Below are 122,930 nucleotides of genomic sequence, written 5' to 3'. Positions count from 1 at the left end.
GAAGAATGCATATTTATGCAAAAAGGGACACATAAGCATAGAATGTTAGGTGGGAGGGTGGATGGTAATTGGTACAAACAAGTAAACAAATCATCAGTTCACAAGGCCCTTATCAGTTCAATGAGTGGTCTTTATGGCTGCTTTTGATCAGTGATGAGACTCTGTTCCTGTAAAAGGCCATAAATCCGTGTGACAGATTCAACCCCTCCTGGAATGTGTTGAACAAGGTCATCAACTTGTATTCATAAATTCTCTCTTTCTTGGATTTGAAGTTTCCCCTTAAAACCAAAGTTTTCATGTCATTGATGATATTATGATATTGATTCCAAAAGTGTTTTGGCACAGGGAGGTCCATTCTTTGCTCTGTAATTGTGTGGCGGTGTGAATTCCTCCGCATTCTAAGTTTCTGATAAGTTTCGCCCACACGGTAACATAGTTCAAAAATATTTTCTGGTAAATTTTGGTCGATATGTTTTGTCTTTAATTATGAAAAAATAGGAAATTTGGTAAAAATGTGATAAAATGCAGTTTTCAAACTTTGAAATTGCATACTTCTCATACTACCTAAATTACTTCATAAATATAATTTACCATATCTATGCTTTATCTTGGCACCAAACTTTAATCACCCTTTAATTTTTTTCAGATATTACAAGTCAAACAGTAAATTTCCACATTTTTAATATTTCCAAAACCTAACTAGTTCAGTTCTGAAGGGATCTTGAAAGGCCTTTGTAATAGAAACCCCCATAAATCACCCCTTTTCAAAACTGAACTACTGAAAGAATTTGAAACAGCATTTAGAAAGGTTCTTAACTCAGCATTTCACAGCAATTAAAACAAAATGGAGGTCAAATTTACACTTTTCAATTTCAAATTTGTCACTAATATATTCATTTAGCCTGATCAAACTGATGTATAGACACACAGTAGGGTAAAGAACAAAAGGAGCACAAATATAAATTAATTAAATTACTATGAATATATGTAAAAATAACTAATTAATAACGACACCAAGCAGTCCTATATTGTACCTAAACCCTATCTAAACACAGTGACTGACTGAATGAGATGTTAAGTGACACATTAACAAACCGTTTCTCCTCCTATCTTTCTCTGACAGAAGACCAAAGGAGAGACAGTGTTATATATGGATATAACACCAGGAAAGTTTCTTACTATAAAACTTTCCCTCATCTGGCCATGTTTAGTTCTTATGGCCATCACATGATCAGGACCTGAACCAATCAGTCTCCGTGATCACCAGCAGCATGTAAGCGGCCGAACACCAAGTGGTTAAGCACCGGCCGCTAACACGCATTCCTATGGGAGCGAAGTATTCGAAAATACTATTTGCTCAACACTAAACACATACTGTCCACAATGTGTCTGCAATACATGTGTGTCATATGCATTAATAAGACTTCCAGCACTCAAATACCTCATACCCTTACAGGAACCATGCAATACTATTAAATATCAATGAGTGTGTCCAGCAGTCCCAACATAATGTCCTCTCTCTATCACAAATAAAATTGTTCAAAAATATAGCTTCAAGTCAAAACTTGATTTTTCCAACTGTGTGATTATTCCACCATTCCCAGGCAGCAAGGGTTCCTGGTAGTTTAAATTGTAAAACCTTCCCATTGATTTAAGTCCAACATTGTTAATACTACTCTTTAAATAAATACGCCAGACAAATTATTTAATACGATTGTCTTAAAAATTTTTATTTATAAAAAAAACATAATCCTTGGCATCAGATTGTTATGAAAAGGTTTTAAAGGAAGCAAGATGGGTTGGAGTCAAGGGAGTCCATTACTCAGCTAACTCCCTACATTCCCCACAGAAAGGCCACTGGTGATTCCAAGATAAGGGGAGAGAACAAAAATAGTGTCATAAGGGAAATTAATTGCAGCAAACATGTAACCAAATCACCCAGAAAAATAAACACAAAACAAAATAAAAATTGGAATTATATAGTGCTATAATTGCACCACAATGATCTGTCCTGAAAGTTGGTTAGTGTTGCAGGACCAGTGTTAGGTGTGTTTCTGTATTTACAGCCTGTTAATATTGCGATATTCCAGTGTTATCGCGTCTCCTGTGCTTCCTGTCCCAGTAACCATAAAAGTCACAGAAATTTTAAGTCCACAAATTATCTTCAGAATGCAGCAGAGAGACGAGGGAAGGGGATTTGAGAATTGTAAAGACAGGCAGTGAGGGATAATAGATAAAGCATTCTTGGTCCAGCAGCTCCAGAAGAGATCACTTTAACCATGAGTGTCACCCTATAAAAAAATTAAAAGAAAAAAAAAAAAGTTAGACAAAATATTGGGGTAAGAAACAAACAAAGGAATCCCGCAATCAAAATTTGCACATTCAGTTGGAAATTTATTCAGTAATCCAGATTCGCAGGTATAATTTCATTCACCATTCAACCTTTTTAAAACTGAGAGAGAAAATACGTATGTATATATCTCAGTGGAGTATGTCTACAACTTACCATAGAGGCAAAATTCCTAGTCACAATAAATCGCTCAAGGGGCAAAATGACATCTTGGTCACAAAAATATCGGCAAATTTACATAATTGTTACAACAACTATAGGTCAACAATGACAATGTCCACTAGGTCACCCAAACAACGGAGAGCCTGACCACTGTTTCAGGCGTTCAACACTGACACAAGGTGGACCCCTTTGACTATAATGGGGGGTTCACCATTTCAAAACTGAATCTGGCAGAGAGAAAAGTCCTCTGTGCAGGACTTTTCCCTCCCCTGATTTTTGGTGGTTTTTGTGACAGTCTCCAACGGAGACTCAGACACAAATGGGAACCCAGCCTAGGCAGTAGCAAGTATAATAATGCATCCAAAGGGAAAACAGCCCAAATAAACCAACATTCTGATCAGACTGCCTAGAGTTACACAAGACTGTAGCAGTAGCCGCTGGCGGTAGAATATCGTATAAATGGGCAAAGCTCATGTGGAGTTAAACAGACCCCAACAGCTCCTATGCCATCAATTCCTAACATCAGCTGAGAAAATAGAGTCAAGCATTCCACTGAAGAGGAGAAGCTAAAGATAGCCCCAGGCCAGTAATGTGACTGGATACAGCCTGCTGAAGATCTATACAGGCGGTGTTACAGGCTAACAGACCTTAGTAATCCAAATATGAGAAAGTGACAAGCTTAAAAGACAACCAATAAGAACTTTTCCAATACATCAAAGCTGTAAAAGTAACTGCAGCAATAAACACAGAATGATTCGGTTTCGTCTCACATGAACCTGCACAATGTGGATTCTCAATCGTTTTAAGTCTATTTGAAAAGCCTGAGCTGAATTCAGGTTTGTGATAATAAAGCTGGAATTGTTTAATCAGTTGAAGCTGTACCACACGAAGTCTTCTTCCCCCTGCCCTTCCTAACATTGGGTTGTATGTGCAGACAAACATTGGCCAGATGAACCTTACATTTTCCCTGGATTGTGTCTGTCTGGAGGTAAACTTCAGCAAGGCTACTGTTCCCATAACCTTGAGTCAAGAGCAGAGATAGTTTTGTGTTTTTATCATTTTTCCTGAATACTTTGGTTCACTCTCCAAAAGGAGGACACTGAATATTCATCCAAAGCTCCAACTTTCGGTGGGACCAGTGTTTATTTAGCAGATGCCAATCCTTTGTCCCTCAAAATATATAAGCAGCTACCAGAGGTATCTGCCAGTGGCTTACCGCCCTCTCATTAGCATCAAATGCACGCTCAGCTGAAACATTTTTAATGATTGAAATAAAAAATAATTTTAACAATAGCTTTTTATATACTTTAAGTGTTAAGACGGAAAAGCTGGAAACCTGTTTGAGAAACGTGCAGATGAAGTAGACAAATGACGAACAACCATACAACGCATACATTACATACACATGTGACAGATGTGGAATTAGACTGGTCGGTCCTCAGCATCCCCAAGATCCAATGAGCCCCCAGCACTGAGAGACCTCTCCTGTGACAGAGACCGTTAGTGATGAGATGACTAGGCAAAGCAGTGAGGATTTATGGCAAAGAATATGCCTAATATTCCTTAATATTAAAAACAAAATATACTAAAAGCTAACTAAACTCAAAACTGCTGATAAAAATCTCATTTTCAATATAAATATTGAAAATAACAATCGCTCAGTGTCTGTGTTCTTCAATACATGTCTAAAGAGTATAAACTTTTTTAAGTTCTTGTTCCAAGAGTATAAGTGAATTATAGGGCGTTTTTCGCAAAAGACATTTATGGCATACGTACAGAATATGCCATAAATTTTTGATAGATGCAAGTCCCCATCTCTCAGAGATGTGGGTCTCAGAGGTGGGACTGCATCTATCAGACAATTATGGCATACCCTGGTTATGCCATAAATGTCTTTGCAGAGGAAACCCCTTAAACTTTTTTTTTTTGTTGTTTTTTTAAAAACAAACCACTACCTACAATGCTGCTATAATGGCATTATATATGCTATGATTACAGCAGTGCCAAGTCATACAGAAGGGCACGGTAAGTAAAACTACAATCCTGAAACAGTATGGCAAATGCTAAACAATTCTTAACTTACTTTAAGAGGTTCCAGTTCAGAAAGATCCCCTGAACGGTTTAGGTGACGATTGCCATGATCCCCATTATGTGAATACGGGTCTAAAAGATTTAAGAAAAAAAAACAAACCATAACACTAGATTCTGGTGTGAACGAACATAATATTGCACAGAAAACAGCCATTCTTGTAATATAAATCTGCACTGGACCCAAACTTCAGTTATAAAAGGTATTAAAAAAAATAAATAAAATGCTGCAGGTATTATTTCATTGCGGAATTTGAAAATAAGCTGTTGAAGATACTTGAGTATTTAAAAGGGAGTGTCAGCAACAAAATTACCATTAAACCAGCCCCATGAGCACAGTCCTATATATATATATATATATATATATATATATATATATATATATATATATATATATATATATATATATAATGCAAATCATGCAGTTAGGTCTCTGGCAGGATAATCTGATATTCCTGGTTGAGCATTGCAATACCGTATTACCGTACCGACTATAAGGCGCAGTCCGGTGCGCATTATATGTTATTGAAAGCGGCGGCAGGCAGACTTGGCCAGTGGCTGCTTAACCCCCCGCGTGCCAGCCGCTTCTATTGGAAGCGCTCGGCAGGCGAGGAGGGGCTCTATCAGCAAAATCATGCTGATCGAGCCCAACCGTAAAAGTTATATTAAACCCCCCCCTGTTTTAAAATAAAACCCTGAAACAGAATGTGAAACTTACAGAGCGGTGCAGGGTGGGCGGGCATTCAGGCCTCCTCTTCCTCCGATGTTCCGTCCTCCTCCTCCGGCGCTCGCTAACTGATAATGGCCTGGGCGCATGCGCAGTAGCCGTAGTAGAAGCATTATGATATTGCGCATGCGCCCAGGCCATTATCAGTTCGCGAGCGCCGGAGGAAGTGGTCAGGACATCGTAGGAAGAGGAGGCCTGAATGCCCGCCCGCCCGCCCTGCACCGCTCGGTAAGTTTCACATTCTGTTTCAGGGTTTTATTTTAAAACGGGGGGGGGGGGGGGGGGGGGTGTGTAGTTTAATATAACTTTTAAGGGTGCATTCACACTACGGAACGCCAGCGTGTATCACAGCCGTACACGCCGGCGTTACAGCAGGGCTGCCGGACACTTCCCATTCATTTCTATGGGAGCCGGCATGCGAGCGCTCCCCATAGAAATGAATGGACTGCTTTTTTCCATTCATTTCTATGGGGAGCGCTTGCATGCCGGCTCCCATAGAAATGAATGGGAAGTGTCTGTCCATTCATTTCTATGGGGAGCGCTCGCATGCCGGCTCCCATAAAAATGAATGAGAAGTGTCCGGCAGCCCTGCTGTAACGCCGGCGTGTACGGCTGTGATACACGCCGGCGTTCCGTAGTGTGAATGCACCCTTACGGTGCCTTTTATGTATGTATGTATGGAAGCGGCACGCAGACTTTGCCGCCGCTTCCATCCATATATAAGCCGCACTTACGATTTCTGAGGAAATCGTAGGTTTTTATGTGCGCCTTATAGTCCGGAAAATACGGTACTTCCTTGGCCTGCCTGATTGGTAGATCTATCGACTTCAAAGGCACGTCGCTGCCTGGGTACTGGTAATCTGTGTGACGGACCAAACACCCCTCCCCCACAGATCTAATATTGATAGCCTATCCTAAGGACAGATCTTCAATATTAGAAACTGGATAACCCACTGTTTTGTCTATCATTTTTGTGGCATTTGCAAAATCAGCTTAAATCGAAGCCTCAGACACACGTGAACATAGACTAAATGTTGAAATAGAAAGAAAATTGACAGTAAACAAACTAAACAAAAATGGGGGGAAAAAAAAAGTAAAACACTCAACTAGTTAATTATGAAAATATATATGTTATAGTACCTGATCTGATGTCATTCAATGGAATTTCAACATTCTCAGTCTTTTTATCTAAAAAAAAAATTTAAAAAAATAAAATCCCTCAAAAAAGATAGTGTGTGTGTGAAAATATATATTTTTTAACTAAGTACATGTTTGCATAGCCTTTAGAAAGGCTATCCAGGCATACCTTTTATACATTAAATCCTCTCAGCCGTTTTTGAATTAACCCACTTTCTTTGATATGCTAATCCACCACGGTGCAGCCAGACTCATTAGTCCTGGCCTTATTCAAGGAATACTACAGTTACTACATCAGAAGCAGACCAACCCCCTCGAAAGGAAGGCAGAAAAAAACAGTGCTCGCCCAAGTGGATATAATAAACTTTATTTGCGCAACGCGTTTCGAGCCAGTCTTGCTCTTTCGCAAGTGCATATAAATCACCTTAAAAATTATACAGGCACAAAATTCAATAAAAATGAAAAAAAAATGCTTCACCTATATATGAGTCTAACCACTCCATATTTTAGAATAACTTACCTATAGTTTAACACCTACTTTTTTTTTCATTTTTATTGAATTTTGTGTCTGTATAATTTTTAAGGTGATTTGTATGCACTTGAGAAAGAGCAAGACTGGCTCGAAACACATTGTGCGAATAAAGTTTATTATATCTACTTGGGCGAGCGCTGTTTTTTTAGGCAGGGGGGAGAGGGTTTAGCTTAAGGGTAAAATATTAATTTATCCCGGACAACCCCTTTAAATTTTTATTTATAAAATCGTCACCATCGCTGGGGCAGCCATATTGGAGGCATGCAACTTCCTCCTGTATATTCAATATAGCAGGGTGTGTACACTTCATAACAGCAGAGATGAATGGGATTTAACTGACACAAATCTCACATTATAGTCCACAAAAAAGTGATGGAGTCCTGCTCCTTTCCAAGGCATGAGGAGACACTCCTCCAAAGCCTCATTATGTGCATTCATGACATTACTATCCTGCCTCAGCTGAATGCCAGCAGTAAATTTACAGCTTTTGTGTTGTCTACACTCTAACGATGAGCTAATTTTGATCCTCCTGTACCTGAACATAGAGAAAATCTGATAAGGGAGCTAACAGAGGACAGCAAGTATAAACTTACTGTGGCCAGGGTTAAAAAAAATAAATAAAATAAAATAAAAAAAAGCGCTATATTGAGAAAAATGCTTTTCTGGTTGTATTCATAATATAGATCTGGCCACTAGAAGGCTAACACTAGGGATATCAAAAAAACGTATATATACGCTATAGCCTCTTCAAAGACACTGTGCTAGCCCTTTTGTATTGCAGCAGTAGGAGACACACATAGAACAAAACAAAAACAAAAAAAGCACAGAACTAAACCACAGGAAAAGGATTTTATGGAGAGTACAAAAATCCCATTCGCTTGTATTTCATCTTTGGACATAGGAACATGGGATGTCCTAAAGCAGTCCCAGAGGCTGTTAATTACACAGCAATGGGAGCAACCTAGCGCACATCCGAAGCAGAACCTACAACCCAAGGTGGAATTGGCAGAGGCCTAGTAGCACCTGGAGTTGGTGTGGGTAGAGGCCCAAGTGGCAGCCTTGCAGACCTGGGCAGCAGAAGCCTGATGCTAAAACACCAGGGAGGAGCCTACAGGTCTTGAGGAAGAGACATCACATGGAGAGGTGGTGGCTGATCCCAAATGTATGATCGTAATTAGTCATAGACTCCTTGGTTTCTCCTCCCCTGATCTCACAGGTAGTACTTGTACTATGGAGGTTGGCTGATTATAGTAAAGCCAAACCCCATAGCTCAGGAATTAACCTGAGAGATCAGAGGTGGAGGGGAAGCAAATCAGGAGTTAGGGACTGGTTCCGATCACATGACTCATAGGCTTGAAACCCCAGGTCCATCATCAAAGAGTCCATCAGATCAATTAAGGTAATTTCAACTCCTTATTCAATCCCATAAACTTTACAAATGATATCCCAATGAAGCAAGAATATATGCAAACTGCACATCGATTATTTACATTGATGAACATGTGTTGAGCCTTACCATTCCTCTGGTTTCGTTCGATGAGAGGAAGAGTGCTGTCATCAAATCCTGGAGCTCGCTTTGAGCCTGCAAGAGACACCTAAAAATGGAAGGGGGAAAAAAATTAAAAATTGTTACGTTATATTAAAGTTATGAATGTAAAGAAATCTGCAGTTAAAATAGAGAAATTAACATTTTATTGCATTTTTCTAGAATCCTATGTAATGTCTCAAAAATTTGTTTTATTTTTTTTAAATTGTATTCTGGTAGCAAGCGTAGTGGAGTAAATAAACAAGTCTGGTGTCCTTTACAAGAAAAAGAGGGTATTGATGAGTAGCATGACGCTAGGTTCACACTCATCTGCTAAAACTGCGGTTACCCATTGACCTCAATCTATAATAGGGGTCTGCCAGATGTCCACCAGTTTTAAACTGAAACCAGGTTAAACTGGCATCTTCAGGTGTCACAAGGTCACCCCCTCAGCGAAACCTCGCATGTGGTAGTGGGGTCACCGGAATATCCGGCCACCGATGCACAAGCAGAGGATGCGGACAGGCGAGGCGCTCTATTACAGAGGGGGGTACGACTAGTGTGGTGTACACGCTGAAGATCCCCCTGCACCTGAAAGAAAAGAAAAGATAAAAACGATGCAAAACAGAAAGACCCGAGTCAGGTTGTGACTGCCTCCTACAACACTAGGTTTAAACTGGCTTAGAACACTGTCTGTGAAGGGATAGACTGAGGCGGAGCTGACAGCTTTCATTCTCCTAGTGTTCAGCCTCCTAGTGGCCTGGTTTATACCCATGGTGCTGTGTCCCCCAGTGCAACAAGCAAGAAATATTAATTTCTGTGTAATACTATACCTATTGTGGTTTTCAGGCAGAAACTCTTTTAGGGTTGCTTGGTCTCTATAGGTTGATCACTGCACAGTTCAACTTAAAGAGGACCTTTCACCATTTTGCCCATAGGCAGTTCTATATACTGCCGGAAAGCTGACAGTGCGCTGAGTTCAGCGCACTGTCGGCTTTCCCGATCTGGGCCCAGTGTGAAGAGCTTACAGTCCGGTACCGTAGCTCTTCTATGGTCAGAAGGGCGTTTCTGACAGTCAGAGACTTCCTTCTTCACAGCACAGCCAATCGCGCTGTGCTGTGAGAGCCGGGAGGAACTCCCCGCTCCATCCCTGATAATGCTCGTCTATGGACGAGTACTGCGAGCAGATGGAGGGGGCGTTCCTCCCCGCTCACACAGCACAGCGCGATTGGCTGTGCTGTGAAGGACGTCTCTGACTGAGTGTCAGAAACGCCCTTCTGACCATAGAAGAGCTATGGTACCGGGACCGTAAGCTCTTCACACTGGGCCCACATCGGGAAAGCCGACAGTGCGCTGAACTCAGCGCACTGTCAGCTTTCCGGCAGTGTATAGAACTGCTTATGGGCAAAATTCACCTTCACCTACAACTTTTTGCATTCCTCAATAGATGCCACTCTACTCTGTTACATGCAGAGGGTGGTTTCTTGGTGTGACTTTCCTTGGTGCAGTCATAGTGCGCACGTACAATATGTGCTCAAGACAGATTTGCCTTGTCAATGCTCAGCATTGCTAAGGGTAAACTTCAGATGCAGGGGTTTTTTTTTGTGTTTTTTTATTTTTTTTATTTTTAAAGTTAACAATATCCCCTAATAAAGTGTACACAACAATGGTAACTTTCCAGTTCTGTAAAGAGAGTTGTCAACAGATTCTGTTATCAAAAATAGGTCAGTTGGACCCAAATTAGGATTTTGGAGGGCAGTCACAGATAAAAAGCCTCTATTGTATGTACAGTAGGCAGTTCCAGAGGACACTTTTTATACATAAATACAGGTTCATAAACTACAATGCATCTTTAGTTTGCAATATTATTAGGAGGGCAACTTGTTGCTTCTCACTTGCACATACAGTATTTGTTATACAAGAAATATAGGTTAGTTTAGTGAGATTATAACAATGATTATTACCTGAAAGTCACTTTTTTTCCAACCTTCCTTCTCAAGAGGTCTCCGGAGCTCCTTAAAACCCCATACAGTCTGAAGGCAGAGACCAGCGGCACGAATTTCTCTGTCAGAGCGTCCACTGCAAACAGTGCAAAAGGTTTATATAATTATTTTTTTTTGTTTTGAGGCACTGACACTACAGCAGGGGTAGGCAACCTTTTTTGTTCGGCGGGCAGATATAAATTAAAAAATAAATAAATAATAATAAAAAAAAATATATATCAAAGATGAGGTCCTCAGAGTGCCAGGCAATAATCGTAAGACTGACAACAGCTACACTAACGTCATATAGCACAAACATAGGGGTGTTGTGATACTGCGCTCCCAGCCACATGCGCTTACCACTATTTGCTTGGATACACATGTGCTTTTCGATTAGAAGCAATGTGAGTACATGTGTAACCCGCAATTAGTGATAATTTATGTGATTGGGAGCAGAGTGAGGTAACACCTGTAGGGGGAGAGACACAATGTTCCATGTATGCTGCATCTAGTCCCCAGCTGTCAGTAACTTCAGTTTTCTATTATGGAGCATGTCCTATCCAGCTTTAGACATGGACATGAATGTAACAGAATGCCCCACTCTGTCATGTGCATGAGGCCTAAGGGTACCTATAATCATTTTTACAAGTTTGTGACATGCCAGACGTTTGACTCAATATAAAAAAAAGGGATAAGTACTCAGTATGATGCTGTGCCCCTTTCAAGTTTGCTTGGGTTTTCTCAGACAGCAGATAGTGTACTGATTTGTAGAAAACCTATGAGCCTGAATACTTGGATATTATTTGAGAACCAAGTATAAACAAGACTAGTACCCATTTGTTTTAGCTATTGGTAGCATCTCACCACAAATCCTTCATGATGATACATGTCAGACATTTGTAAAAATGATCTGGGGAATTTTGTCATACGGAAATTTACCATTTTAAACGCTGGAGTTAAAATAGGCAGTTACAGTGTACTGTAACTACTAAATTATAAGTGTCCATTTAACCTTAAATAAAATGTATATATTAAAATATACACACACACACACACACACACACACACACACACACACACTATCAATGGCCATTTTTTTCCCCTCATGTAACTTTCTTTATTCAATGCCATGCACTTACCCTCCTTTGTTAATGAGTACAAGCCTTTCAATTCCTTGGCTCTCTCGCAGTTTCTTAGCTGCCTCCAAGTTGCCAGTGATAACCTCCTGAATGGTGCTCAGTACAGCCACAGTTGTATCCTCAGAAACTGCTGGAGACTGGGAACTGGGTAGACGTGCCACCAGACTACTCAGTGCATGTTTGCCTATACACAAAATAAATAAAATAAAAATTATAAATAAATCGTTATACATGATCTTACTAACATTAGTCCTCTTGATTTTAAACTATGCTATATTCTGATTTAGATGTTTGAAATTATAATATTCCAAAGTCCCACTGCCTCACCTATCAGCTCTCTGTTCCGGCTGTCTCCACAAAGGTTGCGCAGTGCTCCACAAACGGCACGTACAACACGCTCACTCTCATGGGTCAGATGATCAGCAAGTGACGACAGACCTTTCTCCTGACGAACAGCAGCACGAATACAGCGGCCATACTGCGAAAGCGCACACCACAAAACATCAAACATAATGCAAGCACACAGACAGAGTTTACAGATAGCCATGTAAAACCACATCAATTAAATTTAAAGAAAAAAAAAAAAACATGGCCTATAAAAGAAAACGGTATTAAGGATAGGACTTGAGTCACTTAAGTTTCATAGGCATAAATCTAAAGTGTGTCCCAAAGATACAACCACAGGGTGCCTTACTGATAGTCCCTAGCAAATCATCTAAAAATCTGCAGACTACCAACAAAGGAAATTTAAAGCAGCAAAATTATGCTAATAGAGCCCCACATATGCAAATAGCCTTTAAAAAGGCTATTCAGGCACCGTAAATGTTATATTAACCCCCGGTCCAGTTTTTAAATAAAAGCATTCAAACATATATGCAAAACTTACCGAACATACACCATGGGCGGGGATGCACGATGTGACGTCAGCTTCGGGCATGCCTGCCTCTTCTGTCTTCTTGTAGTGACGCTGTCTGGTTCCGTGTCTTCTTCCAGCTTCTTCTCTTCAAATCCCGCGCCTGCGTAGTAGCGCTTCCCTCCGAAGCGCTACTGCGCAGGCTCACCCGCGAACTGCCATTAACTAAAATGGCGAGTGAGCCTGCGCAGTAGCGCTTCGGAGGGAAGCGCTACTACGCAGGCACGGGATTGGAAGAGAAGAAGCCGGAAGACACGGAACCAGAGGACGTTACTCCAAGAAGACATAAGAGGCAGGCATGCCCAAAGCTGACGTTGCATTGTTTATCCCCGCCCATGGTGCACGGTCGGTAAGTTTTTCACATATGTTTTAATGCTTTTATTTAAAAATGGGACCGGGGGTTAATATAACATTTACAGTGCCTGAATAGCCTTTTTAAAGGCTATTCACGCATATGTGGGGCTCCATCAGCATGATTTTGCTGATAGAGCCCCTTTAACGGCAACACAAGAAATCAAGAATTGCTCTTAGTGAAATTTATTGGCTGTCTGTGTAGTCTATGGGTTTACTTCATCCTCTAAAGGGAGATTCACCTAAAATTAAACTTCCCTAGTTAAAAAATAAATAAATAATTTTTTTAAAAAAACAACTTATTGACATAGTCTTACCGCATATGAAATGGGGTTGTAAGTGCCCAGTGATAGTCCTGAACACCCCAACACCCTCTCTGGACAGTGTTGCAGAGGCAAGATTTGCTAATGTCATTCGCCTCTATGCTGAATATAAGTGCAGTATATAGCTAATAAGATAATCCTAATGTGCAGAGTAATGTGTGTGCTCCTTCCTGCGATCACACTGTACATACAACAGATCAGTGCAGAAAGGAATCTCAGAAAATACTGAAGCAAATAAGCAATGGGAGGGGTTTGTAGTGAAGAGCCCAAGACCTTGTTTTCTCCAGACCACCTACTTGGCACTTGCAATTTCATTTCCACATCTGAAAATGCTGAAAATTCTCTGCCATAAAAAAAACCTGCAGTGCCAGTGTCTGCATACCACTTTCAGTCCACTAGCCAGTGCTGTAATTAGATCTGATGGACTTTCTTTAAAGTTTTCTGACTGCAACTCAAATCATATGTAAAATTATGAAAAACTGTTAGTGAATAGTCAGATTTCTGACCTCTAAAACTTTGACTGTCACAATGGATTTTTCTTTTAACTATTCTACAGCCTGCTAAAAGACCTTCAGGTTTAGTCACCACACATGCCTATTTATTTCACAGAATAGGCACAATTTCTAACAAAAAAACAAAACAAACACACAGTAGAGTAGACACAGAAGGAAAAGATAGCAGAGACTAGATAAGATTACAAACTATGAGATGGTACAACAGATAATATAAGTGTTAAGGTTATTAGAGATGAGAAAGCAATTTTCAATGGGGCAGCCCAGGAGAAATTTGGCACCAGTGTGTTTAAAGAGTAATAACTAGAGATGAGCACGTAGTATTCGATAGAGTAGGTATTCGATCGAATACTAGGGTATTTGAAATATTCGTACTCGATCGAATACTACTAGCTATTCGCAGTAACTATTCGATTTAGAACCAGCATTGATTGGCTGAATGCTATACACTGTATAGCATTCGGCAAATCAACGCTGGTTCTGCAGCAGGCTTGTCCTTGCTAGTCGGGAGAGCTGGCACCTTGCTGTTACGAGGGAGCTGACTTTTTCTCATAGGAATGCATTGACCAGTGTTGATTGGCCAGTGTACAGCATTCGGCCAATCCACGCTGGTTCTGCCGGAGGCTCGTCTGTGAGGAGGCGGAGTCTAAGATCGGACCACAGCAGTCTCCATTGTGGTCTGATCTTAGACTCCGCCTCCTCACAGAAGAGTCTCCAGCAGAACCAGCGTTGATTGGCCGAATACTGTACACTGGCCAATCAACGCTGGTCAATGCATTCCTATGACAAAAAAAAAAAAAAAAGTCAGCTCCCTCGTAACAGCAAGCTGCCAGCTCTCCCAACTAGCAAGGACGAGACTGCCGAAGAACCAGCGTTGATTTGCTGCAGGCTCGTCAATTCTAGTCGGGAGAGCTGGCAGCTTGCGGTTACGAGGGTGCTTACTTTTTATCAGCGCAACTGCAAGCGCTGTGCTGTTAAAGCGCACGGACCCCATAGACTATAATGGGGTCCATGCGCTTTAACTACACAGTGCTCCTCCTAAACCCTCTCCTCCTGCTACTCGTGGACTTAGTGACTCTCCTTTAGTCGAATAGTGGTTTCCCCTGAAACGAGCATTTTTTTTCCCCATAGACTATAATGGGATTCGATATTCGATCGAGTAATCGAATATTGAGGCTCTACTCGAAACAAATATCGAATCTCAAATATTTCACTGTTCGCTCATCTCTAGTAATAACGTAAAAGAATAGCAACAGATTGAAGTGTTTTATTTTTGAGAATGCGGTTAGATACTGTATATGAATTGGGGAGAAGTAGTCAATGGATTTCAAGGCAAAGCATACTTTCAATTACATGGATGGACTCTACAATCATTTTAATAGGGAGCCAGTTGAGAAACTGTCTTAGAAAGGAAACAAAAAGAATGGTAGAAACAATGACAATGTATAAAGAAGTGAGTATTTTATTAAAGGAAGATTAAAGCAGAAACTTTTACAGTAGCAGAGACATTACAAGGAATTCTGAGTAAAGCTTTTAGCATATGGCCAGTTGTACATTAAATTGAGGGTTTCAATATATTTATGAGGGTCCCACTCTGCCTTTTTATCAAATTGTACGAATATCGAGTCTAAGTTTTAAAACCGTATTTGGCAAGCAAATAAAAAGAACAGTTTTGTTTTGTTTTTTTTTCTTTTAATAAAAAGAAAAGCGCAACCCCCCCCCCCCCCCCCCACCACCAAAACACAAAACAAAACTCTCACCCCTGGGCACCTCACTGTGGCAGCCAAGTTATTAAAGACAAGCAGGAAGGATCAGGAAGGAAATATTGGCAAAAGCAAGAAACTTAACAGCTCAGAATCCTCTGACATTTGACTGCAACTTCATGTTATACAAAAGCACTGTGATCTAAACTGAGTAAATGCAGGAACGATAAAAAAACTATTTGGCAATTTAAAGGATGCCACAATTAAGAATGGTTTAATTATCTAAATTACTTTTCCTTTAAGACTATACAATGGGATTGATTTGCTTTCACCTTTCATTAAAGCTCCAGCAAGTTTGTGTTCTCACATCAAAATCTATAACTGTATTTTTCTTTCGCTATAGCCATATATGAGGGCTTATTTTGTGTGTGAAGAGTTCGTATTAGAATCTCATTTTTAGAGGTAGGGGTCAAAAATCACACTTTTGAGAGAGCACTACCTTCCCTGCTGACCACCTGGATCTCCAACTACAATTTTCAGTATAGCGACAGCTCTCAAGACAGTACATTAGCCCTGCGTCTTCACGTTATCATGATGCTGGTATGAGTGGTTTCTATACCAGCACTTGGTGAGTCGGGTTCAGGCCAGCATCACAGAAATGGCACTACAGCACCACTGGTGTGAACTACCAAACGATTGCCCTCAAGAACTGAGATATAAGAAGCAGCACAGCACTAGTAGAGGGGACCAATTAAATTAGAATACCCCCTTAATTATACAAGAACAAGAAATAAAGGACTATTAAGAAATACATTTTATAACCGATGACTGTCATACCAGTAAAAATTCCAGAGCAGAGTCAAGAATTCTTCAGATTAAAAAAAAAATCAAGTTAGTTTCTGAATAAAATATACGCAATAGTTCCAAGTGTAAGGACTGCACCAAACAATTACCTATATTTCAGTGTATTTGAACCCTGCAAGTATGACAAAATGGATATAGTGAGGATAATCCTAACAGCCCGATCAGACAGCTTAGGCCTGGTTCACATCTGCATTCGATATTCCATTCAGGGAGTCCCCTTGGGAACCCGTCCCCCGAAAGCATTAAAGGGATTCTATCATTAAAATTACATTTTTTTTTGTTCCTAACATAGGTATAGCCTTAAGAAAGGCTATTCTTCTCCTACCTTTAGATGCCTTCCCCGCACCACCGTTTGATAGAAATCCCGGTATTCTTCGGTAAGCAAATTAGTTACACACTGTTGCGCCTGCCTAGAGTGTGGCTGCATGTGTTTACAGCTGCTGAAACTAAACTGATCTTTCTCTATCCCGTCCTTTTTTGTTCACTTTTTTCTATTACTATAAGGAGTATTAGTATAAGAACTTACCATGGGCTGGAATTTGATGCAGAAACTCTTATAAAGAAATCCTTTTTGAGCCTTTTTTGTCTGAAGCATGCCTCCACACAGACAAGGAAGACTGGTTTACACTAAGGAGACACTATTACACCTTAGAAGCATGCTGCAGGTCAAGCTGGACAAGCATGCTCTTACCATCCCCCACGAACTAATAAGGAGACTTAGAAAACGCAGAAAACGCGGAAAACGAGCCGGCATACTGAGACGCGAAGGAAGAAAACGCAAAAAGCATGTGATCCCGTCCATCATTATGGGGAATGTGAGATCAATTGTGAATAAGATGGATGAACTGACAGCACTGACCAGACATCAACAGGAGTTTCGTGAGTGCAGTATGATGCTGTTTACAGAGACTTGGCTTACTGAAATCACTCCGGACATACTTGCCTCCGTGGAGGGCTTCAAACTTCTTCGGGCGGACAGAACACTGGAGAGCGGTAAGCGAATAGGCGGAGGAATTGCAATATTTGTCAATGAGAGATGGTGTAATCCAGGACATATTGTGGTTAAGAAACAATTGTGTGGAAAGGATATTGAACTGCTAGCCGTGGGCATGAGACCTTTTTACCTGCCAAGGGAACTATCACATGTTATTGTACTAGCTGCCTATGTCCCCCCCTCTGCTAAAGCTGACGCTGCCTGTGAAGTCCTCCATGCTGTTGTGAGTGAGCTGCAATCATCTCACCCCCATGCCCTGCTCCTAGTGTCTGGAGACTTCAACCATGTCTCAGCATCCACTCTACCAGGCTTCACACAGTATGTAACCTGCCATACAAGAGACAACAAGACGCTGGACTTGCTCTTTGCCAATGTAAGGGATGCATATAACTCATCTGCCCTACCACCCCTAGGCAGATCAGATCACAACCTGGTACATCTGCGACCCACATACATTCCACTGGTGCGCAGAGAACCGGCGGTTACCCGTACCGTGAAGATTTGGTCAGAGGGAAGTGTCGAGTCTCTAAGGGACTGCTTTGATATAACTTTATGGGAAGTGTTTCAAGACTCATTTCCAGAGGACATTGAGGGACTCACACATTGCATAACGGACTACATTAATTTCTGTGTGGACAGCACGGTACCAACTAGGAAGGTGAGGTGTTTCTCCAATAACAAACCATGGATTAACTCTGAGATTAAAACTCTCCTCAAGCAAAAAAAGAGAATTTTTAGGTCTGGGGACAAAGATGGCCTGGGGGCGGTTCAGAAACAGCTGAGACAATTGATCAGGGAGGGGAAAGCCAACTACAGACGGAAGATGGAGCTACAGATGGGGGAGGGTAGAATCTCTGAGGTGTGGGACAGCCTTAAGGCAATTTCAGGACACAAGGAAAAGACAAGGCACCGAACAGTAGGGGACAGGAAGTGGCTTAACGAGCTTAATCTATTCTTCAATAGATTCGACTCCAAGCAAATGCTCCCCCCACCAGCATGTCAGCTAACCGCCCTCCCCTCACACACCAAGACCCAACCCCCACCGACCTGCGGTCAACTGCAATCTGACTATCTGATCCTGCAGGAGTCTCAGGTGTGTAAGGAAATGAAGAAAATTAGAGCGAACAAAGCGGGGGGACCTGATGGTATAAGCGCAAGAGTTCTTAAAATGTGCAGTGACCAGCTGTGTGGTATTATAACGCACATGTACAATATGAGCCTGAAGCTGGGGGTGGTACCTCAACTGTGGAAAACATCTTGCGTGGTACCAGTCCCAAAGAAACCCAACCCGATGGGCTACAATGACTACCGACCTGTAGCACTGACATCACACCTAATGAAGGTCCTAGAGAGACTGGTCCTGACACACCTACGCCCCCCTAGTGAGCTCCGCTCTGGACCCCCTCCAGTTTGCCTACCGGCCAGGCATTGGGGTAGATGACGCCATCATCCACCTTCTTCACAGAGCTCTCTCTCACCTGGAGAAACCCGGGAACACTGTGAGAATAATGTTCTTTGATTTCTCCAGTGCGTTCAACACCATTCAGCCAGGGCTACTGAGGGAGAAGCTGAACCTTGGTGGTGTGGACCATCACCTGTCCAACTGGATCCTAGACTACCTGACAAACCGCCCTCAGTATGTGAGAGCCCAGGACTGTGTGTCTGACACTGTGATCTGTAGTACGGGGGCACCTCAAGGTACAGTTCTTGCCCCATTCCTCTTCACACTGTACACTGCTGACTTCAGGCACAACTCATCCAGCTGTTACTTACAGAAGTACTCCGATGACTCTGCTATAGTCGGCCTTATCACTGATGGCGATGATAGGGAATACAGAGACTTAAACCGGGATTTTGTTGAATGGTGCCAGCAGAACCAGCTCAGGATTAATGCTGGGAAGACCAAGGAGATGGTGGTGGACTTTAGTAAACGGAGAGGTGCTCCGACCCCGGTGGAGATCCAAGGAACATGTATTGAGATAGTCAGGACCTATAAGTACCTGGGCGTGCTCCTCAATAATAAACTAGACTGGGCTGATCACCTGGAGGCGCTGCACAGAAAGGGCCACAGCAGACTCTACCTGCTCAGGAGGCTGAGGGCCTTCGGAGTCCAGGGGACACTTCTTAGGGCCTTCTTCAACTCTGTGGTTGCCTCAGCCATCTTCTTCGGTGTGGCCTGCTGGGGAAGCAGTATATCAACCAGGGACAGAAATAGACTTGACAGGCTGATCAGGAGGGCCAGCTCTGTCCTGGGGAGCCCCTTGGACCCAGTACAGGTGGTGGGTGACAGAAGGATACTGTCTGTGGTGACCTCCATGCGGGGGAACAAATCCCACCCCATGTATGGGACCCTGATGGGACTTGGCAGCACTGTAAGCGACCGTCTGCTTCACCCCAAGTGTGAGAAGGAGCGCTATCGCAGGTCCTTCCTTCCAACCGCGACCAGGCTGTATAATCTACATCAGACCAAACGAAGATCACTCCGCACTGAGAACTAATGATTATGAGGATGACCATGAGGTCTTCCTCTTTCTCTTCTGTTTTTCCTTAGCTGCCATGGACTCCTAGTATATCTTCTCTTCTCAGCTTATCTGTGTCTACGTCTGTAACATATTACTCTGTATTATCCTGTATCTGTATTACTATGCTGCTGTAACACGCTGAAATTTCCCCAAGGTGGGACTATTAAAGGATTATCTTATCTTATCTTATCTTAGTTCTCTAGCAGCAATGGGGGGCGGTCACCAGCGCTCAAACAGCACTGGGGGCATCCCCAATGCTGCGAGAGAAATCTCCAGCACCGCCTCCATCTTCGTTTGGAACAGCCTATCAGGCAGAGCCGACTGCATGTGCCCGCTCCCATTTTTTTGAGGCCGTTCCAGACGAAGATGGAGGTGGCGCTGGAGATTTCTCTCGCAGCATTGGGGACGCCTCCAGTGCAGTTTGAGAGAGGAGGAGAAGAATAGCTTTTCTTAAGGATATTCCTACTTGCTAGGGAAAAAAAAATAAAATGTCATTTTAATGATAGAATCCCTTTAAAAAGCAGTGAGCATAGAAACCACACGGACGTCATAGACTGTAATAGGGTGCGTGTATTTTCCGTGTGGTATTTTCTCTGCATAGTGCGTGCAGACACTGTTCGGAAAACACAGTCTATGGGGTCCGTGTGGTTTCTTTGCTCACCACTTTTTAATGCGTTCAGTATCCTGTTCGGGGGTCCCCAAGCAGATTTCCCAAACGCAGATGTGAACCAGGCCTTATTTTTCAAACATATTTTGTACCAATATCTGTTTGAAAATTGCATGTATTCTGTTTTCAAGGATTTTTAATGGAAAACCGTGATATAGTTCATGTCAGTTCTAGAAACAGCTTCCATCCAGAAACTGCAGTGAGTAGCTACACATGAATTGCTATATGGAATGTGGATAAACTACACTCGGATCCGAGTCAGTGAAAACTGAAGGTCAGATTTCTGCAGAGGAGTTCCTTCTAAATTAACACCTGAATTTTTGCTGTGATAAATAAGCTGTATGAACAAGCACTACAGGTCTGAAGGTCTACAAGGTTTCTTATGCTATGCGTGCTATTACACATGTACGTTTTTCGATTTGTGTTAACACATACATTTTTACAAAAAAAAAAAAAAAAAAAAAAAAAGCTTTAAAAGCACTCACAATCCAACTTCCAGCACACAGGTTTTGAATGGCACCAGCTGCTGCTTCCACGACTGCAGGTGTACGAGACAACTTAACAAGTGAAACATAGAGACGCACAATCTCAGGCTGGAAAAGGAGTTCATAACCTGCAGGAAAGATTAAGAATAAAAACTTTTATACTCAAATTACAGTTTTACTGGGTTTTTTTGTTTGTTTTTTTACAATTTTCTATATAAAAATAAATAAATTTTTACTAGATCCTGCAATGGTCACTCAGACCAGAGTTGAATAATAGCGTGACAATTTCCAATTCCCTAGTGGTTTTCTTTGTAGCTGTCACCTGCATTGCATTTGCATGACAGACAGGATTACAACAGAACATAACACACCTTCAACCTACCATCATTGCATCCACTCCTGATCTGACAATAGACGATATCACTGTACTACCCCTCCTTGCATAGAGCATGTGTATACAAAAAATCTATATCTAAAGGAGTTGACTTCAGACTATTGCTGTCTATGGAACTTTGGAACCAGTTGATAAACACAGAAGAGGTGCGAATTTAACATTCTGTGTCTGAAAGCCAAAACCATAAATGGTACATGTATATTAAAGCAATACTGACCAGAGTACTACTGAACAAAAGTAACTCTTCTGAGCAATTAAATCCCTAATAGTATGAACTATGCTTTCAAAATGGAATTATGAAACTTGAAAAGTTACAAGATGTCTTGCATGATGATTAGCCTATTTTGTTCCCTGTTCATTAACTTCTAACCTAACCTTGCTGTAACCATAATTTTATAGTAATGGTTCACATCTGCGCCACAGCCTCTCATGCAGTTTCCACTATTTTGAATATTGGGCTAGCCATATACAGATAACAAATTGGCTGCAAATGCCAAAAACTGTGATGGATTCGCTAACAGTGTGTCCATTTGTAAAAATAATAATTGATGATAATTAAAATAGCTTATTATTTTTGAACAGAGCTTGAATAAGAGCTCACCTACTGCTGGTGTTGTTCGCTTTGGGAACTCAATTGTTTCTGCAGTATCTTCAGAAGCTTTTTTGCCTAATAAGTATAAGCAGAAAATGATACATTTATTGAAAAGGTAATATAGATTATGAAATTCTACTGCTTTTTCACTCACAGCTCACAAAAAGGTTAAAGGCTCGAGGCCCCACGTTGCAGAAACACAGCTTTTTTAGCCACTCTTGGCTTTGGCACAAAAAACTGCAGCAAAAGCTGAAAAAAAAATATATACACATATATAAATATATCTCTTTTCTGCAACATGAGACCTCAGCTTAAAAGTGTGTTCTGAGAAAGAGATTGATGACCTCTCCTTAGGGTAGTTCAATGTCTGATTAATAAAGGTCTGACACCCAACACTTCCACTGATTAGCTGTTTGAAGAGAGTACAACATTTGTGCTTAGCAAGTAGTGAGGCCACACCACTTGTCCAGAGCCATACATGGACTGGTCTGAAAATAAGCCACATGGCAAAAGAATGTGAAGTTTCTGGCCTGGGAAGTCGAGACTTCCATGACAATTCATCAGCTGATCTGTGAAGGTCCTGGGTTTTGGATCTTCACTGATTTAGTATGGATGACTGATATTATGGTCTCAAAAATCCCTTTAACCTTTTGTGCACAGGTAAAAAAAAAAAAAAAAATAGATTTCAAAATAGACCTGCCTATAATGTCTACAATTATATCCCAACATTATTATCTACCAAAAGAAAGAGTAGATATGCAACAGCACTGTTATTTTAATATCCAACCCCCAGCAAAAAAAAAAAAAGGGGAGGGGGAGGGGGGGTGTTGGGAGCAGATGTTCAATACTTTAATGCTTAAAACATGTCAGGAAACACAAATGTGAAAATATACAGGAAGTCTCTTAAAGAAAGCCACTGTCCTCTTCACTGTACAAGTCCTGAAAAATGTCATCTTCCCTGTGAGTGAATCATTTACTTTAGGGCTAGTTCACACGTGGGCAAAGGGGCGGATTTTGCTTCAAAATATGCCTCTTTACAATGGTGGTCTATGCAGACCGCCGGGCTTCTTTTTTCCGCTAGCGGCGGGCTGCTGCTAGCGGAGAGAAGAAACGACATGCCCTGTCTTCAGGCGGAAGCCGCGGCACGCTAGCGGCAGCACCCTGCTGTGTCGGCTCATTCATTTGAGCAGACATAGGAGGGGAAAGCCGCGACCGCGATGGTCGCGGCAGGCGGGTTTTGACCAGAGAGAGACACGGCTCGCCGCGGCTCTCTCTGTGTCAAAACCTGCGCGGACGGTTCACGTGTGAACTGACCCTTACAGTTGGAAGTTCATTCACAGGGAGGATGCAGGGGGACTTTTAAGTTGCCTGTTCTAGTAAGGGGATGACCCACTGTTTAGAACCCCAGCAATGTAACACTTATCCCCCATCCCATGAATAGTGCCTGTAATGAAACAACCCCTTATTACACCTAGTCAAGATGGCAACTGGTATGGCCTTCAAGTTGAAGCCAGTTATATGCAAAGGCAGCATTCTTTTCAGATCTTCTTTCCAAAACCATGTGTTAGTGCGCTCACCAAAATAATGTATGGCCTGGTTTTGATCCAGTCAAATTTGCTCTCATTACACAAGGTACTAATAAAACCCGAATTAGAATTAGATTAGAATCTACATTGAATACCTTTACCACGGCGTACACCAAAGCAACTAGGATTCTGTGGCTCCGCATTCACAGTTTGAGGGTTTTCTTGAAATTTTTCAGCCTGCGGGATCTCACGATGGATGTGGTAGGACAAATTCCTAAGGAGACATACAACATTCTCCACAAGCTAGAGGAACACAGACACACACAAAAAGGAAAACATACATAAATAAGCTAATTAAAGAGAAAAAAATGGATTAAAAGCATAGTATAGTAGTATAGCAATCTATGATACAAGCGATCAAAAGACTGCATGTTTAAGACAACCCCCCACCCTGGAGAGAAAGGGGGCAAAAAAAAAAAAAAAAAAAAAAAAAAAAAAAAAAAAAAAAGTAAATACAGGAAGAATGTCCCTAGCAACGCTTAACTGCTAGGGAGAACTTTAGAACTGGTTTTCTGCTAGAAGACCGTGCAAAGCAGAATATTACTAGTACTCAGCAAACTCCTCCCTATACAATAGCCAAAAAAAAAAAAAGTTCTGAGTAAATACACAATTTCAGAGTGAAATATGTTCTATTCAGTGTGTCTTAAAAAAGTAATGTGTGTCAAAGCAATCTTAGGCTGGGTCACCGGACCCCCTTCCCCAACTACACTTTCAGATTATGATGATAACTGGTTCAATCTAAGCTGTGTAACAACAAGTACTTCACCTACCAGGAATAGTTCTTCAATCAAAAAAAAAATAAAAATTTTTTTACAATACGAATTTTAATATCAAAAATTTAATTAGAATACACAAAACTAATTGATTAAAAAAAATCCTAACTAAAAACAAGTGATATAAAAGGCAAGGTCACTGTGTCACAAATATGCATCGCATGAAAAAGAAAAATATATCCATCATCTGATACAGTATAAATATATACAATCACCCCTCATACAGCAAAACAGTCATTATCATCCAGGGCCGGCTTGTACAAAGAGACAAACAAATATAAATAAATAAATAGGCCACCTATGAAGGTGTGCACACCATCCTATCAAATATTGTCTCTTGTTACAATTCAAAGCCCACTTGTGCAGAGGAATAGCCAAATTTAGATAAATATACAGATAGGTACCCCATAAGGTTTTACACACCCTCATACACCATGTCTCATATAGCTAAATATCCACACAGTCCCTGCTAACGCTAGGTTCACACCTGCGTTTCAGGGTCTCTGGTTCTGGCATGCAGAAGACGGAAACCAAAGACCGGATCCAGCCGTGAGCGGTAGTGAGCGTTTTAGGCTCTCCGCCGCGAAACCGTTTTTTTTTTTTTTTTTTTATCCGGACACAGTCCGACTGTGTCCGGATTATAAAACCCGGTTTTGCGGCGGAGAGCCTAAAACGCTCACTGCCGCTCACGGCCGGACAGCTTTCTCACCCATTCAAATGAATGGGTGAGAAAGCCTCCTGCAGGTTGCCGTCTCCTGCCTCTGTTTTATGCAGGAAACGGAAACCTGAAGTACGGAGTGCCGGCGCAGATGTGAACGAGCCCTAACACAATGCTGAAAAGGGGAAACATAAATAAATATCAACTAATACAGAGAAACTGCACCAGTATCTTACATATAGTGACACCGTGACCTCCACCAGCAGCCCCAACACGTGTTTCGCCCCTGCTTTGTCAGGGGGCTGCCATGTGTAACAACAAGGTTTCTCTCCAGTTACACAGATTTCCTTCTTTACTACTGCCAGGCTTATGCCAATGAAAATGAACAGACCATGCAGGTAAAATAATTATGTACCTTACTGTCAGCTTGTCCATGGCCCACCTCTGAGCGCAATATGTGGACCACAGAATCCACAAGCCCCTCACACTCCCTCATTTTCCTGCGTGCTTCAGAACGCTCAGATGAGATATTTCTGAGGGAGAGAAAAAAAAACAAAAAAAAAACCACTTTTTTAAATACTAGAGCTTTAATTACAGATCAAGATTATATTTCTGTAATATTTTTGTGCATTGTAAAAGGAAATTATTTTTTTTTTCTCCAGACACCAAGATCAAATTAATAGAAACCAATTAACTAACTCATCAGAATGGGTGGCTTTATTAACCCCTTCCCGACATCCACCGTAATACTACGGCGGACGCCGGGTGTTTAACTATGGCGACCACTGGGAAGTCGGGCGGCCGCCATAGCTGCCAGGTGTCTACTGTTTTACACAGTAGATACCCAGCGATAATGCATCTGGTCGGTGCCCGGACCGATCGGAGGCATTAACCCCTCCGGCGCCTAGGTCAAAGCTGACCGAGGCGCCATATCCCCAGCGGCACATGGGCGCCGCCATTTTGCCGGTGATCACCGGCGCCTGGAGCATGCTCCAGGGCCAACGTCACGTTGACATGACAGCCGAGAATCTTGTAAAGGCTCCCCGGCTTGTCTGCAGTGATATTCTTTTGCAGGCTGCTCTATGCAGCCTGCAAAAGAAATGACGATTTTTTGCATTGTATTGCAATGCATTAGCAATGTAACGCATTGCAATAGTGATCAGACCCCCTGGAGGTCTAATAAATGCAAAAAAAAAAAAAAAATCAAATCACTTCTCTTTCCGTAGAACGCATATAAAAGTAGTCAAATACTGTGAAACACATACATGTTAGGTATCCCTGTTTCCGAAAACACCCGCTCTACAAATCTAAAAAGATATTTTTCCTGTAAGGTAAAGCAGCAGGAAAGAGTCAAAAGTGCCAAACCGCTGTTTTTCCACTGTTTTGCTTCTGATAAAAATTTTGAATAAAAAGTGATCAAAGCAATAGCATTTCCCCAAAATGGTAGAACTGAAAAGTACACCCGGCCCTGCAAAAAAAGACGCCCTATACATCCCCGTACACGGAAGTTTAAATAAGTTATGGGAGTCAGAAAATGGCGACTTTAAGAAAAAAAAAAATTAACACAGTTTTGGATTTTTTTTAAGGGGTTAAAATGTAAATGCAGCCATATAAATTTGGTATTCCCAGAATCGTACCGAAACACATGGGACATGTCATTTTGGCTGCACAGTGAACGCCATAAAAAAGTTGCAGAAACGCATTTTTTCTTCAAATCCACCCCATTCAGAATTTTTTTTTCCCGCAAAGATTAAAACCTCATATGGCTCTGGGAGCGGAGAAATAAAAAAAAGTTATGGGGTTTAGAAGGAGGGGAGTTAAAAACGAAAATTGAAATATGCCGACAGCGGGAAGGGGTTAAGAGTGTTTTTCAGAATACAACATGCTTAAGGCTAAGGTTCCACAGGACGATTTGCAGCGCTAAATCACTGTAGGAAAAATCACAGCGGGAATGCATCCTGGTTCTTCCCACAGCGCTCTAAACAAAGTTTGCGGAGTTTTTCTCCACAGACTTTCTGCTAAAATTATATCTATGGGAAAGCCATCAGCATTTCTGTAGATATAATTGACATTCTGCATTTTCCAAAACCGCACCAGTTTTGGAAATCGCAGCGTATCCGCGCTGTGGTTTTAACCGCAAAGTGGGTATGGGATTATGGCGCTTCTGGCCTGTGAGGCCTCGGCCTTAATTATAGCACAAATAAGTGATCAAAAAAGAATAAAATTATATATATATATATATATATATATATAAAAGCACCACAGAAGGTTGGAGGGAGGGGATATGAAAATCATAACACAGATACTGTTACTGCAGCTCTAAGACACAGTATCACAGCACCTTCAGTTTTGAAAGACTCCCCTCCGCCCCCAATTAGCTGCAGCTCCCAAAGCCAAAGATCAGCAGAATTCTCATTGTGCACAAAAATGAGAATCAGTGGTAAACTTGTAGACAGAATAATCCAGGCTTCAGCGAAGCGCTGCTACTAAAACAATATAAAAGGCTCTAATGAACTAATGCCCATTTGCACATAAAAAGTAATTTTCTTCAAAACTTAGCCAATCTGAGAAATAAATGACTAGGGCCTGGTTCACGTCTGCGTTCGGTATTCTGTTTGAGGAGTTTGCTTGGGCACCACCCAAACATTATACCTAATGCATTAAAAAATGGTGAGAAATGAAGTCACACGGACCCCATAGTGGGGTCTGTGTTTTTTCCGTACGAATCATCCGGAGAGAAAAGTACTTCAAGCAGCACTTTTCTCTCCACATGATTCGTCCGGACACCAAGCAGAAAATACACAGACCCAACTATAGTCTATGGGGTCCGTGTGGTTTCATTGCTCACCCTTTTTAATGCGTTCAGTATTCCATTCGGAGGGGGGTCCCCAAGCGGATTTCTTGAATGGAATACTGAATGCAGATGTGAACTGTAATTAAAACCACCAAGACAGAAAAAAAAAACAAAAAAAAAACAAGCCTTACAAAAAAAACTAAAATTTAAGTTACTACCTTAAGCATCCTGTTGTGTTAACCAATGCAGGCTCCCATTCTATGTGTCGAGACTTGCCCTCTTCTGCATTCACTGTTCCATCCTTCTGCCAACCAGAATAAGGAACAAGGATCTCCTGAGTCAGAGTGTAAAGCGCTTGATCCACAAGTTCCATCTTTATGGAGTCCAGAGAAGATAAATTCCAGAGAGTACCTAGTGATCATGAAGTATAAATATATTAAAAAAAAAAAAAAGTCAGTGATGTAAAAAGAGGGATCCTCTTCTGTCTGAACACTCGTCATATTTATGACATGAGGCCCATGAAGAACTGGATTAAGTTTACATCAAACATTACACAGGCTTCCATATCAGAGCAGAGGATACAAAATTATATATATATATATATATATATATATATATATATATATATATATATATATATATATATATATATATATGTGTGTGTGTGTATTTTCATAAGAATCCTAAAATCAAACAGTAGAATACATAAGACAACCCACCAGTGACACACTCTGCCATCTCTCTCCCTTCGCGTCCCTCTCCTCGTCTGCGCAGTAGTCTTGCAAGGGCTGGTACTCCATCACAGTTTTTCACTGCCATTTTGTTCTCCTTTGCAGGGCCATAAGAGAGATTCTTCAGTGCACCACAGGCTGCAAGTCTTACAGGAGCACGTGGATCTTCCAAGAGACTTATAAGGGGGGGAATTCCACGCAAACGACATACCTAGAGGGAAAAACAAAAAATGAATGTAAAATTTATAACATGGGATACTCAGGTATGTACGCCATATTATCTATTACATTTATTTTGCGAATGGGGCCCAGTCCGTGCCCACAAGTAAATGGAAAGGGGCTGTATTTGTACGACTCCCTATCCAAGCCAAAGCTTTGACTATTTTTGCAAGAGCTATTGAGGGAAAGATTCACAGAAGACCTGGTTTAACCCATTAAGAAGTAAATAACACCCTTGTTTAACCCATTTACTACCAAAGAAAGCATCAGTACAGTTGGAGTCAGTTCCTGATATGCTAATTATACGCTCCCTACTGTCAAGTGGTTGATCTCAGGCATGAAAAGGGAAGTCAAAAAAAGGACCATTTAAAAGATAATACGGTCTTCGCACTCCATGTCTTAACAATTACTGACATTCAGCATACTTTCAGGGCTTTGGTGAGGGGCATCTTCAACACCATAGTTCTAGCCATGATAAAACTGAAGATATTTAGGTCATGAGTTCAACGTTGGGTATTAAAGCTCACATTCCTGAATGCATCTTCAGCTTTTGAGGTCTGCTGTGTAATTTTATATACCATCTGATCTGATAAGTGGTTATAAAGGGTATAAAATAAAATGGGGAATACAGCTAAAAACTCCAAAAAAAACAACCCTAAATATCCATAGGGTTGTGACTAGTTATAGATCATATCTGACTATTACCGTATATACTCGAGTATAAGCCGAATTTTTCAGCACAGTTTTTGTGCTGAAAAAGCCCCCCTCCCTCGGCTTATACTAGTCAAGCAAAAAAAAAAAAAAAAAAAAAAAAATTATGGTCTATGACTAGCCACAATAGTAATGTATAGAATCTCCCATAAAATAGTGAAGAAAAAAAAAAAAAAAAAAAAAACCTTTAAACTTATAATAAAAAAAAAAATAAAGTGAATAAAAGTTCTAAAATCACTCCTTTCCCTAGAATACGTATAAAAGTAGAAAATGACTATGAAACACATACACATTAGGTATCCCTGTGTCTGAAAGTGCCCGATCTACTGAATATAGGGTATCTGCAGTGCTCCTGTTCCGTCGGCAAGGGGTTAATAGGATCACTGCAGATACCCTATATTCAGCCAGCCTGAATTCCAAGTGGGGGGAAAAAAACCTCAGTCCTCAAGCTCAGGTAAGGGGCAGACAGACAACCAAAACACCCCCTTCCCCATCCCCAGCAACTACTGCACCCAAAAACTCTGACTATTTTAATTTTTGAAATTTTCCAGTAGCTGCTGCAAAAATTGAACTCGAAATGGTCCACCACGTTCAAATAAATTCCCTTTAGTTCCAACTGTGGCCACTAAACTTTAAATAGCCTGTAGCACACCCTTCCACATCTTGTGGAAAAATATGCGCAGTGGGAGTGGACTAAAGTTAATTACAACTGCAGGCTAATTTACAAGCGAAAAAAAGGGATAATAAAACCTAACATTGGTGTGAAATATGTACAAACCTCTTTCTTGACTTCTTCATTCCGATATGACAAGTGCTGCAAATATGCCGCTGCATTCAGTCTCACAGCATCAAGGGTGTAACTTAGCATAGCAAGAACTTCAGGAAGCTCTGGCTGTCTCCAAGGGCCACTTGGGGCAACTGTCAAAGGTGCAGGTCCAAGGCTTGAAAGGCTTCCAGACTGAGGCAAAGATGATCCATAGTGATCTGACAATGGATCCTCATAACTCCTTTGGAAAGAAAAAAAAAAAAAAAAAAAAAACCCACAACATTGTAGCAGCCAGTTTTAGACTTTATGACAGCCCCATTTTTCAAATCTGACGTGTAATTTTCTGTGGTAACAACTTTGGAACGCTCTAACTTTTCCAGTTGATTTTGGACATATTTTTTCATGACACATTGTACTTCAAGTTTGTTGCAAAATCGGGTCAGTATGTTTGATGACAAACATATGATATTGATGGCAGAATAATAAGTTTGGTGAAAATTCAGAAAAATATGCAGTTTTCAAAGTTTGAAATTATCCTCTTTTCATCTAGTCCTACCACTCAAATTAGTTAATGAACACAATTTACCTTATCTCTACTTTATATTGACATCAAATTTTAAATGTTCAGTTAATTTTTTTGAATGTTATAAAGCTTACAGTCTAACAGGAATTTTCAAGAAAAATTCTGAAATTTTTATAAGGTACTGATACAGTTCCAAAAGGAGCTTTGAAAGGTCTTTGTATTAGAAACCCCCATAAATCACCCCATTTTCAAAACTGCACCACCAAAACAATTCAAGACCGCATTTGAGAGGTTTGTTAAACCTTTAAGCACTTCACCGGAATTAAAACAAAATAAAGGGTGGAGGGGGAAAAAAAGAAAAGGATTTTTGTACTCCCCGTAAAATCCTTTTCTCATATTCACTGGGGGACACAGCATCATGGGTATGGACCTGGCCAGTAGGAGACAGACACTAGAGAAAAGAAAAGCTGTTGTCTCCACCACCAGGCTATACCTTGCCACAGCACTGTGCATGAATTCAGTTTGTACCGTAGCAGTAGGAGACAGACACAAAAGAATATGAAACCAACAACCACCAGAATTAACCTGAACAAGGAACGAACACAGTTCGGGCAGGGGAAAAAATAAAAAACTGAAAAACAAGTGTGGGATCTGGGGGGGTTAAGTGAGAGGCTGAGAGACCAGATTATGGGGATAACGTCTATCCTTGGGAGACAGATTTGCATATTCTTCCCATGTTCCCTTGCAGTGGAGCAACTATGGCTGTATAAGTCTCCACACACCTGAGAAGGTGGTCTCTCCCTAAGGATAGATGTTATCCCCATAATCTGTGTAAGTGTTGTGTGTGTCGGGCACCTCTTTTGACACACAGTAAAAACTATATATTATACTTTATATTAGATCATGGCAAACTATGGTACCACACCATGATGTAGATGTACAGTGAATTGGTGCCTCCATGAGTCAGCTGTAATGTACAGCTGATACCTTGCTATTGTGCACGAGAACAGAGAACTGGGATCCTATACAGTTACTAGGGTTTTACAGGATGTGGGTGCATTCACACTGAGTAAACGCTAGCTTATTTTGTAGAGTAAAATTACACTTGTAAATTTTGCTATCCCATTGACTTCAATGACATTTTACAGGCGTATTTTTACAGGCGTATTTTTTACAGGCGTATTTTTACACTTGTAAAAAAATATCATTGAAGTCAATGGGATAGCAAAATTTACAAGTGTAATTTTACTCTACAAAATAAGCTAGCGTTTACTCAGTGTGAATGCACCCTGTGTGTTGATTAGTCAAATGACACACAGACAACAAATTACTAGCCCTCCTTTCTAACAATATGGAAACTTTTTGAAGACCCCTTATATTTTCACTTGGATTTTCAGTGCTAGCAGTAGAAATCTCTAATAGGCGTTTTTACAGACAAAAGTGCCCTCCTCAGTCACCAGAGGAAATCCTATATGATATAAGGAATTTCCTGTTCTAATTTACAAACTGCATGTAGCATTGAGTTTTAATTGCTTAGTTTAGTATGCCAGAGGGCCAGAAGGGGAAAAAAAAAAAAGCTCTCAAAAAGGAATGCTAAAAACATGATTGAATAATACAAATAAGCGCAAAAAATAAAATAAAAATCTGCCTCCACTGTTTGAGCCTGTGGATATTCTGCATAATAGAAACCTTGCAGATAATATAGGGATAAAAAGGTCTTTTTATACAAGTTGATTATCAGCTAAACAAGTGTCCATAGGAACACTCATTCCCAATCCAATCATTGGCCCATGTTACCCAATACCCTGACAAATAAAATTGGGAAAGGTTAAAGATTGAAGCATTGCTGAAGAGTCCAACTATAGACAGAGCAGAGGGAAACGTCTAGTTCACACGTAAATTATGTGTGGCTTATTTTGGTCCTGAAAAAAGACGCTTTCTAATTAGGAAGCATTTTTTTGACCTTGCCGCGATTTTTGTGGAGTGGTTTTTGTAAAGTGAATGGGCCGCAAAAGCGCAACATGTTTTTTTTTCCACGCGTTTTTTTGTTTAAAAAAAAAAAAAAAAGCTAGCCCCCTACATAGACCACCAATCTATGGAGGAGGATTTTGAGGCGAAATCCGCTGTGAAAATCCACCCTCCTTGTCCCTGTGTGAACTAGCCCTAAGACTTCTGCTACAATCAGTTGTCTTAGGGATCTCTCGTACAAGCATATACATACATAATACATTGTATTATGGATATGAATTTCAGTCAAAATACAGTTCTATTCCCAGAAACTTAGAGCATCATAAGATTCATATGTTGCTTCAAGTTTTTATTAACAGACCAGCGGTTGGACTGTGAAGTCAAATATGCCAAGGCAATGTGCTCATCTGTAAAACTCCTTACTGCCAGGTGCAAAAACATTGCGAAGGGAGGCATGGCTGAACTTCTCTTCAGTTTTAAATGTAATAGACAAAAAAATCAAAAGGGGAAAGAAATCAAATGGGAAGAAAATTGAGAGGGATTACTTGGCTATACTTTTTTGTGCACGTTCAGAGTAAGTGTGTGACCAGCTGTGTTGCCCCAAAAAAATTCTTTGAACCTTCTTATACATACGCAGCTTGGATGAGCGTGTATGTGTTTTCAGTTGTGACAAGAGATTAAGTCAGTGACAGACACCTTCAAGTGTACCTCCAGTTATAAACCAATTGTCATAAATGATTATAGGTGAAAATAAGACAATATGTAATATTTCTTATTAAAGAAAGAGGTTTTCTTCACTTTTTAAGCAGTTACTTTCTCCATAATTAGTCTATGAAGAGAAGGATAGAGATGAGAAGACACTCAAATAATTGCTGCTGTTACACTCTGCTGTCCCTTGTTTTTTTAAAACCTTGTTAAAAGTAGATAAGAAGCTGATAATTGATTTATTGCCTCATTATGTGAATTAACCAGGCAGCAGCATCCTACCCTACCCATCTCATAGTGAGGCTGAAAACAGAGACTGATCTAATGTAACTGTCAAACTGAAGATAAAGAGAACAGCTTATGTGCTGAAGAAAACAGAAACCCTCAATAAGATATATTACAAAGTTTCTTATAATTAAATAAATCAATCATTTATGAAAAGTTATAATTGGGGGTATCCTTTAAAAGGAATATAACAGAGCATTTAACTCACCTTAGTCGTCTCCGTTGATCTCCACCATTGGCAGTCCTCCTACCAGTGGTAGAATAGTCTGGCCCATCAACATAACCACCAAGACTTCTACGGTCATCTTCCAGTCCATATGCATCTTCAGAGCCATACCTGGCAGCCAGCAGATCAGACTGGCTACCTCCAAATCCAGCCCCTCTGACTTGAGGCTGAGGCCCATAACCAGGACCTCTATAAGGTTCTACAGTGCGGTAGCGATTATTAGGTCGAGAGAGACTGCTGTAGCCAGGATGCTGAGGGGGTGGAATCATTTGCACTGGCTCTGTCCCCGGTCCGCGGAAATGATAATTGCGAGGCACTGTAGTGTAGGCTCCAGCACCCCCTACAACATCACGATAGGGGCGATCTAGAGTTTGTGAATATCCAACAGGGGGTTTTATCTTGAATGAAAAAATAAAAACACGTTTTAAGTACAAATGAACATTATTACTCTTAAACCCTTTCCCAACATCAGCAATAATTGTACACAGATGTTGGGTCTTTTAAGATCGTGGCTGCCACCGGATCTCCACTGAATACAGTGGAGATCCGGTGGCAGCCACGATGCCAGCACAGTGGCAGCACGATGCCAGCACGGTGGCAGCACAGCGGAGACCCAGAGCTAATGATCGCAGGCATAGCCTTCTTATATTTATATGCAGCTCTATAATAGGATATAAAAATATCAATTCCGATTGTTTTCAACCAGTGATCTCTCTGGAAACAAATTTAGATAGCACTGTAACCTTAGATATGAAAGTAGAGAATTATGTATTGTGAGCAGTTCCTGCCTCTCACTGTATTACTGTGTATGGAGTATGTGCTGTGTAACATGTAGAGAAAATGAAGGGAGGGGAGGGTCAAACAGTTATATTTCGGACATTATAAAATGTACCGACTTGCTTAATATTCTTTACTCTCATATGACACTAAGGTCGCAGAGCTATCTAAATTATTTCCAGAGATATCACTGGTTGAAGACAGTTGGGATTATGATATTTATATGCAGCTATATAATACAGTTGTGTTAAAAAGTTTACATACCCCGGCAGATTGTTTAGCTTTTTTTATTTTAAGAGCATATGAATAACACAAACTTTTTTCCACTCATGGTTAGTGGTTGGTTGAAGCCATTTATTATCAAACTTCTGTGTTTTCTCTTTTTAAATCATAATGACAACCCAAAAGACCAAAATGACCCTGTTCAACCCTGACCCTGTTGACACAGTTGTCCACGGAAAGTTAGTTGAACTGTATAAAACAGGAAAGGAACACAAAAAGATACCCAAGGAATTGATCATGCCAGTCAGCAGTGTTCAAACTGTGATTAACAAATGGAATCTCAGGGGCTCTGTAAAAACCAAACCACGGTCAGGTAGACCAACCAAAATTTCAGCCACAACTGCCCAGAAAATTATTCAGGATGCAAAGAAACACCCCTTCCCCCCACACACATCACATCAGCTGAAATACAGGACTCTCTAAACGATCGGTGTGGCAGTTTCAAGAAGCACAATAAGGAGGCACTTGAACAAAAAATGGGCGGCATAGTCAAGTTGCCATAAGAAGGCCATTACTGTGCAAACGCCACAAAGAATCTCGCCTTCATCTCGCACAGAGACAAGATTCAAACTTCTGGAACAAGATAATTTGGAGTGAGGAGTCAAAAACACAAGGTCAAATCGACCAGTCATTGGCTACAACAGAAGAAAGTGAAGGTTCTGGAATGGCCATCTCAGTCTTCTGACCTCAATATCATTGAGCTACTCAGGGGAGATCTCAAGCGCGGAGTACATACAAGACAGCCCCGGAATTTACAGGAACAAGAAGAATGGGCAGCTTTACTGTCTGAAAAAATAAAGAGCCTCATCCACAACTACTACAAAAGACTTCAAGCGGTCACTGATGTAAATATCCTAATCCTGACTGTTTTCACCCAGTAATATCTCTGGAAATAATTTAGATAGCAATGCAGCCTTGCATCATATTAAAGTAGAGAAAATTATCTTTCATTTGATACTAAAAAGGAACCTGTCAGATATAACTGACTGTTTGAAGGGACCCTCCCCTAACTTCATTTTGTCTACATTTTACACAGCCTGTACTCCATACACAATAAAATTCAGTGTGAGATGTCCTAAAGTTTAGTTAAAATACAGAAAAGGTCCAATTGAAATATAAGCACAGTTAGATAACCAGGGCTCATGTGAATACATTGTTTCTTTCTGCTTACTGATTGGAGCCTCCCTTGCTGATATTCTGGCTGTAGTCCTGATGTGCTAATGATCTGTTTTCTGTAACAAGGCATAACCAGTGCTCTCATAGCGTCAAAATACTACCTTTCTGCTATTGACAGTGCTAGGCAGCTTGCATGTTGATCACATGCAAACAGGAAGTTCTGGAAAGCACTGGTCTTTGGTGCCATGAAAGCAATGGTGATAAACCAAATACCTCATTATCATATCATTTCACCAGCAGAAGCACTGATTAGAAAGGAGGAGAAAAAAAAACATTTAATTCGTATTTATGTGAACCCCAGACGTCTGACAGATTCTCTTTGAACTTATCACCTACCAACAAAGATAATAAAGTGTCTGCTCTGTGGGGAATCAAACCAATGAAACTCCTGTGTCACCTCCGCATGAATGAGGTCAAAACATGCAACCTGGAAACTCCTTTCAACTCTACGGCACTGACGAAGACTAGACTAGTATATCACTCAGCTATCTTTAGCAGTGTCATAGATATCAATATAGCTTTCATCCAGAGGAACCAACCAGGCACTTATACAGCGAATAACTTCTACGATTGGTTGAAACCCATAAAGATTTGTTAAAAATAAATAAAACAACCTCATCTGCTATCTTCAATTGTTACACTTACTGGGATATCTGTGTGACGGGACTCTTCAGACATACTGTATGACAAGTAAGATGGTTCATCATCTAAGACATAATTTTCATCAGCAGGAAGACCATGGCCCTCCATCCTGACTGGCGAGTACACGAAAGGCGAATGATCCTACAGTGAGGGAATTTACATTAAGCAGTTTTACACAACAGTTACATAGACATAATTGTATATTCAACTTTCTACAACTAGTAAGTCTCACCTGCGTAGCGTTTATATCTGGATATTTTTTTCTTTGTCCCTCTGTGGAGTGAATGACTCGCCCGTTCTGCGGTAGAAAAATTCAAGTTATGAGAATTAGAAACTCAAATAAAAAATCTGTTAAACCACCATCATAACCAGTGAAGGTGACCACATAACCAGCAGATAATGGTTAAATTCTAAGTCCTATCACTAACATGTTCATATCCTGCATAACATCCAAGCATGCAGGATTCAAGCATACCTTCAATTACAAAACATCCTTTCAGAAATTAAAAGGTTTCCTTCATTTTTCCAAGTTACATTTTACATACTAGTCTATGGAGGATACTGGAAAAGGCATATTATAGATGCAGCCGCTACACTCTACTCCCTTGGATAAAAAGTACCCTCAAAACATGAAAAGTCTCAGAATACTTTACCGCTGGCAAGTCACAAGACCCACTCGCCTTTTCCTTTCCAATCATTCTATAAGTCACTTCTTTGCAAGACAAACTGGAAATACAGAGGCTAGGCTGCAGAGGACTATGGAAAAGTTATTTTCTCAGATGAACTCCCCTTCAGACAGTTTGGGACATCTAAAATAAGGGCACTGCACTGAACTCAACAGGCAGAAGAAATGAGAACCGATCTCCGCTGCGGCTGTCTTTGACTGTAAAGGAGACAAAAATCCGGTTTTCGGCTTTCCTCAGCCACTGCCATGAGGCTGGAGTGAGGACCTCATCCTCATGATAGGAGTATTCCACTTCCTTGCTATTGATGATATATCCTCTGTACAGGTGAACCCTGAGGATCAGCTGTTTTAAGGGACCATAGCAATTGTAAACAGTAAAGAGCGTCAACGCTTGCACATTATACACAACCTTTCATAGTGGAGGTGCAATGTTATTAGATCCTATTGATGTGAACAAGCTGTAATGACAGCTAACTGTGGCTATCATATAGAGTATGTGCAATGTAAATAGTGGAGTGATCGAGGTGCCCACACAAGTGCCATGTTAACTTCAAACAGTTTGGTAAGTAAGGTTCCTGTGTGTTGGAACACACTGATCTCTTATTGATATATTTTGAGGCCAAGTCATCAATTGCTATGAAATGGAATACCCCTTTAAAAGGGGTTATCTACATAAAAAAAACAACAACCCAAAAGCAAACACTTATCAAATGCTGATAAGTGTACTTCAGTATACCATAGAAACAGCTGAATAAAAAGTCTAAAAACACTGGAGCAGTAAACTTTGTAAACACCAAAGTTTGAGTCATTGTTCAAACTTTTGGCAAAGGCTGCATATTACTTTATGAAGAAGTCGTAATTTGTAGATTTTCAAATCTGCAAAAGAAATCTAGGCCACAATATACAGCTATTTTATAACAGATTTGTTAGATTTTTGGTGCTTGCTCTGAAAATCAGAATCTATCATATTTGAATATGACCGATGATACAGATCAGGGTCTCAAGACACAACTTTAATAAGGTACAGATACAAAATAGAGCGTTCAAGAGTTTCAATGCACACTACAATAAGGGGGAATACAGATTGTGTTAGTTGCCTTTTTTTGGCAAATTTTCACAATACGGAAAAGAAATCTGTTAGCATTCTCCCCTAGAAGCACCCTTAAAATAGCAAGTAATGGAAAGTTACAGAAATGAATTAAAAACATTTTATTTATCCTACAAATTGCTACATGAAAATTGAAAAAGGTAATTTTTACTTCCTTTAGTGAACTGCTCATATGATGAAACCGGATTTTGAAATTAACCCTATGAATAGTAGTTATACAAATTTTAAGGCACATTTAAAAAGACTGGCGTTATTAAAGGGATTGTCCAGAATAAAATCTTATTTTAAAGTTAGGTGACAGGAGGTGGGGGGACAAAAAAAAAAAAAAAAAAAAAAAAAAAAAACACAACACACACACACCTCACTTACCTGTCCTTGGGGAGCCCCCAGCACGGTCTAGCCCTGCACCAAGTTGCTTTCTTCTAATGGAAGTCCCCATTGCACGTGACCACTGAGGCCAATCAGCAGAAAGGACATGAGACATCAAGCTAGCGAGAACTTCCCCCGCAAGAAGATATTGGCGTAACAGAACAGGACTGTGCCAACAGGAATTTCTTTTTTTTTTTTTTTTTTTTTTTTTTATTTCCCCTCATTATTTTAAGAAAATAATTTAACCTGGACAAATTAACTGCCACAAGGAAGTGGCGAAGGCATGACAATTTTTTATATTTTTTTTTTAAGTCACATTTTTTGTGTAAACAAGTGTCAAAAACTGCCATCACACAGCCATTGTGAATAAGGGCATCGATGCACTTTCAAGAAAACACACAGCTGTTTTTCAACAACATTAGGTCGGTGGACAGAGGGGGGGTTGAGAAAATAACACCAATTTTGGGTAGTTTACATAAGAATACCTTGTTGAATATTCCTAACAAAGTATATTTGCTGTTTATAATCAACCTTAGAGTTAAACACTACTGTCTATTGGGGATGAACAGGAGAGCAGCTTATTGTGAATATTTACAGGAAGGAAATGTCAGTCTTTCCCCTCTAGCAATGAACAATTTCTGCAAGAGGCAAGGTTACAAATATAACCTAAAATATGCAGTTTAGTCTTCCTTAAAAGAACATGTTCTGTTTACTGAAAGACTTCCATCCTGTTGGAATGGTCATTGGCTAAACCTCTGGTAGTGTCACTGCAGCCAAAGAAAGGAAATTGTTTAGTTACTGAGGTAATTAATAAACAACTAATTTACACTAGCATTCGGTCTTCCGTCCTTCGGGTCTGCCGATTTAATACTGAAACCAGCGGAGAGAAAAATCCTCCTTGCAGGACTTTATCAGCTGAGTTAAAGTGGAATCTGGGACGGAGAAGCTTAAACGCTAGTGTGAATCTTACATTACATCTCTCAGCAAGGGTTAACTTCTATTTTTATGAGATGCACAGACTTGCCGTGTGATTAGGTTTTTGCTTTGAAAAAAAAAGGGCGAGTATTGAAGCAAGCTTTTGGATAGGGTAAGGCCCCATATGTACACAACCAATTATTACCCTAAATAAGAAGCAGTTTTTGCAGCTGTGTGTCTGGGCTTTAGTGAAGAGCTGCAAAATATGGAGCTGGCCATACACCTAGTTATATTTGCTGCAAGGCCCATTCATTTCAATGTATGGATGAGTTAAAACCACAGAAGACACACGGAAACCAATCTGTGTGTCATCTGTGTAGTCTTAACTGACCCATACACTGCAGTAGCCTAAACGTAGACCAACTATTAAGGTGCAATATTAGTATACGATTGAGTGTGGCGGATCAGTGCTTTGCATCCAATAGTCTAGCTGTTAGTTCAATATTGGTAACAGATGACCATTTATGCAAGGTAGGTGTTTTGGCATTATCGATCACTGGCTAAAATCCAACAAAAACTTGGATCTCTACACATCAGCCAAGGATTTACCTAATTTTTATGGTGAATTAATGCAAAATACTAAAGAGGTCCTCCATTAATGATGTTCTCAAATACTGAGAAGTTCTGTAAAAATGAAAAACTTAACTCCTAATGTATATAAAACAAAAACAAAAACTAAAGCACAATCTGCAAAATTATTTATTAACAACCTGATTGAAAAAGTGGCTACACAGCAGGCATCTAATAGAAGATGATTTAAGGGCTCATTCACATCTGCACAGTTCTGCAGGTTTCTGTTTCCTGCATGAAACTGGGCAGGAGACGGAAACCTGCCGGCATCTTTTTAAACCCATTCATTTGAATGGGATTGAAAAATGTCTGGCCATGAGCGTTTTATGCTCTCCGCCATGAAACCGTTTTGTTTTGTTTTTTAAACCAGATACACAGTCGGACATGCGGTACTCTGTGTCCAGTTTTAAAAAAAAAAAAAAAAAAAAAAAAAAAAAAAAAAACGGTTTAGCCGCGGAGAGCATAAAATGCTCACGGCCGGACTCGGCATGACAGGTTTCAGTCTTCGGAAAGACGGAAGACGGAAACCTGAGAACGGAGTGCCAAACGCTGGTGTGAACCCAGCATCAAGCTACTTTTGTTGCCGCTGACTAGCTAAAGTTTTGTCTAGGTAGGTTTTGTGTAGAAGGGATCCATTTTACCCCCAAATTTATTTATAGCAAAACTAATGGGGTTAAAACAAGTCCCATGCAGTTTATTTAGTAGCATGCACCATTTGTTTATAATAAGAAAAATAAATAAAAATTTACATTGGTAACACTTCAGTTCCTTTCAAAATGTGTATTAGATGACATCTGTCACATACTGAGTGCCATTCTGCAGGTAACATCTCCACAACGTCACAGCACTTCAGGGATGGAATATTGGTGAGCATTTAAGGTTTTCCCATGATGGGTACCACATATATAAGCTGATTTACTGTGAACTTCTGGATGTTTGCTTCAACAGTCAGATATCTGGAGGGTCTCAATCACAAATAGGATTTGATTTTTGCGTTACTAGATGTGTCTGATAGAGTTATTAGTGATGAGCGAGTAGTATTCTATCAAATACCTCACCGGCATAGGAATGCCTGTAATCGGCCAAACACCAAGGGGTTAAACGCATCGAATATTCAAAGCATTTAACCCCTTATTCGAAGCATTGCCAGCGAGTTATTCGACTGAATACTACTCGCTCATCACTAGTCGTTATATATACAAATGATGTAGAATATAAAGTACTTAATGTTTTTGGCGGGATATTCTGCATTGTGTCTTTATACCGTGTTTCCCTGAAAATAGGACGTACCCCGAAAGTAAGGCATGGCAGACATTTTGCTGCCTTGCCTAATATAAGGTGCTCCCCCGAAAGTAAGATGTAGTGAATAGAAATGAATGGAAGTAGCCGGCAAGCGGGGGGTTAATCGGCGTGCCGGGTGCTTCCATTCATTTCTATGGGAGCATGTGTGGGCACCGACGGGAGGCATTAGCGCTGGATGTCTGCTGACACCAGCAGACACCAGGCGGCTATGGCGGCCGGCATAGTTAAACACCCGGCACGGGTATTTAACTATGCCGGCCACCCGGGAGTCGGGCGGCTGCCATAGCCGCCTGGTGTCTGCTGGTGTCAGCAGACATCCAGCGCTAATGCCTCCGGTCGGTGCCCACATTGACCGTGGGCATTAACCTTTCTGGCGCCGGTGATCGACGGCACCTGGAGCATGCTCCAGGGCCGACGTCACGTTGGCATGAGAGCCGGGAGCCTTGTAAAGGCTCCCCGGCCTGTCTGCAGACGATTTTTTTGCAATGCAATGCAGTTGCAAAGGTCTGATCACTAATGCAATGTCCAACGTGTGATACACGTGTATCTCATTAAAAGCAATAGGTAAAAAAGCCTCCCATTGAGTTCAATGGGTAGCGTGCGTAAGACCAAACCCATTGAACTCAATGGGATTCTGTTTTACATTGCGCACTCTGATAAGTCTTTACGTGTCAGAATGAGCGGAGTGTTTACTCCGTGTGAAAGCAGCCTAACACACGGACCGAATTTCACAGGTGAAACTCTGTAGTGTGCAGCTAACCTTAAGCGGTCCATACACAAAATCCCTGTCAGATGAAAACTTGGTTCAGTTCAGCATGCTTGTGTTATCAATAGGAAGAGGGGAGTAAGAAGTTAATAGAGTAAGAAGTAGCACTCTGGTGTTAAGAAAATCCGAAGAAAAAGACAGACGTCAGGGGAGAGTAAGGAAGTCTCCATACATGTTGGATATTTAGCCAGTAGTGCTCTAATTTTTGCGGGTATACACCCACATTTAATACGTATGGCCAGCTTTTGTCAATCTATATTATGTTTATATATATATATATATATATATATATATATATATATATATATATATATATATATATATTTTACTGAACACAGTGTTATGTAGTGAAACATGCAGAATTTAAAAAAAATAAATAAATCACCCCAGACATGCTGAAATCAAAACATTACCTGCTGGCGACGGGTGAGGGTGCCATTGGAAAGCGGGGTTGTAGCCTCCTGAGGGGTCACCCACACCCGATCCAGCTGTGCAGTGACGTGTCTCCTTTCTTCTTCCAGAGCACGAGACAAGAGCTCAAATTGTGCCTCCTGCGCTCTCACTGAGGCCAAGATACTGGCCGGGCTCTCGGACTCAGGCTCATCCATAAAGATTACAATGAGACCCTAAACTAAAGAGAACAGGTAGAAATAAAAAGAGGGGTGAAAGCAGAGAGAAGAAAATGGGAAGGAGAGAGAAAGACACCAAATTAAAACCAGTAAGAGACAGTCCCACAAACCCAAGAAAAATCCACTCCTGGCAAATACTTTGATTTACTTGTTTTGTACAGATTGAGTTACATGATGCTTTTATTCTCTGTTCAATGGCAAATTCTACTGGTTTCCTGAAAGCAGATGAGTTAGGCAGTGTTCACATGAAGGAACTTGCTGCGAATTTTGTTCCCAGAATCTGCTTCCCATTCTTCTCAAAGGGAGGCAGAGATCACAGCAGGATGCGGAAAAAAACAAGCATCCTGCTCGATCTTGCCGAGACTCCCTGCAGATTAGGCCCATTCACCGCATCAGCATCCGGTTGCAGCTAGACCAGGGTGAAAATACCGATGGCAAAAAATGAAAAGGAATTCCTCTTCATTTTCTGCCATGTGAACGTACCCTTACATTTATAACTAGGCCTTTAAGCTACGCGAGAGTCTGATTCCAAGAGAGATCAGCAGAATTTTTATTAACAAAATGAAGTGAGAAGAGCCACAAGCAGTAACTCAAAACTGGTCCCAAAACAATGAAGTAAACATATTTGCGTACAAGTATGCAATTCAGTAAAAAAAAATTAAATTATGCACTAAAAGGAGTTGTCTGGAAGGGGGGGGGGGGGGGTAAAGACATTCAAAAACAGGCAAAGAATGGGTTGAAGAGGAAAAAAACCAAAAAAAAACAAAAAAAAAAAAACAGTACTTGGCTCACATATCCATAGTCATTCACTACGACACTCACCATGTCTCCACTACTCTCTGGCCCTTACCTGACACACACGAAATGCCCATTCAGCCAATCACTGTCTGCAAAGGCCTGCAGACAGTGACTTATACCATGAGAATTTCCAGTGTGTCAAGGAGAGACCAGGAAGAAGAGATTAGCAAGAACCTGATTAGCATTTGAATGAAAATGTCAGCGAGGAGAGTACTGCTTTTTTTGTTTTTATATTTAGACCATTCTGAGCCTATGTTTTTTTTCCTTCTAAACAACTCCTTTAAAGACCTGTCACCTTTCCTGACATGTCCATTTTTAGAAAATAATCATGTCCTGTAAAACAACAATTCCAAATCTTTTTATAAGGCCTTTTTCACACTCCAATTTAACGGCCATGTGAAAGCCTATTATTTTAACAGCCTGTTACAAATTTATAGGTTTAAAGGGTTGTTTCCCCCAAAAAAATTTGTATTTATTTTTGGCCAGATAAGCCACAAACATTTAAAATCAATGAGGGGTCGACAGCCAGCCCCTGTGCTGATTAGCTGTCCATAAGTGTGTGCAGTCCTTGTACTATATATGCTTGGAGTCAGAAGCAGATGGGTCTGTATAGGGGCCAGGTGCAGCACTGCTCCCACTGGACCACACCAACAATTGAGTGGGACCAATTAGTATAAGGAAGCATCCCTTTGACAAAGGGAATGTAAAGAACATTCTTAAATTTGTAGGAATAACAGAGGAACAGCACACCACAGAACTTCTAGGAAAGATTTTCTAGATTTAATTTTTTCATAAGGAATACAAGTATTTACTAAAACAGACATGTCAGGCCAGTAGATAAGTAGACGACATTCTGCCCTATGCACATGGTATAACCTGAGTTGGAAAATCTGGTCACTACATCAACCAGATTTCCCCATGTGAAAGGGCCTAAGATTTTTAAGTTAGTGCCAACTATAGACCAGGAGTGAAAGTCAAGAAGTCCACATTAGAAAGGGCAGATGTCTACATTGGTCATCAACAATTACATTTGATAACAGGACAGAGAAACTGGATAATAAGTAGAGACTAGTGAAATCAAGCAATTTTGTAGATCATGCATAGTTTTTTTTTTCCCTTTTCCTTTTTAAATGACCACTAAACCAAAAATAAAACTTGGCTTTTAAAATGAGGGAGGAAAAAAATATAAATAAAAAAACACAGATCAGCAACAATTAGCACTTGCAAAAACAAACTTAAGCAAAGAAATATCACAAATTATATATACTTTAAAAAGGTCCATGTAGCTTAAGAGGCAGATTGGAATTTAACAGGAGTCTAAGCCACAAACTAAATATTACAGCAGCAACAGGGAATTGCGCTGAATACCATCATACTTCTAGAAAGCCCAATAGATGCACCATTTCCTAGAAAAAGCATGCCACGGAAGTGTCAGAGCTCCACCCAGAATACAACTGAGCCTCACAACATTTATTAAAAATGGATTTTAAGGAAATGGTGCCATCTAAAACGTATGATTGTGTCCTCACAACAAGCTGTGGCTTGAGATAAAAAGGAACCCGTCACCAAGAAACTCTAAGGGCTAGTTTACACGGGGATTCCACGTATGCACATCCCGTCCCGGCTTTCGGCTCCGGATTAGGCCCAAATGAATGGGCCTAGTCCGGAGGGTGCTGTCGCAAGGCAGACACTGCGGTTGAATCTGCCGCGGAATTCGCCTGAAGAAAGGGCAGCTCGCTTCTTTTTCCCGCTAGCGGGAACAAACTGCTAGTGGAAAAAAAGAACACTAGCGGTCTTCATAGACCTCTATTGTGAGGGGGCGGATTTTGAGGTGGATTCCACGCCAAAATCCGCTTCCTCTTGCCCCGTGAGAACTAGCCCTAAGAAAGCTGCCCCAGGGAAGGAAACGGTAGAAAATTTAAAGGATAGCCACTAAACCTCCGACAATTTGGTTGATCCCAATGGCCCTACTGTAATGATATTATTCATGAGAATGCTTCTGCCAATCACTGGTCTCATGTCACTGCTTAGTCCAGTGCAGCAGCTATGTGAAAGATGTATGTGACTGCTACACTTACTAGAGCTAAGGCAGTAGGACATTAAAAGGGTACTGGTTGTTTCTCTACTTTAGCGCATGCTCTTAGACAACTTTCTTAAAATTCTAGCCAACCATTTCACACCAGAGCTTCAGGAAATTTCAGACATTTCACAAAAGGCCTTCTGTACTTGGGTGACTACAGTTTAAAGATCCCAGTTCATACATTGGCAGGATTTCTTGCTGAACCAAGCGTGGCGACCCAGCCTCCTTTCATCATAATGATCTATGATGCTAGGAGTTCTATATACAGTACAGACCAGTGGATTTCTGGAGGGGTAGGGACTCCTTGGGTCAAATGATGCAATGAGTCCTGATCTCATGATCAGATTCAGTCTAGATTATAATATCTTCCCATGTACATGGGACCTAAAGATTCTGCATGCTATGTAAGGGTGTGGCTGTACAGAGCGGTGGGCTGCTGCAATAATTAAATGCACACATATAGCAAGAACAAAGCTATATGGAATAAACTATAGAACTAATACATACATTAGGAGTATTGACAATTCAAATTTGTCATTCTCAAGTTCAGCCCTATAATATGGTTAATTCATTATTTCAACACAATCCTCCCAGCCTATTACAGGTATATTAAAGGGGTATTCCCAACTCGCCTGTTCACCATCTTGCAGGCTGTATGCTCTGTTCACTTCTTGGTTTTCTCTGTAAATTGGTGGGCAGGGTTTCACTTTCTGTCTCCCAGACAAAACCAGCTCTGCTAGCTCTCTACATAGCAGTACATGTTCGCAGTCAGTAATGAGGGATGGTTGTAAATAGATTAGAACAATATCACTGGAAGATGCACAATATGAGGCTGATGTAGCAGAGCTGTATTTGATAGGGGATGAGAATCCCAAAATTACATGCCAAGAGTCAGCTTGCAATAAACTCAGTTTTAGGTCTGTTACATACAGAGGTAACAGACGCTCCCTGTCTCAGCCCTTATCAGCAAAATTCAATTAGCTGACCTGATAACTGGAAGAGGGAGATAAACAGCTCAGAAATACAAGCTTGCTCCCCAGTCCCAAGCATTCAGCTCCCCCTCCCTTCCAGAGAGCAGTGAGCTACTGTCACTTGTCCTGGGCGGAGAGATAAGATCATCCCCAGGTGGAAACGCAGCGTAAACAATGAAGTGAATAATCTCAGATAATAGCCAAACACAGCAGTTTTGCTGAAGCAATGTACTTAGGAAAAGTCTTAAATCCACATAAGCTAGCAGTATAGATAGGATCCTTGAGATGGGACATCCCATTTAAAGAGGACCTTTCACCACTTTTGGGCACAGGCAGTGTTATATACTGCCAGAAAGCCGACAGTGCGCTGATTTCAGCGCACTGTCGGCTTTCCCGATCTGTGCCCGGTGTAAAGAGCTTATGGTGCCGGTACCGTAGTGCTCTATGGTCAGAAGGGCGTTTCTGACCATTAGCCAGAGACGTCCTTCTGCCTCGCGGCGCCAATCGCGCTGTGCTGTGGAGCGGGGAGGAACGCCCCCTCCCTCTCCTGATAATGCTCGTCTATTGACGAGCTGTGTGAGCAGAGGGAGGGGGCGTTCCTCCCCGCTCCACAGCACAGCGCGATTGGCGCCGCGAGGCAGAAGGACGTCTCTGGCTAATGGTCAGAAACGCCCTTCTGACCATAGAGCACTACGGTACCGGCACCGTAAGCTCTTTACACCGGGCACAGATCGGGAAAGCCGACAGTGCGCTGAAATCAGCGCACTGTCGGCTTTCTGGCAGTATATAACACTGCATGTGCCCAAAAGTGGTGAAAGGTCCTCTTTAAGTGATTGGCTTCAAAGGAAGCTAAACTATACTACTGGTGCTGAGCCACTATACCTGGAGCTATCCCATATTTTTAACTCATCTTAAGAATTGGCCATAAACACCCAGACAACTTATATAATACCCCCAAGTCAGACTCGACTGCATCAATTTACCTCCTGCCTAAGAATCAATGACCAGTATTCAAACATATCTTATGCATTTGATTAAAAAAGGAAGAACCTCTGACAACACCTTTCCCCACTGAGCAGGAGGAATGCGGTCAAAAAAAAAAAAAAAAAAAAAAAAAAAAAAAAACACGTCATGAGTGACTCCACATTCAAACAAAACTACTGAGACATGTCCAGTGCTGCTCAACTCCACTAGAATTTTGATCGAAAGAGAGAACTGATATAGGAACGATGAGCAACAAATTCTTTATTTCTCGCTAAACTGGTCTGACTTCCTGAAAACAGCATAAGAGGGCTGCACATGTGTGCACAAGTATCCCAGCATATATAATTTCAAGACAAAATCATCAAATACAGTTGGAGAACAAAATCTAACTTGTATTTAACCTTTCATGAGTCATAGGTTTTCGACGACCAGAGAAAAAAATAAATCCGTATATACGCAAGTATAAGGGGGTGTTCACACTACCGTCGGTGTCCGACAGGTAGTGTCCGCTCCTAGTGTACACTCGAAATCTGTCACGGACATTAGGAGCGGACACTAGCTGTGGCCATGACACCTGTTATTTATTTCAATGGGCATCGGGTGCGTTCTTTTGCACTCCGTGCCCGTCCTTCCCTGTCCGCAAGTGAAGATGTCCGACTTCTCAAGCGAACAGAAAAACCCTGCATGCTCCCTATGCCAACTTTTTCCGCATAGTTTTTATGCTGAAAAAGCCCTCCTCGGCTTATACTCGAGTCAGGATCCATGGAGCACAGAAACTTGAAGAACCTGCATAAATTAAACGAAGGGGGAGGTCCTTCAGTGCTAATGCTCTGGCTTGGCTTGTCATGTAAGGTCACGTGACTGTGATGTCATCAAAGGTCCTGTAGAAACTAGAATGTAACATCTGTATTTAAGTCAGTGGTCAGGATTCATTGTGTTTCATAGAATATGTCTGTCGTATGGAGAAGGGGAAGCTACAGTAAAGTGAATGCAAAACATACAGGTATCTTCCTTTAGTTACTATTCCTTGTAATGTCAGGCATTTGGGGGTTATTAATTTAGTTGTAGTAACTCCAATTCCTCACATTAATAGCAGTTAACCCCATCATGTCTGTCATATTAACCCCTGCGTACCCCATATAAGGGTTACTAATATGTGAGACACATGGGAGTACCAATAAAGGACCTTAATTATGAAGATGCCTAATTATTGCCTCCATATGTACCACATATCAGTAACTCTTATGTGAGACACACAGAGGGATAATGTGAGGAACAGTTGTAATATTATTATTATTATTAAGCTGTAATACACATGACCAGACTTTACCTGCAATGGTAATTTTACCACAAAAAAATGGGCAAAACTTATTGACTTGAGTGTAAGCCTAGGGGGGGAAATGCAGTAGCTACTGGAACATTTCAAAAATTAAAATGGTCGGAGTTTTTGGGTGCAGTAGTTGCTAGAAAAGTAGAGGTTGTGTTTTGGTTGTCTGTCTGCCCGCCCCTTCCCTGAGCTTGAGGACTGGGTTCCCTCCCCCACTTGGAATTCAGTCTGGTTGAATATAGGGTATCTGCAGTGCTCCTATTTACCCCTTCCCAATGGAACAGGAGCACTGCAGATACCCTATATTCAGTAGACCAAGCACTTTCAGACACAGGGATATCTAATGTGTATGTGTTTCCAGTAATTTTCTACTTTTATATGTGTTCTAGGGAAATGAGTGATTTAGAATTTATTTTTTTTATTATAATTTTTTAAAAGCTTTTTTTTTTTTCACTATATTATAGGAGATTCTATACATTATTATTGCAGCTGGTCATGTGACCACCCCAGAGACACTTTCTGATAACCCGGTGCCGTTCTGTTTCACTGCTACTGAAACGCCACGATTAGAGAGGAGCAAGTAGTATTCGATCGAATACCATTATTCTATGGGGAAAAACATGAATGTTGTTCCGGTTTCCATGGAAACCAAAGTTCAACACATTGGATATTCCAAGTTCAGAAAGTAGCAGGACGAGGAGCACGAAGAGCTTTTTGAATTGAATTCAGTGGAATTTTCCTGCATGGTATTCGACCAATACGAATATTCGATTGAATACTATTTGCTCATCTCTAGTCATGATAACCCTTCCCCCTCCCCAATCCTCATAAATACTTACCAATCCTTCCTGTGTCAGCGGACGGCTCCTCCATGTCTTCCAGCATTGAGCGGAATAGGTTAGCCAAGGAGATGGGGGAGGGGCTAGGCAGCGAGAGTGGGAGGGGCTAGACTTAGTAAGAAGAAGGGTTTTGTAACGGAGTGAGAAAGGAGGGGGGCTGAGTGAGAGGAAGTAAACACAGAGGATGCAGCAGCAACCAGAGACACTCAGATATCACTCCAAACACTGCTAAAGGTATATGGCTGCACTTATTAACCCATCACTAGCACTAACAGACCTTTAAAAAAAAAAAAAAAAAACTAATCCTGTCCGCAAAATCCCTTTAAGACACATACAACCTTAAAAAAAAAAAACACGGACAGACAGAACTCATCCCTATCTAGATGCCAGTAAAGCATCAGAGTACTATATTATATGTAAAACTACTAATCTTCTAAGGGTGAAACTTTACAGGGAGGCAGTGATATGACCACAAAAGTGGCTTTTCAATTGTTAGGGTATAGGGTCAGGAAGGTTACAGCCAACTAGTGCAGATTTTCACACGTGCATTTCAGCACAGATGTTGAAACAGTTTTTGCTTTAAGTATCTCTACATGTGACAAAGAGATACACTCCTATTACGTCATTTCCTATGAAGTAATGCTGTCCCACCCTACTTTTTTTTTTTACAACACACTTGTCTCTGGTAATGTGGCATTTCCATTTTTCAAGAAACTGTGATGAGAGGTGCAAAAATGCAGTTAGGACGCATGGAAAATATAGCACAATACAGAGTAATAGACAAAGTTAATATGGTGGCATTTCCTGTTCCTGAAATTACAGAATTTCCTCTTCCTATTATCATAGATGCAAATCTGCACATAAATCACCATGTGCATATATCATGCAGATTTTGCCAATTTTTAGAAGTCTATGGTGAAAACCTGAATGAGATCCATACCAGGAAAAATACTTTAATATCTGCACCAAAGGTCAACTTCTATGCATGTGTATGAGAAATAGTTATGCCAATTCACACTATCCTATTTGTTTCCACATGCTCTTAAATGATATTTCCACTAAACATCCACCTGACCCACAAAACATTTTCATCTGCTGTGTGGTCTCCTAAAAATCGGAGGCTGTAACGTGGGAGAGATGACACTAACGAGGTATGAGAAGCCATGGTCTTGCACAAAGTACAGGAGGCTTCCTTAGGGTGAAACTCTAGAGTGGTTTATACGTCTATAAAAGACGTGGTTACTGGAGGGAGGCTATTGCTGATGCCCTCTTTATACTCCCAATACTGCTGGACCCCTTTACCCATCCACGGAGACAGATGGGAAAGAAATCAGCAACACTCTTTCTATATCTCTGAACAGCAAATTATAGAACATGTCCATAATGGTCGTAATTCACGTTATGCCTTTCAGCGACGCAAAAATAATAGATTTTTTCCCCCAAATTGAATTTTATTCTGCACAAATAGCAACGCATTAAAAAAATATAAATGAGGTACCGCCATAATCGTACCGACCCGCAGAATAAAGTTAACATGTTACCTATGCTGTACTCTGCACGGGAAAAAAAATAAAAAAAATGCTAAAAAGCAATGCCAGAATTGATGTTTCCTTTTACATCCCACCCAGAAAGAGTTAATAAAATGTAGTCAATAAGTTACAAGCACCCCAAAATGGTAGCATTGAAAAGTACATCTAATACCGCAAACACCAAGCCCTCATTTGGCCACATTGCCAGAAGATAAAAATCTAGCTTGTACAATGTGAAGACAAAAACCACAAAGGTCACCAAATCATTAGGACATAAGTGGCTGCGACTAGAAGGAAATGTATAATCTATGCGAGCGGTTTCAGGGGACACCCCATATTTAGAGCTTATGAGAGAGAATACACCAGCGCTGGTCCCCAGAATGCTCCTCTTCCCCGTCTGTTTCATAGTAGCTAGTGGGAAAATAGAATGGGATTTGGTGTACCCAATTTACTCTGCACAGCTTACATATTCACTTCTGGGTTACTAATGCTCACTACATCACTTGATAAATTCTTTGAGGGGTACGGTTTTCAAAACGGGGTCACTTTCTAGAGGTTTCCACAGTTTTGACAACTCAAGGGCTTTGTAAGTGTAACATGGTTCCTGAAACTGATCACAGCCAGATCTGCCCTCTAAAAGCTCCTTGGCACGCCCTCCCTTCTGCGTCTCGCTGTGCTTCCATATATTAGTTTACACCCACAAGTGGGGTACTATGGTAGTGTGGAGAACTTGCATAAATTGTGGGATGCGTTTTCTCCTTTATCCCCTTGTGAATGTGCAAATTCTAGGGCTAAACAAAAATAGTAAAATAAAATGTGCAAATTTCACCTCCATTTTGTCTTAATTCCTGTTAAGCACTTATAGGGTTGAAATACTTGGTATATGTTGTTTTGGCTTATTTAAGGGGAATAGTTTTGAAAATGGGGTGATTTTATTGGGGGGTTTAATACAAGGGTCTTTCAAAATCCCTTCATAACTATTAGTCCCTTTAAAAAAAATGGGTTTTGGAAATTTCTTGAAAATTTTGAATATTGTTGTTTCACTTGTAAATCTTATAATGTCCGTAAAAAATAAAAGGCCGACTAAAGTTTGATGCCGATATAAAGCAGAGATCTGGGACATGAGATTCATGATATAATTTTGGCGGTCTGACTATCTGTATGCAATGCACATCATTTCAAACTTTATAAAATGCATATTTTCAAAATTTGCTTTTTTTCCATAATTAAACACAAAACATAACCAAAATTTACCACTAACATGAAGTACATTGTGTTACAAAAAAACAATCTCAAAATGACTTTGGTAAGTTAAAGCATTCCAAAGTTATTGCCACCTAAAGTGACACATGTCAGTTTTGAACAATCGAGCTTGGTCAGGAAGTCAAAAAGTGCCATCGGCAGGAAAGGATTAAAGAGGTTTCCAGGCAAAAAACAAAACCTCAGTATCCTCCTAGAGCAGTCTGGTGCTGCTGCTCAGTTGTCTGAGGCCCTATTTACATCTGTTTTCAGGATTCCCCAATGGAAACGCATGAAAAATCGGTTACCTAAAGGAAGCCTGCGGACCCTTAGACTATAGTCCTGTTTGCATGACTTTTCTCTCTGCATGTTTTGAGCAGAAACCGATGGACCCCATTATATTATATAGGCTAAAGGATATGTCCACGAGTTTCCTTTAGGTAACCCCAATTGCACTCCCCAAACGGAAACGCAAATGTAAACTGGGCCTCAATGAAGTAAAATTCCTTGCTGGCTGTGACATCCCAGATCCCTTTCGCTAAAGCAACTTATGTGACCCATGAGGCCAATCAGCGATTTCCGGAAGAGACCCAGGACGTCACGTGTGGTGGGGAATTCTGCAAGACGACAACAGACCGGCAAGACTGGACCTCACTAAGAAAAAAAAAACAAAAAAAAAAAAACACCACACTATAGCAATGATATAATTCTTCCAGTTAACCAACAGAGGAATCAATCACTGGAATACTGTTGGTACCACACAATACAATTTTTCATATACGCCTTGCCTTTAGTATACTGAGATATAAACCCGTGTCCAAGCTTGCTGGAAGAATGTTAAGAATGTAGGACATGTTTAGATGGTCTCTTTGTTCTTTACTAAACCTCAGAAAAGTATTGTGATAAGGCATTCTTTTGGAAACATGCCAAATACTGCCATCTGATGAAGGAAAAAATAAAAAATTATATATTCCCATATACACTATAAAATATGTATATATCTACTTAGAAATTCCCTCCATGAGCACGAGATATTTGTTACTACCATAACTGTCTGGCTTATTAGGGAACATCTGATGGAAGAGTCACTGCTAAAAGTACTATGTAGTAAAACTTGGCGATTAGTACCCAAATCAATATAGAGATTAATTGGGCATTTTACCTTGATTACCATTAAGGGAGCTTATTTAAGTTATGCCCCTTTTACAGTACAAAAACAGTAAGGTTTCATTTTCATACTGGGAGACATTTTGGACCCAACAAACTCAAATTAAGGCTAAAGACCTATGCAGTGGGCCACAGTGAAGAAGTGCTGCAGGAAAAATCGTGGCGGAAACAGATCACTTTTCACAGAAAGCCCACAGTTTCCTCTGCTTAGTGATTCAATTATACCTATAAGGAAATCGCCAACATTACCATAGATATTATTGACATGTAGCAATTTTCAGAAACGCAACCGTTTTGGAAACCACAGCAATTTCGCTACACATTTTTTTTCTCCGAGGTGTGGATGGGATTTGCTATAATCCCATCCAAATTGAAGGGACTGTAAATCTCCATGGTTTTTGCCACGTGGGGCACCCCGGCCTACAGAGGTATTCCTATCTCACACATTTAGGGGATACCCACTGGATAAGGGTGCAATAATGTAGGTCTGACCACTGACTCATCTCACAGCAACAGAGAATGGGAAGTTCAAAGCTCTCTCTCTAGGTCTGTGGAAGTTCCAAAAAACAGCTTAACAGGCAAATCCTATGAACTTGGCTTAAAGGAGTTTGTCCGTTTTGCACATTTAAAGCAAATGAGAAGTCATGTGAAAAAACTTCTCTAAAGCCAGGAGTATAGCACTAGGCTATAATACAGGCTGTAACCTGTAATGGACATCAGTAATTGTCAGTAACTTTCTAAATGCATTTCCAGTTACTCACTGTAGAATAACTTTGTAAGTAAAAGACATTCACCACCTGCCTGGTGTACTTCATGTCACTGCATATCATATATGGTAATATCAATACAACCTCCCAATACAGGAACACACCCTGACCTTAGTACTGCAATGGGTATCACAAACCACCCACACACACTGCAACCCTTGCACTGAGGTAAACACACGCCCTCTTTGAGAAAGCAGACAGCCACCATTGCCCAATAATCCAGTCAAACAACTTTATAAAAAAAAAAAAAAAAAAAAAAGACCATAGCAAACGTAATCCTTAACAGCAACTGGGTGGGGAGGGAAAGCAGATATACCCAAGGCTGCCGAAATAAAAAACAGCACAACAACTTGGGGGGGAGGGAAGGGGAATGCCCACACATGTGCATTTAGTAGTGCCTTTCCGCTGCCCATTAGAAATAATCAGCAGGGAGTGCAGAGCTATGGAATCTAGGGAAAGATCATGCTATCTCTACCTCCCATTGAAAACAATGGAAAACAGATTCAAAGGCGGTATCCGCCCCTAAATCTACGACAAACGCCTTAGTGTGAACGTCGCCATACTGTTAATCATAAAATGACACCCAAAGAATTATCAATGCATTTATTTGTTATTTTAAAGGGGCTCTGTCAGCAAAATCATGCTGACAGAGCCACACATATGGGTGAATAGCCTTTAAAAAGGCTATTCAGGCACCCCCCCCCCCCCCATTTTAAAATAAAACCCTAAAAAAAAAAAAGAATATGATCTACTTACGGATTGTGCACGCTGGGCGGGCATTCAGGGTGTGTCTTCATCTTCATCCCCGCCTCTTCTTCCTCCGATGTCCTCCGGCGCTCGCGAGCGGACACGGATATAAAAAAAATGGCCTGGGCGCTACTACGGCTACTGCGCAGGCACCCAGGCTATTTTTTTTATATCAGTGTCTGCTGGCGAGCGCCGGAGGAGGACGGGACCGGAGGACGTCGGAGGAAGAAGAGGCGGGGATGAAGATGAAGACACACCCTGAATGCCCACCCAGCGGGCATAATCCGTAAGTAGATAATATTCTTTTTTAGGGTATTATTTTAAAACTGGGGGGTAGTTTAATATAACTTTACCGATGCCTGAATAGCCTTTTTAAAGGCTATTCACGCATATGTGGGGCTCTAGCAGCATGATTTTGCTGATAGAGCCCCTTTAAAGGGGTCATCTGGGATAGTTTGAAATCCCTATACTAGTCTAAACAACCTCCCCCTCCTACTTTTTAAATAACATTAAGAAAAAAAAAAAAAAAATTGTATTTATCCATATGACCGCCCCAGAGACATTTTCTGATTATCCGGTGATAATCCGTTCCCCCATTTCCAGAAACGGATCATGACTCCCCCCTCCATCCACTCCATTATAACTACCCTCCACGTTTCTTCCAGCGAGACGGCTCCTCTCTCTGTACAGAGTCAGCAAGGTGCGCGTTCTTCTCCTTTTCTCCAATCAGTGCGCAAGCACTGCTGCCGGTAATTCACCTCTACTACACACGCATATGCAGTAGAGGTGGATCATCACTAGAGAAAACCGAATCAGTACAGAAGGAGGTGGGGCCGTCTCACAGGAAGACGCGTGAAGGTTTAAGTAATATGGGCCAGGGGTTGGGCTGAGTAGGTAGGGAAAGGCAGGATAGCTAGAAAGACATGGAGGGGGGAGTGAGGAAGTTGGGGGGGGGGGGGGTTAGTGAGAGGGGTTAGGAAGTTAGATGCTTCTGCTTCCTGCCATGTAAACAAAAGCTGGAGACACCAGGGGCTACCAGAGATAACCAGAAATCACTCAAAACACGCTAAAAAGGTACATGGATGCATTTATTAACCCATTAATAAAGCACTAACAGATACTTTCAAAAAATAAATAAATAAAATACATTTTGCCCAGAAAACTCCTTTAACACTTTACAATGATTTTAAAGGGAATCTGCCTCCAGGGATGATGATAATGATGTAACCCCCTCACAGGAGTTACTAATGGTTATTTGGCCATATAAGTGCCTTACATGTTATGATAGTTTGTATATGTTGCCATGTGTATTCTGTATTCATTTGTGTAATGTTGTTAAGCTATTGTTCTCTGGTTTCACTTGTCCTAGTGAGCTGTGGTCTCCATAGCAACACACACTATAGTGGGAGGATCTGTAGCTGGAACAGGAAATAGTCATAGCAGAGACAGGAAGTAGTATTCTGTAAGAGCCAGGGAAGGAGAAGCAAGGAGAAGTGTGGCAGTGGCCATCTTGTGTCTCAGACACTGTGCTGTGAGGATTGCCACAGCAACAGCAGGACAGAGAAGCTGTGACAGCGCCCCCATCACTATCAGTAAGAGGACAGGATTATATCAGGCTAAGCAGAGCTATAACCCTGGCAGCCTGCACCGACCTCTACAAGGTAAATGAGCCCCTGCAGTAGACCAGAAGCTGGATCTGCAGCCATCTTAGACTCTCTGCTAATACATGGGAAGGAGTCAGCCAGCTACAAGCCACTGTGCCACAGCTCACTGCTACAGGACAAGTGACCAGCAGGTGCCTGTTACAATAAAGCAGTGAGCACTTCTACTGATCCTGGCCTGGACATTGCCTTCCTTGCAGCTAAGCCCTGGGCAAATGCTCTTTGTTGGAGTAGAGCACTGGCACCCACATCACCATCTCAGCCCAGGGACCAGCGGGTGTCTCAATACTCCAACTGGCGTCACATCTAACTGACTCTGCCTATTTCCCTGTGCACCTCTCCTGGGAGTTCTGGTGCCTATAAGGTCACCGTGACAGTCCAGCCTCCTGCACGGTTCTCCCGGGGTGGTCGCAATAAACTAAGGGTGCATTCACACTAAGTATACGCTGAGCTGATTCTGAACGTAAAACACGTTCAGAATCAGCGCGTACAAAGCAGATCCCATTCATTTCAATGGGAGCCGGCATACGAGCGCTCCCCATGGAAATGAATGGGCTGCTTTTTTCCCTATTGGTTTCAATGTGTGTATCACATTGAAACCAATAGGGAAAAAAGCAGCCAATTCATTTCCATGGGGAGCGCTCGTATGCCGGCTCCCATTGAAATGAATGGGATCTGCTTTGTACGCGCTGATTCTGAACGTGTTTTACGTTCAGAATCAGCTCAGCGTATACTTAGTGTGAATGCACCGTAATAGTACAAAATTTTCTCATGGCCTGTGGGCATGTGCAGTCTGCTCTGCCCGTGGCCTAGAAGTCTGAAACCTGCGCCGGAAGAAGACGAGGTGGCTGACGAAGATGAAGGCGGCACTGGAGAGTTCTCTCGCAGCATTGGGGAGGCCCCCAGTGCGGTTTGAGCACTGGGGCCTGCCTCCAGTGCTGCGAAAGAACTCATTTGCATATTGACAAAAACTGGGATTTCAGGCGAATGGCGGTGTGGAGAAGACAACGAAAGGTAGGAGAATAGCCTATCTTAAGGCTATTCCAACGTGTTACTCAGAAAAAATAAAAAGCGTTTGTATGATAGGATCCCTTTAAATGAAAGCAGTCAAAAAAACAATACTCTGATACCCAGGAGTCGCACTGATGCTGTGGCAACCAGTTTGATATGTATCGGTACATATGAAATCAAACTGCATATATAATTTTAAGGGAAAGCGAAGTAGAGGACAAATTTTGTGAATTTTAGGTAATAGTTTGCAGAATGAACAACTACTGTAAAACCATGATGCAACAGGAAACAAATGATGCAGGCACCTTCATTCTGTACTTCTAAAGCATCGAGACAGATTTTTTTTTTTTTTTTAAAGTAAACCGTTGCAATGTTTCAAAGTAAGGTTAAGTTCACAGAGAAGAGGACTTTTCTCTACACCACTTTCAGTTTAAAAACGGCAGACACCCACTGGACCCCATTATAGGCAATCGCTGTTTTACTGGTCCGCCGGAGGACAGGAACCTTTCTAAAGTATGCAAAATATAAACTATACTGTAGAATGTGAGCCTAGCCTAAGGGACCCAAACAGACAAGGGAACCCAGGCTGGGAAAACCCTATCCACACATCAGCTGAATTTCCTGGCCTGAACTAGTGCTGGCCAATTAATTAAACGTTAACTCACTTAATTGTTGTGAACTTGCCAACATGGATTCAATTATTTTTCATCCATGCCATTCTCACTGCTATTGGCTAAAGGATATGTCACTAATTGCACACTATCTAATCACAATCAATCACTGAAACCAGAATTCAGTGGCATGGTGTGGCATATAAATAGGGGGTGGGGTACATCAAAAAGGGAGTATCCTAAATTAATTGTTAATTATTCATAATCAAGGTAAAATCATCAATTAATTGTGGTTTTGATTAAAGTCCTAATTGCCCAGTGCTAGCTTGAACCCAGTAAGAAGACCAGAAACCCCAAGCATCATACTGATATGATGTTGGAAATTTCCGCCAGTTCATAGATTCACAGTCTATGTATTATAATCTTTACATAATGCAGACAGTCGTGAAGAGGCAGGGAGTTCTAAAACCATAGATCACTGTGTTGGAAGGAGTCCTGGTTGGGTATTCTAGTCAATACATAGATTGGATTTTCCAGCCCCAACTGCCCCATGTGCATGATCTGTGTAAGGGCCATCTTTCCCAGACTCAACATGGTCACGATCATAGAACTCACTGTATCAGCTATTGGGCCATTCAGGAGATCGTGTTTTATGCACACGGCCAAATATAGTCTGGGAGATATGGATAGACCCATTTTTCCTGAATGGGGCTCAGCTGTGCACATGACCATTGATGCTGTGGTAGTGTTCTACAAACTGGCAGATCTCAAGGTTATGGTCAATATGGCCTTCAGTAGGCTATCATTCTTTGCCCATTATTAGATTATGTTTTAAACCAGTACCTGGTTCCACATAAATCTGTATAAAAATGTATCACAAAGATATGATCCAATAGGAGAAATTAACCAGCAGATCTTGAAGTTTGTTCTATGGATTTATGTTGGTGCTAAACAACATAGAAACCAGAGTTGAAGAGGACCTTTCACGTCCTCGAGCACATACAGTTTTATATACCACTAGAATAGAACTAGAACGTGGCTTTCCCGCTATGTGCCCTGGGGCAAGAGATATTGGTGCCGTTACCTATCTTCACTGTCAGAAGGCCTGACAGTCTAACTGGGCTGTGAGGAAAACCCCTCCTGACCGTACGCCCCCAGTACTAGTCTATGGATGAGCTGTGAAAGGGGGGGGGGGGGGGGACGTTCCTCACATCTCAGTGTCATGGCTGAGCAGTAAGCAATGCCCCCTTATACAGTACAGAGCTACAGATGAGTACTGTCAAGAGTGGCATTCTTCCCAGTCTGGCTAGACTGTCAGGAATGCCCATATGACATTCAAGAGCTATCAGTAACGGCGCCAATATCTCTTGCCCCGGGGAAACATAACAGGAAAGTCAATAGCGCGCTGAATTCAGTGCACTGTCGGCTTTATAGCGGTATATAAAACCGCATGTGCCTGAGGACATGAAAGATCTGCTTTAAACTGAGTCTGTTAACAGAGTGTAGCACATTAAACAGCTGTCCTTGGCTGAGGGACTACCTGGTATAATCCCAACATCATTGCAAACAAAAGCCTCTGAGAAGGTCGGCATGATGTTAAAGGGAGCGCCCTCTATTGGGGTGCATGCCTGAGGCACTGGCTTCCTAATTACATCATGGAAGTCAGATTTGCATATTCTTCCCATGTTCCTTTGCACAGTGGAGCGCTCATGGCTTAATAAGACTCCACACACCTAATTGGTGGTCTCTCCCTATGGAGTGACGATATCCCCTTAACCACATTAAACCAGGAATACAGGAAGATAACTGAGCGCAACTTCTTTACCTTCAAGAAAATTTGTGCCTCAGTTTGCCATATTCAATCTGGAGCACCAAGGTTGAATCCCTTGTAAATAAAGAGGCTATTGTGCTCACACTGCTAATCATTCTGTAGCGGCTGTGCCAGGTACTACACAAAGCTCTGATCTATTCACTTGAATGGATTGAAAGTGAAGTAAGCTGCAGTACCATACACAGGCGCTACAAAATGACCAGAACTGTAACTGGTTAACAATGAAGAAGCAGCAGGCCTGGCCCAAGTGTCATGGCCCCTTCCAGCTGAGTGCTCCCATGTTCCCGAAATAACTATATCCTTGAGGCTAAAGCCCCACATTGCATAGCAGCTAAAACGCTGGATTTTAACAAATACCATGAAAAAAACGCCGCATTTTACAGTGTCTGCAAATTGAATGAGATTCTGGCTAATCCCATCCACACATTACAGAAAAAAAAAAAAAAAACACTACAGAAAAACTGAATTTATGAAAATTGTAGCAAGTCAATAATACCAGCTGAAAGGCTGCAGTTTTACCTACAGGTTTCATAAGGGAAGAAAATCTGCAGAGAAACACTGCAAAAACGCATTGAAAAATGATGCGGAAAACACGTGCTGAGGTTTTTAGCTACGTGGGGCCCTAGCTTAAAGGGATCCTATCATTAAAACTAAATTTTTTCTCACTAACACATCAGAATAGCCTTAAGAAAGGCTATTCTTCTCATACCCTTAGATGTCTTCTCCACACCGCCATTAAGTATAAATCCTGATTTTCGTCGGTATGCAAATGAGTTCTCTCGCAGCACTGGGGGCGGGTCTCAGCGCTCAAACAGCACTGGGGGCATCCCCAATGCTGCGAGAGAACTCTGCAGCGCCGTCTCCATCTTCTTCAGGAAAATCCTCTTCACGCGTCTTCTTCCAGCGCAAGCTTCAAACTTCTAGGCCTCAGGCAAAGCCGACTGCGCATGCCCGCCGGCCACAAGAAAATGGCCGCTTACACAGTATTGTAAGTGGCCATTTTCTTGTGGCCGACAGGCAAGCGCAGTGCCCTAGGTAGAGAAGTTTGAAGCCTGCGCCAGAAGAAGACACGTGAAGAGGACGTTCCTGAAGAAGATGGAGACGGCTCTGCAGAGTTCTCTCGCAGCACTGGGGACACCCCCAGTGCTGTTTGAGCGCTGGGACCCGCCCTAAGTGCTGCAAGAAAACTCATTTGCATACTGACAAAAACCAGGATTTACACCGAACAGCGGAGCGGAGAAGAATAGCCTTTCTTAAGGCTATTCCGACGTGTTAGTGAGAAAAATGTTTTTTTGACTTTTAATGATAGGATCCTTTTAAAGTGGATTTCCTCTCACAAATGGATTTTCCAAACCATGTATGTATGTGCTGCTGTACATGTAAACATGTGTGTCTCCTCATGTAAAAACATACACGAAGGAGCTAAAGTCAGCCCAAGCACATGGTTGCTTTTGGCCCCTGTGTTTTTTGATGAATGAATAGAGTGGCAGAGCAAAAGGCATCACTCCGTTACAACAAGACCCCAATCTCATGACTGGTGGGGATTCCTGAAACTAGACATATACCTGTGAATAGGTTTCTTTGTGGCCCAACCTATTTAAAGTAAAACAGCACTTGATATACTCCTGGTCATGAAAATAGTAGTAGTGTCAAAAGTTCTGCTGGAAAATATTAAGGTCACCTCAGCTAACTCCCAAGAGTATGTGGTCAAATTGCAATAACATTTCCATTACATAAATGAACCCCCATGGACTATAATGGTGGCACTATTAGTGTCCATCATGTGACCCCACCCACCCAAGGACTTTATAAAGTAGAGTCTGCCTGAAAATCCACACAAAAAAAAAAAAAAGTCTGTAAGCGTGACTTCTTATTCCAGCGAAGTCATGGAAAAAATAGTCACCTAACAGACCCATTATATTTAGTGGGTTGACTTGTAATCCATTGCAGTACATCATGAGATGGTCCTTTCGACAGACAGAACGACTCAAACATGAACGTGCCCTTACCTATATCCTTCATTCCTACGTTGGGGACAGTTGGCCCAGCGCAGAAAGTAAGGTAAAGATGCAGGTAAATATTAACTTTTTAATTGTACTGCCCTCCCTGGGCGAAACCCAGCAATTTGATGAATAATCGCGGCGTTATACAGTGCCTGCAAAGTGTGTGGAATTCATGCGAATCCCATCCCCACTTTGCGGAAAAGATCGTAGCGCCAACAGGCTGAGATTTGCAAAGCCGGCGGCTTTCCCATAGATATAACTGTAACAAAGTCCGCGGAGGAAAACTCCGCGAACTTTCTGTTGAAAGCACTGCAGAAAGAACCGCAGTGCTTTAGCGCTGCGTTTCTGACCAGTGGGGCCTTAGAGTGGTTATGCAGAGTTAGAAAAGACTTACCAGTGCATTCCCTGTACTGGATAAGCTTTAATCACTCATATTTAAAGAGGTTGTCCAGGATAAAAAAAAAATTAAAAAAAATCAATTAGGTCCAGGGAAAGTGAAATCAAAAAAAAAACCCAAACAACTCACCATTCCTTAGATACTCCGATGCCTCCCAGCGCGCACCTGCTTGCTCTGTCGTCATCATTTACTGGAAGTCCAGTGTTCCTTTACTCTAAGCGTGAATTCAGCCTTAGGGTGCATTCACACTACGGATACGGTGACTGATTCTGAACGTTAAAACACGTTCAGAACCAGCGTGTATGAAGCACATCCCATTCATTTCAATGGGAGCCGGCATACGAGCGCTCCCCATTGAAATGAATGGGCTGCTTTTTACTCTATGAGCGCTCCCATTGAAGTGAATGGGAAGCGCTCGCGTGTACGGCTCGCCGTGTGAAGGGGCCCGGCGCTCGGCTCAGTCCGAGCCGTACACGCGAGCGCTTCCCATTCACTTCAATGGGAGCGCTCGTAGGAGTAAAAAGCAGGCCATTCATTTCAACGGGGAGCGCTCGTATGCCGGCTCCCATTGAAATGAATGGGATCTGCTTTATACGCGCTGATTCTGAACGTGTTTTAACATTCAGAATCAGTCACCGTATCCGTAGTGTGAATGCACCCTTAGGGTTACAGTTCCTTGCAGGAGGATTTTGAGGCAGATTATACCTCAACATCGTCCTCAAAAGTGAGAAAAATAAAATGAGAGGGTCCAGTAAGTATATGACAATATAATGTGACACAATTACTGTATCAAACAATAGAATTGATGGCCCTGTTTGCGATGGATTACAATATATGAACCAGAATCCTGTGTGACAGACATTTTTTTGCCTGACGAAAGGAATTGTGTCGAACTTACCCTTAAAGAGGCTGTACGGGCTTATTTTTCAGTTAATCAGCCATAAATATACAATCAATAGGGGCCAATCATCTATACAGAACCGCTTCACAATACGGGACGGAAGCGGAAAGCTCCATCTGTTGTCTAGCGGCATCTTCACTGCTCACACTGAAGTTAGTGGACACAGATAGAGCTCTCTGCTTCTAGCCCCATATTATTTAGAGGACAGGAACCTGAAGTGTCAGCTCCCTATTGATCATATATTTAGGATTTAAAAAACAAAACAAAAACCACACAATCCAGAGAACCCCATTAGCAATTTTGCAGCCAGACAAACCAAGGAAGTCTTCCTCCCAGAATCTAGATTACCTACTTCCATACACTTCAATGGGAGCTATGGGCAGAGTCTGCGCAGAGATGAGGCAGAACAACTTTTCCAGCTTACAAAAAAACAAACCATCTGCCATTCACTGAAATTAAAGTTTGTTTGTTTTTCCCCTCGAGAAATTTACTACAAAAATTCCACCAAAAAAAACTTGCCCAAACCCTTTAAAGTATAACTCTCATAAGCAGCAGCCTGTCAGGGACATAATAGTGGGAGCGGTAGTTTTGCAGCAGCTGGAGAGAACTAGGTTGGGAAACATTGCTGTGGAGTATCAGTATGAATGAATGTTATCTGCATAAAAACCAAACGCGAACACTACAGCCTGTGTGAATAGAAGCCTACAAAATATAGGCAGCGTCAGCCAAATAACTCAGACTGCAGATTTACAGTGACAAACGCAACTATCTGTTCGCACCTTCACCTGTGCGGTTTTTGAACTTTCTACTTTCCGTGCAGGTCAGACCGGCCGCACCTCTATAGTAACGCATTGGGCACAGCTCTCTCACATACAAGAGTTTGCACGGCAGGAAAGTAGTGATAAACATGAGCAGCTCGTCCATAGCTGCGCCCAGGCCGAAACCGAGACACAGAGAGACCGCAATCAATGCAGAACGGCGACGTATCTCAGACAGGCCTTACATAACGGCTAGGACCGCTCCCATGCTAAATGTACCACACATTCCACCGCGTCTCTCCACCTGCATAGGCGTCACCAGACGGCACATACACATCCCCCAGTCCCGATAACAATAGAGACTTAAACAGGTCAATATACGGTAAGAAACCAGCCACAATACGTACCGTCCAGTCAGGATCTCTTGGTGTATGCAACTGACGTCAAAGCGGACAATGACGTCACTCCCGGTGGGTCTAGTACCACAAAGCGAAATCTACTGCCTGGACCGAACCCACCCTACCAGGCCCAGCCCTGACGTCACCGCCTGTACGCGCCACTGCCAATCACGGATTCCAGACGCAATGTGTGATTCCAGTAGCCAATGAGGAGGTGCCTTGTTCAATGAGCGGAAGAAGAGGAGGAGATTGCAAGGGAGGGGATGCTAAATACACGCATTTAGTTAGGAGTGTAGGTAGGGAGTGGTATAGACACCGGAGGGCATGGGGAACGTAGGTTCAGACGGAAGTGTTGTCATATAGGAGACTCACTGATCCTTCAGCTGCCATGTAGTGCCGGCTAGACGTTAGTGAGCTTCACTTCTGTGTAGTATCGCTGGCGTGAGTATGCAGGTTTGTCAGTAGGGACAGTCTCACCTCTCCCGACATTCCTAGTCCTACGCCACGCCTCTATCCGGTCTACACCTAAAGACAGAAAAGGGTCTGCCCTTATAAATCAACGCCCTATTTGGTCGTTAAAAGTTGTATGGATAAAAGTTTTAGTGAAGGTGACAATATCTCATGTGTATATAAATATATATGTATAAATATAATCACAACGTGATTTACATCTCATTTATTTCTCCTCCGGATGTGAAGACATTATATATAAAATGTATTCTCTATCCATAGAATAGATGATAAATAGCTGACTGGTGGGGGGGTCTGACCGCTGAGACTGCCACTGATCCTGAAAACAGTGGGATACCGTTCACTTCGATTGCAGCACCAGAGCACTAATGTTCAACTAGATCCAGTTCTCCTAATAATGTGAAAGGGAGCATGGATGTGTCCTATCCAAAAAGAGGCACTCCTTCATTCATCCCAGTGAGGTTGAATTCATAACGGGTAAAATACCCCCATTTCCAGGGTCAGTGGGAGTCTTTAGGGCTCGTTCACACGGGGCAAGAGGGGGTGGATTTTGACGCCGAATCCACCTCAAAATCCGCCCCCTCACAATAGAGGTCTATGTAGACCGCTAGTGTCCTTTTTTCCGTGAGCAGTTTGTTTCCGCTCACGGAAAAAAAGAAGCGAGCTGCCCCTTCTACAGGCGGATTCTGAGGCTGATTCAGCCGCAGCGTCCGCCTCGCAGCAGCACCCTCTGGGCCTACTCCGGAGCGGGAAGCCGCGACTGACAGAAGTCACGGCAGGCGCATTTTGGTCCTATTCTGACATGGCTTCCCGCGTCAAAGTCAGGACCAAAATATATGGTCACAACCCCTGTGTGAACTAGCCCTTAGAATCCAGACCACACTGATCAGCTATTTATTCTATAGATAGGAGTATAAATGCTTGCCATGCCCCTTTATATATACCTTAAGGTGTGTATTTTACAAAATGAGTTCAGTTTTTGGGAAATTCCCTTTTCTGGCACCTGTGACGCACTGCAAAAGCACCATGGCCAATCCCTCTAGATGTACACTCCAGAAGCCAAAAAGTGCAGTACTCCTTCCCTTATGAGCTCTACTTTGTGGCCAACATCAGTTTACATATTGGATAATCTGCATAAGGCTAAGGCCTCACGGGGCATGATTTGCCCGCGGCGGAAACACCGTGGGAAAAATCGCAGCATTTTACAGGCAAAGTGGATTGGAAACTAGTGAATTTCATGCCGACTTTGCAGTAAAAACCACGGTGCAGAAACAAAACTGGCGCGGTTTTGGAAATCGTGGCATGTCAGTTATACCTATGGAAACGCCAGCAGTTTCCTCATTCAAGCAATAGGTAAAAAAGCCTCCCATTGATTTCAATGGGTAGCACGCGTATGCCGGCACCCATAGAAGTCAATGGGATCTGTTTTAACGCCGCTCACTCTGAACAAATTTACGTTCAGAATGAGCGGAGCGTAAACTCTGTGTGAAGGCTCCCTTAGGCTAAGACCCCACGGGCCGTATACGCTGCACCTAAGCGCTGCGGGAAGAACCGCTGCGTGAACGCATTGCGGTTCTTTCCACAGCGCTTTTAACCCCTTCCCGCCGATGGCATTTTTTGATTTTTGTTTGTCCCCTCCTTCTAAACCCCATAACTTTTTTATTTCTCCGCTCCCAGAGCCATATGAGGTCTTAATTTTTACTGGACAAATTTTTCTTCCTGATGCCGCCATTAATTATTCTGTAGAAGGTACTGGGAAGCAGGAAAAAAAATTCAGAATGGGGTGGATTTGAAGAAAAAATGCATTTCTGCGACTTTCTTACGGGCTTTGGTTTTACGGCGTTCACTGTGCAGGCAAAATGACATGTCCCCTATATTGTGTGTTTCGGTACGGTTCCAGGGATACCAAATTTATATGGTTTTATTTACATTTTGACCCCTAAAAAAAATTCCAAAACTGTGTTAAAAAATTTTTTTTTCTAAAAGTCGCCATATTCCGATGGCCGTAACTTTTTTATACGTAAGTGTACGGGGATGCATAAGGCGTCTTTTTTTGCGGGGCCGGGTGTACTTTTTAGTTCTACCATTTTCGGGAAATGTTATTGCTTTGATCACTTTTCATTCAAATTTTTATCAGAATCAAAACAGTGAAAAAAAGGCGGTTTGGAACTTTCGACTATTTTTCCCGCTACGGCGTTTACCGAACAGGAAAAATATTTTTATAGATTTGTAGAGCGGGCGATTTCGGACGCGGGGATAGCTAACATGTATATGTTTCACAGTTTTTAACTACTTTTATATGTGTTCTAGGGAAAGGGGGGTGATTTGAACTTTTAATACTTTTTATATTTTTTTTTATAGGTTTTTTTTACTTTTTTTTTTTATTTTTATTTTTTGCATTTATTAGACCCCCTAGGGGTGTTGAACCCCTGGGGGTCTGATCACTAATGCAATGCATTACAATGCTAATGCATTGCAATGCATTGCAAAAAATCATCCTTTCTTTTGCAGGCTGCATAGACCAGCCTGCAAAAGAGAGGATTTGCAGACAAGCCTGGGAGCCTGTACAAGGCTCCCGGCTGTCATGGCAACGGGACGTCGGCCCTGGAGCATGCTCCAGGAGCCGGCGATCCCGGGCAAAATGGCGGCGCCCATGCGCCGCCGGGAAAATGGCGCCTCCAGCGCCTTTGACCGCGGCGCCGGAGGGGATAATGCCTCCGATTGGTGCGGGGACTGATCGGAGGCATTAGAGCCGGTTGTCTACTGCTTAAAGCAGTAGACACCCGGCGGCTATGGCGGCCGCCCAGCTCCCGGGCGGTCGCCATAGTTACAGACCCGGCATGCGCATGTCGGGAAGGGGTTAAGAGAAAGTTCACAGAGTTTTCATCTGCGGACTTTCTCTTAACATTATATCTACGGGAAAGCCGCCGGCGTTTCCGTAGATATAATTGACATGCTGCGATTTACAAAAGCCGCAATGGCTTTGCAAATCGCAGCGTGTCCGCGCTGTGATCTTTTCCACATGGGATTGGGATTCGCATGATTCCGAATTAGACCCAAATGAATGGGCTTAGTCGGGGAGTGTCTTCAGGCAGATTTGTGAGGCAAAATCTGCCTGAAGACACTCCTGACTAAGCCCATTCATTTGGGCCTAATCTGGATCGCAGTGCATCGGCATCCAGTCGCGTCTACCCCGTATTTTGGACGGGAACCTGAGGCATCAGAATCTGGCTTAAAAAACCACCTCCGATTGAAATCAATGGGGACTGGTCATTTCCTTTTTACCGCTCGCGGAAAAAAAGAAGCAACCTGCCCTTTCTTCAGGAGGATTCTGCGGCAGATTCAGCCATGGACATCCGCCTTGTGACACCTCCCTCCCAACTAGGCCTATTCATTTTGGCCTAATCTGGAGCGTTATGCCACGACTGGATGCTGGTGCACTGCACCGGCATCTAGTTGCAGCTAGCCATTTTTTTGACCGGAATCTGGACGCACACTCCAATGAATGGGCCTAGTCCAGAGGAGGGAGTGTCTTCGGGTCAAATTGGGAGGGGACTCGGCTTGAAGTATGAGCATCTCGGTTCTTTTTTCTGGGAGTCGGAAGAAACGGCTCCTGGAAAAAACTCCTGGGAGCCATCTTTTTGGTCACGATTTTGAGGCGGATACGGCCTCAAAATCCTGACCAAAAAACTACGTGTCAACTTACCCTTAGGCTGCGTTCACACAGAATTTTCTTGGTCAGGAAACTGACTCAAATTCCTCCTCCTAAAACGCCTCACCATAGGACTGTATGGTGAGGCATTTTTAGGAGAAAGAATTTGAGTCAGTTTCCTAACCAAAAATACTCCGTATTAACGCAGTCTTACTCCGGTGGCTAAACCTCTCAGTCAGATACCATGATCAACAGTATCTGGGTGGTCTGAGTGCAAGATTATCCCCAACATCACCCGTCAGATTGCCGGTCTGAGGGATTGCAATGAAATGGCCTCCTGGCTGCCTATCCCTATTTCACATAGGGAGCCTATGGGTGATGTACTGCACTGGGGAATCCCTGGTTCAAGTTCCCTTGTGGGAAAGGAAAAAAAAGAAAATGCGCACAATTAAAAAAAAAAAAAAAAAAATTGTTATACTTAGCAAGAGGAGAGTGTGATGAGTCTCATCAGACTCCTCTCTGCTGCTCCAGACACCTGTGCAGTTCTTCAGTGAAGCCAAAGATGCACACCCCGGCTTCACCGCACAAGTGCAGGAGATATGCGGCATGTGCACTGAAGCTGATGTGTATTCCTCTGGTTTCTGTGAAAAACTGTGCTGGCTCAGAGAGTACAGTGGCAGGGTAAGTATAAAGCTTTTTTTTTTTTTTTTTTTTAATTTTTATAACAGGGTGATTTGGGACACTAACCCTTTGGTCTATAAGGATGGGTGGTTTAGTGTCCCAAATAGCCCAGACAGATTCCCTTTAAGGGATTAAAACATAAATAAAACTAAATAAATTTGGTATGGCTGGAATAGGCCAGACCCGCAGAATACAGATGCAAAGAATACGAAGCCTATAATGCAGTTTTTCTTCAATTCCACCCTATTCTGAATTTTTTTTACAGCTTTCCAGTACATTGTATGGAATAATTAAATGATAGCATTACTAAGTTCAATTTGTCCCGCAAACATTAAGCCCTCATATGGTATTGTGAACAGAAAAAAAAATAAAGTTATGGGGTTTGTAAGGCAGGCCATCAAACAGAAAAATCGAAAAATGCCTGCAGCAAGAACGGGTTAATGTGGAAATATTGAATGACATGATATACTCAGAGGTGCAACTTGAAGCTCCTGGGCCCCAATGTAAAATATGTAATGGGGGCCCCCACTTACTATGTGCTATCTATGAAACTGGTATCTTCTTATGTTGTAGAGAGGTCTTTGGGCCCCCTGAAGGTCTAGCTTCCAGTAGTGTTTGTTACCTCTGCACCCCTTAAGGTTAGTTCACACGGGGAGTGTAATGGCAGATTTTGGCAGCGACAGTGATGCGGGGAGCCGCATCACTCTTGGGCCAAAATCCGCCTGCCACGACTGTCGCAGCTTCCGACAGTCGTGGCTTCTCCCTCCAGAGTAGGCTGAAAGAGGACCTTTCATGGTAGGACGTCGGACGCCGATGAGCTGAATACATAGGCAAAGAGGACCTTTCATGGTCCGGGGCACAGGCAGTTCTATATACTGCTGGAAAGCCGGCTTTCCCGATCTGTGCCCCAGGTAAAGAGCTATCGGTGCCGGTACCGTAGCTCTTTACAGTCAGAATGGCGTTCCTGGCGTCAGGAACGTCCTTCTCCACAGCAGCGCCTATCGCGCTGTACAGTGTGAGCGGAGAGGAACGCCCTCTGCTCACAGTGCTCACCCATAGACGAGTATTATAAGGAGGTGAGGGGGCGTTCCTCCCTGCTCACTCTGTACAGCGCAATAGGCACTGCTGTGGAGAAGGACATTCCTGACAGACTGTCAGGAACGCCCTTCTGACTGTAAAGAGCTATGGTACCAGCACCGCTAGCTCTTTACCCAGGGCACAGATCGGTAAAGCCGACAGTGCACTGAATTCAGCGCACTGTCGGCTTTCCAACAGTATATAGAACTGCCCGTGCCCCGGACCATGAAAGGTTCTCTTTAAAGCAGGAGCTGTCACAACTCAGCTCCTGCTTTAACGCTGCGCTCCGGCATTTGTAGCCGGGATGTGATGACGTCACATCGCGCCTACAACTATGTGTATGAGGGAGAGAGCGGCGGGGGAGCGATGGAAGGTGAGTGTTTGTTTGTGTTAAACATTTAGGTGGAACATAATGTAGGGGGCCCATGAAACTGGGGGCAAATGAAGGGGGGGGGTATGACACTGGGTATGACACTGGGTCAGATGAAGGGGAGGAGAACAGCATTACACTGGGGCAGATGATGGGGAGAACGGCATGACACTGGAGCAGATGAAGGGGGGAGAACGGCATGATACTGGGGCAGATAAAGGGGTGGAACGGCATGACACTGGGGAAGATGAAGGAGGGGGAGAATGGCATGACACTGGGGCAGATCAAGGGGGGGGAGAACGGCATGACACTGGAGCAGATGAAGTGGGGGGAGAACGGCATGACACTGGAGCAAATGAAGTGGGGGGTGAACGGCATGACACTGGGGCAGATGAAGGGGGGAGAATGGCATGACACTGGGGCAGATCAAGGGGGGGGTGAGAACGGTATGACACTGGGGCAGATGAAGAGGGGGAGAACAGCATGACACTGGGGCAAATGAAGGGGGGGAACGGCATGACACTGGGGCAGATGAAGGGGGGGCAGAACCGCATGACACTGGGGCAGAGACTGGGGGAACATGTGACTGTGGGCAGATGAAGGAGGGGAGAACGGCATGAAACTGGGCAGAGACGGGGGACATGCAATTGGGGAGATATGAAACTAGGGACAGAGATGGAGGGGAGACATGTTGTCCCCCCTCCATCTCTGTCCCTAGTTTCATATCTCCCCAATTTCATGTCCCCCGTCTCTGCCCAGTTTCATGTCGTTCTCCCCTCCTTCATCTGCCCACAGTTTCATGTCCCCCCGTCTCTGATGAAGGGGCAGATGAAGGGTGTATATGAAACTAGGGGAGAGATGGAGGGGGGACATATAATTTATGGGTGACTGTAGGAGGATTATACTGTGTGGGAGCACATGAAAAAAATGAATGAGAATGGGCGGAGTCAACATAAAAGCGGGCGGAGCTTAATTTGCCGCATTTTGTCCCTCTTTCTGCTCTTCAAAAGTTGGGACATATAGAACAGTGGTAATTTGTTTGCTCATAATGATGCATTTTTTTGTCCCATGAATGAGATATTCCACGTCTATGTTAACATTTTAGACTACGGTATGTACACATCTGCTCCACCTGTTTTCACAATCTCTGTGTGTAACCCCTTCTTGTGGTTAGGTGAACCAGTTACAGAAAATGTAACCAAAACGCTTGTTAAATTTAAAAAAAGGCAAAGCTGCTTTATATTTGCTAATATATATATATATATATATATATATATATATATATATATATATATATATATATATATATAAATATATATATATATATATATATATAAATATATATATATATATATATAAATATATATATATATATATATATAAACATAAAAAGCATAAACATATAGTTGGTGTAATTTTAATAGCACTGGTTTTGTGTTTATACCTCTGCTTTGCGCTGTCTCAAGACGTTTTGAACTATATTGCACCGTCATACTGTACTCAAGACAATTGACTCGCCCATTCCTGATAGATAAGCTGTTTGATCAGTGTTTATGCGAAGCGGCGCCAACCATCTTCCGACCAGGGTGTGGCGCTGTAGAACCTGTAGTACTGTCTGTCAGTACTTTCTATGAGGTGGGCGGAACTAGAGCAAAGGGTAAAGAAGCGCGCGAAGTATCGTGCTAAAGTGAAAGCCCGTGGTTGAATCGCTGTAGTAATGGCTACTCGCTCCAGGAAGAGAAAGCATACTGAGATCGTGGAGGTCTCTAAGGAGAAGAAGGCGGCGAAAGAGGTCACCTCTACTGACCAAGTGCAGCGCATAGTGATAGAGCACTGGTCAGTATGTTTGTAATATTGGAGTTGTTATTCAAAGGGAATGTCAAGTTGTTGTGTGTGTGTTTTTTTTTTATTTTTTTTTTATATTTCTTTTCACTTTTTTTTTTTTTTTAAACTATTTGCTGTAATGCTTATCAATAAAAGAGATGATGGCAGGGCTGGTATTGGGGGGTGGGGGGTAAATTGGGTAAGTGCCCAGGAAGCCCTTCTCCACAGGGGCATCCGAGATCTGTACCACCAAACCTTTGGTCTGATGATCTGGGGGAGCGTCCACAGGCCGAACAGATCTGAATTCAAGATTATCGATTATTATTTTTTTTTTTTTCCCAAATGCCTAGGTTTCATCTAGCACAGATCTCTCATGCCGGCACCTTTATGTATACTTCAATAGTGGATCCTGGTCTGGGTCACATAGTCTGAACTGCCCTATTCCTTGTATCCACTTTTGCCACTTGCTATCCATATACTGAAGCATAAATGTTTTGTAAAATGTTACCCTGGATAAGCCATGCTATGGTATATCTTTGTTTGTTTTTTTAGCACCAGCTGACGAGTGTATGGACGAGCAGCGGGTGAAGTGGAAACGGCCCTCTTAAGTGTTTTTCCTGAAGTAAAGATTGAGAAAAACCCCATAAAACCCAGAAAGGGAAGCTTTGAGGTGATGCTGCAGAATCCTGATGGACAGAGTAAGTTATGCCTTCCCTTTAAGGCTATGACCCTATGTTGCAGATTTATTTTATTTATTTTTGAGCCAAGTAGTGGCTACAGATGGAATGGTAAATGTCCCATCACAAGGATCCTATCTATACTGCTTGTTAATGTGGATGTAAGACTTTTCCTAAATACATTGCTTCAGCAAAACTGCTTTGTTTGTCCACTATCTTACTTTATTCAATTCTTTGTGGCCACAGCCCTGACTTAGCTGCTCATGAGTCAAATGATGTATCTGCCTGCTCTCAGGGGGGAGGGAGGAGGGGCTAAGTGCAGGGAGCGAGCCTGTGTTTCTAGCTATTCCTGTGTCTACACCACATGACCTAGGTTCCTGTTAGCAGATAGGGGAGAGGAGCTGCTTTCATTTCTTCTGTTCTCCCAGTTATCAGGCTAGCTAATTCAATTGTGTTCATTATGGCAGAGACAGGCAGTCTCTGTATGTAACAGAGAATGGAGTTGCTGCTGCCTGTACTTCATAGTTCAATGTGGGTGGAGCTACACACGAATTTGGGGGCGGAGCTAAACGGGAGGTTGCCTGTGAAACCCCGCCCACCAAATGATGCAAGAAACCAGGAAGAAAGAAGATTTTACAAGAGTGAAGACTGCTGAGTATGTGAGGTGGGAATACCCCTTTAAACAGTGGGCCAGTTCACTGTCCCTCTGACCATTGGAGGGCCGAAATATAGGTTAAAGGGATTCTACCATTAAAATCACTTTTTTTTTTTTTTTTTTTCTCGATAACACATAGGAATAGCCTGAAAGGGGTATTCCCATGTACATAATCGTATCTATATTTATAGATAATTAAAAGTTAAACATTTTTGCAAATAAAAGTAATTAAAAATTCTGCCGAGTTTTAAAGATTTTCTCAAACTTTTTTTTTTTACTGGTGACAGTCTCTTATCTTGATCGGTTGCCATGGATACGACCGCTAATGCAGAAACCTTCTATGGTCTGGGACTTGTCAGGAACCCAGCTATGATTTTCTTATTGTAGCTGGGTTATCAGACAGGGACACTACATGTATGAGAAGATATCCCGGCCACAATAAAGAAATCATGGCTGATTTTCTGACCTTAGAAAGTTTCTGCATTAGTGGTCGTATCCATGGCAACCGATCAAGATAACAGACTATGACCACTGAGAAAGTTAGAGAAAATGTTTAAAACTCCGCAGAATTTTTTTTTTTCAACTGTAATTTTTATTGAAGTTTTTAAAACAAAGTATACATCCAGAAACAAAAGTCATGCAAAATACAATAAAACAAAGGAAAGGCCTAACTAGAAACGGCCTTCCACAACTTGCAGAAACCAAGAAACACATGACGACAATCAAACAAAAAAGACTGATGGGACAGACAAGACTGAGGGAAGCAGGACAAAAAAGAAAGGGTGGGTAAGGACGGCGAGGGGGTATTAACAGATGTGGAAGCACAGAGGGAAGTCAATAACCATGCGTTATACAGTAAGCATCCCAGGACAACCAGATGGAGTCAAAACCCTCCACTGAGTGGTTCAGCGTGGCTGTCATGTATTCAAGGCTACGCACATCCTTAAGACGTGCAATCAATTCAGGTTTGGTAGGGGGAAGCACATCCTTCCAATGGCGGGCAATAAGAGTTTTTGCTGCAGTACACAAATACAAAAATAAACGGGAGGTCTTCTTACCCAGTTGCTTAGGGAGCAAGTTAAGTAGATAAATCAATGGATCCAGCGGGACCCCCTGGATAAAAAGATCTTCCGTAATAAGTTGCACTTCCGCCCAGAAGGGGCGAAGAAGAGGACAGTCCCAAAAAATGTGAAAAACCCAAAGAGGACTGGCAGCGCCAACACAAAGGGGAAAGGGTAGGGTTAAGTTTATGTAATAGCACAGGAGTATGATACCAAGACATGAGGATTTTATACTGGGTTTCCCGGAAGGTAATACATGTGGAAGATTTAGCAGCCCTAGACCAAATAGTCTGCCAGGAACCCAAGGGCACCCCAAAACCTCCTCCCACCTAGTCATATACTTATGAGGTAGGGAGGACGAGAACTCAGACACTGAGAGAAGCCTATATACGGCGGAGATAAGACCTCTAGTAGAGACACCTGCTCGACGTAACCTTTCAAACTCCGTGGGGCGTGAGACCCATAGAGAGCCAAATTGAGCTTTGACAAAATGTACTATCTGCCGATAATGCAACCATAAAGTAACTGGCATGTCCAATGTCAAGGTGAAATATTCAAAAGGCCGGAGCTCCAATGTCAAAGGATCTACCAAATCAGCTATACGAAACAAACCCCGCCCACCCCATGGACAGAATTTTTAATTACTTTCATTCGCAAAAATGTTTAACTTTTAATTATCTACAAATAAAAAAATGTGTACATGGGAATACCCCTTTAAGAAAGGCTATTCTTCTCCTACCTTTCTTAAGGGCTATTCCTATGTGTTACTGAGAAAAAATAGAGATGAATGCAACCATGGGGTGAAGGGGGACACTCAATTTTCAATCGGGGGGGGGGGGGGGCGTTCACACTTGTGCTCGGTGTATGCATTCCGTAGGGTTTACATGTTCAGTCCCAGCGAAACTGGACAGGGGACGGAAACCCGGCAGTCACCTTTAAAACCCATTCAATTGAATGGGTTTGTAAAGTTGACTACCAGTGTCTGCTTGTGGCCTGTCAGTGGGGAAACGTTTTTTTTTTAGCCGGACACAAAGTCAGACATGCAGGACTTTGTGTCCCGCTAAAAAAAAAAAAAAAAAAAAACCTGTTTCCCCGCAGACAGGCCACAGGCGGACACTGGTGGTCACCTTTATAAACCCATTCAAATAAATGGGTTTTAACCCCCTTAGCGACCTTTGACATAGTATTATGGGGATGTATGGCGTGAGCTTAGGAGCTCGCGTGTACACGTGTATTGCAGCGTACATCTAGTTAAGCAGAGATCTGCAGATCACTGCTTCAATCCCCCATGGGGACAGAAAAAAAAAAGTAAAAATAAAGTTTAAGTTTAAAATAAATCCCCAAAAATCCCATTTTCGCATATAAAATGTTTAATTATGTAAAATAAAGAAAAATAGAAAAGAACATTACATATTTGGTATCACCGCGTCCGTAATAACCTGAACAATAAAATTAAAACATTATTTAATCCGAACATCATAAAAACAAAAACAAAAGTAGAAAACCGCACAAAATGATTATTCACCACCTTTGCCTTACAAAATGTTCAATAAAAAGTAATCAAATGGTCAGATGAAAACCAAAATGGTACCAATAAAAAGCAGAGGTCATCCTGCAAAAAATAAGCCCTCAACCAGCTCTGTCTACCCAAAAAATAAAAATGTTATGCCCTTCAGAAGATGGCGATGCAAAAATTCATTTTTTTCCCCCTAAATAGAATTTTATTCTGCACAAATGGCAACGCATTAAAAAATATAAATGAGGTATTGCCGTAACTGTACCGACCCACAGAATAAAGGTAACATGTTACTTTTGCTGTACGCTGCATGGGAAAAAAATAGATGCTAAAAAGCAATGCCAGAATTGAGGGTTCCTTTTACATCCCACCCAGAAAGAGTTAATAAAATGTAGTTAATAAGTTACAGGCACCCCAAAATGGTGGCATTGAAAAGTACATCTAATACCACAAACACCAAGCCCTCATATGGCCACATTGCCAGAAAATAAAAATCTAGCTTGTACAATATGAAGACAAACCCCCCCCCCCCAAAAAAAAAAAAAAAAAAAAAGTTGCCAAATCATTAGGACATAAGTGGCTGTGACTAGAAGGAAATGTATACCATGTTTCCCTGAAAATAAGACAGTCTTGTATTAAATTGTCGCACTAAAAATAGGACCTGTCTTATTTTTGGGGGGTGTCTTATTACAACCGGCAGTCATGCCGACACTTCCTTAGTGGAGCGTCAGCATGACTGCCGATTGTAGGTAGGGGAGGGGGGAAGGTATCATACTTACCTTTCCCATCTTCCTAGCAGGGCTGGTGCTGCTGTTCATCCTGGCAGTGGTGGGCGGGGCTTAGTGATGCTTCGGGGGTGGGGCTTAGTGGAGCTTTCATGGGCGGGGCTTCGCGATCTCCACTTCAATGACACAGCAGCCAGTGCTCCAGGCGCCGGTGACCACCGGCAAAATGGCGCCTCCGTTGCCTTTGACCAAGGCGCTGTAGCGGATAATGCCTCCGATCGGTCCGGTGATCGATATGAGGCATTACCGCTGGCTGTCTACTGTGTAACGCAGTAGACACCCAGCGGCTATGGTGGCCGCCCAATATAATTTTGGCAGTCTGACTATCTGTATGCAATGCACATCATTTCAAACTTTATAAAATGCATATTTTTCAAAATTTCCACCAAATTTCCTATTTTTTCATAATTAAACAGAAAACATATCAACCAAAATTTACTAGTAACATGAAGTACAATGTGTTACGTAAAGACTATTTCAAAATCTGTTTGGTAAGTTAAAGCGTTCCAAAGTTATTGCCACATAAAGTGACATGTCATTTTTGAAAAACCGAGCTTGGTCAGGAACTTAGTGCCATCGGCGGGATGGTGTTAACATTCATTGATGTTACTAAAATGCTGTTTGTTTTAAATGACAGGCGTGGAGATTTGGACTGGGATAAAGAAGGGTCCTCCTCGAAAACTAAAGTTTCCTGATCCAGAGACCATTGTTTCTTCCCTACAGAAGATTTTAAAGTAGCACTTTACCAGGTGTGTTGGTGATAACCTATATGTATTTATTTAGTTTCTCATTTCATGATTTCAGAAGCCTATTGTCATTTTGCCACTTTTCTTCCCTCCCCCCCCCCTTCCTCTGTTTGAGTCAAACCCAGGAGTGGATTTAACAAAAGGTATAAATATAAGGAATTCTTATAAAAATCCTATTCCTTTTGTAGCCATTTTTAGGTTTGTGCTGCAACAAAAAAAAGCTACATTTCCGGGATGTTAGGAAAAATACACTACCGTTGGTGACTGTCAGTAGTGTCTGTTGCTATTGTCTGCTAAAGGACTTTAGCAGTGGATGCTAGCTGAAGTGTCACAAATTTGTTAAAATCAATGGACATTTTATCTTGTGACTGTTAGCCAGTTATACATCTAATTCACTTTTTTTTTTTTTTTTTTTTTTGCGGACAAAAATATCCCACATGCAGGACTACTTTAGTCCGTTATTTAAGAAAAAAAAAAGTCAGGTGTCCATTATTTTTTAACATTGAAGTCTATGGATAACAGACAGTAAGTGGTAGCCATCAGTTACTGTCTGTGAGCAGAAAAAAGGACAGTATGAAAAAAAAAAAAAGGTTGTAAGCGCGTAAAAACCAGATCCCATTGATTTCTATAGGTACCGGCATACTTGCGCTACCCATTGAAATTAATGAGAGGCTTTTTTTGTTTAATGCTGTTATCTGTAGAGGTGTTCTGTTGTAATATTTCATCTGTCTTGTTTGATGGAAATGAGGTAATGATTGCAAAGAAAACAACGGAATAGGAAAGTGTCAGTCTATTAGGCTTTACCAAATGATTTTAAAGCAATTTCTGTCTTTTCCTAGTGTTTTCCACTCTGAACTGGAGCTAATGAAGAAATGTAATACAAGGTACCCCGTTACATATCTGATACATAACCAGACGAGAAGGATTTACTGAAATAGATGCTACACTTGCCAATATTTGAAATAAAGTTTTCTATACACTCAAATATTTTTGTTTCTCTTGCATTTCTTTGCTATGGTTTGTACTATGCATGTGTATTTCTTAAAAAAAAACAAAAAACCAAAACCCTGTATATTAAGAGTTGACATCAAAGTCAAAAATTACTGATGGTCATCAAATACAGTTTGACATACATCCAAGAGTACAATGCCCAAATTGGATTAGATAGTGTCAGGGTCTGGGGGTTGCTAGGTGGGGTGGCATAGACACCAAAGTCCAGTTTCTTATAGTCCAAAACAAAGGTAGAGTTTATTTTCACTCAAAAAGGTAGTGCGGCAACAAAAGGAAATACAAAAAATAAATACCTGCCCGGCTAGGCTCTAACTAAACATAGAATAGGTTACCTCACCTAGAATAACAGAAATCAAAAAGCCAGTAGAATCCTTGAGGACACAGCTCCAAAAATATGACACCTCTGTTAGCTCTCCAGCCAAACTCTGCCCCCAGTCTTCTGGTTGAGCTGACTTCTTAAGCCACCTTGACGAGGAGACTCTCAACAGCTGAGTCCCTGCCGAAACATCCCCAAAGTGTGGACAGGAGGGACTGGAATGACTAGTCCCACTACCAACCTACCTTTCATTCCTAAAAATCCAGCCCAGTAACTGGAACTTTGAAATAACCCTCTGAAGACAATAGTTATCTGCTGAGAAATGTTCTTTCTGGAGTTTTGTCATCTCACCCATCTTAGTAGTCTGGGTGAGATGTACACCCCCCTCCATTACCTGACCAGCCATAGACTTACAATAGTTTGTAACCTTAATTAAAACATAGGCTACTTTTTATCCCGGTAAATGACATGGCTCCATGACTGTTATGAATTTATGTTCATATACTATATTACACTGCTCTTGCTGCAGCTTATCTCCGGTTCTGATTAAGCCAGGCCTGTTATCTCTATGTAAACACTCAGCTAACCCTCAGTCCATTCTGTATATACTCGAGTATAAGCCAAGTTTTTCAGCACTTTTTTTTTTTTTTTTTTGGGGGGGGGGTTGTCTATGACCAGCTTCAATAGTAATGTATACAATCTCCTATAAAATAGTGGGGAAAAAACAAGCTTTAAAGAAATATTCCAAGTGGGGGGAAAAAACCCCAGTCCTCAAGCTCAGGGAAGGGGCAGAAAGACAAGCGAAACACCCCTCCCCTTTCGCTAGCACCCAGCAACTACTGCACCCAAAAACTCCGACCATTTTAATTTTTGAAATTTTCCAGTAGCTGCTGCATTTCTCTCCCTCTGCTCAATAAGTTTTCCCAGTTTTTTGTGGTAAAATTAGGGGCCTTGGCTTTATATTCGGGTTGGCTTATACTCGAGTATATACGGTATCTACTCCCCTTCCTGCACCCAGCCATTCCCAGAAAACTCTTGTGAGGTTCACCCAGCAGTTTAGTTTGGGTTGAATTGAAACAATTAGGGAGCCTGCACACGGAGTTACGTAAAACTCGTTCAGAATGAGCGCGTAAAACCATTGATTTCCATGGGTGCCGGCATACGTGCATCCCTAGCACCCAGCAAGTACTGCACCCAAAAACTCAGACCATTTGTATTCGAGTCAATAAGTTTTCTCAGTTTTTTTTTTTTTTGTTTTTTTTTTGTGGTAAAATTAAGGGCCTCGGCTTATATTCAGGTCAGCTTATACTCGAGTGTATATACGGTATCTTCTGCTCCAGGCAGTGCTCACACACTGGATGGGAAAACGCCTTTAATCAAAATTGATGGTTTTCTACTTTTAAACATGCCAGGAAAAAGAAAATTAATTTGTTGCAAAATTCTTAAACGACAACTATGAACGTAACCTGAAGTCAACAGAGTTCTCCTCTCTGAACTGATCTGAGCTGAGGGGGATCATCGGCGCCAACAACACGCTCATTATATGGCGTCCCAGCAAGCTGCTGAGTTGCCGAAACAACTCATTTGTTGCAGATTTTGCTAAAGTTTTCTAAATAGTCCGAACACTACAGTCAATAAGTGGTTGCTCACCAATACAAAAACAGTCCAAAAAGATCAATACATGTATTTTACCTGTGATATTAAAGGTTAAGTTTTATCTTTTATTGGTCAACCCTATTGCTCTTTTTGGACTGTTAAAGTTTTCTAAACCAAACCCAGGAGTGGATTGAGCAGAAGGTAGAAGTATAAGTGCTTCCTAGATATTTCCCAATCCCATTGTAGCCATTCTTGACTGTGGCTCAAAAAACCACAGCAAAACATGCAACAAAAAATGCTGCGTTTCTGCAATGTGGGGCATCAGCCTAAGTCTCCGTTCTCACGGAGTAACGCTCCGCTCATTCTGACGCGTAAACATGTGTCAGAGTGAGCGCATCAAAACAGATCCTATTGACTTCAGTGGGTGCCGTCTTATGCGCGCTACACATTGAAATCAATGGGAGGCTTTTTAACCCATTAAGTTCAATGTGTAGCACACGTAAGATGGCACCCATTGAAGTCAATGGGATCTGTTTTGAAGCGCTCACTCTGACGCGTGTTTACGTGTCAGAATGAGCTGCGCATTACTCTGTGGGAACGGAGCCTAAGAGCTGCCGAAATGCTGGAGCAGGCAAACCAATGACATTTCTAAACCTGGGTAGGCATCCAGACCACTTATGGGGTAGTGAGGCATTTGGGCCATGACATTCTACTAGGAGGTCTATTTGAAATGTGGTCGAGAGATGGTCTCCATAGCCTGACTTAGATTCTCTGTGGCAGTGGTTGAGGTAATATAGTGGAGCCAAGATCCCCAATTCTTTTGAGGGCCCTTGCTGTGGATATAAACAACCAGCAGTCAGACTTATTGTCTCTTCTTCAAGTAAGACACAATATTCTTTGGAACGAGAACAGGAAAAGCCAGCGATTGCCACTGCAGCAGTGCCTAGGCTATCTTTCAGAGCAGTTAATGCAGAGATTGAATTGGAGAAAGATAAGAATATTTACTGTGATCAAGTCTTCATGCACATTAGCGGGCATGGACAACCTAACGTAGAAGATCCTCATGCTGAGCTGGCCTCATTACTGAACAAGATCAACCAGGATAATCAGGGATGGAAACAGCCATCAGATCCTACCGAAAGGAATCACCCTCTGTTTGGAAAGAAGCCATCTAAACGTTGCACCTTTAATTGAGTTGAGCATTGCACCAGCAGAATGTTAGGCCCTTTGGGTAAGTTGAGGGGTGGGAAATCTTCCGTAGGGAAATCATTAAAGCACAGGAACTAACAATACCTAGAAGGAAGAAAAATGGGAAGCACCTAAAAATATCAGGATGGATGACCAAAAAATTACATAACCTGCTAAAAAGGAAAAAGGAAACCTACAAAAAGTGGAAGATGGGAACTATACCTAAGGAAGAGTACACAGCAGTCTGCAGACTCTGCAAGACAAGCATCAAAGGAGCTAAGGCTGAACACGAATTGAAGCTTGCAAAAGAGGCAAAGAGTAAGGTAAAAGGATTTTGGGGATATGTTAAAAGCAAAAGAAAAGTGAAGGAGACCATTGGAGTCCTGAAGAATGACAAACAGTTAACATGGTGGAACAGCAGGTGGAGCTACTAAATTCATATTTTGTATCCGTCTTCTCCCAAGAAACTAATGGAAATATCGACATTAATGGTGATGGAGATGAGGGGAAGGAGGACTCCAAGCTGACTATAAGCGAAGGTCTGGTAAGAGAGCACTTAGCCAAGTTACAGGAAACCAAGTCCCCAGGACCAGATGATTTACACCCTAGAGTCCTGAAAGAGATAGCAGATGAAATAACAGAACCCCTTGCTATAATCTTCGGTAAGTCATGGGAAACAGGAGTGGTCCCTTTAGATTGGAAAAGGGCAAATGTTGTCCCCATCTACAAAAAGGGGAAAAGGGACGATCCAGGAAATTACAGGCCGGTAAGTCTGACCTCGATAGCAGGAAAAATCTTTGAGCAAATTGTCAAGGAACATTTACTTCGGTACCGGGATGGGAAGGCATTAATTAACCAGAGCCAGCACGGCTTTATGACCAATAAATCTTGTCAGACTAACCTGATTTCCTTCTACAACAAAATCACTGAATGGTTGGACCAAGGGAATGCCGTGGACATAGTATATCTTGACTTCAGTAAGGCATTTGATAAAGTATCACATAACCTTCTTATTGAAAAAATGATTAAGTATGGCTTTGACAAAAAATCAGTTAGGTGGATTCACAACTGGCTTAATGATCGGGCACAACGAGTAATACTAAATGGCTACACATCGAACTGGAAGAAAGTCAAAAGCGGGGTGCCGCAGGGCTCTGTTCTGGGCCCAGTACTTTTTAATATCTTTATAAATGATCTGGACGATGGAATTATTGGGGAACTCATAAAATTTGCAGATGATACGAAGATAGGAGGAATAGCCAACACTAGAGAGGAGAGAGAGTGTATTCAAAAGGACTTCGTCACACTGGAACAATGGGCTGAGGCGAACAAAATGGTATTTAACAGGGACAAATGCAAAGTTCTACATCTGGGTAACAGAAATGTAAAAAACATATATAGTATGGGAGGAATAGAACTAAGTGATAGCATAGGGGAAAAGGACTTGGGCATAATAGTAGATCACAAATTCAACATGAGCCAACAGTGCGGTGCTGCTGCAAAAAAGGCTAATAAAATTCTGGGATGTATTAAGACAAGCATTGAATCTAGATCAAGAGAGGTCATTATTCCGCTGTACTCTTCCCTGGTCAGACCACACCTGGAATACTGTGTACAGTTCTGGGCGCCTCAATTCAAGAAAGACATCGATATATTGGAGCAAGTCCAGAGAAGAGCAACCAAAATGGTGGAAGGTCTGCAAACCATGTCCTATGAGGAGCGGCTAAAAGAACTGGGATTGTTTAGTTTGCAGAAGAGAAGGCTGAGGGGAGATTTAATAGCAGTCTACAAATATCTGAAAGGTAGTCACAGTGCAGAGGGATCTACCCTATTCTCATTAGCACAAGGAAGTACAAGAAGCAATGGGATGAAACTAAAGGGAAAGAGATACAGATTAGACATTAGGAAAAACTTTCTGACAGTGAGGGTAGTGAGAGAGTGGAATAGGCTGCCACGGGAGGTGGTGGGCGCTCCATCAATGGAAATCTTCAAGCGGAATCTGGATAAACATATGCTGGGATGATTTAGGAAAACCTGCACTCGCAGGGGGTTGGACCCGATGGCCCTTGAGGTCCCTTCCAACTCTACCATAAGTAAGTAAGCCTTTAACCAGCAGAATGTTAGGCCCTTTGGGTGAGTTTAGCCTCTAACCAGCTTAGTTGTTGGTCCTTTGGATGAGTTGAGCCTCTAACCAGCTTAGTTTTTGGCCCTTGGGGTGAGTTGAGCCTTGCACCCGCAATGACTTTTTCCTATTTTTTTTTCCGATGCCTACGTTTTCCTGCTTCCTCTGGCACCTTCCCTGCACAGTAATTGGTGCAAAAAAAAGCACCAGGTAAGGTGGGAGGGGATACGAATTTTTACTGCATTTACCGCGTGGTATTCGATTGGAGTCGAATACCCTAATGTTCAATCGAATACCTACTTGATCGAACAGTATTTGCTCATAAGGAGTAATTAGTGAAAGAAAACTTTCAAAAATTCTGGATAGAAATTGGCTGGTAAGACTGAGCATTTGACACTGTGGAGTCATTCCATGTGAAACATACCCTATGGCTGAAGGACAGTTGTATGTTAGCCGGTGATGCTTAAAGGTGGGATTCTGCAAGTTTGCCTAGTAATTCAAAGGCAAGTGGTTGAAAAATACTATGTTGGATATGTACAATTTGAAGAAATTGTGACAGTGCACTCGTCGTAGCTGGTGTCTGTCTTGGAGCTGGATAAATCAGGGTGACCTCTCGTTCAATAAGTTGGGAGAGGGAATAGAAGCCAGGTCTTTGCTAGTATGCAGCATTTTCAAAGTGCAGGAGAGTTTGTTCCTGGATGGTCCAAACCCTCTTCACCACTATGTGAATGGACAGCATGATATTGTTCCAGAGGGATGGCCTGTGATTAATCAACCGGACAAGTAATAAAGTGAGATATCCATTAGGGCCATTCCTGCCTTGTCTTCAGGCCGTTTAAGTTCCTGAAAAGATGAGCATAATCAATAATGTACATCAAAGTGTAGAATTACCATATGATTTAGCACAAAGAGTAATCCTACTACAGTAAAATATACAACTTTATTAGATTAATAAAATCACATAGAATAACAAATTAGCAGAACTTGGTGGTGGGGGATATAGTAGTTCAATACTGGTGACCAGTGCAGAAAGGCATAGATAATTATTTACATACATATAAAGTAGCAGCAAATTAATATGGATAAGTAAAAGCCCACATACAAATAAGCCAAACTTGAAAAATGAGGATACAGAGTATAAGCAAAAGTAAGGAAGGGGGGGGGGGAATGCATGACATTCATTTTGGATATTTCACTAATAAAAATAGGTGATACCTTTTTTTAATGGCTAACTCATAATGATGACAGAATATGACGGAGCTCAGAGGAAGCTTCGAAACGTCATATTCTGTCATCATTATGAGTTAACCATTAAAAAAGGTATCACCTACTGAAGACTTAAAAAGTTTTTTTGTTTTTTTTTTATATTTCATAACCACTGGCTAACACGGTACCAAAACAAACATTTTCCTTTTAATAAAAATAGATGAACTACAATGCCATCTTGTGGCGAAAATTGTGTAATGCAAGGAGTCACAATAAAAAAATAAAATGTTACAACAGTGAATAATGGTGATAATTTCACATTAATTGATAATGTGAGATACAATGTGATAAGAGGAATAATGTAATAAAGTGATATTTATTACTAGGAATGCTTAAAAATGTATACAGAATACCATCCATGCAAAAATTGATGTATACAACAACTTAATATAATAAATAAAAATATAATAAATACAGATACACATGCAGTTAGAAGTGGCGGAGCACAGTGCAAAAATTTAAAGTGATTCAGTGAAAAAGAAAAAATATATGTATAAAATGAAAGTATGTATCGGTAGATATGGGGCTACCACAGTAGAGTAATGGAAATCAAAGCAGCAGAGAGAACGGTACCTGGATAATGAAAGAACAAAGAACAAACAGAGCATATGTTAAAGGGGTTTTCCAGGCGAATGTGTGTGTGTGTGTGTATATATATATATATATATATATACTGTATATATATATATACACACATTTATTACACACACACAAAAATGGTTAAGATTGCACATCCCAGTGTGAACAGGTGCTCACTGTGAAGCAATACACAAAATTACAAAAAATGCAGTGCACTCCGCACACAGCACAAGGGCATGTGAAAACCCTAAAGGGTGGTTACTGCCACGTTTTGACTAGGACTCCCATCCAATTGCACAGGTTTATCCAATTGAAATAGTATATATATTTTCCACTTCCCCCATCTGCCTTGGGCTATTTTGAAGTAGAGTGTGCTCTGGACCTTACGCACCCTGTGTTCACACTGTAAACCTGTTCCAGGTCCTAGAGAGGTAGTTTGCCCTGTGTTCACACTGTAGACCTGTCCAGGTCCAAGAGAGGTATGTCTGTTTAGTGTAGGATCCCATCTAAAGGAGTTCGCCTTGTCGTGGCAGGTGGGCTTCGTACTATTTGATCAAATTTGTATAACAAAGTACCTCTATATTATATTATATAGCATATTAGGTGTTTTTACATCAGTATTGCCCTTTAGGGTTTTCACATGCCCTTGTGCTATGTGCTGTGTGCCCTGCATTTTTTGTATTTTTGTGTATTGCTTCACAGTGAGCACCTGATCAGACTGGGATGTGCAATCTTCACCATTTTTTTGTGTATTACATAGTGAGGAGTGGCTACCTCCATGGTTTGCCCTTGCTAGAGGTACCTACTGATGTCAATGTTTCCCTGTCCTTCCAGGGTTTTAGTAAATTTATATGGTATATTTGTCCGGGCTTTCTCTTGCCTGGCTGGTACACCTTATAGTTTACTTCTGTCACTCTTTCAAAAATTTCATATGGCTCTTGCCATTTGGCTAGAAATATAATTTCTACCGTGGGAACCAATACCAACACCTGGATTAAAAGTCCTAAATTTAGCCGTTCTGTTGCATCAGGGTAATATGTTAAATTACACTCTTGTAAGGAGTTTGCTCTTGTTCCCAGGTTTCCTTAGCTATGTGTAGGAGACCACGTGGGTGTCTACCATACACCAACTGAAAAAAAACCTGTGGCGGACTATGGTACCTCCCAGATTGCAAACATTAAATAGGACAGTAGGCAATCCCTACCTTTGCCAACCTTGCTAACCACCCTCTTTAACATGCCCTTAAGGGTTTTATTGAACCTCTCCACTCGGCCATCTGTCTGGGGATGAGATTTCTTTCATTACCTTGGACATAAAGGGAGTCCCTTGGTCAGTCTTGGTAAGTGACCTCAAAAAATACCTTGGCACCTAACCCAATATAACACACCGTAGATCCTGTAGTTTAAAAGATATGTTGGTGCATATCACATACGCGTGTATCACAATGAAAGCAATAAGGAAAAAAAAGCCTCCTTGATTTCAATGGGTAGCGCACGTATGCCGACACCCTTAGAAATCAATGGGATCTGGTTTTTACGTGCTCATTCTGAATGAGTTTTATGTTCAGAGTGAGCGGAGCGTAACTCCATGTGCAGGCTCCCTAAGAGTCACAACAACTGTGATCCATCTAGCTTTCGGGTCAGGGCGATAGAGCCGGTCCCCAGAGGTTCAAGAGAAGGAAACGGGAAGCAAAGATTAGCTCAAATAGAAAGTTGTTGGATCTACACACAGTACAATGGCAAAGTCTCAACGACAATATGAGTTTTGCTCCCTTTTTATAGGTTTTTATGTCCGCTATCCATGATGATACCTTTATCCATAATGCATAGCATTTTGATTGCTAATACTATTACCACCTAATCTACTGTGTACATCTGGCCTTAGTGACTGCCTCTTTTCTTTTTTTTTTTTTTTATATTGGTTTGTTTTTTTCACACACACACATATTAATAGTATTTTGTATTTTGGCTCCTATGATTCTTATGAGGTTTCCTTTATTGTCTTCATACTTTTATTATATTTTTAACATATGTTTTTTGTTCTTGTTGTTTCTTCATTGTCCAGGTACCTCTTTCTCTGCTGCTCTCATTTCCATGACTCTACCATGGTGGCCGCATATCTACCAATACATACCTTCATTTATGTACAAATATTTGTAATATTTTTTTTTTTTTTCACTAGTCACTTTATCCCTTTCATTTTTTGCATTGTGCAGCGGCACTTCTCACTGCATATGTCACATCTTTATTGGTAATTTATATATATATATATATATATATATGCATTCCTAGTGTTTCTCACATTATCTGTCTGATATCAATTAATATGAAATTGCAGTGGCGGATCCAGGGTTTGCGGGGCCCTGGGCAATTGACTTTGGCGGGGCCCTACGCGCAGCGCGCCGCAGCAAATTAGGCACAGCCCACTTTTATATTGACTCCACCCACTCTCATTCATTTTTCATGTGATTCCACACAGTATAATCCTCCTACAGTCACCCGTAAATTATATGTCCCCCCTCCATCTCTCCCCCATTTTCATATACACCCTTCATCTACCCCTAGTTTCATGTCCCCCTCCTCTATCTATGTCCTCAGTTTAATGCCATTCTACCCCTTTATCTGCCCACAGTTTCATGTCCCCCCCTCGTCTCTGCCCCAGTGTCATGCCGTTCTCCCCCCTTCATCTGTCCCAATGTCATGCCATTCTCCCCCCCTTCATCTGCCCCAGTGTCATGCCATCCCCCCCTTCATCTGCCCCAGTATCATGCCATTCTCCCCCCTTCATCTGCCTCAGTGTCATGCCGTTCTCCCCCCCTTCATTTGCCCCAGTTTATGCCGTTCTCTCCCCCTTCATTTGCCCCAGTGTCATGCCGTTCTCGCCCCTTCATCTGCCCCAGTGTCATGCTGTTCTCCCCCCTCCATCCACCCCAGTGTCATGCTGTTCTCCCCCTCCATCTGCCCCAGTGTCATGCCGTTCTCCCCCCTTCATCTGCCCCTGTGTCATGCTGTTCTCTTCCCCTTCATTTGCCCCAGTGTCATGCCGTTCTCCCCCCTTCATCTGCCCCAGGGTCATGCCGTTCTCCCCCCCCCTTCATTTGCCCCAGTGTCATGCTGTTCTCTCCCCCTCCATCTGCCCCAGTGTCATGCCGTTCTCCCCCCTTCATCTGCCCCAGTGTCATGCTGTTCTCTTCCCCTTCATTTGCCCCAGTGTCATGCCGTTCTCCCCCCTTCATCTGCCCCAGGGTCATGCTGTTCTCCCCCCCCCCACTTCATTTGCCCCAGTGTCATGCTGTTCTCTCCCCCTCCATCTGCCCCAGTGTCATGCTGTTCTCACACACACACACGCGCTCACCTTTCCTCGTTCCCCCGCAGCTCTCTCCCTCATACACATATTGTAGGCACGATGTGACGTCATCACATCGCAACTACAAATGCCGGAGCTCAGCGTTAAATCAGGAGCTGAGCTGTGACAGCTCCTGCTTTAAACGCCTATGTATTCAGCTCATCTCTGTCCCCAGTTTCATGCCGTTCTCTCCCCACCCCCTTCATCTTCCCCAGTGTCATGTCGTTCCTCCCCTCCCCTTCATTTGCCCCCCAGTTTCATGGGCCCCCTTCATTATGTTCCACCTTAATATTTAATACAAAATAAATACTTACACTCACCTTCTATCACTCACCTTCCATCGTTCCCCCGACGCTCCTCTCTCCAGTCACATACGCGATTAAAGCAGGATCTGTGACCTCAGCTCCTGCTTAGCTCCGGCCTGGCTTGCGTGTGCATACCTCCCAACTTTTGAAGAACCGAAAGAGGGACAAAATGTGCGGCGCCCACCCACTTTTGTGTCCCACATCTCTGCCCCCAGATTCATGTCCCCTCCATCTCTGCCCCCAGATTCATGTCCCCTCCATCTCTGCCCCCAGATTCATGTCCCTCCATCTCTGCCCCCAGATTCATGTCCCACATCTCTGCCCCTAGATTCATGTCCCACATCTCTGCCCCCAGATTCATGTCCCCTCCATCTCTGCCCCCAGATTCATGTCCCCTCCATCTCTGCCCCCAGATTCATGTCCCTCCATCTCTGCCCCCAGATTCATGTCCCACATCTCTGCCCCCAGATTCATGTCCCTCCATCTCTGCCCCCAGATTCATGTCCCCTCCATCTCTGCCCCCAGATTCATGTCCCTCCATCTCTGCCCCCAGATTCATGTCCCACATCTCTGCCCCCAGATTCATGTCCCTCCATCTCTGCCCCCAGATTCATGTCCCCTCCATCTCTGCCCCCAGATTCATGTCCCCTCCATCTCTGCCCCCAGATTCATGTCCCTCCATCTCTGCCCCCAGATTCATGTCCCTCCATCTCTGCCCCCAGATTCATGTCCCACATCTCTGCCCCCAGATTCATGTCCCCACATCTCTGCCCCCAGATTCATGTCCCACATCTCTGCCCCCAGATTCCTGTCCCTCCATCTCTGCCCCCAGATTCATGTCCCCACATCTCTGCCCCCAGATTCATGTCCCACATCTCTGCCCCCAGATTCCTGTCCCTCCATCTCTGCCCCCAGATTCATGTCCCCCATCTCTGCCCCCAGATTCATGTCCCACATCTCTGCCCCCAGATTCCTGTCCCTCCATCTCTGCCCCAGATTCATGTCCCCCATCTCTGCCCCCAGATTCATGTCCCTCCATCTCTGCCCCCAGATTCATGTCCCCACATCTCTGCCCCCAGATTCATGTCCCACATCTCTGCCCCCAGATTCCTGTCCCTCCATCTCTGCCCCCAGATTCATGTCCCCACATCTCTGCCCCCAGATTCATGTCCCACATCTCTGCCCCCAGATTCCTGTCCCTCCATCTCTGCCCCCAGATTCATGTCCTCTCCATCTCTGCCCCCAGATTCATGTCCCCACATCTCTGCCCCCAGATTCATGTCCCCCATCTCTTCCCCCAGATTCATGTCCCTCCATCTCTGCTCCCAGATTCATGTCCCCCATCTCTTCCCCCAGATTCATGTCCTCTCCATCTCTGCTCCCAGATTCATGTCCCCCATCTCTGCCCCAATGTCATGCCGTCCTCTCCTTCATCTGCCCCCAGATTCACGTTCCACCTCCACATTAAACTTACCTTCTCCTCCGCTCCCTCGCCGCCTCTCTCGCTGACACATGCGGCTGAAGGAAGGAGCGGACACAGGTCAGCTCCTCGCTTCGCCGCTGCCCGCCTCTCTCCCTGACACACGCGGCTGAAGCTGCTCGCGTGCTCGCTTCGCCGCTGCGTCTCTCTCTCGCTGACACATGCGGCTGAAGCGAGGAGCTGACCTGTGTCAGCTCCTCGCTTGCTGCTGCCGCCGGCTCCTGGCGTGTACATCGCGTCTACAAGCCAGGAGCCGGCGGCAGCAGCGAAGCGAAGAGCTGACACAGGTCAGCTCCTCGCTTCAGCCGCATGTGTCAGCGAGAGAGAGACGCAGCGGCGAAGCGAGCACGCGAGCAGCTTCAGCTGCATGTGTGTTCAACTCAGATCTGCGTCCTCTGGACGCAGATCTGAGTTGAAATCGGGACATACCTCCCTCCAACCGGGACCGCGGGACATGTCACCCAAATCGGGACTGTCCCGCGGAAATCGGGACGGTTGGGAGGTATGCGTGTGTAGGCGCGATGTGATGACGTCTTCTCGCCTACACATGCAAGCCGGGCCAGAGCTTTAAAGCAGGAGCTGATCTCACAGCTCCTGCTTTAATCGCGTATGTATTCAGCTCATCGGCGGACGGACGCCGATGAGCTGAAATCGTGACAGGCAAGTGCCGGGGGGCCCCAGAGGCTCTGTGGGCCCCGGCACTTGCCCGACTATGCCGAGCTGACCGGGACCATTTTGTTAGGGCCGGGCCGCGGGGCCCCGGGCGGTTGCCCGGCTCGCCCGGCCCTGGATCCGCCCCTGTGAAATTGTCACCATTATTCATTCACTGTTGTATCAGATTGTTACTGTGACTTGTTGCATTACACAATTTTTGCCACAAGATGGCACTGTAGTATCACCGAGGGAGTAACTCTAAAATATAACTTTTATTAGATAATTTAAAAACACATGTGTAAGATAAAGTGTACAAGCGATAATTGGGAGGTGATTATTCTGGCTAAGAGTATCTAGAGATATTCAATTGTTACCTTAGTGAGCCACTGAATCATATTCACCACACCACCACATTAATCCTTCCTGAGTTGGAAGACATTGCACAATTACACATTACACGTTGCATTACACAATTTTCGCCACAAGATGGCATTGTAGTTCATCTTTTTCTATTGGTTCCGATACCCAAAATGAATGACATGTATTTTCTTATTCTAATTTGGGTTTCTTTTTTTAGAGATGAACGAACGGCGTTCGATCAAATTGATATTCGATTCAACATCAGGCCGTTCGAGGTATTTGATTACAATTGAATCCCGCGAGGCAAAAGCACTAAAAATTTGCATCCACTCCCACCTTCCGTGCTTTTTTTGCACCAATAACTGCGCAGGGGAGGTGGGACAGGAACTACGACAACGGAGGCATCGAAAAAAAAAAAATCTGAAAAAGTAATTGGCTGGCTAAATCAGGTGACCTCCAATTTATACGAATAGTGGATTTAATATCCGGGTCATATGAGACTGTGAACTAGGTGACTGTGAGACAGGGATAAATGTACTGGCAGGGTTAGCTAGGGATTGCCTTTATTTAGGTGGGAATGTTACTGAAACAGCTCTTTGGGGCTCTATCCCTGTCAGCTTGCAATATGCGGGAGCTGACTTTTTCCCATAGGAATGCATTGACCAGCATTGATTGGCCGAATGCCATACAGAGTACAGCATTCGGCCAATCAACGCTGGTTCTGCCGGAGGAGGCGGAGTCTAAGATCGGTCCACAGCAGTCTCCATTCTGGTCCGATCTCAGATGTAGCAGTGTTGAGCGCACAGCTCTGCTACACCGGAGATGTAGCAGAGCTGGCCTACTACATCCAGAGATATAGCAGAGCTGAGTGTGCGCTGAGCTCTACTACATCCAAAGATGTAGAAGAGCTGAGTGTGCACTGAGTTCTGCTACATCCAGAGATGTAGCAGGACTGAGTGTGCGCTGAGCTCTGCTACATTCAGAGATGTAGTAGAGCTGAGTGTGCGCTGAGCTCTGCTACATTCAGAGATGTAGTAGAGCTGAATGTGCGCTGAGCTCTGCTACATCTCGAGTGTAGCAGAGCTCAGCACACACTCAGCTCTACTACATCTCGGGTGTAGCAAAGCTCAGCGCACACTCAGCTCTGCTACATCTCAGATGTAGCAAAGCTCAGCGCACACTCAGCTCTTCTACATTTCAGGTGTAGCAGAGCTGTGCGCTCAACACTGCTACATCTGAGATCGGACTGTGGACCAATCTTAGACTCTGCCTCAGCCTCTCACTTAAACCAAATCAATTCTCTCTAGGTTGCGCTGATGAAGTCCAAAGACACAGAAACGGTGCCGTCCGTAGCTGAGAAATTGATTTGGTTATAACCTCGCATTATGCAGTGAAGACTTCTGGGAAGTCGGGCATGATGTTCAGGGTGCTTGCTATAGAGGGCAGCATAACAAAGGCACTGTCTCCCTGTTTACATCTTGGGAGACAGATTTGCATATTCTTCCCAGTTTTTTTAGTATGTGAGCTTTCATAGTGTTTACTTACCCTTCTTTATTTGCTGCTCCTGTGCATGCGTAGATAATTTCTTTCTTCCTATTTCAAAATGGCAATGGATTTACACTCAGCGTCATGTAATACCGCTTCTGCGCATGTGCACATGACATAGTGATGTCATCGTGCAGTTATCTAAAATGGTGAGGGTCTTACTTGAAGTGCAATACAAAATCTGTTATGGTGAATCACCAATAGGGTTAAAAGTAAAAAACTTTTATTTGTTATCAAAAGTTAAAAAGGGAGTATAGCTCCCATATTAACAAAAAACCTACAAAACATATAAGAATTGCATATAAATAAACACAACCCTGGTTCTATACACACATACTAGTGTAAAAAAAAAAAAAGCTCTATGTGCAAAACTGTAGGGCACTCGTTAAAATAAACCCCAGTTCAGATTGCTGAAATTGCAAAGGCATTATGCCAAATGTCTTCATTTTAGCTATACTGTGTGCTTGTTAATAAGAGCTGCAGATAGGGGATCGCCACTATACAGCTATTCTGACGTCCACCCACAAATTCTAATTTAGCCTTGCAGATAGGGGATCGCCAGTAGACAGTTATTCTGACGTCCACCCAAAAACACTAATAAACCTGACGCATTTCCTTGCTAAAATAGTATAACAATTCATCAGAGGTTTTTCAGTAGCAGTTGTCGCAGTGTTACTCACTGTTACGAGCATACAACTAAACATCGCTGGAACATACTAACTACATAGCTCAGTTTTAGCACTAGAACACCAAAATATCCCAGATACCCGAAAAACCGGGATACCAAAGGGTCAGTTCTTGAGATTGAGATGAAACTGTACCTATTTTGGTGATTAGAACAGGGTATAGCCAAAACATAGATATTTGGCATAATGCCTTTGCAATTTCATCTGAACTGGGGTTTATTTTAACATGAGTGCCCTACAGTTTTGCACATAGAGCATTTTTTACACTAGTATGTGTGTATAGAACCAGGGTTGTGTTTATTTATATCCGGTTCCAAAAAATATTATGCAACATACTAAGTGATGCAATTCTTATATGTTTTGTAGGTTTTTTGTTAACATGGGAGCTATACCCCCTTTCTAACTTTTGATAACAAATAAGTTTTTTTTTTTTACTTTTAACCCTATTGGTGATTCACCATCACAGTTTTTTTGTATTCTAATCTATAGGGCTACTTACACCTTATCTCTATTTATTATTCTTACTTGAAGTGCCCTTGAGCAGTATTTCTCCTTTCTGAGCATGCGCAAACATTATGATGACGTCATTATTATTATTATTATATAGCACCATTAATTCCATGGTGCTTTAAATTTGAGGATTTACATACGGTATATAAAATAAACTAGCCTCTGCCTGCGATTTCGTCTGCATGTTGTTGGTGTCTATGATCTGCCTATATTCAGCAAATTGCTGCTGTCAATGATCCACCTGCTCCGGCGTTTTGGCTCTGCTACATTTCTGCATATGCACAGCATACACAGCTCTATCTACATCTCTGCATATGGACAGCATACCCAGCTGTGCTACATCTCGGCATATGCACAGCATACCCAGCTCTGCTACATCTCTGCATGCTCAGCACTGCTACCTTTCTGCATACCCAGCTCTGCTACATCTCTGCATAGGCACAACATACCCAGCTCTGTAACAACTCTTCATAGGCACAGCATACCCAGCCCTGCTACATCTCTGAATAGGCACAGCATACCCAACTCTGCTACATCTCTGAATATGCAAAGCATACCCAGCTATGCTACATCTCTGCATAGGCACAGCATATCCAGCTCTGCTACATCTCTGCATAAACACAACATACCCAGCTCTGCAATGTCTCTTCATAGGCACAGCATAGCCAGCCCTGCTACATCTCTGAATAGGCACAGCATACCCAGCACAGCTACATCTTTGCGTACCCAGATCTGCTAAATTTCTGCATACCCAGCTCTGCATAGGCACAACATACCCAGCTCTGCTACATCGCTGCATAGGCACAACATACCCAGCTCTACAACATCTCTTCATAGGCACAGTATACCAAGTTCTGCTACATCTCTGCATATCTAGGTCTGCTACAACTCTGCATAGGCACAGCATACCTAGCTCTGCTACATCTTGAAATTTGGAAGAAAGGGGTTTCCTATCTCAGTGTCTGAGCAGCTTCTGCGTTATCTGTGTGTTTACATAGAGAGATAACAGAGCAGGCTTTATCAGCAAAACTGCAATTAGCTGACATCTCCTGCAGTTTAACATGGTATATGAACATAAATTCATAACAGTCGGGAAGCCATGTCATTTAGTGGGATAAAAAGTAGTCTATGTGTTAATCCAGGTTACAACTATGTGCCAAATTTCATCCAAATCCGTTCAGCCGTTTTTGTGTAATTGATTAACAAACATCCAAACTTTCACATTTATAATATTAGTAGGATATAATACTAACAATGGCTGACTGGCATGACAGTGGGATAGAGGGCCCTGCCCATAAGGGCTTACAGTCTATAAGGGAAGAGGGAAGAGACAGAAGGTGAGGGGGGGAGACTGTTCAGATGGTGTGTGGTGACAGTACTGTTATTGGAGGTTGTAGGCCTTCCTGAATAGGTGAGTCTTCAGTGCCTTCTTGAAGCCTGTGATTGTGGGGGTCAGTCTTTTATGTCTTAGTAAGGCATTCCAGAGCATAGAGGATGCACAGGAGAAATTTTTGAGACTGTTGTGTGAAGAGCAGATAAGAGCAGAGTGGAGTAAGAGGTCTTTGGAGGATCTGAGGTTATTTGTGGGCAGGTAGCAGGAGATTAGGTCAGAGATATATGGAGGGGACAGGTTGTGTATGTCAATGTTAGTATTTTGAACTCTATTTGCTGGGCCAATCCCAGTGAAGGGATTGGCAGAGGGGAGCGGTCGATGAAGAATGGGGGGAGAGGTTTGTTAATCAAGCAGCACAAGGTTGACTGGAGGGGACAAGAGTATTAGCATGGACGCCATGGAGATTATTACGCCATTATTGCAATATTTTGTATAGTTTCACGAATGCTCAGTAGCTTCATTTTGAGTTTTAGTGTCCCCAACATCGTCTAATCAGTATCATTATTATTCTTCTCACCTGTGTGTCAGATAATGCCAATCGCTATTAGTATAGTTAAATACTTCCAAACTTCATGCCAGTTTATCCTTTGTCAAAGCCTCCTCTGGAGCGAAACACGCGTTAGGCATTGCACTGGTCTACTTCTTGGTGTGAAATTTAATATATTGATTCATATTGTTTTATGCTCATATGGTTTTTACATTATGATTAAAATGTATTTGTTTATTGTTCACACCTAGCTGCTTATTTAAACATGCATATGAACTCCACAGGAGGACACGTGAACATTAGCTCAAACAGAAAGTCGTTGGATCTACACACTGGACACAGTACAACCGTGAAGTCAAAATGACAATGTGTTTTGCTCCCTTTTTATAGTTTTTTATGTCACTACCCATGATGATCCCTTTATAATGCGTAGTGTTTTGATGGTGATACTATTACCACCTTATCTACTGTGTACGTCTGGCCTTAGTGACTGCCTTTTTTACTTTATTATTTTTCATATGGGTTTGTTTCAAGATGGCGATAGATTTATAATCAGCGCCATGTAATACCACTTAGGGCCCTTCTGCACATGCGCACATGATGTATTAGTGCAGTTATATGTCTAAAATGGCGAGGGTCTTCCATGAAGTGCCCTTTAGCAGTATTTCATCTTTCTGAGCACGTGCGAATGACGTGATGATTATCTTGTTACTTTTGTGAGTCATTTGTATTGAATATATCTGTGTTTTGCCATGTATTTACTGGTTTATTGGACAAATGTATGATGCATGAACTCTTTTAGGGCTTATTTACCCAGGATACTTTTGTATACTTATATATTGATTTACTACCTGATACTTCCCTGCTGGTCTGGTTCATTCACACCCGCCTGATGGTAGTACTATGTCACCTTTTTAACTTTATATGTTGTATGTCATTTATCTATTTTTGAATAAATTTCTTAGCATTTTCAAACATTTTTCTTTGTTTATTTAGTTGCCTAATAAAGGTGCTCATTAAAGAATCCTGAGAAAAATGCCTCCCCAGATAGGCGGATAAAGCGGCTACGTGTACCTTCAGGGTAGAAGCGGCAAGCCGTCTGTATAGGCCGTCCTGAAGAAAGTCCAGGATCACCCTCACTGGTGGATCAGAAGATTCCACTTCATGATCTATGCACCAGGCGTTGAAAATGTTACCGATCCTATGGTAATTTTTATTAGTGGAGTCAGCTCTAGCGCTAGCTAAAGTCCTCAGGACGCCTTGGGATAGTCTTCTATTCCTTAATAGGGACTGGTCAACCTCCAGGCTGTCAGGTTGAATCTCCTCAGATCGTGGCATCTCAGCTATCCTTGTGTTACCAGATCTGGGAGGGGGGGGAAACCTCGAAAAACTGCCTTGACTCATTCACATGAGCTGGGCAAGCCAAGTCTTTTTTGGCCAGAATGGGATTATGGCGATTCCCGAGACTTGGTCCTGTTGTATTTTCATCAGCAACTTGGGTATGATGGAAATTGGAGGAAAGATGTAAATCCGCCTGAACCTCCACGGGATGGACAAGGCATCCACTGCCAAGGGGTTGTCCTCCTGATAGAGAGAGCAGAACGTCTCCACCTTGGCGTTGAGTCGGGTTTCCATAAGGTCGACCTCCGGAAGACCCCATCTCTGGACGATTTGTTGGAATACGTCTTGATTGAGAGACCATTCTCCTGATACAGGGATACCTCGACTCAACTGATCCATTACTATGTTCAGGGAGCCTCTGATGTGAACAGCAGATAAGTGGGACAGATTCTTCTCTGCCCACGAGAAAATTAAGTTCGCCTCTCTCAGAAGGGCTGGAACTCTGGTGTCGCCTTCTTTGTTCAGATATATTACTGTTGTCATGTTGTCTGACTGAACCTTGACTGCCTTCCCTTTGAGAAAGGGGGCGAAGTACATCAGTGCCAGATAGACTGCTTTCAGCTCTTTTAAGTTGGAGGTTCCCTCCTCCAGATTCCTCCACTGTCCCTGAACGGTTCTGTCGTTTAGGTGGGCTCCCCATCCCGAATGGGATACATCTGTTGTCAACAGGGTCCAACGAGGTTGAACCGAAGACCTTCCATCTTTCAGGTGTCTCCACCATCTGAGGGAAAGACAGGTATTGGGAGAAAGGCAGATTTTCTTGTGCAGTCCCCATGGAAACCTGTTCCAAGTGCTCAACACTTCCATCTGAAGGGGACGCAAATGCCATAAAACCCAAGGGACCACCTTGGCTGAAGATGACATTAGGTCTAGGACACGCATGGCGGTGCGGATTGTGATCTGCCGGGTCCGGAGAAGGCATCGGGTGGAAGTTCTATTCTCACTCACCTTGGGTGGGTAAGAAAAATGTGCATCTTCTGGGAATCCAGAATGAACCCTAGCAATTTCTTCAGGGTGGATGGCACTATTTCTGACTTCTCCCAATTGATTAGCCAGCCCAGTTCCTGGAGGAAGAAGATGGCTATCCGGAGGTGGTGATGGAGAATTGAAGTAGACATGAAGAATTAGAAGTAGAATTGAGCTTTTATGAGCCAGTCGTCAAGGTAGGGAACCACGAAAAGGCCTTGCAGTCTGAGGGCGGCGGGAACGGGTGCAACCATCTTGGTAAAGACATACGGGGCTGATGAGATGCCGAAGGGTAGTGTGGTGAACTGGAGGTGCTCTCTGAGGCCAAACATAAGAATGGCTATTCGTAGGTACTTCTTGTGTGGCGGCTAGATAGGAATTTGTAGGTAGGCATCTTTTAGGTCTAGGGTGACCATAACTTCATTGTGCAATAGAAAGGTGGTTACTGAGTCTATGGACTCCATCGTGAATGGTTTATTCTTGATATAATGGTTGAGAAACCTCAGATCTATGATCATGCGCCAACCTCCTGTGGACTTCGGAACCAGAAATACAGGTGAATGAACTCCTAGACCGACTTTTGAGGGAGGGACCCTCTCTAGGGCTACCTTCGAGATGTACTCTGCCACAGATGTTTCTAGGCAGGACTGTTGTTCCGATGGTAAAGCCCGGGTGATGATGAACCTCTCACTAGGAAGTCGGGTGAATTCTATTGTATACCCGCATTGGATAACCTGAAAGACCCACGGATCCGTTATATGCTGATACCACGCCACAGAAAACCTGGAAAGTTGTCGTCCTACTGGAGGACTGGCCACAGAGAGCGGCGTCCCATCAAAAGCTCTTCTTTTTGGGGTCCTCCCTGGGGGCCCCCCAACCTGCCCCCCTAGGGCGGTATCTGGGACATCTCTGCCTGTATTGATTCGCCAAGCCTCGACCCCTAGAAGGGGGAGGTCTTCTACCTCTGGCGACTTGGGGTAGAGATCTGCCTCTGCCTTCGGCCAGCCCTTCCATTAAGTCGTCCAGCCCCCGTCCAACAACCTTACCAGACTCGAAGGGAAGGGAGTACAGTGAGAATTTGGAGGCTACGTCAGACCGCCAGGGTTTGAGCCACAAAGGCCTCCTGGCTGCAGTGTTCAGGGCCATGGCTTTAGATGCCAACTTCAGTTGTTGTCTTGAGGATTCTCTTAAATAATCTGTGGCTAGATGGATTTTGCCCATGGAGGCTAGAATATCATCTCTATTGACTCCCAAGTTGATGTCCTGCTCCAGAAGGGCCTGCAGATTATCCGCTACCTCCGTGTAAGCGATAGCCACTGCTGCTTGGGCTGACGCAGAATACGCCTTCTTCAGGTTTGAATCCACTCTATTATCCAAAAGATCTTGGAGGTTGGAGCTGTCGTCGATGGGCACCACGGTGCGACGGGAAAGCTTCGAGACAGCCAGATCCACCTTAGGTGGTGGTCCTCAACGGTCTAGATGAGTGGAATTGATAGGGTACATCGCTTTGAAGGCCCTTGTTGTGACATAGGCCTTCTCTGGCTGTCTCCACTCCTGTTCCATCAGGCTGGCCTTGGAGGCGTCCACTTGAAAGGCCCTCCAGGTTTCAGAGGTGGACGCGGAGGCTTCCCCCTCGCCATCCTGGTCCCACGACCGGATGGCCTTCAGCAGCTTGTTAGTGTTATCCCGATGGAATATGGGCCTGCTGGAAAATGAGGACTGGTTATCCGATGAACTGGATTCGTCCTCAATCTGTAACTGCTCCAAAGAGGGTAATGAAGCAGAACGCCTCTCAACACGTAGCTTCTTAGTGAGTTGAGCCAGTGAAGTGTCTATATCTTTTAAGGAATCATCCTGCAAAAAAGGGGGGATACTTAAAAGCCTGTGTGGACCACCCCACACATAAACGGCATCGTACTCACCATGTACAGTCATGGCCAAAAGTTTTGAGAATGATACAAATATTAATTTTTACAAAGTCTACTGCTTCAGTTTTTCTAATGACAATTTGCATATACTCCAGAATGTTATAAAGAGTGATCAGCTTAACAGCAATTACTTGCAAAGTCAATATTTGCCTAGAAAATGAACTTTATCCCCCAAAACACATTTCAACATCATTGCAGCCCTGCCTTAAAAGGACCAGCTAACATCGTTTCAGTGATTGCTCCATTAACACAGGTGTGGGTGTTGATGAGGACAGGGCTGGAGATCAATCTATCATGATTAAGTAAGAATGACACCACTGGACACTTTAAAAGGAGGCTGGTGCTTGGCATCATTGTTTCTCTTCTGTTAACCATGGATATCTCTAAAGAAACACGTGCAGTCATCATTGCACTGCACAAAAATGGCCTAACAGGGAAGAGTATCGCAGCTAGAAAGATTGCACCTCAGTCAACAATCTATCGCATCATCAAGAACTTCAAGGAGAGAGGTTCCATTGTTGGCAAAAAGGCTCCAGGGCGCCCAAGAAAGACCAGCAAGCGCCAGGACCGTCTCTTAAAAGTGTTTCAGCTGCGGGATCGGGCTACCAGCAGTGCAGAGCTTGCTCAGGAATGGCAGCAGGTAGGTGTGAGTGCATCTGCACGCACTGTGAGGCGGAGACTCTTGGAGCAAGGCCTGGTCTCAAGGAGGGCAGCAAAATGCTACTTCTCTCCAGAAAAAACATCAGGGACAGACTGATACTCTGCAAAAGGTACAGAGAGTGGACTGCTGAGGACTGGGTTAAAGTCATTTTCTCTGATGAATCCCCTTTTCGATTGTTTGGGACATCTGGAAAACAGCTTATTCGGAGAAGACGAGGTGAGCGCTACCACCAGTCTTGTCTCATGCCAACTGTAAAGCATCCTGAAACCATTCATGTGTGGGGTTGCTTCTCAGCCAAGGGAATCGGCTCTCTCCACGTCTTGGCTAAAAACACAGCCATGAATAAAGAATGGTACCAGAATGTCCTCCAAGATCAACTTCTCCCAACCGTCCAAGAGCAGTTTGGCGATCAACAATGCCTTTTCCAGCATGATGGAGCACCTTGCCATAAAGCAAAGGTAATAACTAAATGGCTCAGGGAACAAAACATAGAGATTTTGGGTCCATGGCCTGGAAACTCCCCAGACTTAAATCCCATTGAGAACTTGTGGTCAATCATCAAGAGGCGGGTGAACAAACAAAAACCTACAAATTCTGACAAAATGCAAGCATTGATTGTGCAAGAATGGACTGCTATCAGTCAGGATTTGATCCAGAAGTTGAAGCTGAAGAAGAAGGGTCAACACTGCAAATATTGACTTGCTGCATTAACTCATTCTAACTGTCAATATAAGCTTTTGTTACTCAAAATATGATTGCAATTATATTTCTGTATGTGATAAAAACATCTGACAAACACACATAAAAACCAGAGGGCAGCAGATCATGTGAAAATATAATATTTGTGTCATTCTCAAAACTTTTGGCCATGACTGTACTCCTTAACTCATGCCACCATGTCTTTATTAGAGGAATCCTCCAATGGCAATAACTTTGGAATGCTTTAACTTACCAAAGTGATTTTGAGATTGTTTTTTCGTAACACATTGAACTTCATGTTAGTGGTAAATTTTGGTTGATATGTTTTGTGTTTAATTATGAAAAAAATAGGAAATTTGGTGGAAATTTTGAAAAATATGCATTTTATAAAGTTTGAAATGATGTGCATTGCATACAGATAGTCAGACCGCCAAAATTATATCATAAATCTCATATCCCAGATCTCTGCTTTATGTCGGCATCAAACTTTAGTCACCCTTTTATTTTTTACGGACATTATAAGATTTACAAGTGAAACAACAATATTAAAAATTTTCAAGAAATTTCTAAAACCCATTTTTTAAGGGACTAATCCAGTTATGAAGGGGTTTTGAAAGACCCTTGTATTAAAACCCCCCATTAATCACCTCATTTTCAAAACTGCACCCCTTAAATCAGCCAAAACAACATATATCAAGTATTTCAACCCTATAAGTGCTTAACAGGAATTAAGACAAAATGGAGGTGAAATTTTCAAATTTGATTTTAATTTACTAATATTTTTGTTTAGCCCTAGAATTTGCACATTCACAAGGGGTTAATGGAGAAAACGCATCCCACAATTTGTTATGTAAGTTCTCCGGACTACCATAGTACCCCACTTGTGGGTGTAAACTAATATATGGACGCACAGCCAGACACAGAAGGGAAGGCGCGCCAAGGAGCTTTTAGAGAACAGATCTGGCTGTTTCAGGAACCATGTCACATTTACAAAGCCCTTGAGGTGTCAAAACAGTGGAAACCTCTAGAAAGTGACCCCATTTTGAAAACCGCACCCCTCAAAGAATTTATCAAGTGATGTAGTGAGCATTAGTAACCCAGAAGTGAATATGTAAGCTGTGCGGAGTAAATTGGGTACACCAAATCCCATTCTATTTTCCCACTAGCTGCTATGAAACAGATGGGGAAGAGGAGCATTCTGGGGGATCAGCGCTGGTGTATTCTCTCTCATAAGCTCTAAATATGGGGGGTCCCCTGAAAACACTCTCACAGATTATACAATTCCTTCTAGTCGCAGCCACTTATGTCCTAATGATTTGGCGACACTTGGGGTTTTTGTCTTCACATTGTACAAGCTAGATTTTTATTTTTATTTTCTGGCAATGTGGCCATATGAGGGCTTGGTGTTTGCGGTATTAGATGTACTATTCAATGCCACCATTTTGGGGTGCCTGTAACTTATTGACTACATTAACTGTTTTTGGGTGGGATGTAAAAGGAAACATCAATTCTAGCATTGCTTTTAGCATTTTTTTTTTTTTCCCGTGCAGTGTACAGCATAGGTAACATGTTACCTTTATTCTGCGGGTCGGTACGATTACGGCGATACCTCATTTATATTATTTTTTAATGCGTTGCTATTTGTGCAGAATAAAATTCAATTTAGGGGAAAAAAACAATTATTTTTGCATCGCCATCTTCTGAAAGGCATAACATTTTTATTTTTCGGTAGACAGAGCTGGTTGAGGGATTATTTTTTTTGCGGGATGACCTCTGCTTTTTATTGGTACCATTTTGGTTTTTATTTGACCATTTGATTACTTTTTATTGAACGGGAAAGGTAGTGAATAATCATTATTTTGTGCAGATTTCTACGGGGTTTTTTTTATGATGTTCGCCCGTTCGGGTTAAATAATGTTTTAATTTTATTGTTCAGATTATTACGGACGCGGTGATACCAAATATGTAATTTTTTTTCTATTTTTCTTTATTTTACATAATAAAACATTTTATATGGGAACATTTTATTTCTAATTTATTTTAAACTTATTTAAACTTTTTTATTTTTACTTTTTTATAACTTTTTTTTTCTATCCCCATGGGGGATTGAAGCAGTGATCTGCTGATCACTGCTTCATTAGATGTAGCTGCAATACACGTGTTACACGCGTATTGCAGAGTACAGGAAGCTCTCAGCCCCGTGCACACGCACAGGGCTGACAGCCTCCATTCCTGGCAGGATCAACCAGGTACGTGGAGGGGACGACATGGGGCAGACCCCGGGCTGCCCACTACCAACACCGGCACCCCCCGAAACCGTCGCGGGGGTGCTGATTGGCACCATTATGTCCCGATCCCTGGAGATGCCGGCGGTCATGTTCGACCACCGGCATCTCAGGGGTTAACACCCACGATCAGACCCGGTTCTGCCCGCGGGTGTTACAGGGCATTGTCAGCCGTATGTTACGGCTGACACCCGCAGGGCATGGTGCGCACACAGTTTCTGCCATGCGACCATGCAGTCGCCGTAGTACTACGGTGTTTTGCGGGAAGTCCTTCCCGGCAGCGCCATACTATTACGGCGTATGTCGGGAAGGGGTTAAAGGGGTCAAGCCATGTGAAGTTAATACTGGATAATTAAAAATCTGCCTGTCCTACCAGCACACAGAGGCAGAAAATACCCCACATTGTGCCGCTGGTACGAACGACAGGGAACAGACATTCCCCAAAATGGTATAACTAAAAAGGATACCTGGACCCACAAAAATGGACGCCCTATGCATCACCGTACACAGAAAAATAAAAAAGTTGTGGGTGTCAGAATATGGCAACTTTTAGAATTTTTTATTTTTTTTACAAAGTTTTTGATTTTTGTTAAGTGGTTAAATGTAAATAAAGCTATATAAATCTGGTATCCCCAGAATTGTAGAAAAACAGAGAATACAGGTGACATGTCATTTTAGTTACAGAATGAACGCCGTACAATCGACGCGCGTAAGACAGTTGCACAATTTTTGGACTAATTCCACCGAATTCTGACTGTTTTTTCCAGCTTCCCTGTACATTGTACAGAATAATAAATATTACCATTGCCTGGAAAACCATTTAAGGCTAAGGCCCCATGTGCCATCCCACAGCAACAAAGCGCCGTAGGAAAAAATGCAGTGGCAACGCATCGTGGTTCTTCCTGCAGCTCTTTAGACAGAAAGCTTGCAGAGGTTTCCTGTGAGGACTTTCTGTATCAATTATACCTATAGGGAAGCCGCCAGCAGTGGCGGATCCAGGGTTTGCGGGGCCCTGGGCAATTGACTTTGGCGGGGCCCTACTTACTGGGGGTCTCGCACTTCTAACCTGTACTTCCCAACTGTTGAAGACTAGAAAGAGGGAATAAAACGTGCGGCGCCGCCCACTTTTATGTTGACTCCAACCATTCTCATTCAATTTTCATGTGATTCCACACAGTATAATCCTCCTACAGTCACCCGTAAATTATATCTCCCCCCATTTTCATATACACCCTTCATCTACCCCTAGTTTCATGTCCCCCCCCCCTCTATCTCTGTCCCCAGTTTCATGCCATTCTCCCCCTTTATCTGCCCACAGTTTCATTTCCCCCCCGTCTCTGCCCCAGTGTCATGCCGTTCTCCCCCCTTCATCTGCCCCAGTGTCATGCCGTTCTCCCCCCTTCATCTGCCCCAATGTCATGCCATTCCCCCCCCTTCATCTGCCCCAGTGTCATGCTGTTCTCCCCCCCTCCATCTGCCCCAGTGTCATGCTGTTCTCTCCCTCCATCTACCCCAGTGTCATGCCGTTCTCCCCCCTCCATCTGCCCCAGTGTCATGCCGTTCTCCCCCCTCCATCTGCCCCAGTGTCATGCCGTTCTCCCCCCTCCATCTGCCCCAGTGTCATGCTGTTCTCTCCCCCTCTATCTGCCCCAGTGTCATGCCATTCTCCCCCCTCCATCTGCCCCAGTGTCATGCTGTTCTTCCCCCCTTCATCTGCCCCAGTGCCATGCCATTCTCCCCCCTCCATCTGCCCTAGTGTCATTCTGTTCTTCCCCCCTTCATCTGCCCCAGTGCCATGCCATTCTCCCCCCTCCATCTGCCCTAGTGTCATTCTGTTCTTCCCCCCTTCATCTGCCCCAGTGTCATGCCATTCTCCCCCCTCCATCTGCCCCAGTGTCATGCCATTCTCCCCCCTCCATCTGCCCCAGTGTCATGCCATTCTCCCCCCTCCATCTGCCCCAGAGTCATGCTGTTCTTCCCCCCCTTCATCTGCCCCAGTGCCATGCCATTCTCCCCCCTCCATCTGCCCCAGTATCATGCTGTTCTCTCCCTCCATCTGCCCCAGTGTCATGCCATTCTCCCCCCTCCATCTGCCCCAGTGTCATGCTGTTCTCTCCCCCTCTATCTGCCCCAGTGTCATGCCGTTCTCCCCCTTCATCTGCCCCAGTGTCATGCCGTTCTCCCCCTCCATCTGCCCCAGTGTCATGCCGTTCTCACACACACACACACTCACCATTCCTCGTTCCCCCTCAGCTCTCTCCCTCATACACATATTGTAGCCGTGATGTGATGACGTCATCACATCGCGGCTACAAATGCCGGAGGCTGGAGCTCAGCGTTAAAGCAGGAGCTGAGCTGTGACAGCTCCGGCTTTAAACGCCTATGCATTCGGCTCATCGGCGTCCTACCGCCGATGAGCCGAATACATAGGCGTTTAAAGCAGGAGCTGTGAGCTCAGCTCCTGCTTTAACGCTGAGCTCAGTTGGAGTCGGGACATGCCGACCGGGACCATTTTGTTAGGTCCCGGCCGCGCCGTGGGGCCCTGCTAAGCGCGGGGCCCCGGGCGGTTGCCCGGCTCGCCCGGCCCTAGATCCGCCCCTGGCCGCCAGCATTTCCGTAGGTGTTAGTGTTGAGTGAAAAGTATTGGTTTGAATACCTTGGTCCCATAGGAATGCGTTTTAGTTCAAATATTCACTCCGCTTAACCCCTTGGTGTTCGGCCGCTTCCACGCATTCCTATGGGAGAAAGGTATTAGACAAATAGTTTCGAATACTATTCGCTCAACACTAGTAGGTATAATTGACATGCTAGAATTTCTAAAACTGCGCCGGTTTTGGAAATTGTGACGTGTTCACAGTGTGGTTTTTACTGCATAGTGGACTCTTACTGCATCCACTTTACTCTGACTGTAAAATGCCACGATTTTTCGGCTTCGAGCGGGAAATCGCGATGTTTATGCCATGTGGGGCACTGTCCTAAGGGGTTTTTCGAAGTTTTTTTTTTTTTTTTTTAAAGGTCAGGTAGTGCTATTAATAGGTTGATAAGTGCACCCAAATAACTTTAGCAGTGTTTTGAGTGATTACTAGATTTCTCTGAGAGCTCATGGCATCATGTCTACATGAGTAGCTTCCTGTTCTTCTAACTTACAACTACCACGATGCATTGCACTTCACTAAGAACTGACTCACACCCCATCCCTCACTTTTTATTTAAAAAAACCCAAAAAACCTTCCCTGGCCTAAGAGATATATATATATATATATATATATATATATATATATATATATATATATTTATTTATTTATTTATATATATATATATATATATATATATATATTTATATATATATATATATATATATATATATATATATATATATACACACACAGTATATACATGCACACACACACATATATATATATATATATATATATATATATATATTTTAACCTGGACCAGCTCTTTTTGTTTGTGAATGTTTGAGATAACATCATGAAATGAAAATTGTATATATTTGCGCTGACATCTGCACGCTGCCTTACGGACTGACCGCCACACGGTACGTAATTCTTAATGTGTGGTGCTCCCCCTAACGACCCAATAATAGACTCCTCCGGCAATCACCTGCAATGTCCTTCTGCTCAGCAGGTGATATAGGCCAATCTGCAGCCAATCAGAGCTCGCAATGTATGTGTGAGGGGAGGAGCCAGCCATCAGCAGGGGAGAGAGTACGCGGTAAAAAGTTAACAAGTCGGTGTGGTAACTGTTCTCAGGGACGTGGTTCGTCTTCTACTGTGGTAATTGGAGCAGCAGACGCTGCAGTGTTTGACAATACTAGCCTGTGGCTTTAGTCAGTCGTAGGTAACCGTGTGGCCATTGGTATTTGTCAAGTCAATAAGTGCCTTTAAGGGGAACTCCAACTATAAACACGTCACCTAAGTCACGGGGGTGGAGGGAGGTTTGTTAATAGATGCATGATGTGTGTAGACGCCATGCTTCCTCCCTCTCCATTCATAACCAGCTGGCAATGAAGGAAGACTCTTCATGTAGGAAAAAATGAGGCACCATTTATTGCCTAAATCGCCTCATGGTCTGGTCTAAAAATGATCCCCCTTATAGTCTGATAAATTTCTACGTGTTGCAACTCTCATATTGTATTGCAAAGGGTGAAACCAGTGGTAAGAAAATCTGCAACAGAGTGAGTTTAATCTTGATAGTGGATAGTTTTGAGGGCAATGGCTACCCGGTCTACTGATAGTGTAATGCAGATTGCTGGAGATAATTTGCCATGTCTAGACTAAGCCTTAGGATGCTTTCAGATGTTGTAATTGAAAACTGGATGTGGAAAAAAAAAAAAAAAAAGGCTTGTAGTTTTGCTCATAGCTGCCAATATTACTAGGAAATGTGGGAAGGGGGAGAGGTTTGAGCTTGCCACAATTTTGAAATGTTGTTATTGGCCCACCACCATAAAAAAAAAAAAAAAAAAAAAACTGCGAGTGACAATAAAGCCACATCTCATCTGCAGTGTTTGAAGAGACCAAAAGGCTACTTTCACAAAATAATGGTGATGTGAATAACCCCCATTCACTGTAACTGAGTTTAATGCTGTCACGTGATGTCTGTTAAGAAAAAAAAAAACATGGACATCGCACGACCATCAATCACTGTTGTAGGTATAGGGAACTTGCAGGGCATAACTTCAGCACACATTCTGCTGTGGAACACTAGCTTGCAGTGCATTGTGCCTGTTCGTGTTATACTGATAGGCATCCTGTTAGGCCCATATACATGGCAGACCAGAGTATGTTTGTTAGACCCAGGCTACCAGATCCTCTTCACTGTGTAAGGGAGCGTTCACACTACCGTCATTGTCCGACAGGTAGTGTCCGCTGCTAATGTCCGTTCAAAATCTTGCCAGGACATTTAGCAGCGGACACTAGCTGTGTCCGTGACATTTTTCATTCATTTAAATGGTGATCGGGTGCGTTGTTTTACACTCCGTGTCTGTCCTTAAGTGTTTGTTCCTAAAGACGTCCGACTTTTCAAGTGGACAGAAAACACCTACATGTCGGGTTTTGCTGTCCGCTTGAAAAGTCGGACATCTTTACGAATGGACAGTTAAGGACAGGCACTGAGTGTAAAACAACGCACCCGATCGCCATTTAAATGAATGAAAAATGTCACGGACACAGCTAGTGTCCGCTGCTAATGTCCGTGCAAGATTTTGAACGGACATTAGCAGCGGACACTACCTGTCGGACAATGACGGTAGTGTGAACGCTCCCTAAGCTGTATGAGCTGAAACCCACTGGTAATGATGTGGGCACATGTCTTGAGCCTATGACACTCTGGAACCATAGTGGTACAATGTGGTGAGTGGAAAAAAAACCCCAAACTTGTTTCACTGTGTAATTGACAGCGTTTCCACAGCGAAAATGTAATATAAATCATTGCTTTTGCTGACGTTTTCTTACTCTCTGTTAGTATAGATAGATAACGAACATGCTGTGTGGGGTTTTTTTTTTTTTTTCTCCTTCAAATGCACTTCAGATTTTTTCAGCAAAGTTTGAATGAGTTTTCATAAAATCTTTTCCACTTTTCTGGGAATGTAAAAATGTTATGTTCTCATCTAGGAATGAAGTGCTACAGAATTCCTGTGAACAGTATCTGCAGTGTTTTACATCACACGTACATACTCATTTCTTCCACAGTGCTCTTATGCCTCACAGTGTGGTCCAGTCCTCTTGGTCTGTTGTTATCTTCCGGTGGAAATTCCTGCCACACATGACCATGAAGGCCAATTAGTGGCCTCAGCATATGATGTCACTACTGGTGACATCCTGGGTCTCTCCTTGAAGCTTCTAGTTGGTCGAAAATGGTCTAAGTTTTTGGGTGCAGTAGATGCTGGGAAAGGGTGTTTTGGTTGCCTGTCTGCCACTTCGCTGAGCTTGAGGACTTTTTTGTTTTGTACACACACACACACGTACACACACACACACACACACACACACACTTGGAATTCAGCCTGACTGAATATAGGGTATCTGCAGTGCTCCTATTAACCCCTTTCCGGCGGAACAGGAGCATTGCAGATCCCCTATATTCAGTAGACCGGGCACTTTCAGACACAGGGATACCTATTGTGTATGTGTTTCACACTCATTTTCTACTTTTGTATGTATTCTAGGGAAAGGAGTGATTTGGAACTTTTTTTTTTTTTTTTTTTTTTTTTTTTTTTAAAGCTTCTTTTTTACCCCCACTATTTTATGGGAGATTCTACACACTGACCCCCCCCCCCTTAAATTTTTTTTTTTTTTTTTCTGCTGACTCGAGTATAAGCCGAGGGGGGCTTTTTCAGTACAAAAACTGTGCTGAAAAATTTGGCTTACATATGTGTGAGCACTCCCTAAATGTGTCGGAACAGGGGCCTATCGCAGCATTCATGGCTAGTTGTAAACAGAAGCCATGATGTTGCTGTGAACAGAGCCTATTTATGCTGTTATGTATTTAATATGTATTTTCATATGTGTCTAACTTTCTTTCAGCTGACGAAATTATGCAGCTTTCTTACTGGAATCCTCGCCTTTTACGAACAGTGCTTTGTCAGCTACAGCAGCAACAACAGACTGGACTGTTTTGTGATGTTACTCTACAGGGTGATGGTGAGATGTATTCAATTTCCTTATTATTTCAAGGTTTACCGAGCTATGGTTAGTCTACTCTAAAATATACTATATTTGTAATATCATTCTCAGGATGTTTATATCTATTTTTGATAATTCTTCCTGTCTGAAATATTAGGTAATCCAAACAAACAAAAAAACACACTGGGGCAGTTTTAATATTGAACTTATTCCAAATACTGGTGTACACGTCTAAGGCTGCCTTCACACGGAGTAACGCTGGGCTTGTAAAAATCCTCATTCACAGCCGTACACGCGAGCGCTGCGGAAGGCTCCCGAACACTTCCCATTCACTTCAATGGGAGCGCTCGTAAAGCCGGCGTTACGAGCGCTCCCATTGAAGTGAATGGGAAATGTTCGGGAGCCTTCCGCAGTGCTCGCGTGTATGGCTGTGAATGAGGATTTTTACAAGCCCAGCGTTACTATGTGTGAAGGCAGCCTTATTTTTATTAAATGTTTCAGACCCTTTGGCTGCTCAGGATGCAACACTGTGCTCCAAAAAAATTGCCAAAAATTTGGTACTTTTTTTTCTTTTGTTATAAGTTGAGCCAACTGATAGGTTATGTAAACTGAATTTGGTGCAATTTTAGATTGCCTAGTTTGTCACCCAGCATCAGCCACAGTTTATGACTGTCTAGTGGAAAGCAAACCGCCGGTGTCCGTATGCAGCCTCTCCGCCTGGAAATCATTTTTGATAATCTCATAGCAATTCCAACCCAAAATCTGCAGAGAAATCTATGTGAATATCGGTATCAAATAGTGAAGATTTTGGTCTTCAGGTTTTTCAGAGTAAATTCAAACAGCTGTTTAAAAAAAAAAAAAAAAAAAAAAAGAATAATTTTCCATAGCTCCTTTGGTCAGTGATTTTATGGCCAGTTGAGAGAGAGAAAAAAAAAAATCCTGGACCCGGTTCCGACCACGGGTGTTACAGGGCATTGTCAGCCGTAACATACGGCTGACACCCGCAGGGCATGGTGCGCACACAGGTTCTGTGTACGCACCATGCATCTGCTGTAGTAGTACGGCAGTTTGCGGGAAGTCCTTCCCGGCAGCGCCGTACTATTACAGCGGATGTCGGGAAGGGGTTAATAACTAGAGATGAGCAAACAGCGAAATGTTCGATATTCGATTCAAGTAGCCCCTCAAAACTCGACTGTTTGAACGAATATCGAACCCCATTATAGTCTATGAGGAAAAAATACTCGTTTAGGCGGAAACCACTATTCGAGTCAGGAGGGTCACCAAGTGACAGCTCAGCAAATGATAACACCTCGGGAATGCAACTGAGACAGCAGGGGAAGCATGCCTGGGGGCATCTAACACGCCAAAATCCCTGTATTACGCTACTAATAATGCAGGAGCTGACTTTTCCCCATAGGAAAGCATTGGCCAGCGTTGATTGGCCGAATGCTGTACAGTATTCAACCAATCAACGCTGGCCAGTGCTTTCCTATGGGGAAAAGTCAGCTCCCTCATAACACTGTTTGAGTAACATTCCTACCTAAATAAAGGTAATCCCTAGCTAACCCTGCCTGTACATCTATCCCTGTTTCACAGTCACATAGTTCAGTCTCATATGAACCGGATCTGAAATCCACTATTCGTCTAAAGTGGAGGTCACCTGATTTCGGCAGCCAATGGCTTTTTCCGATGCCTACATTGTCGTAGTTCCTGTCCCACCTCCCCTGCGCAGTTAATGGTGCAAAAAAAGCGCCATGAAAGGTGGGAGGGGAATCTAATTTTTAGTCAGTTTGCCACGTGGTGTTCGACTGGAATCTAACAGCCTGATATCTAATCAAACATGTACTCGGTCGAAAGCTGTTCGCTCATCTTTATTAACACTAAGTGCTACTGAAAAACTTTATAAAATAGTTTTCCTCTCCGTTACGGTAATTTTTATTTTATATATTGCCATTGGGGGTGGGGCTATAACCTATACTAATGGCGTTTTATTGGCACAGTCCTGTAATATTAATGTGACCACCACCTACTTCTGACGTCAACGTTAAATAACCAATCGCAGAAGGCACGTGTCATCAGCCATTTGGGTGCACTCATCATTGTGGAAGGCAAGATGGATCAACACAAGTGTGCATCTATCCTTGCAGACCATGTTCACTACTACATGCGAATTGTTTTTCCTCAGGATGATGGCATCTACCAGCAGGACAAGGTGACATGTCATAAAGCTCTCAGTGTACATGCATGGTTCAAGAAGCACCAGGATCAGTTTACCGTACTCCCTTGGCCAGCAAATTCCCCAGACTTGACCCCAATCAAGAATCTATGGGACCACCTCAATTAGGTTGTTCGCGCCATGGATCCTCAACCGCATATCCTTGTAGAAAGGTGTGATGGATGTGGCTGGGTCAAGGTGGGAAAGGGTCCCAACCTGTATCTGATATTATAAAGGATCCCACCGGGAGACAATAGATCTTTATGCGTGATTCCTTTTATTCTCAAAGTTTAAACAATGTTTGGTGAAAACGAAAATGAATAAACGTTTTCGGCCTATCTGGCCTTCGTCAGACTCTACAACATAAATGAAAATACAGTGCAATGGATCAACAGTGAGTAATACACCATAACATATCGTGTAGAAATGAACATAATTTACAAATGGCTAACAAATGGCTATACATTATGTACATCAAAGCATCACTAGTCAGTTTAAAGCAGTACAGAAGTTGAGGTCGATCACAGAAAGACATCCTGAAATGTGCTGGCTTTTATCACAAAGTTATTATACTTAATTCGCCGTTTTGCCGTAAAGGTCCTTGGTCACATATAGATAGGGTGTAAGGAGTAGAATTAAATTGAAAGATAGTGTCCCTGAGATACCAAGAGAAGATGAAGAGGTCTCCAGATTGCCTAAACACCCCTATAACGGGAGAAAATAAGGAAACAATTAGAAGAGGGCTATGACATACCATTTCTGTTAAAGAGTATTCTTGGAAATAGGAAGATTTTCCAAAGGAATGTAGAGGCCTGTGGGTAAAATAATAATGTCATGACATGTCTAATGCAGAGTAATGCTGACATAGAGTGTGGTGGACTGGTTGCTTACCCAAAGCTGATTATATAAGGGGTGGACTGTTGGTTGTAAATATAATCAGGTGTGGTACCCAAATATTTCATTGCAGAGGTGCTGTGGATAGATATGCAAGCTAGTGGTAAATAGACCATAATAATGTAACATGGACTGGTGAATTATGGCATGAAAAAGATAGGTAGCTCACCCATAAGGAAGCATACAGCAATGTCCAGCTGTGCCTTGTTGACCAGAAGGCTGGTAAAAGGAATGGTAAGAATTTGAAGTGGCCTCCCTTGCAGGGGTAGTAGCATTGGTGGTTCAGTGTTCCCTGACAAGCAAATGGAGGTCATTATTTTGGGCAAAAATCAAAGGTTGTCCCCAACAGGGGGAAGCTGTTATGCCTGCTATGCCTGCATTGTTACCCTTACCTCTGTCGGAGGTCTGAGGTGCGTCCTCTTTCATTGGTGGTGTGGTAGGGACTGCGGACGGTCAGCGCTTTATCTCGCGCTGAGCCGGCCCTATCTGACGTCACGGCGCATGCGCGTCGTGCGTCATGACGTCATCGCCGGCGCACGTCCCATCATAGTAGATGGTAGTGCTGCCGGCTGGGGAGTAGGAGCGGTCGCGTGTGGAAGCGTCCACACGTGACCGCGTTCCCCTAGCAACCTACTACGGCGCCGCCCCCGCATGTAAGTGCGAGCGGCGATCTACTGCAGATAGAGGAGGAAGTGAAATAATAAGGGGAAGGTGTCAGCACTGTTAGTACAAGATACAGGCTGTCACTCCCTTATCCTTGTGAGCTGAATGTAATGACTATGGGGGTGTGAGTGTAACTGAATATGTGCTACTATGAATGTATGGTGGAATGAGAGTTAATGGGATGGATAAAAAATATAAGATTGATAAGACAAAATGTATGAGAGTGATGAAGGAGATAAGGAATGAGAAATAGAAAATGAGGAGTAAAACAGTGATGTGAAGGGACAGAAAGAAAAAGACAGATTTAGGAGTCTAGTATTGCTGGTGACAGCAATGCCAAGTTGTCCTGGACCAAGGATACCTCTTTACGACGTCACAAGAGTCTTCTAGCGGCGATTCTGAAAGACATGAAAGTAATGTTAGTACAACAGGTCCAAATTTATAGAAAAGCGGCTATATCATATTCCCTGTTCATTCCCAGGGGCTCCATAGTCTGTAGAGTATAAATCCAAAATGCCTCTCTCCGTTTTAGGAGGCGTATCCTATCACCCCTTCTCCTTGGTGCCTCCACCTGTTCCAGTACCTGAAACCTTAATTGAGCAATATTGTGGTTCTGGCTATGGAAGTGAGCTGGTACTGGTAAATGTAATAATTGGCAACGAATGTTGGACTTATGTTGTCGTATGCGGTCCCGCACACGCTGGGTTGTTTCCCCAACGTATGCGAGACCGCACGGGCACTTAATCAAATACACTACATACGTGGATTCGCAAGTGAAGTAACCTGGCGAGTGAAAGACGCGTCCTGACAGAGGGTGATATATTTTATCTCCCTTAAGTATGTTTGAGTATTGAAGACATCCCAGGCAAGGAAAGGTGCCTCTTCTGGGTGTATCCAGGAATGTCTGTCTTGGTACCCTCTGGTTGGAGCCGAGGTCAGCTTTCACAATAGTGTCGCGTATATTTTTTGGGCGCTTATAACATGGCATGAATCCGTTTTGGAATTCCTCAATATTAGGAAAAGATCTCTTTAGGGTATCCCAATGTTTGCGAATAATGTGGTGTATCTTGTAATTGAAGGGATGATACGTATGGACAAATGGTATTCGTTTGGATCTTACCCTCTCAATTATTCGTGTCGTGTTGGGTTGAGAGTCCTCCAGGACAGATTGTGGGTAACCCCGCTCACTGAATTTGAGGCGCATCTCCTCTAATCTAGAGGCGCGTTTTAGTGGGTCCTCAACTATACGGTTTACTCTTGTGAACTGAGATTTGGGGAGGGATTTTTTTAGTCGCTATTGGATGGAAACTGGAATAATGGAGTAAACTATTTCTATCTGTGTCCTTCACAAATAGATCTGTGGATAAGTTACCTACTCCGTCTTTGCTGACAAGTGTGTCCAGGAAACTGATGGACTCGTCACTGTGTGTTAGTGTGAATTGAAGTTCTGGCCAAATATTATTGATGTAGTCCCTAAAGTTCAACAGGGATTCTATTCCACCAGTCCATAAACAGAAAATGTCGTCTATGAATCTTTTCCATAGACGACAGTGTGTTTGGAAGTGAGGAAATATCCAGGTCTCCTCAAAGTCCGCCATATATGCATTTGCATATGGAGGGGCCACATTGGACCCCATAGCGGTGCCCTGTCTCTGTTTGTAGTAAGTGTCATGGAAGAGAAAATAGTTCTCTTCCAGTACTATTTTCAGGAGATCCACCGCTAATGAGGTGACTTGTGAATTCACTGATGATTTCTCAAGTAACCTCCTTGTGGCCTGAATACCCTTATTGTGTGTAATAGAGGTATACAGGCTCACTACATCGAAGGTAACAAGAATTGTGTCAGTAGGTACTGGACTAATGTTGCGTATATAGTTGAGGAACATAGTGGTGTCAAGCAAAAAAGAAGCCGTATTTTTGGTGAGTGGGGTTAAGATTTTTTCTAGGAAAATGGCCAGAGGTGAGAGTATAGAGTCAGTGGACGCCACTATCGGCCTACCCGGGGGTTTCTGTAATCTTTTATGGATTTTGGGAAGAGTATAGAAGATGGGTGTGACTGGGGATGGATTGGTAAGGAACTGTATTGTGTCATCGTCTATTGTCCCTAGTTGTCTATGGAGCTGCAGTGTGTTGTGTATTCTTTCCCTGATATTAGTCAGGGGATTCTGTCTCAGAGGCTCATAGACATCCCTATTATTCAATTGTCCCATGAGTTCTTCCACGTAATCTGCTCTATCCATATTAACCGTAGCGCCCCCCTTGTCAGCTGGCTTAATGATCAGAGATTTGTCCTCAGTAATAGATCTTAGGATTTGTCTCTGTTCTGGGGTTAAATTAGAGACACATGAGAGTCTATTGCCCTCTACTTCTCTGCGTAATGCGTTGACATCCCTTTGAATCAAGCTGATCGTGGCCTCCACTGCAGGGATATTCTTGGGTGGTTGGAAGCTACTCTTATTCCTGAGTCCCAGTGTTTTAGATGTGATCATACCCGGGCTATCCGTGGTATTTGTCACAGAATACTCTTTAACAGAAATGGTATGTCATAGCCCTCTTCTAATTGTTTCCTTATTTTCTCCCGTTATAGGGGTGTTTAGGCAATCTGGAGACCTCTTCATCTTCTCTTGGTATCTCAGGGACACTATCTTTCAATTTAATTCTACTCCTTACACCCTATCTATATGTGACCAAGGACCTTTACGGCAAAACGGCGAATTAAGTATAATAAATTTGTGATAAAAGTCAGCACATTTCAGGATGTCTTTCTGTGATATCGACCTCAACTTCTGTACTGCTTTAAACTGACTAGTGATGCTTTGATGTACATAATGTATAGCCATTTGTTAGCCATTTGTAAATTATGTTCATTTCTACACGATATGTTATGGTGTATTACTCACTGTTGATCCATTGCACTGTATTTTCATTTATGTTGTAGAGTCTGACGAAGGCCAGATAGGCCGAAAACGTTTATTCATTTTCGTTTTCACCAAACATTGTTTAAACTTTGAGAATAAAAGGAATCACGCATAAACATCTATTGTCTCCCGGTGGGATCCTTTATAACAACCGCATATCCTAGCGCAGCTGGCCACTGCACTGGAGTTGGTATGGCTCAACATCCCAATGAACATCATCACAACATCCTCTCTCTTCCTGCACGTCTTGCAGCGGTCTACTCTGCGAAAGGTGGTTATTCTGGATTTTGAAAGGTGGTCACATTAATGTGACTGGACTATGATTTTATTTATTTACATTTTTTAAAAAAACGTTTCTATTAATTTTTTTTTTTTTTTTTTTTGTATTAGATACTGATTTCCCCTACAACTGGGGCTGGTACATTAAGCCCCAGTTGCAGGAGGAATACAGCCTGCATGTTAGTATGCACAGCTTACAGAGCTGATCTGGGTCCTCTAGTACCCAGCAGCTCTTGCAAGACGCTGACCCCGGTGGATCATGTGACTGCCGGGTCAGAGGGCGGCTACAACATGGCGGTGTCCATAGCTGTGTATACAGTGCTCATTGAGCGCTGTATACACAGCTCTCTGGGAGCTCCTGCTCAAGTTAAAGCCAGCTCCCAGTTTCAGCAGCTGCACGATCTCATGCAGCTGCTGTGCTCTGCTTGGATGTACTGGTATGTCCTGTCAGAACAAGGCAACCACCTTCCGGACGTTTATAGTCTATGGGCAGTCCAGAAGTGGATAAAGACCTTTTACTTCCTGGGACATATGCAGTCTAATACACCACTAGAAAGCCAACAGTGCGCTGAATTCAGCGCGCTGTCTGCTATCCCATTCTGTGCCCCTTGTGAAGAGCTATTGGTGCCGGTACCATAGCTCTTCACTGTCAGAAGAGCATTTCTGACAGGTAGTCAGTAAGCCCTTCCTCACAGAAGTGTCTAATGCACTGTACTGTGAGAGGGGGTGTTCCTTACTGCCCAGCCATTACAGAGAGCAGTGAGGAATGTGCCTCCCCGTACTCGTCTATGGACAAATACTATCAGGAGGGGAGGGAGGCAATAGGAGCTACTGTGAGGAAGGGCGTTCCTGACTGACTGTCAGAAATGCCCTTCTGACAGTGAAGAACTACAGTACCAGCACCAATAGCTCTTCACCGGGGGCACAGAACGGGAAAGCCAATAGTGTACTGAATTCAGCGCACTGTCTGCTTTCTAGCAGTATATAAAACCGCATGTGCCCCAGGAGTTGAAAGGTCCTCTTCCTCTTTTTTTTCTCCCTGTCACATAGGAATAGCCTTAAAGGGGTTGACCACTTTCAGACCAATATTGACAAACAAATGTACAATAAAAAGATATACAATTTTCCAATATACTTTCTATATCAATTTCTCATGGTTTTCTAGATTTTGGCTTGCTGTCATTCATTTTGTTACTTCTAGAGGATAAAACTCTGACCATTGCCATGTGATTTATGGTCCATGGTTATGTGGTTTAGGGTCCATGGTCATGTGATGAGCACACAGGTGCCGCTCGTTAGTCACGGCACAGTAATCAGACAACTGCCTGGTAATCAGCTGTACACCTGTGTGCACATCACATGACCATGGACCGTAAATCACATGACCATGGTCAGGCTTTTATCCTCTAGAACAGCGGTTCTCAACCTGGGGGTCGAATGACCAAAACACAGGGGTCGCCTAAAGACATCGGAAAAGATGGCAGCTGAGTACTAAGCACCGTCTTCTGGCTAGCTTACGTGCTCACTCTCTGGTGACAGGCGTGCGTACTGGTTGGTTGGTTCAAGGCATTGTGGATTTTGAAAACTTGGTGGTTGAAGCGGAGAGATCCAGCTGCGCGTATCGGGCAGAGGACTGAGCTGAGGCCGAGGAGACTGCAGTAGCACCGATGGCGGAAATCAGCTCAAGCCCGGCAACACCACCGGGAAGGCGCGGGTGGCAGCACGGGCGCTCCACGGGTATGTGCTACATGTGGGCTGTGTGTACTGGCACATCACTGGTCATCTCTGGGGTATCTGACCATTATGTCAAGTCTTTTGTCTCCACTGTGTAGTGTATTGCTCCCTGGTATCAGCCTGGGCTAGTGGTTATTAGTGCAGGGCAACCTAATTCCTGCTTTATGTGCAGGTCTGTTCTGTCTACACTTCTGTGCAGTCCATGCACTGAGAAGCTGAGCTCTGGCTCCTGTATGTTGTTCAGGCTGCAGTATCTACTGTATGGTTGTGTCCTTGTCATTTACATTTAGTCAAGGTGACCAACACAGGTGTGAACAGCACCTAAAGTTTAGACACTGTTCACACCTGTGTTGGTCTCCTTGACTAAATGATTATGTATATGAACCCAACTGACCTCCCCACCAACAAAGTGACACTACATGTATATACTTTGCTGTCCATAGCAACCAATCTCACACATTTGGGTTGTTCACGTCTATGCCAAGGGTCCACCTGACACTGATTAGTCATAAATCCCTGGATAAAAGAAAGGACTGAACACAGTCTATTGGCTGTCAATTTTAGTTTCAAAATCCTATGATCCCATTATATAGTCAGTGGGTTCCCTTCATAACTGTAGCAAAATTACAGTTATGAAGTAGCCACCAAAATAATTTTTTGGTTTGGGGTCACTGCAACATGAGGAACTGTATTGCGGGGTCACAGCATTAGAAAGGTTGAGAACCACTGCTCTAGAATGTAACAGAATGAATGACAGCAAGCCAAAATCTAAAAAACTTTTTAGTGTACATTTATTTGTCAATATTGGTCTGAAAGTGGCCAACCCCTTTAAAGAAAGGCTATTCTTCACCTACCTTTACATGTCTTCTCTGTGCCATCGTTCTGTAGAAATCCCGTTTTTCCTTCGTATGTAAATTTTTACAGCACTGCGAGAAAACTCTCCAGCTCCTGGCCACTGTCTTCTGACATGCCTCTCTGCGATGTCTTCTGCCGTTGGCTTCTTCTGGATTTAAAATTCACGCATGTGCAGTTGGCTCTGCCATCGCAGTCTGCAGCCATTTTCTTGTGGCCGCTTACACGAGCGTACTGTGTGTCGGCAGAACCCACTGCGCACACGTGAATTTTTAAATCCAGAAGAAGACAGATGCCGGCGCTGGAGAGTTTGTTCCACACCGCCTCTCAGTGACCCTCTTAGAGTATACTTACCTCTAGACATCGCATTCCGTGACTTTATTCCACACCTCCTGTAATTCCTCTGTGACTTAACTCTTTGTAGCATCCTGCATTTTGTAAGTAGGGATGTCCCGATTGATGTGGTGTCCGATATCCGTGACATCATAAGCATAACTGAGGGCTTGGGATAGCACGGGCATACACGCTATGAGTAGATTTCTCCAATGTGTAAGTCCACGCGCATGCGCAATATTGGTGGGCGGTGGCAAGAAAAGTAGCTAACCGCTACCAATCTAGATAGACCTGCCGGCTTCTCTCATCTTTTTTTTTTTTCTAGCTGACACAACAGAATAGCCTTAAGAAAGGCTATTCATCTCCTACCTTTATCAGTCGCCTCTGGTCCGTCATTCGGTAGAAATACCGCAGTATGCGGTATGCAAATGAGTTCTTCCACAGCACTGGGGGCGGGCCCCAGTGTCCGACAGCACTGGGGCATCCCCAATGCTGCCAGAGAACTCACTCCATCTTCAACAGCAACTGCCTCTTCTGCATCTTCTCCGGCTGGGGTCACACTCCAGCACCTGCGCGGTCGGCTCTGCCATCAGGACACAGATAAGAGCCAAGTGCACAGGCCGGCCGGTGGCCGTCTTTTGAAGGCCGCTACACGTGCATGTGCAGTACGCTCCTGTTCTCCATAGAACAGTAGGAGCGTACTGCGTGTGTGTAGCGCCTGTGCACTCAGCTCTTATCTGCGTCCTGATGGCAGAAGCGACCTCCCAGGCGCCGGAGTGTGACCCCACCCGGAAGAAGACGCAGAAGAGGCAGTTGCTGTTGAAGATGGAGGCGTCACTGGAGAGAGTTCTCTGGCAGCATTGGGTACGCCCTCAGTGCTGCGAAAGAACTCA

The 122,930-nt window shown here is 42.8% G+C and overlaps 2 protein-coding genes across 8 annotated transcripts; one reads left to right on the top strand and one right to left on the bottom strand.

Moving 5' to 3' along the window:
- Positions 1-1,701: 1,701 nt before the first annotated feature.
- On the bottom strand, positions 1,702-65,668 carry CTNND1 (catenin delta 1). Of its 7 annotated transcripts, none has more exons than XM_075258343.1 (20): positions 65,217-65,667; positions 42,973-43,190; positions 37,017-37,082; positions 36,788-36,925; positions 33,890-34,305; positions 30,213-30,441; positions 28,493-28,715; positions 27,992-28,184; positions 25,395-25,512; positions 23,644-23,791; positions 21,972-22,037; positions 20,977-21,104; positions 11,970-12,120; positions 11,643-11,826; positions 10,486-10,600; positions 8,513-8,591; positions 6,468-6,515; positions 4,596-4,675; positions 3,916-3,997; positions 1,702-2,291 (listed from the first exon to the last, which is right to left on the bottom strand). In XM_075258343.1, the coding sequence occupies exons 2-19, from the start codon at positions 43,165-43,167 to the stop codon at positions 3,935-3,937; spliced, it is 2,640 nt and encodes an 879-aa protein (XP_075114444.1). In that variant the 5' UTR covers positions 43,168-43,190; positions 65,217-65,667; the 3' UTR covers positions 1,702-2,291; positions 3,916-3,934. The 7 variants fall into 7 exon arrangements, with proteins under 7 accessions (XP_075114444.1, XP_075114443.1, XP_075114441.1 ...); XM_075258342.1 differs by having other exon boundaries at positions 3,907-3,997; positions 37,017-37,086; positions 42,974-43,190; XM_075258340.1 differs by having other exon boundaries at positions 37,017-37,086; positions 42,974-43,190.
- Positions 65,669-73,120: 7,452 nt separating this feature from the next.
- Positions 73,121-79,669, top strand: SELENOH (selenoprotein H). The gene is made up of 4 exons (XM_075288025.1): positions 73,121-73,294; positions 73,835-73,980; positions 78,614-78,725; positions 79,562-79,669. Exons 1-3 carry the CDS (start codon positions 73,176-73,178, stop codon positions 78,712-78,714), a joined length of 366 nt encoding a protein of 121 aa, XP_075144126.1. The 5' UTR covers positions 73,121-73,175; the 3' UTR covers positions 78,715-78,725; positions 79,562-79,669.
- The last annotated feature ends 43,261 nt before the right edge of the window (positions 79,670-122,930 follow it).

The sequence above is a fragment of the Leptodactylus fuscus genome, chromosome 10 (assembly GCF_031893055.1).
Source record: "Leptodactylus fuscus isolate aLepFus1 chromosome 10, aLepFus1.hap2, whole genome shotgun sequence".
NCBI classification, from domain to species: domain Eukaryota; kingdom Metazoa; phylum Chordata; class Amphibia; order Anura; family Leptodactylidae; genus Leptodactylus; species Leptodactylus fuscus.
The sequence above is the reverse complement of the archived record's forward strand: the minus strand, read 5'-3'. Positions and strand labels throughout refer to the sequence as shown.

What these genes read in the sequence shown, in the direction of transcription:
- CTNND1 (XM_075258342.1), bottom strand. Translation starts at nt 43,167, where the DNA reads ATGGATGAGCCTGAGTCCGAGAGCCCGGCCAGTATCTTGGCCTCAGTG. An exon ending in GATCAACGGAGACGACTAAG is followed by an intron (nt 30,442 to 33,889) that starts GTGAGTTAAATG and finishes TTCTTTCCAAAG; the next exon opens with GAGTTATGAGGATCCATTGT. An exon ending in ATTGAATGACATCAGATCAG is followed by an intron (nt 4,676 to 6,467) that starts GTACTATAACAT and finishes TAAATCTTTTAG; the next exon opens with ACCCGTATTCACATAATGGG.